Source organism: Neopsephotus bourkii, unplaced genomic scaffold (genome assembly GCF_033783945.1).
Source record: "Neopsephotus bourkii isolate Nb327-2 ecotype Australia unplaced genomic scaffold, CSIRO-AGI_Nbou_v1 NB_1507, whole genome shotgun sequence".
NCBI classification, from domain to species: domain Eukaryota; kingdom Metazoa; phylum Chordata; class Aves; order Psittaciformes; family Psittacidae; genus Neopsephotus; species Neopsephotus bourkii.
The window spans coordinates 173,437-317,615 of NW_026901983.1; the positions used below are offsets into that span (position 1 = coordinate 173,437).

The 144,179-nt window shown below is 41.2% G+C and overlaps 4 protein-coding genes and 1 long non-coding RNA gene across 8 annotated transcripts; 2 read left to right on the forward strand and 3 right to left on the reverse strand.

The window, feature by feature from the left end:
- The first annotated feature begins 13,273 nt into the window (after positions 1–13,273).
- Positions 13,274–31,893, forward strand: HEXB (hexosaminidase subunit beta). 3 transcript variants are annotated; one of them, XM_061369546.1, is made up of 13 exons: positions 13,391–13,613; positions 16,123–16,188; positions 16,956–17,002; positions 17,202–17,312; positions 19,416–19,517; positions 21,113–21,242; positions 25,308–25,488; positions 26,583–26,669; positions 27,266–27,338; positions 27,983–28,157; positions 28,996–29,086; positions 29,302–29,406; positions 31,701–31,893. In XM_061369546.1, the coding sequence occupies exons 5-13, from the start codon at positions 19,422–19,424 to the stop codon at positions 31,759–31,761; spliced, it is 999 nt and encodes a 332-aa protein (XP_061225530.1). In that variant the 5' UTR covers positions 13,391–13,613; positions 16,123–16,188; positions 16,956–17,002; positions 17,202–17,312; positions 19,416–19,421; the 3' UTR covers positions 31,762–31,893. The 3 variants fall into 3 exon arrangements, 2 of the variants coding, with proteins under 2 accessions (XP_061225530.1, XP_061225529.1); XM_061369545.1 differs by lacking the exon at positions 13,391–13,613 and adding an exon at positions 13,892–14,106; XR_009727856.1 differs by lacking the exons at positions 27,983–28,157; positions 31,701–31,893 and adding an exon at positions 13,714–13,871 and having other exon boundaries at positions 13,274–13,613.
- Positions 31,894–32,826: 933 nt separating this feature from the next.
- On the reverse strand, positions 32,827–49,591 carry GFM2 (GTP dependent ribosome recycling factor mitochondrial 2). Its single transcript, XM_061369544.1, has 21 exons — positions 49,493–49,591; positions 49,086–49,175; positions 48,483–48,567; positions 46,232–46,277; positions 45,312–45,409; positions 44,007–44,132; positions 43,526–43,614; positions 42,241–42,329; positions 41,962–42,022; positions 41,687–41,866; positions 40,300–40,380; positions 39,421–39,569; positions 38,752–38,892; positions 38,570–38,669; positions 37,540–37,729; positions 36,022–36,098; positions 35,395–35,533; positions 35,047–35,232; positions 33,904–34,019; positions 33,475–33,657; positions 32,827–33,016 (listed from the first exon to the last, which is right to left on the reverse strand). The coding sequence occupies exons 2-21, from the start codon at positions 49,146–49,148 to the stop codon at positions 32,888–32,890; spliced, it is 2,328 nt and encodes a 775-aa protein (XP_061225528.1). The 5' UTR covers positions 49,149–49,175; positions 49,493–49,591; the 3' UTR covers positions 32,827–32,887.
- A 1,222-nt stretch (positions 49,592–50,813) lies between these two features.
- NSA2 (NSA2 ribosome biogenesis factor) lies at positions 50,814–54,802 on the forward strand. Its single transcript, XM_061369538.1, has 6 exons — positions 50,814–50,959; positions 51,186–51,373; positions 52,438–52,588; positions 52,883–53,062; positions 53,737–53,929; positions 54,520–54,802. The coding sequence occupies exons 1-6, from the start codon at positions 50,957–50,959 to the stop codon at positions 54,585–54,587; spliced, it is 783 nt and encodes a 260-aa protein (XP_061225522.1). The 5' UTR covers positions 50,814–50,956; the 3' UTR covers positions 54,588–54,802.
- Positions 54,803–57,032: 2,230 nt separating this feature from the next.
- On the reverse strand, positions 57,033–59,497 carry LOC133221012 (uncharacterized). The gene is made up of 2 exons (XR_009727855.1): positions 59,088–59,497; positions 57,033–58,993 (listed from the first exon to the last, which is right to left on the reverse strand). It is a non-coding gene; the product is annotated as an uncharacterized LOC133221012 (long non-coding RNA).
- Positions 59,498–60,725: 1,228 nt separating this feature from the next.
- Positions 60,726–96,445, reverse strand: FAM169A (family with sequence similarity 169 member A). 2 transcript variants are annotated; one of them, XM_061369541.1, is made up of 13 exons: positions 96,387–96,445; positions 81,791–81,928; positions 80,254–80,353; positions 76,454–76,539; positions 73,505–73,676; positions 70,884–71,063; positions 68,882–69,010; positions 68,511–68,617; positions 65,452–65,506; positions 64,945–65,074; positions 62,813–62,978; positions 61,826–62,029; positions 60,726–61,319 (listed from the first exon to the last, which is right to left on the reverse strand). In XM_061369541.1, exons 1-13 carry the CDS (start codon positions 96,405–96,407, stop codon positions 60,780–60,782), a joined length of 2,028 nt encoding a protein of 675 aa, XP_061225525.1. In that variant the 5' UTR covers positions 96,408–96,445; the 3' UTR covers positions 60,726–60,779. The 2 variants fall into 2 exon arrangements, with proteins under 2 accessions (XP_061225525.1, XP_061225524.1); XM_061369540.1 differs by having other exon boundaries at positions 68,511–68,620.
- Between the last annotated feature and the right edge of the window lie 47,734 nt (positions 96,446–144,179).

Consider the following 144,179-nt stretch of genomic DNA (forward strand, 5'->3'; position numbering starts at 1 on the left):
TTGACACTATATTTACTAAAACACTAGAAAACATTTCCAAACTGAGTTACATAATGGCTAGGAGCATAAAATGAATTTCTTTCTTACGAACACCACAACCCCATAACTTGTATTTACCTTAAACTGAAAATAGACTATAAATGACCAAAGACTTAAATATTACTCAAAAAACAGGGAAACATTCATCATGCTGTCCATGAAAAACATGATGGCTACTCCACCATCACTTGACTTCCTCAGAAATCAAGTTAGGATGATCATCAACCTGTCATCTACCTGGACTTGTGTTAAGCATTCAACACTGTCCTGCATGACATCCTTCTCTCTAAATTGGAGAGACATCAGTTTGATAGGTGGACCACTTGGTGGATAAAGAACTGTCTGGATGGCCACATGCAAAGAGTTGTGGTCAATGGCTCAATGTCCAGCTGGAGACCAGTAACGAGTGGTGTCCCTCAGAGATTGGTGTTGGGACCGGTCTTGTTCAACATCTTTGTCAGTGACATGGACAGTGGGATTGAGTGCGCCCTCAGCAAGTTTGCCAATGACACCAAGCTGTGTGGTTCGGTTGATACGCTGGAGGGAAGGAATGCCATCCAGAGGGACCTTGACATGCTTGTGAGGTGGGCTGATGCCAACCTTATGAAGTTTAACTATGACAAGTGCAAGGTCCTACACCTGGGTCAGAGTAATCCCAGGCACAGCTACAGGTTGGGCAGAGAAGAGATTCAGAGCAGCCCTGCAGAGAAGGACTTGGGGGTGTTGGTCAATGAGAAAATGAACATGAGCTGGCTTCAGTGTGTGCTTGCAGCCTAGAAAGCCAACTGTAGCCTGGGTTGCATCAAAAGGAGCGTGACCAACAGGTCAAAGGAGGTGCCCCTCTACTCTCATGAGACCTCGCTTGGAGTATTGTGTGCAGTTCTGGTGTCCTCAACATAAAAAGGACATGGATCTGTTGGAACAAGTCCAGAGGAGTACCACAAGGATGATCAGGGGACTGGAGCACCTTCCATATGAGACAGGCTGAGAAAGTTGGGGCTGTTCAGCCTGGAGAAGAGAAAGCTCTGTGGAGACCTCATAGCAGCCTTCCAGTATCTGAAGGGGGCCTATAGGGATGCTGGGGATGGACTCTTCATTAGGGACTGTAGTGATAGGACAAGGGGTGACAGCTTCAGACTTAAACAGGGGAAGTTTAGATTGGATATAAGGAAGAACTTCTTTAAGGGTGGTGATGAACTGGAAGGGGTTGCCCAGGGAGGTTGTGAACGCTTCATCCCTGGCAGTGTTCAAGACCAGGTTGGACAGAGCCTTGGGTGATATGGTTTAGTGTGAGGTATCCTTGCCCATGGCAGGGGGCTGGAGCTAGATGATCTTAAGGGCCTTCCCAACCCTAACTATTCTATGATTCTGTGATCAATAACACACCCGACATCTCAGGTTAAGGCCTGTCCTGCTGCAGCCATTAGCCCTCTTCTCTAAAGACAGCTCTAGTGAGCTGTCATATGCGCACTCCATATGGTATTCAATATGCCTTATTGATAAGCATTTCAACAGGCCCCTTAAGCTACTCAGAAAACATGTGGTTTAGTGCACTGACAACTACAAGACCAGGACATCTAGAATTACAGATTGAGTGGTACAGCACAGGAGATTATCCCTTGTAAATACAAGACCCCTTGGTGGAAGTGAAGAGCCAGCTGAGTGGCTTCTCATTGTGGTCTGGGGCCAACGCCAGGAGGGTTCTTATATCCCTTCTCAAAATGATTGTGTATAATGATTGAGATAGCTGTGATAAGACTAACGAGGTAATTAATAATTCTCACTGATTGTTTCAGTCTAATTCACTAAGGCATTCCCTCCCCTCTTTCAAAGTCTTCGTTCTCTCATAGTAAATGGAAAGCAACCTGGATAGAGAGCATGCTTGCTTGTACAAAGGAGGACAGAATACTCAGAAACATCCTGTGTAAAAACACCACCAAGAAGAAAGAGACAATGCACTTGTGCAGTGCTGGAAGAAAAATATCCTGTATGTTCTCTGCGATGTTTCTGTGTTGGAAATGGGGTAAAGGTTGGACTTGATGATCTTAAAGGTTTTTACCAACTTAGCTGATACTATGATTCTATGTAAGTGAATTTTTCCTTTTTGGATCCCACAGAGAAGCTCTGGTTAAATTAATAGACTCTGAGTAACTCCTTCTAAATATCCGGACATCTCCAGGGATCAAATGTGTCATTTAGAATATGTCTATAGTATATCTAACAGAATTAAATTAAACTTGACTGAGTACAGCAATATAAACACATATTAGAGAATTCAAAACAAGCAGCTTGTTACAAACTTCACAAGACTTACACTTCTTACATAAGGACTATAAATACTAACAGTAGTGTTTATGTTAGGAGGTCTCCAAATACTTTGCAAAGGAGACACAGCTCTCCAAATGTAACATGCTAGCCAAAAACGTTCTAACAAATTCACAAAGATAGAACAATCCCAAGCTAAATCAGAACAGCTGCAAATTATATGGCAGGTAGAACTTGTCTCATCCTCAGTCTTCAGAGTAATTCATTCACCTGTGTCCCATTATCAATTTTTATTGAAAGCATCTGCAAGCTCTCACTCCCATGCTTTATTGTCCAAGAGAAAGACGAGTGTTGTTAAAAACAAAACAGTATCCTTAAAGTTCATCCCTCTGGGGATTTTTCAATATACAGTTACCCATATTACTGTCTAAAACATAGGGTATTCCTTTTGCAGTTCTCATGAAATCCAAGGAGAAAAGGATATAATCTATCTGAAGTTTTCTGGACCAGAAAATGTGTCTGTCTTATACGTACCCTGGGTCCTGTTTGCATACATGCTGTAATCCTAACACATGTTCTTGTTTCATTTTAGAAGGACCAGTGGAAGAGTTTGTATCCACTGGCTTCTTTACTGCTCCTTAAAGCATGACTCTTCTGTAATCAAAGTTCATGATAAAAATTAAATGAGCCTAAGGAGGTTAATTTATACATCCTTCCACCATACCCCCTATCCACTCCACCCTGCATTAAGGAGGCTCTATTTGACATTGCAAAAAAAAAAGGCTTTAAATTATTTTCTTCTTAATAGACTACCCTGCATGCAGTTTGCTGCTTTTCAGGATCACAGTCCTGTTTTAAAATAACAGCAAATATGTAACAATTTGCCTGCAGTGAACAGTGCACCAAGTGTAAGTTTGGCAACACACTAGAACACATTGGTAGGCAACACTATATGATCTTTTGGATCTCCTGGTACCAAATAGATGTCATAACACAAGCAACCCCAAACATTTTCAGAACACCTCTGCCTTTCCCCTTTTGCTAATCCCTTTCTTGGTAGGTGATCTGACTGTTCTTGAGCCAGCACTTGACTTACAGGACTTAACCTCAATGGACCACTGAGTGACACAGCCTTTTTCTTCTCTTTTACTTTCCCTACAAGACTTACTGTGCTTCCAGCACCACATAAACACAGCAGTAGGTCTTCTCCATGTCCAGGTGAGCTTTTCCTTCATGCTACTTACCTCAGTACGCCAAGGCAGAGCCACAATGAAGCAGCAGGTTCTCTCTCTAGCTGCAGTAGAGAGGCACAGCTAAACCTAGTTAAGGGTGTTCAAGGAGGGCAGAAGACAGTATCATTAGGTATTGTGTGCAGTAACTTTGATGTCACACACATTTACATCTTAATCACTGCATATACTCAATTTAATTGTAGTGTTAACAGATCTGCTGCAGCTGGCACTATGTCTCAGCAGCATTCATCAGAATGTTGGCAGGAAAGGACTTTCGCACAGGATGGACTAACACCAACACCAGGTGAGGTCAGCTACAGCTTTACCTGGCCAAGCTCAAAAGCCCCTATGGATGAAACACTGTAGCCTTTTTGATGGGTCCTTGTGCTGCTCCAAAGCTACCAGCCTGTACTGATGCACAAGACTATTTTACTCCTGCACACTGCTCACTATTGAAATTCATGAGTTTTCTGGTAGTCTGATCCTTGCATTTCTTGGAAGTCTCTGAACTGAGTTCTACCTATAGACCTGTCATCCTCTCCTAATAAATTGTACTGTCCAGCAATTGGACATCTCATCACAACAGGCACGGCATAGCCCTCCCTAGAGAACTGCAGATGCACCTGAAACCATTGTGTGTGTTTACTGGGGACTTAGCACAGAGTAAAATCATTAGGAGAAAGAGATCAAACCTCCAAATACCCAGCAACTGAACTCATCCAAAGTTTAAGCAAGGAGGAAGGCAGGTAGAAAACAAGATCCACTCAGGTCCTGAGAAATAATAATTCTCTTTCTTGCCTCTCTAAGCATACCTAGGTTAGCTTTTTTGCTACTGGAAAATTCTTTCAGTGACCTTGAAGTGCATGGGCTTACCTCTGTGCACTGAATTTTGCTCAGTCTCAGAAGCTGGAACACAGTTTACTATTATCCTGCAATCTGTAATCAGTAAATTTGAATGTTAAGAATGTTAAGTACTCTGAATACAAGAAATCTTTAAGTCGGCATCTGATTTGCATGGATTTCTTTAGTGACAAAACAATATTTACCTTGCCATATATGCACAGCATGGAGGAGCTCGGCTACTCTCATCAGCTAACAAAAGGTGCAGACGAGACTAATTGCTGCTCTGTCATGCCTGTAGTACCACTTTCAGGGTTATGTCCCTGAGAGCCAGACGGTGATTCAGTGAGAGCATAGCACCACCTGCTGCCAAAGACAAGGATTCAGAAGGGAGGAAAAGTTTTTGCCCTCTTCCTCTGTAATATTGCTAATCTTAAAAAAAGAAAGCGAAAAAAGCTCTCTGTATTAGCTCTTCGATTATTAATGAAGTCTCCAACATATAAAGCTTGCAAGGGTTTTACACCTCAGATGTTGTGTGTTTCTTGGCCATTTCAGTTGTTCTGTCATATTTATATTCAGTGCTAACAAGATGCTTCTCTAGAAAACAATCCCTTTTAGAGCTTATATATACAGGCAATTTTGCCTAGTGTAAAGCAAAGGAAGTAGAAGGATCTGTGTTTTCAATGTGTACTTTATTACAGTGATGCAACAGATAAGTGACTAAGGTGCTCCGACAGTAATTTAACCTCAGAGAAATGTATAGTAATTATATTTGTGTGGGTCTGCCTTTGGTTCATAATACATTAGCAGGTGCCTTCCTGTACCGCACCTCTTCCTGATTCACCAGCCTGCTCACATGGATGCGCTATGCTCTTTCGGGATCTTAGAAGCCTGATCTCACCTCTCTGAAAAAATGCTGCTGTGCAGCTGAGTGTGTTGGGTTTACATGGCAAGGGTTTGGTATAGGGGGGATACAGGGGTGGCTTCTGTGAGAAGCTGCTAGAAGCTTCCCCAGTGTCTCACAGAGCCAGTGCAAATTGGCTCCAAGATGGATGCACCACCACTGGCCAAGGCCAAGCCCATCAGCAGCAGTGGTAGTGTCTCTGCGATAACAGGTTTAAGAAGGGGTAAAAAAAAATAACAGAACTGTGCAATGCCAATTGCAGCCCCAGAGAGGAGTGAGGATATACAAAGGCAACAACTCTGCATACATCAAGGTCCATGAAGAAGATGATGAGGAGATGCTCCAGGCACTGGAGCAGAGATTTCCCTGCAGCCTGTGGTGCAGGCAATGGTGATCCCCCTTCGGCCCATAGAGGTTCACGGTGGAGCAGATCTCCACCTACAGCCCATGGAGGATGCAACGCCAAAACAGGGGGATGCCCAAATAAGGCCGTGACTCTATGGGAAGCCTGTGCTGGGGCAGGTTTGCTGTAGGACTTGTGACCCTGCTGGAGCAGTCTGTTCCTGAAGGAATGCATCTCATGGAAGAGACCCACGCTGGAGCAGCTTGTGAAGAACTGCAGCCCATGGGAAGGACTCACATTGGAGAAGTTGATGGAGGACTGTCCTGTGAGAGGGACCCCACGCTGGAGCAAGGGAAGAGTGTGAGGAGTCTTCCCCCTGAGGAGGAAGGAGCAGTAGAAACAGGACAACTTTACTTAGCAGAAGGCCAGAACTACTTGAATGTTTGGGCCATAGTGGTGAAAGATCTGGAAAACTTCAGGGAAGTGGCCCTAGAAGCGTAAGAAACTCTCCCTCTGCATGAACAGTCAATAATTGCTCTGTGTTCAAACAGTGACTCATTTGCTGACTAGCTTGCTTCTAACCCAAGACTGCTCTAGCATGTCCTACCCTGCCAAGCTGTGTGTGCAGTGATGGGCAGTGGTCTGAGAAACCAGCAAGTAATGATCAGACACAGATCATTACTCAGACCGTACAACAGCCCTTACTCGCTTCAGTCTTTTCTCCTTCTGATATCTTATTGCAATCACTGCAGACAGAACCAGGGTTGATGAAACTAAAGATCCTGGAGCAATCTATTTGGAAGAAGAACAAGAGAATCTGTCAGTCTGACATCCCCAAACCTGGAGTCAGCATTGCTCCAAATCTCACATTTCATAGACAGCTGTGAAGCAAACAGACAAATCAACAGAAAAGTACAAGAGGTTTTATAGCTAGCCAGTAGACATTTCTGTATGTGGCATATGCTGGCGCTTTCTCCTGTCATGTTCTTCACACCTTCTAGGGGTGTAGATACTGAAGCCACAGACTTGCCTCAGCATCAGAATCATTCAGATTTTCTTGTATTCAAATAACATAGCAAACACCAAAACATTAATCAGACAGTAACACACAGTGAGGCTGGCATCCTAAACCACAATTCCCTTTACAAAGCAATATGTATATATTATCTATACTGTGTCCACAGTTTGCTTTGTAGCTGGTTCACATATTTACACTCATGGTGCCTGGCATGTGCATCCATTCTGTACTTGCTATTGTTTTAAGCAGCTTTGGCTTGTGAGTTTTCTTCAAGTTACATCAGTCAAACATCCTGTTTTGGTTAGTTGTCATCCCTAATTACCTATGTGTGTCAACATCAGTACCAGCATTCTCAGTGTGTAGCTCACACACAGCTCCTGTATAATCTTCTTCCATTTTGAAATTCTCTCCAACCAACAAACATACTTGAAGTCAGCCAGTCCTATACCCATAATTCAGCCACTCTGTGGTCACACACAGGATTTCTAGGCTGTAAAGAGTTTCCAGATTTCTAGATCTATTTGGTGCCTGAACACCCCTGATATATACAGGGTGTTCTTAAAATAAATCTGTGCAAAGTGGCCAGGATAAAACAGAAGGTACATCTGTCAAAATCTGGACATACAGAAGATCATGTGTAAAATAGATTACGACATTACAGTGCAGCAAAAGACTCCCTGCTAGAAGTTTATTCTATTTGCAAACTGCAGAATCTTCACAAATTTCCCCTACAGGAAATTAATGCAAGCAGCTACTTGAAGTATGAAATTGCCATCCTACTTTATTCAGTCACAAACCTCCTTGTAGGCAAGCCTCAGCTGAGGTACCCATGCCATTTACCTACAAAGCAAGCTACGGCATGTAAAGATACAGCCCCATCTGCAAAGGATATATACTACTTAAATTGTATGTTCTTCTACTCACATAGTGGAACAGATGAACTGGTTACAACATTGGTGAAAACATTTACTTGTAAGTTAAGGCAGTTTCAGCTAACTTATGAATTTAGCTTAGCTTAGCTTGGATGTGCAGCGGGTAAATTATCACATGGTTTCCATATACTGGGAAAAACACACTCTGTTAACAAACATCATAAATTTCATTCAAAACTTAATGTTCTGGCCTTGTACTTACTCTAAAGATGTCTTCAGGAGACACCAATATGGAATTCCCTGTCTGGTATCAATTCACACCTTAGTTTACTGGGCAGAAATATATCCCCATATATTGACCAGACTGCAGTGGCCACAGAATGTTACTTGGCTAATAGTAAGTTGCTATTTCCTCTATGCTGCTTTGTTATTTCCCAAGTACAAAGGAGAGTTAGCTGCAGAGAATGCATAGTAAAGTTCTTTGTATACCTGGAAATAATCCTGAGAGATCTCCAGTCACTTTGAAGTGCCTGCTATAGCCACAGCAGAATTGGAACAACTGAGAGCAGCTTTACCACTTCCTCCTATAAAAGACACTGCTGTCAATCCCTATTCCACCCTTTTATTTAGCAAGTTGAACCTTTGAGATGCCTTAATGTCTGAAACTGCTCTTGGAGTTTTTTTCCTCCTATTTAACATAGGGGTGTGTGTGTGAAGGAATCTGTACAATTCTGTTGCAAAAGTCAAGTTCAGCTATATCCATAGCATGTTTTACTTTTCAGTGTAGCACTTTTTATCCCTTCTTTACAACACCCAGAAGGGTTAGGCTATAACTAATGGACACTTTAACCTTAGAGAATGGAAAAGCCACTCTGATAGAACCAGGGGATGCAGGTTCCTTATCTGAATAATGATTCATGTTTCCACTTACGAGTTTTTAAAAATGTCTATAAAAATGCAAAATACTACTTCTAGCACTCATTTGCTAGGCTTCTAGTAGAAGCACAACTTTGTCATTTCCTAAGCTATGAAGCTGTGTAAGTCTTTACAGGCATAGATAAGAATGTATTCCCATTCTACACAGTTTACAGTCTAAGCAAAAAGTCCACAACAAAAAAGAATCAAAATCCATTCCTCTCAGAAGCATGAAATCAAACTTATAGGACAGGCCAAGTAAAAAGAATGATAGATTTTCACATTCAAGATGTTAAGTTGGTACTGGAGCATAGTGATCTTCGAGAAATACTCTCATTGCTTTCCCAGGCTGCCCTATGAGTTAAGGGTATAAGTCATAAACAATTCACAGATACTTTAAAACAGCATTTGCTAATGACAGTACAGTCTAGAAACGTAATGGTACCTGTTATCACTAAAGTCTTAGCTATCGCTTGATGTACCAGCCTACTTGTAAATTAAAAAAGAAAACCAAGCAAAATAATGACACTTTGTCCCACTGTAATGAGCATGTAAGACACGGTGTACCTCTTACCTGAAATGTACTTCCATTGTAAAAGCTTCTTTACACAAGTGAGGTTAAAATGTCTCTTCTGAAGTGTTTTCTCTGTCACTGTTCCTAGCTGTTACGGCCTTATTTCCTTATTTCTATAGATAGCTGCAAAAGACTCCTTGCTTCCCAGACTCGTGCTTCATCCACATTTATTCTATTTATAACGTATGATCTCGCCTCTCTCCTCCACTGCCAAAATCCATATCTGGTTATCTAAAAAAAGGCAAGTTAGAAACAGCTAGTAATTCTGTAGAAGACAGAAAAATTACTCAAGAATTAAATCCCACAGTGCATATTCTTCAGGTGAAGGAAATGACCATACCAAGTCCTGCCACTCATATGTTCTACTAATAACTTCCACTAAGAAAGTCCTTATCTTTTGGACACCTCCCCACAAACTAATAGGGGATAACAACCACATAAAATACATTCCATTGGTGTTCTACTGTCCTCTGAGAACACAAGGAACCATTTCCTCTGCCAGGGCACATGGATGTGTTTCTATCACTGACACAAGGGGTTTCATTCACATGGCAGAGGGGGCATACTGTGTTTGTCTGGGGAGGGGGAAACATAAGAAAGCTCTTTAGGTGGTCATGGGGTGTGGTTATGAGGTTCATAAGAGACAAGGTAACTAAAACATGCTGTCTGGCCATGAAACCTGTCATTTTCTTGCCTTTAATAATAATTTAAGTGTGGCTATCACACATCATCTGTGTGTGCTTGGGATCTTCCAGGCTTTGCATTCATTCCCTAATGAGAAAGTGCAGGGGGAAAGCACAAACACTCATCAGCCTGTTGCTGTCTAACCTCAGACTCCATTCCACCTCTCTGCAGCCTCTTTGTTGCTTTTGAACTTCCCCTCGGTATGCCTCTTGGGTCAACTAAAGCATTTAAAATTTAATCACTTATTTATTTTTAAATAATATTAATCACATCGATGTTTCCTCTCCTTGTGCACACGTGGAAACAATTACAGTCCCAGCTCTGCTGTTTCATCAGTCTGCCATGCACAGTGAATATCCCACTGAAATAAGCAGGCCTCTGAAGATTACATACTAGAGGACTGCAGTTTGCAATCAAATTTTCTTCAATTCTAAAGCTCCCTGCTTATCCTCTGCTTCTTCCTTGTGAGCTCAGAACCAGGCCCTATGTACAATATAAAACTAGGTTACATAACAGTGTCAAAAAATACTAATGCAAACTCAGATTGTTTGTGGTTATTGAAGACCACCATTAGCTTTTCTCAGAAAATGAGGATAGCACATTCATGCCTGTCTACTCCACCCTTCCACCCTGAAACATCTAAATCCCAGTGAAAATGGTCAAGCAAAACTGCCTGAGAGGTAGCTGTCTCAGAGACACTAAGTTCCACAAGTTTGTCCAGCATACAAGTGGGTAAAAGAAACTATATTCATGGACTTACACAAGGAAAGACTACCTGCTCTCTTTATTCATCATCAGAAAATCTACCTAGAGAAGGAATGTGCACAGAATAGCTTATTTAAAGACTGTCAGTAATAAATACGTATTTATTAGGTAGCTAATAAATAGGTGTACTTAATTGGTATAGAATAGCCTTGCTCTATCAAACCTACAACCACTAAAAAGAGAACTCAAAGCAAAAATCCTCAGTGGATCTACAGCCACCATCAAGTGTGATAGCCAGGCTGGTTAACACTTATTTGTAAACAGCAGACTTCAGTAATCTTACAGCTCCCAGCAACTTTGGTCACTCATCTTTGCCTTCTACTTCCCCAGCAGAGTTTGTTGATCTCTCATTCGTGCCGAAAAAACCTAGGAAATAATCCCGATTTTCTAAGTATGTCTAAAAAGATGCAACATGAAAAGTTGAGTAAGCACAGTTAAGACAGTCACACCATGCAATGGGAAGGGTGTGTATTAACTGGCAAAACCCTCTGCCACTACTTGAACAGCAAAGTGTAGCAGCTGAAGGGAATTAATCAAAACACCCTGGTTTTGGTAGTCACTGTGTAAGCTAAACTGCTAACCTGTAAATTAAAACCGCTCTGTTAATTGCAAGTTAAGATGTTAGGTTATAAATTGGGACTGCTCTGTTGAGAGCAAGATGGGCCAGTGCAGCCTTGGGATATGAATAAAACAAGGGTAACCTTTGAAGAGAGATGGGGCCAGTTCACACAGTGCAGCCTGGCCCCTGGGAGGGCCAGAAAAGACTGCACTGCCATTTCTACAAATCTCATAGCATGCTGGTGTGCAGAAGTGCATATATGCAGGCATTATGTGCGGTGTGCCTGGTTGGTATCACGTAATACAGAATTGCTTTTTCAATTACAGCATGACAAGATTAAGTCACATTCTGCTATGTATAGCCTGCATCAGACAGCTTGATGGATGAGCATATCCAGCTCTTACCACAAAAGACGGTTGAAGAAACTCTGTAGGACTTGATTTGTAGTTTTAGAAAGCAAGCATTTCTTATTACAGCACTGGGTATACACAAGAATCATTTTGCAAAGGTGAGCATGCCTGGAGTCTACAAGCAGCATCCATATATACAACAAACTTACACATGTTTACAACTTTTCTGGGAAATGCTTTACATATTCACTAGATTTCCTGGAGCTAATTGTAATATTTACATTTTAATGACACATGGCCTTTCTTGCTGAGTGGTGGTCTCAAGGGGTCTCTGGTGGTGCCTATAGTCTTCCTTCCACTGATTGACATCTGTGCTTCCACATGTGCAAAAGATTCTTGTGAATTACTTAACAACAGTGTCCGTGTTTCAGGTCAGTTTGTTCTGATTTGTTCCTTATCTTGAAGAACTGGCCCCATCTGTCTTGGTGACTCCTTACTTATCTTCACACCCGGCTGACTACAGAGGGGTGAACTGGCCCCATCTGTCTTGGTTACTTCTTCCTTATCTTCAAAGGCTATCCTCGTTTTATACATACCCAAGGCAGCACCTCCCCATCTTGCTGTCACCAGAGTAGTCTCAGTTGACAGCTTACAATTAACAGAGCAGTTTTAATTTACAAGTTAGCATTTTAGCTTACACAGCCACTAACAAAACTGGTGTGTTTTGATTCATTCCCTTCAGGTGCAGTTCATGGTCTAAACAAGCCTGGCATAGTCCCAACCATCCTCTCATCCTGCAGTTTATTCCCCCTGTTCCTAGTGTGCCATCACTTTTTTTGGCAGGGGGTGAGATTAGATAAGCTTCCTGGACCTGCTGAGTCCAGGATCTGGATCACATAAATCTGATTGTGTGACCAAGCTGGGGACAGCTGGGACTCACCTCTTAAACGGCTACGCAGCCCAGCCCTGCAGTGATTCACTAGGTGAGCAAACCACCAGCGTCTCCCAGGGAGCCTTCCTGGAGGAAATAAGAACTGTTCCCACAGACTCTCAAAGGGACATAGGCTGAAAGAGGACAAACCCTACCTACTGCTTCTTGGTAATTCTGCAGCAAGAAGTGTTCTTTGCAAACAGATGGTACCTTCAGTACGGAGACACTCTTATCTAGTTTGTTGTTTTTTTAAGAGGCTATTTTGTAACCCAGACCATGTTACACCACAGTTACCCTTCTACATTGCCCAGGGAACCATGACTGACCAGCTCCTCAGTCACACTGCAGTTCACACCATGCAGGTGTCAGCTCCCCCATCTCTAGGGGTTGAACTGCTGCACCAGCCAAAGCCACAGCCATGACACCTCAGGAGTTTGCATTAATCATTCAGTTAGGCCTGGCCTAAAGCCCGAATTCCTCCCCACTGTGCCTTCTAGCTTTCAGAAGCTTGATTTGCCTTCTGAACACTTCACAATAGCTTTCAAAAATTTGAATTGAGATATCAGAACACCTAGTTTGCTGGTTAAAGCTTGAAATGCTTCACTGCAACTCAGGCTTCTGTTTATTCATGCTATAGCTTATAACACAGTCTGCAGCCTGTTAAAAAGTGCTTTCTCCTGAGACTGGATTTGCATCAGTACACGAGATGTGTGGATTTCCCCTTCATAAGAATGTAGCGACCTTTCCACACAGAAATGAAACCGCTCAGAATTTCGGGTCCAGCGCCGCTCTCTCGCTGTTCCCCCGAGCGGTTTCACGCGACGACCGAACTATGCCCCTGAGCGACGAGACCCCCCCCCCGGCAGGGGCGGCCCCGCTCCCGCGGCAGGTACTTCCCCGGTGGCAACCGCGGCAGCAGGCGGGCGTTCGTAAAGCCCGCCCCCTTCGGCCCCGTGATGGCGGAGGAGGGGCGAGCTGCCTTTTGAGTTAGTGGCCGCGGGCTGGCGAACCCGCCGCGGCTGTGGTGCTATGAGCAGAGCCATGGGTTTGGCCGGGCTGTTGATGGGGCTCTTCCTCGTGTCCGCAGTGCTGGTGAGTACCAGCTTTCGCCACGGCGCCCCGCGGGCCGAACCCGGGCCGGAGCCGGCCGAGTGGGGGGACGCGTCCGGGGCCGGCCCCGAGGACTCGCTGTGGCCTCTGCCGCAGTGGGTCCGCACCTCGCGCCGTCAGCTGCAGCTGGCCCCAGACCGCTTCCAGCTGCTGCACGGCCCCGGCTCCTCGGCGGGGCCGGCCTGCGGTCTGCTGCAGGACGCCTTCCGCAGGTGAGTGGCGGCGGGACGCGGGGTGGGGGGCTGCAGGTGGCGGCCCGGAGGCGGGAGCGGTTACCTCAGGGCCCCCGCGGCGCCTGTGCTTCCCCGGCAGGTACTACGAGTACATGTTCGGACAGTCCCGCTGGCGGATGCGGAGCCGCGGGCCGCTCGGGGGCCGAGCGGAGCCCGAGCTGTTGCAGCTGCAGGTGGTGATCGAGTCCCAGCACTCCGGCTGTCACAGCTACCCGCACCTCGGCTCCAGCGAGGCCTGTGAGTACCCCGCACAGCCGGGCACCGCGTGTCGATCTTCTCGTACTGCTCACATCGTCAGCGCTTGTGCCCCAGTCGTGTCCGGTGTAGGAGTCAGCAGATAGGGTGTTTTTAAGGAACTGCAAACCACAGGCTCACGGTGGCGCTCGGGAGCATTTCACAATAGTAACGACCGGAAGACAAGTCTTGCTCTTAATGCTGTGGGAATCTCAGCCCGCAGTGAATCATAAAGCTGGTTAGGAGGGTAGCCTGTGATTCCTGCAGTTTAACTAAGATTCAGTTCATTTACCTGCTGCTACCCTTCCTAGTAGCTGTCATTAAGAGTCAGAGGTATCTTGCCATGCGCTGCCCTGTTATGTATGGTGAAATCTATTTGTAGTCAGGAGATCATCCCTTCTTTCAGTACAGGGTGTTGAAGGCCAGATTTACTTATTAATCTGCTGTCTTTAGAAATAACTATATTTGAAAGCTACAACAATGGCTCATGTACTGGTTCTTCTCATCTGTTAGAGAATCTGTCAGATCCTGTGATTTTTAGGTTCCACTCTTCAGAACAGTCATTTTTTCCCTCTGCTGTAGAAAACGAGTTTTCTGTTACAAATAACATAAGAGTTTTCCTCATATAGTAAGCTGAGCTCGCCAAACTTCAGCAAGGTTTTCCTTTTCTGTTTGCTCAGAGGGCATATGCTGAAATACGCAGTTATTAGTCATTTGCTGGATTGAGCAGTTTGACTCCTTTTCTTAATAGAGATGGCATGGATGAGTCAGTAACTATATTCTATAGCAAGAATATTGGCTATGTAACCAAAGTACAAGTTATCTTCTTGCCTGCTGTCTTCTTGCCTGTTTATGTAAAAAGTTTCAAATAGTCATTAAAAAACTTGTTCCACACTCAGAAAAAAAGTCTGCTGTCTCAGAAATAAATCCTGATTGAACTACAAATTAGCACAGAAAGACCTGTGGAGATTCCAGTAGTCTTCTAAGTTCTCTTTCTCACCCAAAAATTCCAGTATAAGCAATCTGTGCTTAGGTTAAAATGGAAACTTGAGGTACTTTCTTCATGTCCCTGAATGGGTTTTGTCTGGTAACTGAGATAAATGTTTTAACCGTATAACTTTCATTCTGAGGCAGACCCAATAAATCACTGAACAGCAATTTAATCCTGATTTTTTTTCTCTGCCAGTTTGAGTGTGCAACTCTGGTCGGTTTATTATTGCTTTGATGTTTAAATAATAATCTAAACCTGTAGATTTGTAGATAGAATTTATTTTTATATATATGTATGTAATTTTAAAAAATGGATTTAGAAGTTATTTCTTCACTAAAATTCTAAAATTTACTGAATCACTTTAAATGGAAAACCAAAATGTTTTGGGGTTGGGTTTTGGTGTTGTTTTGTTGGTTTGGTTTTTTTTTTCATACAGTCGTTTGTACTGTACTTCAGTACTCGAACTTAAAGGAGGACTGTTATGGACACTTTCAGATAGCATTCTTCTTTTAACTTACCTTACTTGATCTTGCTGCCCTGTACATATGCTCGTTAGATTGTACGGTCTGGTTTGGGCTTTGTTTGGGGTTTTTTCCTCTTTGTAATTAGACCATTATACAAAGCACCTAACAATATTACGTGACAAGCTATATCTCTAAAAAATTATGTAAGCAGAATCTATGTAAAAGGAAGGTAAAAGAATTAAACTTTGCAGTTAGGACTGGTTTAGTTACCCAGCCCTTATCACCTGTGTTTTACATGCAAAACTATTACCTGCTGTGCTTCCACTGAATCACAGAATATTTTGGGTTGGAACTTCAAGAGATCATCTGGCTCCAACCCCCCTGCTATGGGCAAGATCACCTTTTACTAGACCAAGTTGCTCAAAGCTCCACCCAAACTTCTTGAAGTTTGCACTGCCCCACCTCTTGAGCCGGTTGAGGTCTCTCTGGGTGGCATCCCTTCCCTCCAGTGTGGCAGTCTCACCACTGACAGTTGGGTGAAACTTGGCTGTAATTCTGGCCTGTGTGCCATTGACATTGCCATTATTAAGCACCATATTTGTTTTATCATTTTACTGATTAACTCTTGACTCTCTGACCAGTAGCTTGCATTATTTCAGGAGCACATAAATTAAAAACAGCATTGATTAGGATTTGAAAAAATAAATAGAGATGTGGCACTTGAAGGATCTCTAATGCTGGTTAGCATCATCCTGTCAGTCTGTGCTTTCTTGAGGAATAACTTCTCTCTTTTCTTTAGATCATTTAACTGTAACCGAGCCTGTGGCTACACTGAAAGCAGATGAGGTATGGGGTGCTTTAAGAGGTAAGCTGATACTTTTCCTATAGAGCTATTTGTTTTGGGTTTATACAAATTCCATGGTGGACAAGAACCAGCTGACCACTGAGCCTTGCCCTCATTCAGTCCTTCATGAGAAGTATGCTTGGGCAGAGAGGCTGGAAGAGTGCACATACGTGTGTTGGTCACACCTTCAGTCTGGGTGCTTGGCATCTCAGATCCAGTGGCACACTATCAGGCACTTGCTGTGCCTGAAATCAGTTAGACCAATTAAATCATAGGTGCTAAAAAGCTCTCTGATTTGCAGTTGAAAAAATCATTCTCGACGCCACCTGATGATTGAACATGGTGGACACATCACCAAGAAGACCATACGCTGAAGTTTCAGTCTGCTGTGCTTGCTGGAATGTTAGTCCAAATTAGCAGATTTTTCATGCTCAGTTAGAAACTTCACTAGTTCCAGAGATGACAGGAATAGATGCTGACAACACCAGAGATTTTTGCCTTACACTCAGTAACTTCCACACTGTTCAAGTGTTCATTTGGTACAGCTGAGCTACAGTGCTAATATTCAGTATTTGTGTATAAAATAGAGTTTGAATGGTTCTCCCTTTGGAATTTAACTGTGGTGCTTGAGCAATTAAGGAAACTGCTGAAGAGAAACAAACTCAGCTACATTCTTTCTAGCTGTGTGAATGCCTGTAAATAGTTTTGGTCCTGTTTTTAACTAAAACTTGAAGGACAAGTACTGGGTTATACTCCAGATCTCTTTCTTGTTTTTTTTTATTTCCCAGGTTTGGAAACCTTCAGCCAGTTGGTTCATGAGGATGACTATGGAAGCGTAAGTATAGCTATTAAACCACAGTCCTGATAAGACAACTACATTCCTTATTAGGTGCTTTTCTAGAAACAGCATAGCTACTAGGTTCATTAAACATTTTTTTCAGTAAAAATTAACTTTGAAAAGTTGTTAACAGGCTGAAAATTAAGTATGATGAAAATAAAATGGGAATTCTAATTTTTAAATCTTGTTCTCGTAGTTTCTTGTCAATGAATCTGAAATTGATGATTTCCCAAGATTTCCTCATAGAGGAATCTTACTAGACTCTTCAAGACATTATTTACCAGTGAAATCTATCCTCACAAACCTGGTAAGTGGGTGATTTTATATCATTAATTATAAATGCTTTTTGTTGCTGTGTTTTGCTCATTGAAAGCAGCTGGAGCTGGTATGAAAGGAGAACCTGTCTCCTCTGGCTGACTTCTAAAAGGACAGCTTGAACTTTGCTAAGTGAAGGTCAGAACATACACTGGAGAGCAGCTGGGTGTGCAGACTCAGGATTAGTAAATCTGTAAAGGGGACTGGGATTTGTGGTACCTTGGACTTTCTGTATTTTCTGTTGCCTAAACCAGCTCAGATATTTCCTGGAAGCATGTTTTGAGACATCTGACTTATCACCAAGCAATACATGGGAGACCTTGCAAGCCCTAGCTTCAGTGCCAGTGGCTGCAGGAAAATTCCATCTTTTCAATAACCAGGTTTTGGTAGTCCTTTCTTAGACTGCTAAGATCAAGCCAGTAGTTCAGTAGTACAGAGCGAGGGGGAAAGTTGGAAATGTTCACTGAAAGCTACTGCTTTCTTTCACTGCGTCCCTTCAAAAAGAAAAAAACACACAACCAAACAACAAACAGACAAACAAAAACCCAAATAAAAAGAGCTTAAGTAAGCACACTGAGAACTGCATGGTCCCACTTTGATGGGAAGGTGATAAATTTGTGTACTCATAGCTTTGGGGCTTTTTGTTTTTTATTCCCCTTTTCTGCTGTTGAAATCCTTGTTGCAGGGCTTATTTGGTGGGTTGAAATGAAGAAACCTTTGAGTGTTGGAATATGCAATTTCTTGTCTCTTCAAGATGAAATAGTGTCAGAAATTTCCCTTTCGTGTTGCAGAGCTCTACAGGGCAGGCTTAAGATGGGCAGAAAGAGAGTGCAAGTAAAACAGGTCTTCATTTCTGAGGTCCTTGAACTATGCTCAGAACTTGCCCCTCCATAGGTATTTACCACTTGTATTTTCCTTTAAGATTAGTCCCCCTTCAGCAGGTAGTGTTTTGCCTAGTGTTCCGTTTGCAGGGGAAGGTGCTTCAAAGAGTCAAGTAGTTACTTGTGTCAATATTTGTGGTCTTTTCTAGAAGAGTAACATTACTTTTGAGACTACCAACCACTGCTGTGTTTCTGTAACTCTTGTTACAGTTTTGTTTCCTTAAATTATGTCTGTGGCACTTAATACCAGAGTTACACTTCTTGTAATTCTGCTGATTTAAGAACAGGTGTGTGTTTCTTCCCACCTCTGTACCTGTTTGAATTCAAACCATCCTAATAAAAAGTAGCAGTAATCCGTTCACTACATGTAGTAATTAGATGCTTAAGGCAGCAGTTCAAGTGTATTTCTTGTTTGTGTTCAGCTGTTGTACTGTATTTCCAGGAAGGGCACCCTTCTTGAGGAAGGTGTGGCTGAGGTGAAGGTTAGGAGATACAATTTTCTATGTGGAAAGATGGTATTTGATAGAAATGCATGAAGACATTTGGTAATTAAAACTTATGCTGTCTAATAAAACAGACAAGATAATTTGGGGGGAATGGACAAAATATAAGTCCTTGTTTGGATTTGATGGGGGTTCTTGTAGAGATTTATCACTTCTTTAAACCCAGGTCGGTGAAAAAAAGGAATGAGTAGGGGTGAAAGTAATTGTTTTGTGGCAAGGGATTGGAAGCAACTGTGTTGCAATTACTCAGTCATGGACAATGTAGAGAACTTACTTTGTCTGCATGGAGCACACAATACTTGTGGTAACTAATAAACCTGCATGAATCAGGGTATGTGTGTAACTGTCCATCTGGAGTCATAATTCTAAAATAAGTGTGTTAACATCTTCAAGTTCAAAAAAGGGTACTACTGACAGTGTCTGACTGAAAATACAAGGGGAATGCTATCTTCTGCAGGGAAAATGCATGTTTGATTTTGTATACATTTGAAATGGATTCTGCAGAAACCAGTAATGGGTAGGGATATACCAAATGGTAAAACATGGTATGCTTTTTCTTTGGGTTTTGTTTTGGTTTTGTTTGTTTGTTGGGGTTCTTTTTGTTGTTGTTGCTTTAGGCATGCAGGATATACTGGGACAAGACCACCATTTTCATATAGGTTTTCTGTGAGAGTGAGGTGCTTAACTAGACTGTTGTATTATTTGTCACAGGATGCCATGGCTTTTAACAAGTTCAATGTTCTCCACTGGCATATAGTAGATGATCAGTCATTCCCTTACCAGAGCATTTATTTCCCTGAGTTAAGTGACAAGGTGAGTAAACATCATTGGAGCAGGGTGGGAGGGCAGAAATCAGGCACATGTTTCATTAAAATAAAATGCAGAGCCTACCAAATACATGCGCTTTGGCTGATAATGAAACAGTACCAGAGGACCAGTAACCAGCAAATCGAAGTTTAGGATCCTTACCTGAGTGTCTGTTGGACTATGTTCAACTCTTCCTTGGTGGGTGCATGGCAAATGACCTTCCTAACTCTTCTTGTGCAAATCTGCTGGTGACAGTGATCCTCGGGGTTTGCAGGTCTTCAAGCAGTAGTGGTGTGCAAATAAGCTGCTGTGGTGAACACTGGTGGATTTCTGTTATTTAACTGGTAGACTTCCTGCCACTCCAACAAATGTAAGAGATTTTCCTGTCAGCTCTAGGTTTAGGACCACTACAATATTAGTACTTTTGCCCTGTCTGAGATCTAGTTAACTTTACAAAACATAACATGTCTATAAAAGGTCCAAAAGTGAGAGATTGTTTTCTAGAACATTTATAGTGTGATGTATCTCTGTGTTTCCAGATTCACAGCAGTTTCTGTTAATTACTGAAAGCTATCATGAGGTTCTTGTTCAGTCATGGTACAGTAGTAGCCAGTCAAGCATGAATAATTAAGTAGATTGAGTCTAAGCACAAAATTTGTGATTCTGTTTTAGAACTCTTGCAGGAGTCTGACCCTCATGAAAATTATCTAGGTAATGCTTGAGCAGATGCCATGAATAATTTTATAATTTGAAATTGTAAATGTTGCATGGTACAGGCACATTATTTTTCCTAGTACAGGGCTGTGGAGTTCTGTCCTATTCCCCACTGACAGCTGGAGAGGGAGATGGCCTTTGTCTTAATAGTCTTTTGAAAGGCTTCTTGTTTACCATTGTCTTTTTTGAGTAACTCAGCTGTGGAAACTGTTTCCAGATAAATGGAAGCTTAAGATGCTATTCATCATGAGGAGTCATGATGTAGTTTGGCTCTTTGGCAAGCATCTGTTTCACCAAACTGTAGCAGAGTGGCTCATTTGTCACATTTGTTGGCTGCATGGGAATGGAATAATGTTCAAATTCAGTGTCACAAAACAAACGTGCCCTGATGCTAAATTGGTCACTGTATCAAACCTGACAAGCAGAGGTGTTGGAAGAAGACACTATTCTTTCCGACTCAGCAGAGTTTTTCCATTAGTCTTGCATGTCATGTAGCAAGGGCCCCATGTTTCAGAACTGATGATGCAGAGGTGGAAGGGAAAACTAATTTGCCTCTGTACAGAAGAACTGAAAAATGTATCTTTCAAAAAGTCTGACAGAATAGAAACTAACTTTTCTGTTTTCTTCAGTAACTGTGAGCTAAGGAGGATAGGATGGTCTCCTCAGGAAACCTGGTTTAGTGTGGGAAAAGGGGTTAACTTTAATACTTGTGTTTTGTTTTTCTTACTAGTAAACTGGAAAGTTCTGTCAAGTGCAGTCGTGCATGTGATAAACCAGAAAAGGACAACTTGTAAAACTGCTCTGTTGTCTAAACTATAACACTTCAATCCCAATTTTGTGAGCTGCTGGTATAACATTCTGTAAACTGCCTCTAAATGTGTTTACAGGGAGCATACTCCTATAACCACATCTATACTCCTTCTGATGTCCATCTTGTGATTGAGTATGCCCGGTTAAGAGGCATTAGAGTTATCCCAGAATTTGATACCCCAGGACACACGCAATCTTGGGGAAAAGGTATGTCCAAAAAAGTATTAATGGTTAAGAGATTGTGATAAGTGGGGTGTAGCAAGCAAATAAAATGTTGAAAACCAGCCTTTTAAGTGCTTCGGAAGGCCCTGGGTAAGAGGCAAGCAAGGGCCAGACTTGGTGATGGTCATGATGTTTATGTGTTAGAAGAACTAAAGTGAGTGGAGAAAGCTGACACTTCTTGTGCTGGACGTGTGTGTGATGCAGATTATATCCTGTCTGCCTTAGACTCCTGTTGTTGTTCTCCCCCATCCAGTACTCTTGAGTTTAGAGTAATAAGGCAGTGACTAGAAATACTGACTTGCTGTCTCTAGTATAGAGATTTTTGCTTTGGAAAAGTTCTTTTGAAGTGGTTGATGCTTCCGTCTACTAGTAAGCTGGTAATCTGCCAGTGTAAAAACATAGCAAAGTTGGATGCCTCTATACTCTGTCTTCTGGGTTTCAGAGTAATACTTCTTTTGACAGAGAACTGAATCCTGAAAGTGGTGGTGTCCAAGTGTACTCAAGGACCAAGCAATTTTTTGCCTTAATTCAAAGCACACTGACTGTGATTTCACTGCAGTTAATGTAAGATGGTGTTGGCCAAACTGGAAATAATGGAGATTTTTCTAGCACCTCATAGCTTTAGCTTTAACCATGGGGTAAAACTTGCGCTCATCCAGTGGGGATGTGGCTACAATGTTGGAAGATGCCTCAGGCTGTTTCTCATGAATTTAAAATGAGAAGGAAGGATGCAAGGCAAAAACTAAATTTGCTGAACATTCTTTCTAAGACTTCATCTCATGTGGTCTTTGCTATTTTAGAGCACTAAGAAAAGCCAGCGGCTTGCCTGGTGATACATGAGAGTCTACATTCATATTAAGAGCAAGGTTCGGCTCCCTTGCCTAAAATCAATTGTTCCTGATAGCTTCTTGTAGAATAGCTTTTTTAGCATGATGCACAGGAGCCAGGCTTGGTTCTTCCTATGAACGTGGGTAGCTATACTTTGCCTACGTTCAAATTCAAGTTATTACTGAGAAGTCTTAAGGCATGTGAGGATGGTAGTTGAAACAATCTACCACTAGGGCCCTGTTTGGGGAAAACGTGCTCAAAGTAGGAAACAAGCAGCCAGGAAACTGCTGCTGTTGGAACCACAGTTTACCAAATAAATTGGACTTGGAAATCTCCAACCTACATATAATAAACTTTTTCCAATTTTGGCTCATGTTGCTTCACATATCTTGACTCAAGAATTAGTGCTTAGTTTTGGTCTCTGTCTAACCTTCCTTTCTTGTGTAAATTCCTGGCAGACCAGGGTAGGACATCTGTCTCAAGCCATATAGCTCCCACCTACCTGGGTGTTAACAAAGCAGAGTAATAACCAGGAGGGGAGCGCTGCTGGATCTCATCCTCACTAACAAGGAGGGTCTGGGCGAAGCAGTGAAGGTTGAGGGCTGCCTTGGTTGCAGCTACCATGAGATGGTGGAATTTGGGATCTTGTGTGGTAGGACCAGTAGAATAGCAAGTAGAATCGCAACCCTGGACTTTAGCAGGGCAAACATTGGCCTTTTCAAGCAATTGCTAGGGGAAATCCCATGGGCAAGGCTGCTTGAAGGTAAAGGGGCCCAAGATAGTTGGTTGGCATTCAAGGACTGCTTTTTTCCGAGCTCAAGATCAGAGCATCCCAATACTTAGGAAGTCAAGGAAGAGGGTCAGGAGACCTGCGTGGCTAAATAGGGAGTTGCTGGGTATGCTAAAGTGGAAGAGGAGAGTTTACAGTCATGGAAGGAGGGGCTGGCCACTTGGGAAGAATATAAGGCTGCTTCTAGAGGATATAGGAAGGCAGCTAGGATGACTAAGGCCTCCTTGGAATGAAATCTGGCGAGAGGGGTCAAGGACAGCAGAAAGAGCTTTTTCAAATACATGGCAGATAAAACTAACACCAGAGGCAATGTAGGCCCACTGATGAACGGGATGGGTGCCCTGGTGACAGAAGATACAGAGATGGCAGAGTTACTGAATGCCTTCTTTGTCTCTGTCTACTCTGCCGGAGGCAGTCCTGAAGAGCCCTGTACCGCTGAGACCTCAGATGAAGTCAGGTCAACGGAGCAGTTTGCCTTAGTCGATGAGGAATGGGTTAAAGACCAGTTGAGCAATCTGGACATCCATAAATCCATGGGTCCAGATGGGATGCACCCGCGGGTGCTGAGGGAACTGGCGGAGGTCATTGCTAGACCGCTCTCCATCATCTTTACCAAGTCTTGGGAAACGGGAGAGGTGCCTGAGGACTGGAGGAAAGCAAATGTCACTCCAGTCTTCAAAAAGGGCAAGAAGGAGGACCCTGGTAACGATAGACCAGTCAGCCTCACCTCCATCCCTGGGAAAGTGATGGAACACCTTATCCTTGGTGCCATCTTAAGGCATATCAAGGATAAGAGGGTTATGAGGGGCAGTCAACATGGCTTCACCAAGGGGAAGTCATGCTTGACCAATCTTGTAGCCTTTTATGAGGAAATAACACGGTGGATGGATGATGGCAGAGCGGTGGATGTGGTCTACCTTGACTTCAGCAAAGCGTTTGACACAGTCTCCCACAGCATCCTCACAGCTAAATTGAGGAAGTGTGGTCTGGATGATCAGGTAGTGAGGTGGACTGTGAACTGGCTGAAGGAGAGAAGCCAGAGAGTTGTAGTCTATGGGGCGGAGTCTAGTTGGAGACCTGTATCTAGTGGAGTGCCTCAAGGGTCGGTACTGGGACCAGTATTATTTAATATATTCATCAATGATTTAGATGAGGGAATTGAGTGTACTATCAGCAAGTTTGCTGATGACACTAAGCTGGGAGGGGTGGCCGACACGCCAGAAGGCTGTGCTGCCATCCAGTGAGACCTGGACAGGCTGGAGAGCTGGGCGGGGAATAACTTGATGAAATATAACAAGAGAAAGTGTAGAGTCCTGCATCTGGGCAGGAACAACCCCAGGTTCCAGTATAGTTTGGGGAACGACCTGTTAGAGAGCAGTGTAGGGGAGAGGGACCTGGGGGTCCTGGTGGACGACAGGGTGACCATGAGCGGACACTGTGTCCTTGTGGCCAAGAAGGCCAATGGCATCCTGGGGTGTATTAGAAGGGGGGTGGTTAGTAGGTAGAGAGAGGTCCTCCTTCCCCTCTACTCTGCCCTGGTGAGACCTCATCTGGAATATTGTGTCCAGTTCTGGGCTCCTCAGTTTAAGAAGGACAGGGACCTGCTGGAGAGAGTCCATCGCAGGGCAACTAAGATGATTAAGGGAGTGGAGCATCTCCCTTATGAGGAAAGACTGAGGGAGCTGGGTCTCTATAGTTTGGAGAAGAGGAGATTGAGGGTGACCTTATTAGTGTATATAAATACGTAAAGGGGGAGTGTCACGAGGATGGAGCCAGGCTCTTCTCAGTAGCAAACAATGATAGGACAAGGGGTAATGGGTACAAACTGGAACACAAGAGGTTCCACTTAATCTTGAGAAGAAATTTCTTCTCAGTGAGGGTGACGGAACACTGGAACAGGCTGCCCAGGGAGGTTGTGGAGTCTCCTTCTCTGGAGACATTCAAAACCCGCCTGGACACGTTCCTGTGTAACCTTATCTAGGTGTTCCTGCTCCGGCAGGGGGATTGGACTAGATGATCTTTTGAGGTCCCTTCCAATCTCTAGCATACTGTGAAACTGTGAATAAAAAGAGGAGAGGCCTCTGGAGCATGCTCATTTTATTTGGCTTCCTTCTAATTGGCTTCCTTTAGATACATTAAAGGTTTTTTATTCAAATAGTCATCCAGAAGCTGTGTTTAATGACATGCTCCATAAGTTAATGTGTGTTAAATCACAGATCTGAAAGTCGGAGTCTTGATTTCCAGTTAAAGGGTTCTTTGACTTTTGTCAGGTTATTTCATCTGACCTCTATTTGATTATACTTAGAATAGATGAGCACTTAAGTCATGATAATTAACCTTTTTAATATAGGTAGGTGCCTCTTCCTGCTAGCAGAGTTAGCATACAAACTATGGAATGGAACTGAATATCCTCTATTAATTGTTTCTATTAGGTCAAAAAGATCTTCTCACTCCTTGTTACAATGAAGAACAGCCAACTGGGTCCTTTGGACCTGTAAATCCGATTTTGAATACAACTTACGACTTCATGACTAAATTCTTCAAAGAGATCAGCAGTGTATTTCCAGATGCATACATTCATTTGGGAGGAGATGAAGTGAACTTCAGTTGTTGGTACGGTGACAGTTCAAAGAGTGAATATATAGTGCCTCTTAAAGCTGCCTAAATGGCCCAATTGTGGAACTCAGTTGTGTGAAACAGTTTTCACCGCTTTACCCAAAGATCCCCACTCCTAGTTCTGTAACTATTTACAGGCAGAGTGCTTGTGATCCTCAACAAACAAGGATGTTGTGCAGAATTTTGCTTTGGCTAGTAGCTTCACAAATGTTCAGGTACTCCAAAGGATTTCTTTATGAAAATTAACTTGGCAGGGATGAGAACTAGCATCGTAGAAATGTACTATATAAGATAATTACCATTTAAATGCTTTGTTTTAGAGGAAAAGCAGTTCTTTCCATTGAGTTCTCTCTTCCAGAAAATCTGCTAACATTAAGTATTACAGTACTGACTCCTGTGTGCTTGTATAAGTAGTATGGCATACAGTAACAGAGTTCTTCAATTGGTTGTAGATTTTTACTATTGTGGTCACAGTTTGAATATTGTAGAGTCACTCTGCTAGAATAACTAATAATACAGAATTTGGAGCAGATCTAATTGGATGAGTATTCAAATTGATCTTGTTAGTATTTGTATGTTCTCTTGAAACATCAAATCTGAACACTCAGGAATTGCTTTAATTTTTAAAAAGAAAATTTCTGACAAATGCTTTATCAGAAAAGTGTTGGTTTGCTTTTGGGGGCATTTTCCCAAATGCTTTATGTAACCCCCTCAGATCCCCTGGTATTATCTATAGCTGCTCAGTTCCTAGACCTGCTGGTAACCTTCACAAAAAGTCACAGAGAAACCAGGAACCCCAGAGCTCTTAAGAGTTGGAAGCACCCTGCCAGAGGCTGCTTCGGCACATGCACTCCAGCAGTTCTAACAGAGAAAGAGGACTATTGGATTTACTTCAGATGAAGATGAAACTCTTTCAAAAAAAACTAAGTCATGTCAGCCTGCTGCTCTATTGTGCAATCCAGGCAATGGTGCGCCTAAGGCATCAGCTAGTGTGCTGTACCTAGGTGGAAATGGCTGGGAAATCTGGCTTAAAACAAAACAAAATTATTCTGTCTGGTTTTAATTAATTAGTTTTGTTGTTGTTATTTAAGGAAATCTAACCCCAATGTGAAAGAGTTCATGAAGAAGCAAGGATTTGGCACTGACTACGCTAAACTGGAATCTTACTATATTCAGAAGTATGTTGGTTTTTCAATTCTTGCTCAGCTTTTTACAGCCACTGTTTGAGGGTGGTGTTGAGGTGCAGATACTGAAGCTGACATAGGTTAGCCTATATTGTTTTCAAAAATTGCTATGTATTGGGGAGTATCCACTTTCTTGTATTTTAATACACTGAGTGTAAATTTAACAGCTTTAAAATGTGGGACACAATGACAGGTAAGCTAGTTCTATGCACACTCTGGATGTATTGGATGTCTCAGACTGTATCTGCTGTAATGTTGGTACAGAAGGTGGGTAGGAAAACTCCTAAGGGTTTTGCAGCCATTTAATTCTCTTGGTCTTAAATAACATGTATTTAGACATGTGTATGAGTTGCTGGTAGTTGTGAACATCAGTTTGTGTTACTGCACAGACTATCCTTATGCATGGGGTCACATGCTTTTTGAGGCAGAGCACAGAAAGCCAAAACCAGAAAAAAAACCCTTTTTTTTCTAGGTACCCTATACAGTGCTGGAAAAGGCCTGATATACTTCAGGGTAGAATATATTGCTACTTTGTGTGCCTGTACTGGTTTCACTGAAGTTCACATCCTGATCTTATTTCTAAATTCTAGGATTTTGGACATTGTTTCCTCCTATAACAAAGGATACATGGTTTGGCAAGAAGTGTTTGATAACAAAGCACAGGTAAGATGGGAAGATAAGTAAGGTGCTCTCGCATAACAGCAAAATATTGTGAGAGGCATCTGAAGCAGACTATTAAGTAGTTATGGTTGTGTTTGTTAGAGATAAAGCAAGACTACTGACTTTAGCAGGTGTCCCGAGGTGTGAGGCCTACCTTAAAATTATTTACTGAACCTGTAAAATAGGTGGAACAGGAACATCAGCATTAAAGGTAGACACAGGTAGCATAATATGCTTTAGAGCATCACACTAAAAGGTAGGGAAGTTCCTATGAGCTGCCTTTTTTTTTTCTTTCCCTCCTCACGTAATTCTGCATCTGCACTAATACCATCAGGTGCTCAGCTTTTCAGAGCTGATCATATAACTGGTCCATGTAGGAACCCTCTTAGGGCATTAACTGTTTATAGTATAACCTAGGCCTCACTCTAGTGCAAACTCTATTTAAAACCAGCAAAGAGCTAATCAGCTTTAGACTGGGGGAGGGGGCAGAAATGACAAAAGGAACTTCCAAAATATTCCTCTCCAAAACAAAATACACAGTTTTGAGATCCATCATCCTTTTCCCTAATGTAACAGCAATTAGGACTGTCTTTAATGTTTTGGGGTTTTGTTGTTTGTTTTTGTTTTTTTTTTTTTTCACCTTTTAGCTGAAACCAGACACTGTAGTTCAAGTGTGGATGGAAAACAACTATGCTCATGAACTGAGCAGTGTTACTGGAGCTGGGTTCACTGCTATCCTGGCAGCTCCCTGGTACTTAGACTACATTAGTTATGGGCAAGACTGGAAGAAATACTACAGCGTCGAACCACTTAACTTCCCTGGTTTGTTACATTTTTTTTATATATACGTTCTATGAATGAAAGTCTTTGGTAAGGAAAGAGTACGGTATGGAAAGAGTTAGGCTAATTAGAGTGGTTGTGCAGTCACTATAATCTGATACACTGTCATCAGAGGACCTTAATGTCAGCTAGAACTCTGGAAAATTCTCAAAGAAAAGTGAAAACTGCGACTCTCCATTTCCACTCCACACAGGAGTGTTACCTTCCTCAAGAATCTGGCACTGGTGTTTGTATGAGGTAGGAAGCTGGTCTAGTTGGCCAGATGCATCGCTCATTAGGGGCAGAGTTGTGCAAAATGGCTGGCAGACGGACAGTGAATTCCTGCGTTAGCAAGCTCCTGGAGTCTCAGGCTGTTCTAGAAAAGATGTGTTCTCTCCCTCTGGCTAAAGCTGATACAAACATCTTAATGCTTTTCTTGGGGTGTTCATTTTGTGCAAGGTAGGCTTTCAAAGCGGATTAGGGAGAACACCTGACTTCTTGGCTTTTTCAAGGAATGTGCTGTGTGTGACAGAATGAACAGTTTAAAACAAGACTAAAATCTCTGAAGAATGTCAGAAAGCTGAGGAATGTCTTCAGAGGATAAAGGGTAAAATCCTTTCCAACAAACAATGTAAACTGATTCTCTGGACAAATGGCCCAGTAGTTCTTGCATTCAGTAACAAGACTACCAGAACAGCAAGTTAGTGCTCAGGATAGGTATTTTATATGATAAAACAAGCAACTGAACATTAATCCTCTCTCAGTATTGGAAAATGAAATTGTTGATATATGCCTATTTTTTTGGCAAATAGAAATTATAACTTTCTGCTTTTGAATTCAGGATCTGAAAAACAGAAAAAGCTTTTAATAGGTGGAGAAGCCTGCCTATGGGGGGAATTTGTGGATGCAACTAACCTCACACCAAGATTATGGTATGAACTGCTTTATCATTAGATTTTATAAAGACAGCTACAGGAAATGTTAATGAATCCAGCAGGACTGTATGTTAGTGATAACAGTGCTCTGTGCTGAACCTGAGCAGATATGAATATTGATGCTTATGTATACGCAAGGCCTGGTATTAAGAACTTTAACCCATTCTTGGTTGCAGACCACACCTACTCTGAATGTTAGTATATCTTTACAGGCCTCGAGCAAGTGCTGTAGGAGAAAGACTCTGGAGCAGCAGTAATGTAACTGACTTAGAGGATGCTTATAAAAGACTGACTAATCATCGATGCCGCATGCTCCGGTAAGATTACTAGCTGTAGTAAAGCTTGTTTCTCACACCTTATAGCTAAAATGGAGTTCAAGTACAGGCCTAAACTGCTGGCTTGGAAAGGAAGGGAGGAGAGCTAGCAGCCTAATCTGACTAGGTAAGTGTCATCCCCTAGGGATTTTGTATCCACAGAAGAGGAAGAACAGATGCAAAAGTAGTCTAGAACTCCTGTCTTAACATAACTAACATTTTCAGAACTTTTTCTTTAGTGAAATTCTAGAATCCATCTCTGTCTCCTTCCTTTAAAGGAAAAACACCACCATAATTGGGATTAGGGTTTTGTTGTTTTGGGTGTTTTTTTTCAGACAAAAATTATATTAAAGAGTATGTGGGAGGATTACATAAGACAGGAGAGCTATTCTTTCAGGTACTGCTATATATAAGGGACTGAAAAGGGTGGAGAAGGAGCCCCTGATAAAATTTAATCCATTTAAAAAAAAAACAACAAAGTTGGTCCATGACATACTCTTTGTAGTTCTTTCCCAAAAGTACCTAGACAGGTTACTGGTTAATAATTGCTAGTGCTGTCTTTGTATATTTGCAGTTGTAGAAGGAAGTAATTTCTAAGTCTTAAGTCCAAATTTGACTCCGCTTACCAGGATGGTGCATGTCTTGATGGGGCTTAGAGAAAACACTGATCCAACTGAACGGTGAAGTATATGGTGGCTGTACCTCTAGGATTAGGATTTTAAAGTGAAATAAACCATACTGTCCCTGGTTAACTACTGCTACACCTCCATCTTCTTTCTTAGAATACACTGGTATTGCTGTATAGGAAGCTTATACAGGTGATTGTAGCTGCCCTGGTAGTGCTAGCATGAGAGATGCAGAATGGGGAGGCAGCCTAAGACTAGTCCTTGTACTTCTTGAACACTTTTGCCTTAAACTACTTCCTGGTGTTAAAACTGCTTTGCTGGCAGTGAACAATTCCTGTTACAAACAGACTATGTTAATAAAAGGACATGTCCTCCTGAAAATGATTCCTTTTATATTGGCTTTGAACCAGAAAAACATTAGAGAAACCATTTGGTTTCCCCAATGAAATGAGCATTCCTTGGAGCCACAATTCTGTTGCCTTTCATATATATGGGGCTTCCTTAGCACTGTGTGAACTCAAGAGCTTATTTGATCAGGCTGTTGTACCCTTAGAGCATGAGCAAAGGACTATGTCTCTACTGACATTTTCATACACAGCATCTAAAGACTGTGGCAACTGTAGCAGTCCAAAGGAGCTTTGAAAAAGAGAAAGAAACAACTCTGTCTTGCTCTGCCTGTGCAGACCAGGGACAGACAGATGGGTAGGTGGAACTTTTGTAACAGCTAGATCATGGTCACAGGAAGAACAGTAGCTCTGCCTATCCAAGTCTAAAGCCACTGCTGTTGAAACAATACCAGCTACTGTTTTCACAGTACTCTGATCTAAACTCAGCTTCCTGTAGGAGACAGCAACCCAAATTGCAGAGAAATGACGATGGGAGAAGGGAAACAAAAAGGCAGACTTATATGCCAGAGGCCTGGGCAACAACCTTGTATTTTACTGAGAGTAGGTTTTGCCTTGGGCAAGCAACAGTTAGGCTGAGCTGTTTCATTATTCAGTTTCTTTCATTGCAGCTCTTAAGTGCAATTTAAACACCAGCATACATTATCCTACACTGTAGCAGTTAGGGTCTAGCTCACTAGGATTTCAACTACAATTACTGTAACTGTGAAACCTGTTCTTTCACTGTACTATCTTACTGCAACATAACAAGCTACAGGCTTTTTTGTTTATTTTTTAAGGCTACATGAGAATAGAATAATTTATGATAGTGTAGCTGGAAAATATCATGTTCACCAAAACTGCCTCCCTCTGAAAATGAATGAAAATTATGTAAGTAGAGCCACATATGAAGGAACCATTATGGGTAGGGTCTGCAGGATGATCAAATGTCACTGAATTCATATTTTCACATTCGTATGACTTCTCAGTGAAATCAATGCACTTTGCAGAACACTGACAGCTGAATTTAAGCTTTTCACCTAGCCGCTGAATTTAAGCTTTTCAACTTCTAATGTCCTGGTACATCTGATTGAAACAGAACTGTACATAAGTACAATAAACAGTAGAATAGGGCCCTTTTTTACACTCTAAATAGGCCATCTGTTATTTCTTGGAAGTAGTTTTGTTTATATGAAGATTAAAGTAGAGTGCCAGTATCTCTCTTCCTTCCTACACAATCAGATAGTTGTTTGATTATAATAATACATATTCCACTTTATTTTAACAGCCGTGGGATATCAGCCGAGCCTGTGTTTGTTGGATACTGTGCCCATGAAGCAAGGGGATAGCAACTGCTGCAAAGACTTCTTCGCAGAGCCTGAAGTGCCTCTGGGGTACGGATATATATACGTACATGCAGTTTGGTATTTGAACCAAGACTTAAGATTTTAACTTCTAGAATAAAGCTACATGACATTCTTGTTGGGAGTTAAGATTACGGTTTTTAGCTTTCATTAGAAATGGGGATTCTTCAACTGTGAAATACTGAAACCACAGAGTTACCAGTTTCTTTACATTCTAAACCTAAGGGAAAATAAAGCTATGACACTATTATTTAAATAAAAAGCAAACCATATTTTTATTTCAAAGTGTTGTACCATTTGCCACTTTTCTATGTAATAAGATAATCGTAAATCAGAACTTTTTACACATAGCAATTCAGAGCCATTACAGCTTAAATCACTCATTTCTAAAGGTCAACAAAAAAAAAAAAATCGAAGGCAGAAGGTAGGGATCACTGTCCTAGGAGAACTCTGCCTTTCTTGTATTTTTTTTGCCACAGATGTTACTGAATTTGCAGAAACACCCTTTCCATTTACTTGCTAAAGCAAACTTGGGTAGAAGTTACACCCAGTCCTGAACTCAGGTTCAAATTTGTTCCTAACAATAAAGGAAGCACTACTTACAGTTGTACAGTTTAAAATGCTTATTAATGTTATTTTTTTCAACTGAAGAAAAGTCAAGATACAAACTGCCAAAACCGTAGTTATTTCACTTACGGATGTATGACTTGAGACTTACAGTGAAGTAAGTAAACTTCAAGAGCTTTACTTAACTCCAGTAAGTAAATAGTCCTAATGGCATATTAAGGTGCACTTAGTGCTCACTTCTGTGAAAAGGATTTGCATCACTTCTCATTACAGGTATCTGCAAGATAAGAATCTGCAAAGCAGCAAATTGTGGTTGCATATCTGGTTCAGCTGCTTTGCAATTACAAGGCTGTACTAGAAGAACTGAGTCTCCTGAAACCTTCCTTGAACATTTAAAAGCACAGTCTGTTCACAAGGCTGCTAATTCATCATTCACCACAACCAGCTGGTCCCACAAGAACATACTGGAGTACATAAATAGGCTTCTGAAAATATTTAAGAGGGAGGACAGAAAATACCTTTATTGTTCTACAGAGTAAAGCAATCACACCAACCCCATTCTCCTCTGAAGCAGTGCACTTTGTTCTTGACTGTTCAGGGCTTGGTAACTGGCAAGCTCCAAAGTGAAGGTTGCTGAGCCTGATGTTAGAGAACGCAAAACTGTTGAGTAGCCCTGGACAAAATGGAGAACATAAATCGCTCAGTTTAGGATAATGGGAAGGTAAGTTAGCACAAAATATGCTTAGGTGAGAGAAAGACAGAAGTATACTGCAACATACTAGTAAGTTAATTTAATATTAGTGTATTAAAAGTGCAATATATTAATGAGTCAATCTAATACACATAAAAAAAACTGTTATCTGTAAAACCTGTTTCAGTAGTATTTACTAATTCTCTGACTTCCAGTTGAAAACGTGCTGGTTTAACAATCTGAATCAGGCACAAAAAAAACACTACTAGATTTGTGGGTGCTTGCTTCAAGACCTTCAGTTACTGAAATACTTTACTTTAAAAAACATTCCAAACTTCTTCACCCATAACAAGAGGAATAGTGAACTGAATCCTAATTATTTTTAAGAATATAAAAAAAGACCAGATGTGTGTTTTACCTTTAGTAAGAAAATCACATACCATCATTTCTGCTAGTGGAACAGTAGCAACCACAACTCTATTATCCTGACGACTCTGGATTTCCTGAACACTACCTCTCCGCTGCGCAAGGTCAGCAAGTGCTGCACTGAGGTGATCTTCACTTACTGTGATTTCTAGGTTCATTAAGGGCTCTAGTATTTGAATACCAGCTTTTTTCAAAGCCTACATGGGAGAGAAGGAGAGTTACATTGAAGCCCTTTGTGGTAGTTTGATTTTTTTTTAAATAAGTACTTGCATAACTAGAGCTAACACTGCCTCCCACTTCCAAAAGCTATGCAGGCCCCACTGAGGGCACTTCACCGTCAGAGAACAATTACCAGATACGTATTTTCCCAGCAGTATATCATGCTGCAGCATCGTACAGATGGCATCTGCCATCTTCTGCAGCAGCTTACAGTTTCACTGTACCTTTTGCACGCAACGGGAGACACAGGCTGATAGCATTGTATGGGAGGTGTCGGGGTGCAGTGTCAGTGATTGCACTGTCACATCTATATCCTGAACTGGGAATCCAAGCAAAGGCCCTAGGGGAAAAAAAAAAGAAAGAAAAAAATGTGGGGGGGGGCAGAAATCACAAGAAAGAAAAAAAGCTTTTTTTAAGTGCAGGGTTAACTCAATTATGAGGGATGGATCACAGAGTAGGTTATCTCCCTCCAGCCCAGGACTCTCAACCAAAACCAAAAACCTGTATTGGACTGGACGGGAGGCCTGAACCGCATCTGAGAAAAAACACAAGAGTTTTTTTCCTACAGAGAACATGGCCAGATCTATTTTATTTATTCATGGGTTTTTTTAAGTACTTAATGGCATGAACTTTAGGCTGGAGATGGCATAATTCTGAAGTGTCTTCAGGGAGCACGAAAAAAGCACACAGTCAAGAATCATTCTACGAACAGAGATGAAACATGCTTTCCAACTCAACACAGCAGTACTGGAAAAAACCTCATGCTGCTGCTTGTAGAGTCATTCTTGTTTATCAATTCAATTCACTGCATAATAATTTTGCTGTAAGTGAGAGTTCTTTGGCCACGATTTTTTAAATACTTCCTATTTTTAATCAAACATAAAGGATGCTTTTAGTCCTCTAAAAACCTGTACTTTGCAATTAGGTAAGGCTTTTATTGTACCAGATTTAACATATTTGAAAATTTAAAAAAAACCAAAACACTAACTTTATTAAACTGTGGTAGTAGACGTTGGTCTCAAACCATTTCTGTTACATCACTGTGGTTTACATGATACCATAAACTAAACACCTTATCTCTTACACCAGATTAAAAATCAAACCGAAAGAACCCCAGATTCAGTGTTGAGTGACTGAGACAAAATCAACCATAATACCAAAGGCATGCTGTCTTCTGTTCCTGGCACAGGGAAAAAAGGGTTTGGCAATTTTTGTAGTACAGGAAATACCAGAGTTTTTCCTTCCATCTAGTGCTACTACATACTACCTGTTAGTTTTCAAGCTACCAAGGAGTCTTTTCTCCTAGAAACGTAGTAAATTGCTTCTTACAGAAACGTCAGACCAGTATAGCTGTCATAAAACTTTACCTTGAATGCATGAATTTGTGATTCCGTTTTCTATAGCTCCCTGGACTTCTTTGGGCAGTTCTTCAATGACACCCACAGCATACTCAATGGCAGGTTTTGTGGTTGCTCTCTCCCCTAACCTAGGCTTCACCTCTAACTCTGCAGTTACAAAATGTCGTTTATCTCCTACTGTTTTGTCCAATGTATCTGGGAGGGTTCCGGGGAGAAGAAAGAAAAAAAAAGGTGAAACAGCCATTTGGAAACAACACTAATACATAAAATTCATCTGACAGTTACTCATAAGAGCATGTAAAGTAAACCAAGTGCCAGAACCAGAAACAAGATGTTTCTTCCATTCACTTGTTTTACCTGTAGCTTGGGCAGCACTTAGGATTGTTTCTCTGTATGCTATTTGAAGAGGTCCCAAATAAGTCTCAATTCCATATTCACGTTTGATTCGGTCATGAATGATCTCTATGTGTAGTTCTCCCATGCCACAAAGAACAGTCTAGTAAGAGGAGAGTTAAGAGAGAAGAGGAAAACCATGCAAAACTCAGGTTTTAATATAAACTCTTTACACAAGGACTTGCATGCTGGCAATAGTCTCTTACAAATATTTCAAACGCCAAGGTGCCTACAGAGAAAACAGGACTGCTTTAGATCGCCTGACATGAACACCACGTAAGTGACAGGGTAATTACCACTACTGTGACCACTACAAAAAAGGTTATTCAGTAGTAATTCAAGCTTTTTTAAAATCCAGAGCTGTCACAAACACGTAGAGCACAAGAAGGATGACTTCCTCTTCTCTTTAAAGCACAAGTGCACAAGGCTCCATTTTAGTTTGAAGCACAGAACTTTGTACATACACGTTGTGAACAGCAAATCCTTTCTAGTCAAGAAAACCTCAGTATGTAAATGAACTAACTGAAGAGCGGTCTTGACAGTTCCAAAATAAAGCTTGGTCAAAGGCAAGCAATAGAAGTTTCATCTTACTTGTCCTGTGTCAGGATCTAGCTTCACTTTTAAGCTTGGATCTTCACGCTGAAGGCAGCTCAATGCATTATCCAAGTCTGTACATAAATATCAAACATTATGTCCATAGAGACTTCAGTAATTTGAGAATCACAATGAATGTCTAAACATCACTTTCTCATAAGGTCAAATCTTATTCTCAGAACAAACCCAAAGGACACCAGAGAAGCACAGATTTTGGCAAAGTCAGCTCAAATTACAAGCAACTTGCAAATTCTGACTCTCTTCCAACAAATTAATTGCATGCTAAGGAGTACTTTCATTTGGCCATTTAAAAATGCTATTTTTGGAGTGGTATTTTGTACTTGTATGAAGAAAGAATGGGTTAGGGTCTTGTTTAACATCTTCGTCGCTGACATGGACAGTGGGGTTGAGTGCGCCCTCAGCAAGTTTGCCGATGACACCAAGCTGTGTGGTTCGGTTGATACGCTGGAGGGAAGGAATGCCATCCAGAGGGACCTTGACACGCTTGTGAGGTGGGCTGACGCCAACCTCATGAAGTTTAACCATGCCAAGTGCAAGGTCCTACACCTGGGTCGGAGCAATCCCAGGCACAGCTACAGGCTGGGCAGAGAAGAGATTCAGAGCAGTCCTGTGGAGAAGGACTTGGGGGTGCTGGTCAATGAGAAAATGAACATGAGCTGGCTGCAGTGTGTGCTTGCAGCCCAGAAAGCCAACCATACTCTGGGCTGCATCAAAAGGAGCGTGACCAGCAGGTCTAAGGAGGTGATCCTGCCCCTTTATTCTGCTCTTGTGAGACCTCACCTGGAGTATTGTGTGCAGTTCTGGTGTCCTCAACATAAAAAGGACATGGAACTGTTGCAACAAGTCCAGAGGAGGGTCACGAGAATGATCAGGGGACTGGAGCACCTCCCATATGAAGACAGGCTAAGAAAGTTGGGGCTGTTCAGCCTGGAGAAGAGAAGGCTGCGTGGAGGCCTCATAGCAGCCTTCCAGTATCTGAAGGGGGCCTATAGGGATGCTGGGGATGGACTCTTCGTTAGGGACTGTAGTGACAGGACAAGGGGTAATGGGTTAAAACTTAAACAGGGGAAGTTTAGATTGGATATAAGGAGAAAATTCTTTCCTGTTAGGGTGGTGAGGCACTGGAACAGGCTGCCCAAGCAGGTTGTGAATGCTCCGTCCCTGGCAGTGTTCAAGGCCAGGTTGGACGAGGCCTTGGGTGATATGGTTTAGAGCGAGGTGTCCCTGCCCATGGCAGGGGGGGTTGGAACTGGGTGATCTTAAGGTCCTTTCCAACCGTAACTATTCTATGATTCTATATGGACAACCATGACCTAAAATATATCATCTGTGCAAAACACTAAACAGGGCCTTATTGGATCACAGACTGATAAATCTGTGCAACTAATTCATGTCAACCAGGTGAGAAAATGGGTATGCTTGAGTATTAATATCAATATGTATCAATAATATATTGATAATATATTATCAAATTCCTAGGTAGCTATGTTGTACCTTGTTGTTTGGCCATTGAAGGAGGCTCAATTGTACAGAAGAAGACTGGGTCAGGGATCTCCACGCCTGCCAGCAGAAGGCTCTCTATGTTGCTGCTAGATCTTTTCTCTCCCCCAGCATCCCTTTCAGCTCGGCGAGCTGCAGCTACTGCTGAAGCCTTTGATGACACTATGGTATCTCCAGTGGCACTCTACAGATCAACACTCAGTCACCCAAAAGACACAGGATGGGGAGAGGAGGGAATATGGAAAAACAAAAGAAAAAACCCCTAACAACACCCCTCCCCCACAAACTAAAACCACAAACCCTGACCTCAAAACCACAAACCTCTTCCTCAAAACCACCTGTGCTAAACTCCACTTATACACTTATTAATAAACACTTATTGTAAACAATTACTCTTCAAATAACCAAAATAATATGGAAGAGGAAAATCTGTGATCAAATTTAGACTAACCTGTCTTTGCACAGTTCACTGCACTTTAACTTACCAGTCAAGATGTAAAGCCACAAAGCGCAGTACTGCTAAATTAAAATCTGCTTATGCATGACAAAGTTGATTACATTTAAAAAAAAAACTGTGCAGATGAGATCTATGCAGCCTGTTCAGCCAACAAAACACTGAATTGCTAAACTAACAGAAGCAAGCTTGAAACAAACTTACTTGAACTTAAACTGTTGCTTTTGAGTAACTTATTTTAACATCACCCTCCTTCCCCAGAGGAGGTCTCTCCATGGCATTACAATGTATTTGAAGAGCTACAGTATACATCCAAGATCAGAACGCTACTAAAGCACAACTTCAGTTTTCATTTCTTTCCACATAATCAGTACTGCATCTCAGATCAATTACTGACATTTGTAGATTGTAATATTACATTTTAGGAGGAAGTACATGCACAAGTACTTCAAACAAAGCAAGTGTACATAAGTCACAATAATTAAGAACACTTCGGAGATAAACCACCACAGAAGCAGAAAGGACATTAGTGAAACAAGCTCCCTTAACAGAATCACTATTTTCCATTACCTGTTTCAACCCAACAGTAAGGGCAATGTTGCCAGGCATTAGTGATGGTATTTCAATTTGCTGATCAGCAAAAGGCAGGAGCAGCCGGCTCATTCTCTCCCTGAAAATGAAATTCTCATATTACATGGGACTTCTAACAGATGTTCTAATGCTACATTAAGTGACACCTCTCTCTTACTCACGTGCAATTCTTGTTAATATTATAAACAGCTGACTGAGGTTTCAGTGAACCTGAGTAAACACGAATGAAAACTAGCGGTCCACGACATTTATCATGGAGAACTTTAAATGCTAGGGCACACAGGTCATCCTTGTACCATTGTCTGCAACATAAAAAGCAACAACAAAAACAATACTTGTAAGGATTAATCCACTCAAACTCACATTTACCTAAATTTCCACTCATTTAAGAAGCAGCAGATTTCTTACTGTAACAGAGGCAGAATTAACAAAAATCATGATTTATACTAAAAAACATTAACCTAAGCAATTTCAGCTCCAGCAGGATACACAAAATATCATGTGGCTCAGCCAGTATTAAAGATGATTCCTAGACCCCAGTTTTGTAAAATGGCAGTATACTGAGATTAAAAACAGACTTTAGAACTCCAAAGTGCAAGTTTGGTAACTGGAGATAAATGCACACAGTTCCAGTAAAACTGAGCAAAGAGGGGTCAGTACTCAGGTATGATTTTTATATCTGCACATCTCTACTGTTATTTAATAAAAAGAACCAGTAAACATTTTTAAAGATATGGATGCTTTGTTAGTATTTTTCATTTTCTCCTTTTATGCTTTCCTACTACGCTATTTATGCTTTATCCTGACCCTCCTTTCCTCCCTCTACTTACAGAAACTCATATGAACGCTCATTAGGCGCAGGCAGGTACATAGTAACAGCATCCAGTAACGGCTGCACTCCTTTGTTCTTCAGTGCACTGCCACAGAGTACAGGTACTGCTTTCTGAGCTAGCGTGACTCTGCGGACAGCAGACTGTAACTGCAAAAAAAGAACTAGTTTCTGTTAACGTGAACTACAGTTCAGCCTTAAAACTACATTCCAGCTATCAGATACTGCTAACAAATCCCCAGAAGTTAAAAAGTGTGCCTGCAAATACAACAGCACTCATCCAAACTCCTGTCGCTGCTTTTAATGCGCTCCAAACCACAAACCAAATTGTTCAGGTTTCTAAACATTTCATGCAGATCTGTACCTGTTCTTGTTCTAACAGTCCTTTTAAATTCAGAATGTTGTACCTCACCACTTTCAACATGCAGTGTCTGGAGATCTAACCATTCACAGAAGCTAAGATGCTACTTTTGTTAGTGAAAGTCAGCAGCTCAGACATGTACCTCACTGAGTTCACCTGGAAATTCCATCCACCTTTCCCTAAACTCTTCTGCAGCAGTCTAACTTTAAAAAAAACCCAGACAAACAAGCAGCCACCACTCCTGAACAAAGGTATCCTATTTTTTACATTGTGCCTAGCATGTCTAAGAATCATAGTTATTGTATTACTGTAAAAAATTTAAGTACTAAGCTTGACTGCATTTTCCTAAATTCAGTGCTGTAGATTTACTACAAAAGCTGATGTGATTTTTTTTTTTGTTAAAAATGCACTTCTGCAAAATCATGAGCTGCATGTACCAGAGAAATTAAAAAAACAGCCCTTCAGGATAAGAACCAGCAAAAACTTTTTTATGAATAATGTAAATAATGTAAAAATTACCTTGTCAGCTGGTAACAAGTCCAAATTTTCACTGTATTCTCCTAGAACCAGTTCAGCAAATTCATCATCCAGATCTGCAACCTTCAACAGAATAGTTCTTTATTTGGCATACAGCAGTCTCACAGACAAGTCACAAATCTTAGTTGTTCAGTATATATAGCTAAACAGAGCAAGAATGAAGCCTTTAAAGACATCACAAATCATATACTCAAACCATAGAAAAATATGGGTATGAAGGTTCCAAGAAAGTAGGGGGATGGGGGCATCGATTTATAAAGCTGCTGTTAGGCAAAACATCAGTGGGAGAGAGAATGTTTGGTCTCCCTGAAACCAAGAAAAACCTGCAGCCATACAATTACAGCTATGCAGGGTACAATTGAATGTATTTCACATCTGCAAACAGGGCAAAGTCTGAAGTAAGCAGCAAGTAACCTTTATGAGCTGGACAAAAAGAGACAAGCTTTCAGGGCATTTTAACACCCCTCATGTCAAAGGCTTGTAGGTCCAAGAGCTCACCTGTGTTTTCAAACTGTACCGCCAAGGCTGATAAATAAAACTCCTCCTCCTTTGCAGTGTCATAGGCCAAGGACAAGCTACACGCAGGAAACCATTTTGCCCCCTCTAGTGGCTACGACAGCAATTGATCAAATACTGCACGGATACACAGGAGGGATCTACTAGCGAGGAAACAGCTATGCAGAAGTCAACCAGAAGGTCCTGATGGACAAGTGAGTATGAGGCAGCAGCATCCCCTTTCAGTGACAAAGGCTAACTGCCCACCAGGCTGCAGCACCAAGAGCATGGCCAGTGGATCAGGGCAAAAGGTTAGTACCCTCTACCACGCACTTGTGAAGCTGCATCTGAAACACTGTCAGCTTTTAGGTTACCCAGCACAAAAGAGACTGACAAACTGCAGCAAGTCCAGTGGAAAAGCAGTCAGGTGGCTGGATTGCAGCCAGAGGCGCAAAGAGATGGGTCTGTCTAACTTGGAGAGGCTAAGGCAGGATGCAAATGCTGCCTCTTTACTAATTGTAACGGTGGGGTGGTGGGCCGGCTTCAGGAAAAACACAGCCAGAGTCTTCTCACAGGTACACAAGGAAAGGACAAGTGTCACTGTCACAGGCTGCAACATGGTAAATTCCCACTGGATAAAAAGAAATAATGTTCTACTACAAGAATGATCAAGCACTGGGAAGGCTGCTTAGAGAGCTTGCAAATGATCTGTGAAAACTCAACTCAAGAAGACCTGAGAAACCTGATCTAGCACTGAAGTTAGGCCTGCTTTGAGCAGGTCAGGAGACACCTCCAAAGGTCCCTTTCATGCTATTTTTGTTACTGGTCTAAATAACAGGTTTAAATGTATTATGCATTTACTTTAGAACTTTACTTGTTCTATTAAAGTATTTCTGGCATCCTGGACATCCTGGAACAGGTCGGGCTCATCAGCCTCCAGCAGCAGCTTTTGCTCAAAATTTTTTCCATCATCTAAATCAGGTTTCCAAATTATTTGTTCCTTAGTGACCACATCAACCAGTCCTCTGAAGGTCTTGGCTTCCCCAATGGGCAACTGCAAATAGAGCAGAGGTTTTAGACAGCGGCAAAGCACTAAGAAAGGAGGCCTATTCAAAAGAAAGCAAGTAAGCATTTAGTATCTAAGCTTACCTGTAAAAGCAAAGGTTTTGTCTTCAACTTTTGTTTGATACTCTCAACAGCGTATGTAAAACTATGTAAAGAAAAAGATACTGTTACACAAAACATAGAAAGATCATTTATCATTCCTTATTTACTGCAAGAATCACATAAAAATATGCATCTGTGTAACCAAAGATACATACAATAAATATAATTGCCTTACTCTGTGTTTAACAGAAAAACTTTAATGGGATTAAATACATTCTCTTACAAGATTTTTAGCAATTATTAAAGTAACTGTCCAAATACCTTGCCCTGCTTTTGTCCATCTTGTTCAAAAAGCATATTCGTGGTATCTGATGTTTATCTGCTTGTCTCCACACTGTCAGAGTTTGGGCCTAAAGCAAAAGGCAAAATGGAAACGTTAGTGCTGACAGCTGAACTATACACTCCCCAATATCACTGAGGGATCAAGTACAGGAGGAAACTGTGCTGAATGTGCTGCAACAACCCCATATCCAGCAGCACAGATGAACTCCACAAGCAGCTTTGTCTCACCTCATCTCATCTCTCAGCTATCACTATTCCCCTTTCCTTGCTAAGGGCACACAGGTATATAGGAAGGGAATATGGAGAGAAACTAAGCCTTACAATGGATATATATGGAAGTAACTCAGTAATGTAGAGACTAAGGCTTTATTGATAAGCTACTTAAGCACACACAGACAAGCATTTCTGTGGCTACACAAACAACAATAAAAACTGCTGTGGTTTTGGCTAGTAATTAGTGTACTGCTGAGCCATTTATGATACATTTTTGTTTTAAAGTTAAAACAGGCATATATGAAAATCAGTTCAGATTCAGAAATAGTCTCTTACCAATACATGGAAATTGTGCAAGAATTTCCTACACAGTTTCAGAAAAAACACAAGCAGATCTAATTGGTTTATTGTTGGGTGCAAGTGCTGTTATGCAGTTCAGGTTCACATATGATGGCACCTACATGCTTTCCAATAGCAAGTTAAATCATGTGATTCACACTGATCAAGAAGAGTTCCCTCATCAAGAAAAAAGGCATCTCCCATGGAACACAGCAATTTTACAACACGTAACTTATCTATAGGACTGAACTACTCAAACATCCCATGCTATAATGTCAAATTCCAGCCTGTCTCCACCTTTTCTGTACTACGCCTCAAAGGGTATGTTAAACAGGCCCCTGGGGACTGAGAAATCCTCTATGAAAACTATTTTATTTTCTACATGACAACTGAAAATGAGAAATGAACAGGTATTAATTTCTTTCCACTGGTGGAGTTAGCAAGAAGCATTCACCTCAATGTTTGCACAGCACAGCAACAAAATAACCACCCCACCAGATATTAATGCAAATTCCACTTAGGTGTCCCTTATTAACATGGAAATACCTGTATACTGAAGGACTTTAAATAAAAAGCACAACTTCCTGAAGCTGAACTTTGACCAAAGCATCAAAAGAGATAATGCAGAGCAACATCTCTGTACTATTATTATTTCAGTCTAAGTCATTAGAAAAAACAAACAAACAAAAACACAAAAATGGATTATTTTTACCTCAACACCAGCTGAAGCATCAAATACTGCTACTGCTCCATCCAGGACTCTTAAACAACGCTCAACTTCCACTGTAAAGTCCACATGACCTAATAAACAAAACTTCCTGTTATACCATCGTAATTCAAACTGGTAACATCAACAGCTGATTACATTTTCAATTTCTTTTATTCAAATCAAAACAGCCCTGTCTTCACTTGCAGAGAAATCCATCATCAGTCCTTGAAAGACACAAGACTGTTACATTGCAATCTCAGAACTGAGAGCAATTTAATGTGGAAATGTCTGACCTCACCTTGAACAAGCTCGATTAGGCACCATTAAACAATAATTAGCCAAAGCTGAATGGAGCTCACTATAGGCCTTTTTACTGATGCAATTAAACCAATTAAATATTGCACCATATTTAAAACTAAGACACTACAACAACCCACCTAATCTACTCTTCCCTAATAATGTGTGTACTGCTGAAGTGCAGTACCTGGGGTGTCAATCAAGTTGATTCTGTAGTCCTTCCAGTCAAACGTAACAGCAGCAGACTGAATGGTAATGCCACGTTCTCGCTCCTGTACCATAAAATCCGTCACTGTATCCCCATCATCAACATCTGTGAACAGAAAGCAGGATTATAGCTGGTAGATAAATAATCCAAAACCTGAAACTGTCAGCTGATCAGATGCCAAAAGAGATTTGGAAATACTGTCCCTTTTATATATGTATAAAAGATGAAAACTAGCCTTTTCCAAAAAATGGTCATGTCAGCTAATTTAAGAAGGCTCCCTTCCCAGGGAACAAATGTTCTGTAAGTTAAAGGCAAGCAATTCCAGCAACCTTTTCATTGTTCTTAATCCTAGTAACACCACACTAAAGCGAAATCCAAAACCATGAACAAACGACAGCTAAAAAAAATACCAAAACAACCCAAACAAAAAACCCACCAAAAAATAAAATATCAAAAACAAAACAAACAAACCAACGAACAACCCCCCCCCCAAAAAAAACCAAAAAAATCCCAGACAAACAACCAAACCAAACAAAAAAAACCCCAACCCAAACCAGCTGCACTCATTGTACAGAATGTGACTTACATTTTAAAACTTGTTAATTAAAAGGTAATTAAGTTAAAACTAAATTTAACTGGAATTCTGCCCTCCCACAACACCCAGAACAAAAAGGAGGTTGTGGTTGTGTTGGTTTTGGGGTTTTTTTGTTTGTTTGTTTGGGGCTGAAGAGGTTGTTTTGTTTTTTTTATAAAAAAGAAGCAGTTCCACATTTTTAAACAAGCAGGATGCAGACCACCAAGTTCAACTGCTTCGTAAGCCTAACATCTACCATTCTCACACACAGTAGACAATGGGGAATTATATTTAAAAGGCCAAAATACAGCACAAATGGAGGCTTGTGTGACCCTTCCAATCTTGAAGAACTCTGAGAATTGCTGGTGCAAGGAATTCTTCCTGTGCTGTGGCTTTCAACAGAAATGGCTACTTTTTGTTAGTCTAGTTTCTTTACAGGTCAAACCAGAACTGAAAAAACAGTAGAACAGGTGATGAGCATCAAGTAAAACAAGGAGATCCTCTAATTATGTTGAATAAAACATACTCCAACAAAAGTAAAATATGAACCTATGATCTCTCAAAGTACAACTGCTTTGGAACATAATGAAATGTGCATTAGAATCTCATTATATTCCAGCACAACTCTGGAGCATACTCTTACCAGTAACCTCTAACTGCACTGCAAGTTACTGTATACTATTAAATGACATTCAGAAAGTATTTCTAACCTCCAAGGGTTCTTATGTATCCAGAGTAATACAGCATTCTCTCTGTTGTGGTAGTCTTCCCTGCATCAATGTGGGCCATAATGCCAATGTTTCGGATTCTGCATAAAGCAAAAACATTGCTTTTACTGTGGCAATTTTTTATTCTGCGATATTGTTATCTGCATAAGCAATTTAATATTCACTTAGAATAGCACACCAGATTAATAACATTTTTCTTCTGCTGCATATTTGAGACAGTGTACTTTCTGAAACAGAAGCAGCCCCTCCACCATCTCCTCTATTCCAATCACTAACACTTGATGCCTGAAACAATCCATCATATACACACCCTTTACTCATCAGTAACTTCCAAAATTGCTTCACTACTTCCATCCATCACAGGCTAGCCATCAGCCCCCATAATCACTGTTAATTCTGAATTCGCCCTCAGGACAGTAATAGTCTTCTATGGGAAATTCACCCCCAAGCCTGAATTCGCCCTCAGGACAGTAATAGTCTTCTATGGGAAATTCACCCCCAAGCCATTCCTTTGGCAGCTCACTCCCTAATTACCTTGCCCTCCTTACTAAGGACCTCATCCAACACAGCTGAGTGATCCCGTGAACACAAAGTTCCCTGCCCACAGCCACTGTCTAGATCCCACAATATCCCTCACCCCTTGTTCCTGCACCCATCATGGATTTGGAGCTTCCCTAAGAGCCCAGTTCTGGTTCTGATGATGTAAAAAAAGAGACCCCTTTAACACCGACAACCACTCCATGTTGAAATGTCTGAAGAGTAAGGTAAATAAATACTAACTTCAATGTACAACATGCACATGAACAATGCAGGTGATGGGCATAGCAACAACCCATGAGTTTTCAACACATCAATTGCTCTGACTGCCAGTTACATCCAAAAAAGAAGCTAGCTTGACGTACCTCGATATATGAGGATTAATAACAGAACGCAGAGACTTAACATCTCCTAGAGACAAATAAGACAACAATTTTTAAGACTTATCGCAATGCAGAAATTATTCTAACAAAATTAAATATATTTAAGAAAGCTCCTAAAAACTTATTAAAACAAAGATTCAGATTCAAATTTCTCAGATACATATTTTCAATAAATCACTCTCTTGCTCTTACAAAAAAAAACCCAAACCAACAAAACTCTTCAAAACAGTTGTAATTCAGAAACAACAGGAAAAAGCCAACACATAACAGTACCACCAGCACAGCAAAATCTTACTCTGCAGGAGCAATAACAAAACATGTCACAGTTCAACAACTGTAATGCTGACATTCATCTGAACCAGCTATTAGCAAATTTCAAAAGTCACTTCTCCTTTAAACGCTGAAGCTAGACAGCATAATCCTTCAGAAGAAAACACAAACTGACCTACGCTAAGAAAACATGGGAGTGAGTTTTACATTAGTGTTTTCTTAAAATGTATTTCCTCTCTCACACCCTATTTAGTTGGAAAATAAGCTGAAAGATGTGTGTGGTGGGACAGAAATAGCTAACAAAATGGATCCAGGTGTTATCGCACTGGTCCAGCTTAAGCCTTGGGAACAGTATAGAAAATACGAGGTGCTGTTGCCCTGGTCCAGCTTAAGCCTTGGGAACAGTGAAGAAAATACCAGGTGTTAATGCCCTGGTCCGGCCTAAATCTTGGGAACTGTAAAGAGAACAGTGAAGGGTAAAGATCAATTAGCAAAACAAAGCAGGCAGTTTGCAAGATAAAGCAGGATGTGCATCTCAAAGACAGACCAAACAGCGTGAATATTTGTAACCCTTAGTAGTTTTGCTAAATCGGGATGATAAGGGAGTAAAAGACTGGGAAGTTACTGCTTAGCACTTAGTAGACTATAAAAGGGATGGGAGATGTGAAATAAAGGTCTTCAGATTTCACCAGAACGGGAGTCCGTCTCTGATACGCCACAGCCAGGCTATATTTTTATGAGACTAATCCATAATTCAGTTACTTAAGTCATTTAAGTTGTGTTTCAGAAAGGTGTCCTGCTACTTTATCTTTAGTAGGTCAAACTGAACTCAACAATATTTAACATTCCTTCACCACATATAACAGATCATCCCTCTTACCAGAGAGACGTTAACAAGGCATCTTAAAGGTTAAGACTTTGATGAGGAGAAAGACTGATCTTAGGAGAAGCATGGTATCAGGCTGGAAATTCATGAACACCTACCACCACCCTAAATAAAACCTGCAAATAACACTTCCTTTTTCCCTCCAGTTTCTAAAATAGCCCATAAAATAACACATTAGTACATTGCAGATTTCTTGCTTGCCTAAGTCATGATACCTTCTTGTGCATGGAATGAAGCTCTGCCTCCATGTGACACACTGAGATACTCAGCACAGCAAAACAGGATATAAACACAGTAGCCAGCAATGACATTGCAGAAACAACTACAGAGAAACAGTAATACATGGCAATTGAGACTGTGCTGACATTAGCTATTAAGTCTTCTTCTCAGGCATGCGACTGTAGGTTAAAAGCTTTTGCTAAGACACACAGTGCTGAATTCATTAACATTTTGTTTTTAAAGAAGCTGGTTACCCACCAGTAACCAATATTTTCTTCCCATCTCCACCTTGATGTAAAGAAAGTGTGGAAAAAGAAACCCCTTACTCTAACACTACCTTCTATCAATTCATTTCCATTTATTCTCAGTGTAGCCACTCAAAAAATAGAAAAAATTCCTTTTAACTGAAGTTTTGTTTTCCAAGTATCTTATTCTTTTTACCCTCTTTTATCCTGAAAAGAAATTAAATTAATGATAACGTAAAACTTCCATTTAATCAGGTTCCTGTCTTTGTCCCCTTGCCCAAGATGCTGGTTATCATCAGTTACTTGATAACTGATTAGTACTTCAGGCAACTGGACAGGAGTTCTAGCACACTTCAAAAAGGACCTGACTTCTTATACATCCGTATCTTTCCTTAACATTATTTTGTAAAAGCTTTATACCATACATCCACTGAGAACAGAGAACCAATACAGAACACTTCAGTCCTTAAACCTTTTAACTGCTTTCATTGTGCTTCATACACCAAATTCTATAGATAATGACCAAAAGAATTCACTAAAACACAATACAGAAAGTATTCTTACTCATTTGTGGAGTAACACTTACTATTAAGAAAATAATTTCAACTTATACCTGGTGGAGAACTGTAGCTTCTTAGACAGCAGTTTTGATGTACCCCACTTATGACTCTCATTTTTGTGTTCCTGAAATACATGTGCTTAAAAAGGAGAAAAAAAATCACATAGAATATTTATCATTATAAATATTACTTCGTAGATAAATATCTGCCCGTAGAAAAACTAAAAAAACCCAAACACCTATAGGATTGGATACTCTTGCTGGCTACTTAGACAAGCTTAAAATACCAGATATTTGGAAGCAGAAGCATGAAGATAGTAGCACTGAGATTTAAACCAAGTCCAACCCCAATATTATTTTGCAAGCCTAGTAAAAATCTATGATAGCATCAAAACATGCTGCTAGCCACAATATTTTAAATAGGTCTAATTATTTAAGTAAATAATATAAACTTAACAATGACAATAGTCAGGTAGTCTAAATCACAGATAAGTAGAAAAGTTTACAGAAAAGTTACAAATTCAACTTCCACCCTCTGACTTCTGTCACACCTAATTCCAACCTGAAATTACGCATTGTGTTTGCAGTTTACTCAGACTAACCTAAGTATTTTGTTTGCTCACAGATTAAACAGCAAAATTTGGGAAAAAAATTTACCTCACTGCATAAATTTGATGACTTCAATGTGTTCACTGAAAATTTCCTTGTAATTCTCAACATCCTGGCTCCTGTTTCTAAAGCTGTTCCCTGCCAACATAAGTAAACATTATACAAAATGCTTATGACAAGAAATGGGTAACTGTATTACTTCCATATAGATCAAATATGAAATTTCACTGTTTTTAAAGTTGTATCATGTTAACTCTTCTTCAGGTTACTGCTCTGCAGATTAAATAGATGTTAGCATCTGTAAAAATCTAACAGATTTTAAGTAATTTAAGTCATCTACATCATTAAGCCTTAAAAATGTAGCATAAAAGCATGTCCACCAATGCTAAATACATGTCATAAAGAAATCAGAAAACAGTAAAGCAGAAAAATTTACATCAAGAGTTCACACTCACACTCAGATAAGCTCCAGAGTATGGGTTACAGATCTGTGAAGTGCAAACAGCTCTTCTGATCTAGAAGGGACAGGGGATGGGCAAGGAAAAGTACCTATTCGGGAAAAAAAAAAAAAAAAAGCAGCCAAATATTAACCACCACAAGTTTTTAAACACTGCCCAAACCACTGTGACACAGAGCCCAAAACCAGCAGCTTCAGCAGCATTCCTAGTTGGCTGCTGCTTATTTAGGAAAACACCAATATCTGATGCAAAGGGTTAACCAATATACAGGGGGGTTAGGGTTAAGCCACTTGCCTGACAATGTTACTGCTTGTTCATGCTTATCATACTCACTGGGTATGCTAGAACAAGATGTAAAGACATAGCTATTGTTAAGAGGCAGGGACCGTGACTTCGTTCCCATCCTTTGGATGCCCAGGGCGGCTGAAATTGGCTCTGCGTTTTGAACAATGACCAAGCCTCCAGGGAGCATGCATAACAACTAGAGATTAAAAGTTCAGGGTCGAGGAAGACTCGTTTACTTCACTGTGAGACCCTCGCCCACGATCACTAGGAGGCACTGCGCAGGCACAAAGGACTTCTTCGCTCATTATAATACGAAGCAGTGATAGGACATGAATATGTATAGGCGTGTTGTGCAACCTCGTGCATATGTATAACTTTAGAGGATAAATGCAAAGGGTAAACGACGCTAGGTGCTCATGCCTTTAGAGGTGCTATGCTTCAGCGCTGAATAAAAGCATACCTACTTTACAACTTCAACGAGTTGTGGAGTCTATCATATCCCGTTCCACTGGTTTTACGCTTCGTGGCAGTCCCACAGCAAACAAAAAGAGACTTAAGCACAGGCTCACTTGCACATGCACCCCTGCCTTACCTTACGAGCCACCCACTCGACCTCCAGAGCCGCAGCCGCCGGGCGCTGACCCGACGGGCCGAACAGGAGCCGTACCCTCACGCCGCCCCTCGGCCGCCGCCGAGCGGGGCTGCCGCTGCCCGGCTGCGCTCCGCACACCGACAACTCGCTCCCGGCCGCGCTACCCCGCAGGCCCCTGCCACCGGACGAAGCCCTTTAACGCGACCAGGCCTAGACTTTCGGCGCTGGCCCATACCCGACCGGAACAGCCACCATACCGCCGGAAGGCGCGCTCCTCTTTCCTCTCCCCGCCACCCAACTGCTCTCCCGCGGTTCCGTCCTCCTGCCACGACCCGACAGGCCCAATCTGCAGACAGCACTGCTCCGGCCTCCGCCGCTCCATTTCCTTCTCCTCTGGCCCTGACAATCCGGGCTCGTAGCCCTCGGGGGCCGCAAGCAGCCTCTCCGCCAGGAGGAACCAAAGCTCAGCTGAGGAGCGTTTCCAGCCGGGGCCGCTTCCCATCCGGCCCGACCTTTCCGCTGCGGAGGAAGCTGCCGGACGGAGGGCTCGAGGAGGCGCGGGGCCACGCCGCGGGGCCAGAGCCATGGTGGGAGCTGGAGCGGCTGGGTGGGGAAGGACGGCAGCCATGGGGCGGGACGGGGAAGGGGTGAAGGTGTCCCAGCTGGCTCCGCCGCCCTGCGCTGAGGGTGCCGCCGCCGGGCCTTGGCTTCCTCGTGCTCTTCCGCGTGTCGCAGCGGCGCCGGGTCTCAGCGAGGGTGCGGCATCAGCTCGGCCGCCTGGTCTTTGCTCACCGCGCTGCGTTGTGCCCACAGCCGCAGAACGAGTACATCGAGCTGCACCGCAAGCGGTATGGGTACCGCCTGGACTACCACGAGAAGAGGAGGAAGAAGGAGGGCCGCGAGGCTCACGAGCGGTCCCGGAAGGCCAAGAAGATGATCGGGCTGAAGGCCAAGCTCTACCACAAACAGCGGCATGCCGAGAAGATACAGATGAAGAAAACGTGAGTACCAACCTCTCTGGCGTCTTCCAGGCATCCTGGCACTTGAAGGATGAGGCGGGACAGTAATATCCTAACTAAGAACTTGTACCTGTTACTTGGTATATTTTTAAATGGTGCTCAGGTTGTAGGAGAGAGTGGGTTTTGCCACAGTGAAGATATTTGGTTTCCACTCTCGTCAGTGAATGTTAACAGTTCTGCTCCTACAAGCATTCTTTAAGATAGGTGTTAAACAGCAATAGCACTGACTAATGTAGCTAAGACAAAAATATGAATGCAGTTACTTGGGGGGGGTTATATCAAGTGCTGGATATTACTGTAGCAATAGGCAACAGGCATTTTTTTAGCAGTGTTAATACAAAACATACAGTAACATGGACAGTATTTGATCAGAACACAAGACTTGTCTTACAGGATGAACTACAGTATCAGGCATAGATAAACAGCTGCATTTTCCTGAAAAATTTCTGTTATTAGAAACTGAAATTTAAGCTATTAGCAATATTAATTATTTCTAATGAGCTCAGTAATTATCCACCATGTTGCTTTCCTAGTTTTCCAAGTGTAGACAGTAATTTTCTTCTGCTATTTGTAAAGATGTTGGATTTGTTAACTAGTTTGTGCATCTTCTCCCCCCCTGCCCAAATGGCCTCAAAATGAACAAAACACAACTCCTTCTACACACATACATACCTCAGATTTGCAAGCATTGCTATCCAATCTGAGGAGCAATTTGTTATTTTTTGTCAGAGAGGAAGGCTGCAGTCTCTCAAAGTACTTGGCTGCTTGCTTTAAGTGATTCAGAAATTCCTTTATAAAACGCATATATTGTGTTTCAGTCTTAACGGGAATTGACAAGGCTTCTGTGCACTGTGCAGCCTGTCAGTTGTTGCATTACATGAAATTACTAGCTTACCATGAAAAGAATTTAGGATTATTCCTGAAGTATACATATGCACTTCTTTACAAATGTCTCTTGAAATTTTCAGCTGGCACAAGCTAAGTTTATATCTAAAAATAAGTGGGGTTTTTTCCCTATTTTTAATACTGTTTTTCTTTCATTGCAGCATTAAAATGCATGAAAAGAGAAATGCAAAGAAAAAGAATGATGAAAAAACACCTAAAGGAGCTGTACCAGCATACCTGCTGGACAGAGAGGGCCAATCCCGGGCTAAGGTTCTATCTAACATGATCAAACAGAAAAGAAAAGAAAAAGCCGTAAGTAACTGTATTAAAATTCAGATACTTATAATTACTTGTGACAGTGACCACTTTGAGTGGCTGATACTCAGGTGACGTACAGCTTATAAGAAATGTCTAATTAAAACCTGAAACATTGAGCAACTGAGAAATAAGAGTATGCAGTATCACAACATTAATAACTTTAAATGCTGATTAAAGTGAGTTGGCTATGAGTTGTATAAGAAGTCTGGTCTACCACTACGCTTTAGGGAAATTTTTATTCTTTGGTTGTCCCTTCATTTAGCAACGTAAGACTGTTGACTGTTCTAGGGGAAATGGGAAGTTCCTGTCCCAAAGGTCCGTGCACAAGGAGAAACTGAAGTTTTAAAAGTGATTCGTACAGGAAAGAGAAAGAAGAAGGCCTGGAAGAGAATGGTCACAAAAGTTTGCTTTGTTGGAGATGGCTTTACCAGGAAGCCTCCTAAATATGAGCGATTCATTCGACCAATGGTAATGTCCTTGAGCCTTAAAGCATGTTTAATTCTTTGACTTACTGCTTTGAGTTCTTATGGGAGGAAGCTTACTTCTATGATAATGCACTTGATTACTGTTGATGTAGAACACTTCTGTTAGTTCCCTTGAAGAAATCTAAACTTCTAATAACCTGAAGGTAGGGAGATGCCCCCTTCAGCCACAGCCTGTGCTGAAATACCTCTGCTCGTACTCCCCTAACTCAGGTGATGCCAGTAAGTTAAAGCTGCAAGCTCTCAAATTAGCACAGAAGTCCATTAACAAAGGCGCACTGAATAGCTTTTAAAGTTGGAGGCTTCTTTTTCAAGCTGCTATGGTTCTGTCAGCTGTAAAAGCCGTCTCTCTTCTAGGATTCCAGAGCTCCTTCTGTTTGGCTTGTTAAGTGAGCTTGAAGCACAGCAATTATTCTTGTACTATGACTAAAAATGGTTATCTGAAAATATATGTGGATAACTTTATCTTGTTAGTGATCCAGTTTTTCAGTAAATCTGGTCTTGCATAGTAAGCAGACAGCATTCTGTGCACTAAATTGTTTCATTCTTACCAGTATCTCAAAACATAGGAAACTCAGAATATAATGCTGGAATTAAACTAGATTAGTCATGAGGGCTTAAAACTAATACTATCTCATTCTAACATTCCTTACACAACAGGGCTTACGCTTCAAGAAGGCGCATGTGACGCATCCTGAACTTAAAGCTACTTTTTGCCTACCTATCCTTGGTGTAAAAAAGAACCCTTCTTCTCCTTTGTATACCACACTTGGTGTAATTACCAAGGGTACCGTCATTGAGGTGAACGTGAGTGAGTTGGGCCTCGTGACACAAGGGGGCAAAGTTATATGGGGTAAGTACTTTTGTATGTTTTTAGGTCTTTGATGCCTGATGTATCATTGAGCCCACAGCCTATAGTCATAAGGTCTTTGCTAGGTGTTAGGTTTGGGCTGTAGCTGAAACAACTGCTATGCAGCTCTAAAAATGCAGGCTTTAAGTGTTACTCTTAGGCTTTCCAGTCACACTTTCAAATTAAGGGAAGTTCAGAATAAATATTCAACTTGTTTGCCTGTGTCTCACACTAAGCAACGCTGCAAGTGTATAAAGATGTAACCTTGTAACTATGAACAATTATAATGTTTTCAATGGAAGTTCCAGGTAGAAGCATATTCATAGGACCAGACTGTGAAGGGTCAACAGAGAGGTTGACTTGGACAGTAGCAGAACCTGTGTTGGTTTCCCCACCCCATTTACCCAGAACTCTAAATGATCCATTCATAAAAAACAGCCTGAATAAAATATTTTGGGAACCTAAGTTTGCAGCTCAGCGAAGATGAGATTTAGCTTTCAAAATGCATTTCAGGTTTGTAACAGGAATTCCCTTAAAAGAGACATGTGGACTGAACTTGCAAACATAGACATTTAATTCCCTTTTCTCTCCAGGGAAATATGCACAGGTAACAAACAATCCAGAAAACGATGGCTGCATTAATGCAGTTCTACTTGTTTAAGTTGTACTTGATACCAAACATTGGACATGAGCTCCTGCAAAAATCAGTGGAGTTTCAACAAGTTTGCAAGATCCCTGGAACCTTCAACCATTCAAGAATGTTGACCCCCACAGGCTGGTAAAGAACTTAAAGATGCCAGAAACAACTGCTCGAGTTTTTGTATTTAGTATGTTTGTTCAGCTGAATGATGTCCAAATAAAAGGATGCAATTTTCATGTTTTGCTAATGTCGTATGGGTTTGATCTGAACTTTAGTGGTGGTTTTACAGTAGCAGTTTCCTGGCTTAGATATATTGTATAAGTTCTTAATTCAGCTTACATTTCTAGTGGTAGGAAACACAACCACTGTCTCACATGATGTCCTACTGTAATAGCTGAAGGTACAGAAGAATATATTAACTTTTACTCTGCTTCTGGGAAACCGGAAGAGCTGGAAGAATGCAGCTAGAATCTTCCTGCAGACTGACATCAGAAATTAAATGCTCAGTTTGATACTTGCCTTTACAGAAGCATGGGCTATTTCGTACTCCATCATGACCTCAACATCTTTCTCCTCTCTGCCTCCATGGCTGCATTAATGGAAAGAATAAGGGCTGGAGAGTTCAGGACTGTAGTTCTAGGCAAGAGGAGAACAGTGTCGTAAGTTTAAATATATCAAGTTGGGTTTTTAAGATGTGAAATTTGAGAAAGGCATGACAGCCCTGATCCTACTTGCAGCTATTTTGGTGGCTTTAAGAAATATTCAAGAAAAACTAAAGATCACAAGCATCAACTGATCAATATATGTTTAGCTTCTGTCTTTGAAATACAAGAAACAAAAGCTGCTTCTAAACTGGAAGCTTTTGGTGATGTAACTGCATCAATAATATTCCTGTCAACAATTTGGTAGCAGACAAATTCAGCAGAATCTATGACTACATATAAACATACTTGCCTACTTACACTCCAACTCTTAAATAGTACTTCATGCCAAGGAGCTTTTTAACACAAATTCCACATCAAATTAAAGCCTTATAATCTTTCTCTAGTTTATGAGGGCACTCCAACCTCTTAATATTGTAAGAAGGAAACTTTCAAACAAAACCTTCAAGATACTTCAGAGGCCAGAATGTGAATACATTGGCATTGGGGATTTTTGTATTAACATGAGTTCAAGGTTAGAGGTGGTCACACTTGCAATAAGTAAATTGAGGGGCAGATTATAGAATCACAGAGTAGTTAAGACTGGAAGGAATCTTAAAAAATGGTGTAGTGCAAGTCACCTACTTAAAGCAGAGTCTGCTGCAGCAGGGTGTCGGGGCCATATCCAGTCAGGTTTTGAGTATCTCCAGGAATGAGGACTCCGCCACTTCTCTGATCTTTTCAACATGATCCAGTGTACGACCGCTTTTGCAGTTTAAGACATTTTATGTTTAAATAAAATCTATATTCTAGGTTGTCCTGTATATGGGCACCACCAAGAGTCTTGGTCCACCGTCTTTATACTCCACACCACCTCCTCTCCCCGGCCTGGTATTTGCACACAAAGGTCAATCCTCCCGAGCTTTCTCTTTGCCAGTCTGAACAATTGCAGCTCTCAGCCTCCTGTTTGACACATACTCCAATCTCCTAATCATCTTCATGATGTTTCAGATCTCAGATAATGTTTCAAATTTCAAACTCTGGCCAGCAAGTCAAGCTAGGTGCTTTTGAACCAGCTTTCTTCTCTTACACTATGATAGAGGCAGTACTTCAGCTATACCTCACCACCTTCTCCTCTTAACAGGCAATTCTGTTAGTTTTAACAAGTTACCCTAGCATATACTTAATAACTTGCTATGATTTTTATTCCTTTGTAGTGACAAGAGATTTTAAACTAAGAGAAGGTTGCAAGCCAGTAAGTCATTTGCTTGGAGAGAGGGCATTTGTCAAAACGTAAGCCTTCACTGAAGTTCTTGTTACTTCAGCCTTTACTGCACATTAACAAGTCACATGAACAGAATACCTTCATTTTGTACAGCTGTCTCAAGGACATTACTCCATTTGTGCTATAAATATGCCAGTTGTTGGCTGAATAAACATTGTTGCACTTACGACATCTTAATCTACCATGCTGTGGGAGTGCATTAACAGCATTTCTAGTTGGCTTGTATATAGCAAACTACCTTAACAACTGCTGTTTATGTCATCTTGCATAGCTGGTATAAACAGCAGAACATACACTGTAAACTTCAGAACAGCCTATTCTACAGCTTTTATTAAAAAAAAAAAGTGATCCATAAGCTAACTAGGTACAGGGAATCGTTTTAATTGATAGAATACATTTCAGTTAATAATCTTTTGAGCTTTTAAAGCTCCTTGGTAGCAGACAGATTGCAAAATCATGGCCATTCTAAGAAAACTGAACCACTTCAAAACAAGTCTCCTGTACAGCAGAAAGGACTGATACTATAAACCAAGCGAAAAGTAATCACAAAATATAAGTTTAATTACTACTTCAAACATTTCAAAAGCTGCCAAGACAGTACTAAAGAAAAGGGAAAACTGACAGTAACAAGATTTCAGTACAATACTCCAGAATAGTTATACAGCTTTCTTAAGATTCATAAACAGCATATCACTAGTTTAGAAAACATCTACTATCACCTGGAAGTGTATCCTTTTGGAAAGTTTCATAATGATCGCTTAAAGCAGAGAAGCTGCAACTTGGGCCTACCTGTTGCTATGTTTAACTAAGTAGCATTCATGACATGGTAAATGATCAATTTGAGTACTGACTTCTGCAAATGATGTTGTATAAGGAACAAAACAAAGGTCAGACTTAATTTGAAATTACTTAAGTACTTTTGAAATAAGACATGTATACGCTTCCACATAAAGGGCTACGAAACATGAGAACAGCGAACAAGAACCCTACATGAAATGAAAACAGACCAAAAGATAGTAACAAGAAAAGCAAATCCTGTTAATAAGCAGTAAAAGACATTTGAAAAAACTCTTGGATTCAAATCCACACCATTTACCATTTAAGTTCAAGGCTGAAGTCACAAATTAATATTCTTTAAACTCTATTCCTAGGCTAAATAAAGCTCAAAAATAATCCTCCTTGCTTTCACTGTACACATGTAGTTCCACAGCATGTTGTAATAGCATTTGGTACAAACTTGTATAAAATTGGTGTTTTAATCATTGGTTGCTGGTGCAATAAGATCTTAAATTCTGTGAGTTTGATGGTAGCAAGACAGTTAATGGATCAAAGAAAGAAATCGTCCAAGCCTAAAAAACAATTTTTCCCCAAGGTAACGTGCTTGTCAGTACAGTGGTCAGGTATGTTCCCTTGTATTAATGGAACAAATTATACACTGTTAAACTACTGTTCCAATGAGACAGTCAATACAGCAATAAAAACTGTTATTTAAAGTCAGTATTCTGATTTTGCTACTGTATTTACTGCATGATTGATGCCAGAGAAGTTGTTATAAACCGCACCATTTAGTTCAAAGTATGGTTGCAACCACAGTTAGAACATCCAGTTTTCAAGACTGTACTAGTTACGTAAATTGCTAATTGCACCCAACTGCCTACATTCTGTATGTGACAGTCTGGCCATCAGCTACAATTTCAGGTACCCCAGATCTAGACAGATACCTACTCAAGAGTATACCTGGAGATGTGAATTTAAGTTCATTACTTAAAACTGACTCACTGAAATGCGATCAGAAAGCTAATTGCTCCTAGTAGAAACCAAGACTGACCTAACCTAATGATCCTGTTGTAATATTTGTGTATTCAAGATGCAAATATCTTAAAGAAAGATACCTGAAAATAGGCTACAACTTTGCCGTGAAAAGTAAAAGCCAGGTGAGTGACATTACCTTCTCATGAAGAGTTTTCCAACCTCAGAGAATACAAGCAATGAATATGTATATCAAGAGTACCTAGGAGTAATTGAAATAACTAGGACTCATGTTTCATAAACAAAAGAATCCTTAACTTTTTGAAAGTGGATACATTTGTAATTGAACTATTTGGCAGATCTATCTTTAGTGAAGTTCCCTCTAAAAATGGACAATAAGTCACAATACACTGTATACAACCACACTTTAAGCCACCAGCCCTCACAACCGACAAATTCTTCACAATGCAATAGATTTGCTTTCTAGCCACCTTCTGTTCAGTTTTTGGTTTTATGTTTGGTTTTTTGTTTGTGGGGTTTCATTGGGTTTTTTTTTTCTTTAATGCAATACATATTGGCAGTAAAAGAAAAGCCATACAACAGAACTTTTGTGTGTTTTATAGAAAATGCTGGATTAATTTTAGAAATAATTAAGGTTCACTTGAATATGTTTACAATCATGAAAGATCTTGAACATTTATCAGTCACTGGCTTCATAAGGAATACCTGTATGTATATTTATCAGTCACTGGCTTCATAAGGAATACCTGTATGTACATAAGGAATACCTGTATGAACATTTATCAGTCACTGGCTTCATAAGGAATACCTGTATGTACATGTTACAGCTACATGCAATAGTTAAAGAAACCCAGATTTAACTCGTGCACCCCCTGAATCTACAGTTTACATATTTAAAAAAAAACAACTTTTTTTTCCCCCTACAAGCTGCTCTTACCAGATTAAAAAGGGGCACACTACTTCATCAGCTGAAAGAAATAGTATGAATCTATCTTATACAGTTAAAATATCTTATAAATACAGTTAAAGTGTGTAAGCATAAAAACTAAAACCAGATTCTTGGATTAGATTCAGAGGGATAACAGTTAAGACAGCATTGCAACTATTCAAGTGAACCCTGTATTCTTAAGTCCTGAACAGCAATTTCTAGAGACTTCTGGTTTTGAGATACTCTGGGAGACTAGTTCACCCCCTTAGAAAAGACATACAGCGGGACAAATAGTGGTGTGATTTCCTGTTCTTATTGAAAGAAAAACTTTGCCAGCTAAGTAGTAAACTTACTCTAGGTGTGACAAAGTTAAATACATGGCTTGCCAGGAGAATCTCTCAAGGGGAACATGCATGAAAAGCCTGTTTATATTTTTGTTTGCTTACAGCAAAGTTTGGTTGCTGCTTTTAAGGAAAGCTGTGCACTGAAAAGCTACCATTTCAGGGATTATACCCGAGTTAGAAAAAGGAAGTGGGAATCAGAAGTATTCAGAAGCAATCTTCTGCTAACTCCTGAAGGCATAGAAGTATGGCAAGCCAGCATTTGCTGAAACACTCACCAATATTCACACCAATGAATGTCACAACCACCTGATATGCCGGTGTTCACAGAAGTCATACTTGGCAAACAGTATTTTAATTGTTATCCCACAGGACCAGCCAACTATTTGGAAAACAAAACACTGCTTCCATTCAGACAAAAAAAGAGATCAAAAATTGTCATACTCTTTCTGTAATGTAACCAGCATTCAAGTATCCACTCAACACATGCAGATAGTTAGGAAGGTAATGTATGTACTGTATGCCTATACTCCACACACTGAAAAAAGTCTCAGACTTACTCAGATACTTGCTTTGGAACCTACCAGTAATTTACTGTGTAGGCATCTCTTAATCCCCAAGTGAGAAAAATTCATTATCAGACACTGTGCTGACCCTTCTCTACTGACACAGCTGTTTCAAGCAATTCTCACAAAAGACACATGCTGCTTATGTTGTTTTTATCTACTGAATTTTACCTTATGTAATTTTGAGACCTAGATTTACAGAATATTTTTTTTTCAATCTCATGTGAGAAAGTCTATGGGGAGGGAACAAGCAGCAAGGAAGGATTTTCTTTTTCTGCTTCCCCCAGAGTAGAAAACAGTTACTTACAACATAACAAATGGTAGACTGATCTCTGGCCTCGTGGAATTTAGGGAACCTCAACAGGGCCAGGATTTCAGGCTACATTTTTTCTTCCACGACTACCACCTTAAATAAGACAACTGTTCCCTTTGCTAGCACAACTGTATTCAGCATGTATCCTTTATGAAAGGAGGAGACGGGCTGTTTACTTCCATAACCTGAAGCTCAATGTCTAGTACTTAAAAAGTCAAGAAAACTTCATGAAAGTTGATAAATCCCCAAAAGACATCCAACCCAGAATTTTAAACATGTGTCCCATGTCCCATATGGTTTAGTTAAGCCCTAGTGTTTTACACAAAACAACAACTTTCTTATAAATAGATGACAACCAGTATTTCGTTTCTAAAGTGGCTTTCCTTTTTTCTTGGGCGGACCTTTGTAGCTTTTCACCTTTCTTCGCAAGCTTCTCCGATCTACAACAGGTACCTCAATTTCTGCTTCCTCAGAGCTGCTGTCAGCAGCCCGCTCTGCTCCTGTCTGCATGTACTGATCCGTCTGCTCAGCAGTCTCTTCTGACTGCTCTTCCAGCTGGGTCTTCTGTGCTTCCTGTCCAGAAGGCTGCTGAAAAGAAACCCCATCAAGTTCAACCATTATCAAAGAACTCTGACTCAGGGCAACAGGGGCCTCCTGTGAGTTGTGCCCTGCTTCCTCATTTTGATCTTCCAATGAGGAAGCTGTTTTGGGAGAGACATTTTCAGAAACAGACTCTTCTACTGCTTCAATTACCATGGAGTTGGGCAGGCCACTGTCAGGGGGCTCTTCCTTTGATGCTGAAGCAGCTGCATTTTCAGTGGCAGCCTTTTCAGGTTCTTGCTGTTCTTCAGTGTCCTCTTTCAATGTGCTTTCTTCAGTCAGCATTTCTGAATCACCCACAGTTGCTCCCTGTTTTCAAATTTGAATTATTCAAAGGATTATTCAGGTACAATAAAAACATTCTGAAATTAATCCCCAGGTGTGGGTGGGAAGGCAGTTTTTATTTTGCACATACACAATTATCATTTTGGTAGTATGTAATAATCTGCCTTTGCACTATAAGCAAAACCCAATAAAATATTTTTCTAGAAGGGTATTTTACCATTAATTGCTTGCACACTTCGGGGTGGAATTACTAGACAAAATAAGGATGTGGCTTTTCACTCATATCTAACTAATATTTTAGTAAGAAAGCTGTTTCATTACTGTCAAGGCAAACTGGAGCAACATATCCTTCTTTTTGGTATCACATGGATATTTGACCCACTTCTGCATACCAAAACAGAAATGTTAGTCTATTCTGTTCAAAGATTCACATCATCTGATCTAATAATTACTTTTTCCGAGAATTTCATATGATGGTGGGGGCTATTCTGAAAGAAAAATGACTTCACATTTTGTTTCAATTCTCTCACCTTCTCTGATATAGTGTCTTCTGAGGGTTTTGCTGCAGACTCAAGCATTAACGGAACAAACAGCATTAAGGGTTCTTCTTGACTCTCGGACTGCAATTTTGATTCACTACTTCGAACTTCATTTGCTGTTTCCTCTTCAATCACAGTAAAAGTCTTACAAGTTTCTTCCGTTATTTCACCATTTAGAGGCTCTGATAGAGTTTCCTAAAAAAACAAACAAACAAAAAACCCAAAAAAACCCCCAAACAAATATATGTGTACAAAGAAGGCAGAGTTTAGAGCAGAGTAGCTAATGTAACAGCTTATTAACCTGGTGGTGTCACCTGCACTAAATTTCTAACCATAGTTTACAGCATTAGGAGCCAAGACAAGCAGTTTTTAAGCATCCCACAAGCATACCTTCTGCAGTCACTCCTTGAACCCAATATAGTGTAAGATTCACTTTCTCATCCATCAGAAAGAATATGCCCTAGAGGCATCACTAGGCACAAAGGGTACTTAGATTTAAATTCAAGCTGTTAACAAGGTGCAGATAAAAGCTGCATTTCAACAGCAAAGGAGGTGAGCTCTATATGAAGAAGAGCCAACAGTAGTAACCAAAGCATACCAGCTATTGGCTTTTTCAAAGACATTTTTTTTTATATTTTTTTTTTAATAAATCAGAAATACTGGATCAGATCTTGACCTTATTCCAGTTCTCTGGAATATGCAAGCAGGAAAGAATCAATTCAGAAATTACCTTGGTAGACAAGCTAGAAATTCACCTTATGAGGATCCTATGCAATTTTTCAAAATAAATATAATGGAATATTCCTTAAAATTAATTCCATATTAGCCTCAGTTTCTCAGCTATCTTTCTCAACGTAACATCGATATGAAAATCAAGGAGTTGACAGTCACGTGGATCAAGGCAGCAAGGGCCATATTTAACAGAAACTGTAGCTGTATTGCAAACTTATCTGCTATCACTATGACATCCAAGCTCACCTCCTCCTCACTCCGCTTCTCAGGGTTTGATAAATGTAGTTCTGCTTCTGATAAAGACTGGCCCTCATTTTCATCAGTCTTTTCCTCATTCTTCTCAACAGTATTCTCCTCAGACACTTCTACTAAACCTTCAGAGCTTTCAGATGTGTGGGCAGGAGGTTCCAGCCTGCAGGAGGTATTAAGATACAGCCTTTAGTCTTCTATATTAATACATAATTTTAGTGACCTCAGCAGGGAAATTCTTTCATGGCCAATGATGAAACGCTGTTATGACATGCTTGCCATTCAAAATAAGAGTCCAGAAAACTAAATGCATCTAAAAATGACCAACTCATTAGGGAAAAAAAAACCCACCAGCAACTAGGAAAAATTGCTTTGGCAATTAAAAAATGAAGACATCTATCTCATGTCTGCGAATAAGATGAAAGTCAGAAATTTGTTTGTTAAAGTTAGAAAGCAGTAATCAACTGCGTATTTAGAAGCCACAAAGGGGTGAGAAAGAAAGCAAATTCTCCCACCCCCACTGTAGAAATAATTTAAAATTATGGAGTTATAAAAGCAAATATGTTTGTATAATCATTGAATATTAGAAAGAGCATGACCAGAAAAGAATTTAAGGCAATAAATACATCATGTCTGAAGATTTAACGAGCCAGAAACTGAATTAGCAAATAGCTAAAGATGAAGCTCTGATGCACATGATAGGTAGTAATACCATCTCAACATAAAACTTACATTTAATATTACATACAAGCAATAGACTTGCAGGAGGCTACTTTACCACTTCATAGTAAAGGCAGTATTGGAGGGTTTTATCCCAGATGTCAGTCTTGAGATGAAGGCACTTTACAGGAGAAAGTTCCTGACATAAAACCCTACTGTATTTGCTAACATGCATTAAAGAAAAGAACCAAGCTGATATCCTGCCTTGTTGCCATCAGGATTTCCCTTAGATCTGCTCATAAACACAATGTTACACATCTTACTCAAAGGAGCTGGGGCACCTCATTGGCTTCATTTTGCAAGTCCCAAAATACTAACAAACAATCCAAATATCAGCTAGCAAAATAGTAGTAATAGGACAAAGGATTTTTCAGCCTGTGGAAGCATCAAACCATGCCATTTGACCTGTCTGAACCAGCTTTGGGCAGCACACTGACAAGTGTAGGACAGCAGCGCTGTACCTCTGCAGATCCACAGAGGAATTCAAACACAGAAATTAGGCTGTATCTAGCTGAAGACAACTTCACACAAAAAAACCCACCTAAAGCCACAACTACTTTTAGTTGAAGAAGCCTAAGTGAACAAGTTCAAGGGATTTCCTAGAAAATAATCAGGTTATCTTCAGTTCTTCAAAAGAGGCTTTTAGGGTTGAGGTCAGGTTGTTTTTTCTTTTTTGGAAGTGAACAACAAAGGCAGAAAGACACACACAGTGAGGATAACAATACATGTCTATGAAGAGAATATACTCACACAGGAAAGAAGCAGTAATTTATTTACAATAGCCACAGTTCTGCTTTCTGAAAGACATCACAAATTAGTACTTCAGGCCCTGTCTTGTGTGAATTGTTGCATGCAAGCAGTACAATTCTTCACATCCCCAGCTAACCATATCGCACAGGATAACTGGAGATGACTTCCCCACTACCGTAGTGTAAGTTTGAATTTGATGGTTTTAAAAATCAGAATTTGTGTAAAAGGGCTTTACTTTGAAGACAGGTGGCTTCCTGTAACTTTTGTTACTAAGTGACAAGCAGTAACCAGCTCCCAGACTAAACAGTTGGGCATGCCTCCAAAGATCAGACATAGCACTTTGGATACCTGTTCAGTTATCACAAGAAACTATGCTGCATGAATACAGATGTTTTTACCTTCATGCATACCCTCAACCTTCACCGTTTTCTTATTAGGTCCAGTATTTGCTGAGCCTTCAGACATACAGTTTGGTCCAATCACTGTTCAGGTAGTATCTCAATTTTCTTTCCCACATCATGCTTTATTTTTAGTTATTTTAAAATCAAGCAAGGACAGTAAGAAGGAGAAATGTTAAGTAGTCCACTGTGAGACACTGATGTAGCTTATGATGGCCCAAGCAACAAAGTAAGAAATCAGTAAAATACAGGCTTCTCTACCTGCTTTCTGACACAAAAGCATTTTCCTCGTTTCCTTGGGAAGTTCCAGATTCCTGTCTTGTCTTTCCTATCTTGGGACGTTTTAAATGACTGGTTCGTGTTCGAATGGAACCAGGAGCTGTGCTAGGGTCTTAGGAAGAAAAAGAAAAACAGCAAACAAAAAAACACCAAAATAAAACACCAAAATAGATGCTAGTGAACAAATGCAGTCTAAGATCTGCATACAATTCTTTCCCCCCAAGTACTTCATTAAAGCTGAGCGCAAGCAGAACAGCATTTCATTGCAGTACTTCTTTTCTGAATACACATGCCTAGTATCTTTACCAAGACTCATACCAAGTTTATCCAAAGTCCTCTGAAAGGTTTGAGTTGAGCCCCAGAGCCTTGGAGGAAGGTATGTTTTTATACATTTTGCAGATGATTATGTGGAGAGTGAAAGCAGTAAAAGAGCCTGCTAACCTATTAATCCACAGTAATCATAATACTGATAATCAAGGTTATTTTTACCTTCTGATGTGCTTGCATGGACATCTGTTGATTCTTTACCTTTTTGAAATTCAGCCTGTGAAGAAAAAAAAAAAAAAAAAAAAAGAAGATAATGTTACTCCAAAACTTTCTGAACTGATAGAAATATCTTCATCTCCCTATCTGTGGTAACATTTTTCTAAAGTAGTAGTAAAGTAGTAAAGATCCTATGGAAGAACAGCTACAAGCTTTTGTAACTTAAAATACTTACATGTATTTATTTTATCTCAAGAGATTTTTTTTTTAATTGTTTTTATTTTAAGGATGATTATTTTTTCTGCATTTTATTTCTGGCCTCAACACAGAAGTTAAGACTCCAGAGTAACATGCCATTATAAACAATGATGCCAAACTTTTTTTCCTAACCATTCTATTTATAGCAGATGCCCAGGTAATTAAATGCTAGAAGTCTTTTTTTTTTTTGTTTCCCCTTTCAGTATAAACGCAAGGGCATGCACTACAGTATTTGACAAAGTATAGCAGGGAAGTTTAATTTTTACATTTGTATTCTATTTTTTACTGTGGCATACAACAGAATACAGCAGCTCATATATAAATAAAGAACAAACAGCAAAACCAAAACCACAACAAACCAAACAGAAAAACAACCTACAGAACTGGGTGAATCAGCAGTACTGCAGGTTATATGCATAGCCAGCACAAGATGCTGTTTATTTCAGAGTTCCCTCTCCCTAGAGCTTTTTTGCCTCTTGTTCTTTCCCACCATCTCAATGCTTCTATCTTTTTCCTGCAAGTAGCTGAGGACTCAGTGGTCAAGCACCTCATACTGTGAAGTGGACACAAGCTTCACACATTTACATAATGATATGCACATTGCTCTCAGCTGCTGGAAGTAGTCTAGAACTGGCAACAATCAGCACCCATAATGCTGCTGCATTTCCAGCCTCACTTCCAGTACCACCCAAAGAGGCCAGCAGGAAGCTGCCATATCTACATTCTGCTGCCTGAAGTAGTTTCAAGTGGGTTTTAAATACATAAGAATTTGTAGATTAATGACAAGTTATTCTAGCATCAAACCACATAAAATAGGAAGCACTAAGTAAAGAGTGGAAATGAAAGTTGGAGAATAGAGTATTTTTTCCTGGTGCATAAGAAAGTGGGGTATTTTTTGTTTGGTGGTCCAACAGTTTTCAAAGCATTGCAGAACTGCTGGTAGACAGTGCAGATGCCAACAAGAGAGCTGTCAGCAATTCTACCAAATTATGAGGAGTTGAAGCACTTTGGGATCTACCTTCTTTCTCTTCTGGAAGAAGGTAGAGACAGGGGTAGCGTTCCTAACTCACAGCAACAAAATTCCTAAGAACTACTGTTCTGCTGACTTCTCCAAGCGTATCAGTTATCTATAACCAAAACATGCATGTTTGTCCTGCCTTTGGCTGGGATAGCACTAATTTTCTTCCCAGCAGCTGGTGCAGTGCTGTGTTTTGGCTTTAGTCCAAGAAGAATGCTGATAACACACCAATGTTTCAGTTCTTGTTAAGCAGTGCTTACCCTAATCAAGGACTTTTTGGTCTCTCATGTTCTGCCAGTGAGGAGGGGCACAGGAAGCCGGGAGGAAGCACAGACAGGACACCTGACCCAAACTAGCCAAAGGGGTATTCCATACTACAGCACATCATGCCCAGTATATAAATGGAGGGAGGTGCTACCCAGAAGGGCAGATTCCTGCTCGGGTCAAGCTGGATATCACTCAGCAGCTGGTTAGTAATTGTATCATGCATCATTTGTGTTTATTTGGGCTTTTATTCCCTTTCTTCTTTTAGTCTTATATTTTCTTCATTATTTCCCTTATGATTATTAGTATTATATTATACTTTAGTTATTAAAACTGTTCTTATCTCAACCCGTGGGTTTTACATTCTTTCAGTTCTCCTTACCATCCCACCCAGGGTGGAAGGGAAGAGGGGGTGAGCAAGTGGCTGCATGGTGCCGAGTTACCAGCTGGGCTTAAACCACAACATGATCAGACTGGCAAAATGACCTAAAACATTATTAGAATCCAAATCAAAAAGTCAGTAATGATGTTCAAGACACTGTTACAAAAGACAGACAACTAAGAGTTGTTTCTTCTGGTCATTTAGAAAGACTAAAAACACCACTACTTTGCTGTCAGTTTTGCTTTGGGAAATACTAATTTTCTCAACTAGGAAAAGTGACATTGGACTTACATTTAAAATCTGAAGTTTAGATATTAATTAGCTGGGAATATTGATACAGGCATTATTTCCTATTTTTAATTAAAGCATTGACATCTACAGGAGCATACTCATGTCAGTACCACAGACAGTCTTAAAGCACACAAATTATTTGCAAGGAAATTCTGTGTGGCCTCACAACACAAATGAGTTAGAGGAACAGCTTCATTATATTCAAAAAGATACAAACATAGTCATGACCACAGATCTATCTGTAGCTGAAATCTGATTGATATTTCAAATAAGTAGAATAAAAAAATATCAATATGTAGAAAAAAAGCTGCATTCTTCCTATATGGACAATATTTAACTCTGAATGCCAACCAAACACTTCCCATTATATCGAAATGTGATGCAAATATGCACTTTTATGAACACTTTTCTTCATCCTCTCTACTCTTGAGAATGACTCTATACTTCCAATAGCCTTTCTAGACAGTTAAATCTCAGAGCTAGTTGAAGTACTCTCCCTTCTCTTAGCTGCTAGCAAACAGTTCAAATTACAGACCCTGACAGTTGTGGCACAGACCTTCTACATTCATGAGGACACGCCATTACTGGAAATGTTGGGGAAAAAAAACAACAAAACAAAACAAACACGCAAACCACAAACCCAAACCCCCCCAAAAAACCCAATCCAGTATTTTTTAACCCCACCAGTGTTAAATCAATGGGAAACATAACATCCACCAAAAAAAAAGTAACAAAATAATCTGTATTTTATATAGTGTACTTGAACCAATTAGAGGCAGACAAAAGCATTTCTCTGGTTTTTAGTAATAACGTAATCAAGGAAAAAAAATAGGTAATAGTCTGTGTACCTACACTTAACTGTGTTTGTAGCTCAGTATTCTGTCCACCTGCTTCAGACACTGCTGCAGACTCCAGAAAACGAAACTTTGCTTGGCAGCTCTTTTCTATCTGTGAAGCCTCTGCTGTTGAGATTTGAAAGAGGAAATGGGAAACAGAAAATTATAGTACCTTTACAGATCAATTAACCATTGCAAACACAATGTAATAGACCTCAGGACACGGTAAAAAAAAAAACCCAACAAACACCAACAAAAAACTCCGATCTTTCTCCTAGTTTCCATGGGCAGTGTTCTCAGAATTCACTGTTGTTCTTGTAGTGTTTGTTCAACATTTGCAATATTTCTCAGAAAAATTTGCCAGAAAACAAATCAAAGCATCCATACCTGCAAATCGGAGCCTTTCCCTTTGCACTATAGTTGCAACACATGTTCTCTGGAACCAATATCCTGGTCCATTCACTTCATAAAGAAGGCTTTCATCCGAAGGGTACTTCTCAAGATACTGCTTACAAGCTAAACAAATATAAGAAAACCCTCTCTATTATATATACTTGACTGTACTTCAGTTTTTAAAGTTTATCTGAAATAAACAATTTGCAATCTTCCATCATACACAAGCCAACAAAGAAAGAACTGTTCAACAAAACAGGGGGATCTGAAGTCAGGGATTGGATTAGATGATCTTTGAAGGCCCCTTCCAACCCAAACTATTCTGTGATTCGATGAAATAAACATAATATTGTTTTACCCCACTCATCGTTCTCAGTAAATCCTTTCTTCACATTTAAACACTATTATTATCCTAAACTCCAGACAGAAATGCCTCTTCTCTAAGCATCCACTTCAGAGTTTTACAACTTTACTGGTCACTGCCCATGCCAACCACAAGACCCAGCCAAGAATGGAATGGAGCTCTTTGACACGTAAGTCAAGTGAATTTTGTCACCCCATATTATTATAGGCACTCATGAAAAGCATTGTTTGGGAATGTACACATGTTCTTATTGCACGGTTTATCAGCTACTCACTCTTCACTGCTGAAATTTTTTCTTCCCTGCTGTCCCTCCATCTTTTTTCTCTCAAATACACATATTAAACATACACGTGGAGAGGCACGCTTTAACATTTTTCTGTAGCAGCTACCAGGAAACCTACCATTTTTGTTGTGGTTTAAGCCCAGCTAGTGACTCAGAACCATGCAGCTCCTTGCTCATTCCCCCCACTTCTTCCCTACCACCCCTGCTCCTGGAAGGATGGGGAAGAGAATCAAAGGAATGTAAATCCCATGGGTTGAGAAAAGAACAGCCCAGTAACTAAGGTATAACACAAAACCACTACTGCTACCACCAATAATAATAAGGGAAATAACAAGAGGAGAGAATATAAAACTAAAAGGGGTAAAGAAAAAGAAAATAAACACACATGATGCACATCACAATTGCTCACCACCCACTGACTGACACCCAGCCTGACCCGAGCAGTGATCTGGGTGTTCCAGGTAACTGCCCACCATTTCTATACTGGGTATGACTGGGCATGATGTGCTGTGGCACAGAATACCCCTTTGGCTAGTTTGGGTCAGGTGTCCTTGTCTCTGCTTCCTCCTAGCTTCCCGTCCTCCTTGGCAGAGCATGAGACTCAGAAAGTCCTTGGTCAGAGTACACATTACTTAGCAATAATTGAAAACATCTGTGTTATCAGTGCTGTTCCCAGGCTGAAAATCAAAACCACAGCACTGCAGCAGCTACTAAGAAGGAGAAAAATGACTGCTACTGCTGAACCCAGGACGATTTTTCTCTCAACTCAGCAGTGATGCATAATCTCAGTGGACAAGATCCCTGCCATATCATTCCTTGAATAGGGAAATGGATTAGTCACTAATTTCTGCGCAGTACAGTTTGCTGATTTAAGCCTAACAGGCCTAGTCAGATCTGACAACAGACAGCAGTACCTGAAAAAGCAGAAAATTTCCAGTGGCTGAGGCAGTCAGATGAAAATGTTCGCAGAACGAAGACTGGCAGATGGCCTAAGAATAGGACTAGCCTTGAGAAACAGGACAAAGAATCATGGTCCTTGCCTGAACACAGTCCCAGCTGACATTGTTTCCAGAACTGTGTATCACTTCCTAGGTGACACAGCCCTCTTGGATCACTAATGGAAAAGCCATGTTTCCCTTGTACATTAGAACTGGTATATTATCTTATACCCAAGTTAAAATATAGCCTAGTATGTACATTTGACCATAAAGTTCTGAGAGAGCATGAATTAAGTGGGCAGAACATTTAATACAGAAACTGAGGATGAAGCCACAAACATGGAACTTGGATGACAGCACTCATTTGGACATGTAAAGAAAGCACAAAGATCAAAAGAATAAAGAGCTTGCCTGTGTACATGAAGGATGACAGCGGGTATCGTAGGCCAAGACATTTTTCAGTGAAGGAATTCACAAAGTCTTCCAAAATCATTAGCCCAGAATCTCTCTCACGATGTCTAGGTCTTACAAATGCTGTGTCTAGCACTGGCAGCTTATAATCCTTACCACAATGAGAGCTACAAATACTTCCTGAAATAACAAGAGGGTTAAAAATATCCACTGGCATGCTGCAGCATGGATTTCAGCATATTCAAATACAGACTGTCATAATTTATAAAAATTATATCAAACTATATAATTGTTAGTCATATAAAATGATAAAAATCTATATCTTTCCTTAAAAGTAAGTAATTGCTATCAGCCATTTATTGGTTCTTTTGGCAAGCTTCATAGTTTTGCCAAGATACATCAATAGATTAATATGCTAGAAAAAGTCTGTAGTACCAGAAAAGAATAGCAGGGGAAAGGCTCACTTTGTAAATATAACTATACAATTCCATAGGAAAACTACTAAAAATGAAGCTGACAGACAGAGGAGGGAAAAGGAGACAAAATTATTGAATTTATGTAGATCAAGACAAATACGAAGATCATAATTCAGCTCTGAAACAGTAATTCCAACTTTTTTAATAAAAATAATCCTAGAACACTACACTGAAATTCTCCCATAAACAACACATTATCGATAATTAAAAAAAGATGAATCAGACTGTCATTACACAGAGGCACTTCAGTATCAGAGGATTCAAAGGGTAGCTATGGACTCAGTGGTGACAAAGGGATGACACATAACATCAGTAAGATAGCCCATCAACTATTCAATCCATTTTCAGGACCTCATTTGCCCTTTCCTCTAACAAGGCCAAAGAGAAACATACAGTTGTCTATAAAACATAGTTAAGTCTTTGCAACTTTGTACTTTTGGGGCCAATGGACAAACCTATCCGCCTTTTTCAAGCAACAATAATGTGGGCAGAGACGTTACATTCCTTGGGCACCTTTTGGAATACCAGTCAAGCTCCGCCACTCTTCCTTCACCATCTGATTCCAGAGCTGTCTTTCTCCATGTAGACTACTCATTTGCAGAACACAGTACACTATCAAACATGGGTGAAAAATTCATAATGCCTTGAAAATTAGCCTTCAGTATTTGATAACTCAGGACAAGCAAGCCAATGAGAGGGCATTATGAGACATGTAACAAATGAGAAGACAATCAGAATATATTAGCTGGTTGCGTTCCTATCTTGATTGGCAGATCAGAACACGTCAGTGATGCAGACAGTTTACTATTTTATTTTTTAAAGTTTGCAAAGGCAGGTACTTATGTTAGATAGGGGAAGTCTCCAGCAAGCCGCTAGTACCATCATTAATCCTGAATTAGTTAATGCCCTCTAGTGGTGAAACAAAAAACACACAGATTATTTCTTCTTGATGGAAATATTGTTATTCTTCAAACTGCTGTTAATGTGCCTAACAGCTTACCCAAATACTAAATTTCACCCAGCACAAAATGAAAAACGCAAATTCCAAAATAACTGAAGGACAACCACAATGTTTTAGAAAAAACGAAAAACAACAGGAAGTCTGTAACAACAACAACAGAAATGTGACAGTTCAATTGTAATCTCTGAACGAATGCATGGGCAGAAGGAAAGGGAATCTCTTCTTGTTATCATCAGGTGTATCTGAAAATTATGCCTGTGAGCAAACTTTCTATGCTGTCATGCTATAAAATGTTTAAGTGCTAATGTGTCATGGTTTAACCCCACCCAGAAATTAAGTACCATGCAGCTGCTGCTTGCTACCACCACCCCATGTCCTGTTGGGATGGGGAGAAGAATGGGAAAAAAATAGTAAAAACCTTGGTTTGAGATAAGAACAATTTAATGGTTGAAATAAAATAAATAATATACCAGTAATGAAAAGAAAGAGAACCAAAAGAGAGGGAGAAATAAAACCTAAGGCAGACAAGTGATGCACAATACAATTGCGCACCACCTGCTGACTGGCACCCAGACTGACTCCAACAGCAGCTGGGACTTCCCTGTCACCTCCCCCCAGTTCATGTACTGAGCAGGATGCTCTATGGTACGGAATACCCTCCTCACTGGCAGAGGACGAGAGACTGAACGATCAGTGTAACAACTAAAACATCTGTGTGTTATCAGCATTCAGCATATTCTCAGACTAAATCAAAAACACAGCACTGCACCAGCTACTAGGAAGAAAATCTCTTCAGTTTGGATCTAGATCCAAAGAGAAGCTAATCCAAGCAAACCAAAAAACAAAACACCAAGCACAGCCCAAGCCAACTGCAAGCAACTGTTCTACAGAAAGAAGACAACCCCCCAAAACCCACACTTCCTGATCTCCCTAATCCACAGTCTCTAGTTTTATTTTGTATAATGTGAAGACTGCTAAAGCATGTAAGCATTTAAGCCAGAAATTTTAACATCAGAATTTTGATGATAAAAATTTTTATGTTTGTCTGAACACTTATGATTTCAGGAAAACACCAATTCATAAGGCCTGCAAGGCTTATAAAGTCTACTAAATACAATACTCTCCAAATAAGCTATCTCCTCCCCTTTAGACCCTTCAAATCCCACCATATTCAACCATTTTACCTGTAGGTTTAACAGAGTAGAACCCAATAGCCTCTCCTCCTTTCCACATGATCTTAGCATATTCATTGCTACGATGACAGAGAAATGGGATCTCATTTCTTTCCATTTCTTGCGTCCGATAGATAATTCTATTCAAAACATAGAGAACAATCCTCTCTCCAACAGACTTAACCTAAGGAAACAGAGAACATACAGAAGCGTAGTCAGATTAGTTAACACTCACATATCAAGGACCTTATTTTTCAAAGCTTTCCACGTTGCAGATGGAGTCAAGAAAAGCTGTAAGTGCTAAAGCAGGATGAAGCTCTGGGGTTTGTTTGAAAGCACAGAGATGCTTAGAAGCCATAGCAACAGGTCAAGTAAAAGGCCTACCACAGACAGAGGATATTTCTCAACTTCAGCATCACTCCTAATACAATGGGTAAAGCTGAGAGAAGTGCTGGGAGTGTGATGGTGGGGGGAATGTTCTGATTTCAACGCAAAAAAAAAAAAAGTATCTGGATTTAAGAAACATTCACCAAACACAATCATAATCATCACGATGGCTTGACTTCATGAACAAAGATTTGGGAAGGGCTTTACCCACGCTTACTACAAACGCACTGATGACTAAAAAGGCCAATGTGGGATAAGCAAATCCGGTTGCAAAAAGCACATCAGAAGGTCTCCTTGGGTGGTACAGGCAGGGCACAATTCTTCCTACGTTGTCTGTTCTCCTCGAGACTAATTCTGCATGTGTTCTCAAAGGAGACAAGAGTGTTACGTATGGTGTGTCTCAAGTCTCCCGATTGGAGGCCAAGGTGGACCACTGATGGTAGTCACTATGGCCAAGGCTAAGGTATTGTTTCAGGGAATCCTTGTATCTCTTCTTTGGGGCACCTCTCTTGAGGCAACTGGTGGCGAGTTCACCATAAAACACGATCTTGGGGAGGTGGTGATCCTTCATCCTAGAGACGTGCCCTGCCCAGCGCAGCTGCAGGTACAGCAATATGGCCTCGATACTGGTGACCCCTGCCTGTTTAAGGACAGTGACATTTGACACACAGTCAGTCCAATGGATGTTTAGAATTGTACAGAGGCAATGCTGCTGAAAGTGTTCGAGGAGTTGCAGGTGATTGTGGTAGATAACCCGTAATTCAGACCCATATAAAAGAGTAGACAATACAATGGCTCTATAGACACTGATCTTTGTACTTTTCTTCAGGTGTTTATTGCACCAGACTCTTCTATGGAGTTTTCCAAAGGCTCTATATGCCTTTGCTATTCTGTTGTCTATCTCCTTGTTGATCGTGGCATCTGAAGAAATACGCTTCCCAGACAGCTGAACTGCTGAACTGACTCAAGCTCTGACTCGCCAATGGTGATGTTGGGATGATGATAATCTTCTTGTTGTGCAGGTTGGTAGAGAACTACTGTCTTCTTCAAGCTGACTTCCAGCCCAAAAACCTTAGCTGCCTCTGCAAAGCAAGAAGTTACATGCTGCTGAGCTGCTTCTGCGTGGGCAACGAGGGTGGCATCATCGGCAAAAAGCAGTTCACGGACAAGATGATTTAGGGTCTTAGTGTGGGCCTTCAGTCACCTTAGATTGAATAGGCTACCATCAGTATGATATCAAATATAAATGCCATTTTGATTGTCGAGGTCTACCATAGCCCTTTGGAGCATCATGCTGAAGACGATTGTGAATAAAGCTGTTGTGAGAACACAACGCCTGGTTATCAGGAAGGGCTCAGAGATGCCATATCTGACTTGGCCGTGCTGATCCTCATGTAACAGAACAATGGGTAACGCTGAGAGAAGTGCTGGGAGTGTGATGGTGGGCGGAATGTTCTGATTTCAAAGCAAAAAATTTTTAGCTTTAAGGAACATTCACCAAACACAATAGCAGTACACTAGCCTCAGACTTCCCAGGCTAGCTGTTAACTGGAGTCCCACAAAGCAGGATGAGCCCCATGACATAGCAGGACTTGGCACACTCAATCACTGCCAATAGAGTGGCAGACAAAAGGACATGATGCATTCAAAAAGCTAGTTATGAGTCTGAGGTATGAAATAAGGAACTCAATATCCTTTTCTCTGTCCTGCAGGGTTCCTCTTACACATGAAATTTAAGTTCACCAGTCTGAAGGAAGAATGGAGGAACCATGCTTTCTTCCCAATGTCCACAGTCTCTGCTACCCTACCTGTAAAGGATTCAGCTTTCCTGATTTAATCACCACCCTACCATTAAGAAGCACATGGAAAACAAGGCTGATTGTCAAAACCTCTAGACTAAATTAATAAAAAAAAAAACAGAAATCAGACAAATGCCCAGATTCCATGAGCAGATATAAATTACACTCCTGGAAAAATACAGATTTCCAGTTTCAGAAAAAAAAAAAATCAACAAACAAAACCAAACAAAACCCTCAAAACTCCATGTTACATAAGTGTCAGTAATGGTAACAAAGGTCAATGATGAGCAATAAAGCAGATACCAGCAAACTCACTTTTACAAACCTCATATTGCCACTGCAAGACACCAGCTCCAGCTCACCTCTATCAACTACATTCCCAATAATATTTTTAGCTTACTAGTCTCCTGTTAAGGCCAACAGGTACTACTATTGTACAGTGCACCACCCTAAGACGTTTCAATACAGCCACATATACAGTGTTCTAAAAAGTAACGAAAACTCTTTATCATTAACATCTAAATAGCCTACATGTGAATTTACTGTATAAGAAGCACTTCTGCTTTAGACACTATCTTCACAACCAAGTTCCCTTCCCTCTACTACCTGTTCTCCTGTTCCCACTGACCTTGCTTTTGACTGACATCCAGAAATGAGCCAACTCATTTCTAAATGAAATGAAAATACGTATCTCCCACACAGTAGCTATTTGCCATTACTTTTCACTACCTTGAAAGGTAAGAATAATTACAGGGTGCATGCTGGAGCACTTTACCTGATGAAGCCCCTGTCTAGCAGAGACAGATGTTCTCACAATGTCATCAATTGACCACCACTTGTCAGCAAGATACAGGGCCACAGCTTGAAAGAAACAAGGGAAATAAAATGTTAGTGATTCTTACTATAGCAAGAAAAACACTCATGAAAGCTGCTAAACAGGAATAACACTGTAGTAACCAGGCATTACTACAGTATTGTTCAGTAACCATGAAGTATAAAATAATCATCTTCTAGCTGACACTGTATTAATGCAGCTCTTACTACCCTAACACAACAAATGTTGTTATATATACCCCCCATATGCAATACTCCCCAGTCTAAAACTCATTTGAGAACTGAGAACAATAAAACCAAATGCAGATTTCTGCAGTATGACATACAAAATCCTGTTTTTCAGACATAGGAACTATTCCTCAAGACTGTGCTCTAGCACATCCTTAGACTAGAACTTGGGCCTGCCAAGAGGAGTATCACTCGCACATGTATTTTAGTTTTGGGTTGCTAATAGATATTATTATTGAAACTCTGTAAGTTTTAGGGAGTCAGATGAATTTAAAAGGCTGTTGGCATTGTGATTAGCAATCATGAAGAATTTGCACATAGCATTAAATGGAAAGGAAACATGGAGGACTGGAAGGGAAGGGAGAAAGGGGAAAAAGCCCAAAACAAAATTTAAAAAAAAAAAAAAAAAAAAAAACCAAACCCAAAACCCATGAGATGTCACAGAACCATAGAATGCCGTGAGTTGGTAGAGACCTGAAAGATCATCTAGTTCCAACCCTCCTGTCACAGGCAGGGATGCCTTTTCCAGTAGACCAAGTTGCTCAAAGCCCCATCCAACCTTGCCTTGAACATTTAAAGGGATAGGGCGGTTACAGCTTCTCTGGGCAACCTGTGCCAGTGCCTCAAATCTACCTTCTTTCAGTTTAAAGCCATTCCCCCTTGTCCCAACCCTACATGCCCGTGTAAAAAGTCCCTCTCCACATTTCTTACAGGCTGCCTTTAGGTACTGGAAACTGCTCTAAGGTGTCCCTGGAGCCTTCTCTTCTCCAGACTAAACAAACCCAGCTCTCTCAGCGTGTCTCCATAGCAGACATGCTTCACATCTCTGATCATCTTCCTGACCCTCCTCTGGACTCACTCGAGCATGTACATGTCCCTCTTTGTGTTGGGGCCCCAGAGCTGGATGCAGTACTGCAGTTGGGGTCTCACGAGGGCAGAGTACAGGGGCAGAATCACCTTCCTTGACCTGCTCCTTTTGTTGCAGCCCAGCACACACTGGCTTTCTGGGCTGCGAGCACGCATTGCTGGGTCATGTTGAGCTTTTCGTCAAACAGCACTCCTAAGTCCTTCTCCTCAGGGCTGCGCTCAACCCAGCCTGAATTTGTGCTTGGGATTTCCCGAAACCAGGTGTAGGACATTGCACTGGGCTTTTCTGAACTTCAGAAGGTTTGCACTGGCCCACCTCTCAAGTATGTCAAGGTGCCTCTGGATCCCATCCCTTCCCTCCAGCGTATTGACCACACCACACAGCTTAGCACTGTCAACAAACTTGCTGAGGGCACTCAATCCCACTGTCCATGTTGCCAAGCTCCAGTTCCAGTACCAACCCATGAGGAACACCACTTGTCACTGATCTCCACTTTGACATTGAGCCGTTCACCACAATTCTCTGAGTATGACCATTCAGCCAATTCCTTAACCACTGGGATCCATCAAACCCATGCCTCTCCAATTTAGAGACAAGGATGTTGTGCCGGGACAGTGTCAAATGCCTTGCACATTCAGGTAAATGACCTCAGCCTCTCTTCCCTTATTCACCAACATTGTGGCCAACACAGTTTGCTCTTAGTGAAGCCACACTGACCATTACTTATCATCTGCTTATTGTTCACGTGCCTTAGCATAGTTTCCAGGAGGATCTGCTCCATGATCTTGCCAATCAAGGTGAGACTGAATGGCCTATAGTTCCCTGGGTCTCCCTTTTTTCCCTTTTTAAAGATGCAAGGTTATATTTCCCCTTCTCCAGTCAGCAGGAACTTCACCAGACTGCCACAGTTTCTCAAATATGACAACGTTTTGGCAACTTCAGCTCCCAGTTCCCTTCAGGACCTGCCGATGCATCTCATCAGGTCCTACAGACTTGTGCACTTTCAGGTTCTTTAAATGATCTTGAATCTGATCTTCTCCTACAGCAGCCAGTTCTTCATTCTCCCAGTCCCTGCCTTTGCCTTCTGCAACACGGGCAGTGTGCCAGCAAAGACTGGCAAACCGAGGCAAAAACTTTACTGAGTACTTCAACCTTCTCCACATTTCAGGTAACCAGGTCTCCCATTTCCTTCCAGACGGGGGCTGCATTTTCCTTTTTCAAAGCACCAACTAGATCGGAAAATACCTTTAAGATCATCAAGTTCAACCATTACCCCAGGACTGTCTAGACCACCACTAAACTGTATCACTGAAGGCCTCATGTACACAGTTTTTGAACACTACCAGGGACAAACATTCCAGCACTTCCCTAGGAAGCCTATTCCAATACCCGATAACTCTCCCAGGAAGAAATTTTTCCTAAGTGAAGAGATTTTTCCTAAAAATTTTCCTTCCTTTTACCCACAATGTACCTACAGAAATTTTTCTTGTTGCCCCTTGATTGATGTCCCTGGTCAGATTTAATTCTATCAGGTCTTTAGCTTTCCTAACCTAATCCCTGGCTATTTCTCTATATTCCTCCCAGGCTAACTGGCCTTGCTTCTACTATCTGTAGGCCTACTTTTTATGCTGGAGTTTGTTCAGGAGCTCCTTGTTCATCCACACAGGCGTCCTCGTGTTTCTGCCAGACTTCCTCTTTGTTGGGATGCACTACTCCTGAGTTTGGAAGAGGTGATCCCTGCTTGGGCTCCTCTTCCCTCCCAAGCTTTATCCCATGGCACTCCACCAAGCAGATCCCTGAAGAGGCCAAAGGCTGCTCTCCTGAAGTTCACAGTAGTGAGCTTGCTGTGCACACTCTTCATCACCCTAAGGATCTAAAACTCCAACATTTCCTGGTCATTGAAGCCACTGCTGCCCTTGACCTTCACATTCTCCACCAGCCCCTCCCTGTTGGTGAGGGCAAGACCCAGCACAGCCTCTCTCCTCACTGGTTCTTCTATCACTTGTAGAAAGAAATTATCATCAACACATTTCAGGAATGTCCTGGACTGCTTATGCCCTGCTGTGTTGATCCTCCAGCAGAGCATCAGGGTGGTTGAAGTCCCTCATGAGGACCAGGGCTTGTGAACATGAGGCTATCTGTCTAGAGGGCCTCATCCACTCAGTCTTCCTGATCAGATAGCCTGTAGCAGACCCCCTTAGCTAAAGCTGTGTTATGGCCTAATGCTAAAGACAATTTTATACTTCATGCTGACCAGTAACTGCTAATAAAGAGCCTCTAAATTTATGACAGAATTAACAGATTCTATGAGTGCTTAACAAATTCCTTTTGGAGACATGAGATGCACACAAAACCACCAAGAGATACACATTGTATTAGAATTCAGACAAGCACCATGCTGTTTTGCTACATACCTTCTGAATTCAGTGGGTCCACCTCTACTCTGATTAGCATATAAAGGTCTATCACTTGTGTATAGGAATCCACAACAAAAATAATAGTATGGGAACAAGAACACAGTGAACAACAAATCCAAGAGTGGCAAAGTTATGAACTACACTAGCATGGAATGAACAAGGACTTGGTTATCTGTCTTTGTCACAGAAAAATAAACAGCAACACAGATTAAAATCTTAAAATGAAACCTGTGATTGAGTCCCGTGGTGAAAACAAAGCAAGAACCTTGTGTGTCTGCTCTTCACCATAAAGAGGAACAAAGCCCACAGCTGACAACTTAATAGGAACCTGAAACAAAAGCATACAACAATAGACTCTTGCTAAAACAACATTAGTAAAACACACAAAGATTGTTTAGCAGGGTAAGCATGACAAATGTTAAAACCAGAGTGCTTAACAAGTTAACTGTAAAGGACGTGCATTGGATCTGATCCCTCACTTTAGACATTTCTTCCTAAAGACAGACTAAATTACAAAGAGCTCTGGCTCTCAAGCTCTTGCAGTTAGCTACAGCAATTTATACTGTTACAGCTCTCTGCTGTCAGCAGTTTGCATTTATGTGCACAACCAAAATAAGTTGCACAAAAAGCCAGCAGTATCTCCACTTCAACTGTCCCAGCTATGCAAGCTGTCAAAGCCAACAGGAGAAAAAAAAGGCAGTCAAAGGAACTGCTGTTTGTTAATACTACCCTAATGTGCTATGGTGGGAAGGCTGGATTCAAAAGGGTTTTTCTCCCTTAAACTGCACACATTTTAGAAATTCCAAAGTTGTCTGCTTGATTTCCCCTCAGGAACAACATGAGAAGGGTCAAATCAATGCATCTTTCAGGAATTTCTTTGTGGAAATGCATTCTGATATTTAAATTCACATGTTTTTCTATATATATATTTAATGCATAAAGACTAGACAGACATTGATGGTGTGGTAAATAAACTCGCTTACCCAGTTTAATAAGGTTATGATATGCTATGCCACAAACTAGGATGTCAATAACAAGTATTCAGGCATACAGCACCTGCAGAAATGCAGGAAAGGACTCAAGACTCTGCTTTCGCCGTGGCATCTGCAGCAGGGACCTTCCTTCCCCACAGAGAATCCTCTCAGGTTACTTCTCATTAATGCTATACACCATTCCAGTGTACTAGTTCTAACAGAAATGCTCACTAAGACAAAACCAGCATTGACCAACTCATCACACATGGGATAAGTGTTTAAAAGTGTCACAGAGTATTTCAGATAAAAAGAAAACAATCATTTCTGAAATCAGTGAAACTTGCTGATCAAGAACTGAACTCAACCATGAAGAACAGAAAGGACTGATACACAAAAACAGCCAGTTAGCTTCAGTAAATCATGAACTCCTTAGTTCACAGTAGATTTTTTGACTTTTAGGAAAGAATGACTCATTAGTTGAAAAGTTTTTTTTGCTTTTTCTGGTGGTGATGGTGGGTTTTTTTGTTTGTTTTTTTTTTCTTAATGCACACAAATCCATTGCCTAGAAGCAGCAAATAGTCACTGATCTAATGTGTCAGATTAAACGTCCAGATTGAAGTCCAGTTACAGAATGAAAAAAGGTATAGCGTAACATAAACAGGAATTTGTAAAACAAAAAAGCATTGCTAAAATAATTATGTCATTCAATAGCTATGGACTGGATATTTTAAATCTTTTAAATCTACAGGTATATCAAGAAAACCGGGAGTAAGGTCGTAGCTGGTTCTTACTTTGCCATGGGCTGGCAGCGACAAGAATTCAGGACAGTTTGGGCTTGCAGACCGCAGGTTACACAAGTACTTTTCTGCTGAGTTCTTCAAGTCTTCATGACTGGAGTTAACCAATATATCCACAGGGAATGATGCCCTCTTGAGAAATCAACAAGATTATTACTGTAGGCAGTTTGAGACATATGATGCACATTTTATCACATATTCCCCTCTACTAGTTTCTAGAGCCCTTTATATCCAAACCAGAAAGGAGAAACACTCCGAGCATTAAATTAGGATTAATACCCTGTCTGTAAAACAAACAAACAAACAAAAAAAAAAAAAGAAAAAACCCTGAACCCATTCCGTTTTTATAAGCAGAAAAGAATGGTTTAGTCCATAGATTCCCCCTAGACCCAAACATGGAAGCCTTCCAACATACAAATCCCTGTTTGCAGAGCACCTACAGTAGATCACATGCTCTCTTGAGGTGGCAGGCTGAGTTATCTCCCTCCCAGCTGATATTAAGCAGTAAGTGTCCAGTCAAATAAACAGCATGAAACATCACAAAAAAAGAAATTGATTTATTTTGGAGATAGCATTTAAATCCATCTCTGAAGAAGCCACAGCAATGTTCAGAACTTTTATCAACAACTGGCCAGTCAGTGTGCCTACCAGCTGTTTGTTTGAAAAAGCATGTCAACTATGAAAAAGATCATACAAGCTTGTTAAAACAAGAGACAATAGACTAAATAGACACTTCAAGGAGGTGAGAGGACAGACTAAAGCACTGAAGATCACCCATAGTGGCAATAGCTCCTTTGAAAGCTCTTAGATTCAAATTTTCATTGCCAAAGAGGAATAAAAATTAAGATGAACAAGAGCTGCTCTTCAGCTAAGGCTTTTCCAGGTCTATAAAACCATACACAAAACAGATCCATCAGCTTCTGTCAAACTACAAGCGTAAGTACCACAAGACCACGTTCTGGAGGAACACAGGGTTCTCTTTATCTGTCTCAGCTCCCAGGAACTCATCACCCAACTCTCAAAATGGCAATGCTTTTCACAGGGGATCTATGGTTCCTAGTTTCCCCTACAGTCTTTTTTTTTTTTTTTTTTTTAATTTTAAATATTAATTTCCAATGTTTAGGTTTTTTTTTTTTCCTTTATATCCAGTCTCCCCCTTAATACACCAGTGTTCTACTGACACAGGTAAATCACACGCAAAGGAACTTTTTATTTTGACTAACTCAGTAACAGTTAAAAAGTCTGCATTTAAAAATCCTTTTGACAGCAATAATATATTACTATTAAGGTACCTGAACAGCTGAGGAAGCTCCTTCTACAGAAGTGGGGTTTTTTTTTTTCTGTTAAAATATAAAAACTTGGATATGACTTCACTGAAATTTACAACTGCTACTTTCATTGCTTTTGCTGATGAAGATACTACTGCTTTCCATGTATGTTATTTAGACATACACACATTCCCTGCAGCCATTTCTTCTCAAATTCAGCTGATTCCTTCCTCTTATCTGACACACATTCCACACAGCCATTTCCTTTTGAATTCAGCTCATTCCTCCTCCTTACATTATTTCAATTTCCTCTTGCCTTCCCCTCCAGTCTCTCACATTCCTTCTGTTATTGTTTATCTCTTTCAGATATGCTTAGCAGCATCTCTTAATGTTCCACCTGTTTCTTCTCACCTTCTAGATGCTGCCCTTGCTAACAGGGCAGAAGCAGGCAAGAGACACCTGATATCAGCCAGCTCCATTTGCTCCTACAGCTTGCAGGCAAAGGGACTTCAGGAGCCAAAGGTGAAGCCATGTATGTCTTCTAATCCAGCAACAATGCACAGCAGCAAGAGGAGCTGCTGCCAGGAAGAAATTCATCCAATGCTGGCCTACTTACCTAGAGCAGGTAGGGTTTATTCACCTATTTAGAGTTCTGAAACACAACAGCAACCCTGCAGTAGATGTAAATGGCCTAGCCTCATAAAAACATATTGCAAGAGTAACAGTAAGAGGCAAAGTGTGATACTACATGTCACTGCTTCTACAAGGGGAGGCTTTAGCATCCATTTAGCTGCAACAGGCCAGGTAAATTCTGATTTAATGGCATACAGACACATGAAAAACATTAAGTTTTATTTTCTGTTTGCTGGCAGAAGGGGGAAAGACCCCTCCACTACTAACGAAATTCCTAAGCACTTGGATAACTGAAAATAACAGCCAAATTGAGCTGAGCTTTTGTTACTACAAACAAAGTTCACAAGCTGTAACTAGAACCCTAGGTAATAATTCCTGACATTTTTTGGAATAAAATAATGTAGGACCAGAGCAGAAAACATGCAAAAGTTCAGTAGATTATCCGAGTTCCATCTACTGCACCGCTACAAAAATAAAAGCATCAACCTTATCTTTGCTTTATAAGCAAAACAGAATGCCCAAACACAAAAATGTCTATTCTGCTAATTAAGAAATTCTTTGAATTACCCTCAAAATCAATACCCTCCTTTCTGATTAGCTGTTTAAGTTACCACTTTCATATAGCATACTTTGATTTTATCCATTCCCAAATCACTTCTATTAGTTACTTTTGACTTTTCATCTTACAGTATTTACAGAGAAATGTTTACATAGGAGAAAAAAAACAACAAACCACCCCAAAAACCAATACAGATCAAGACTGAATCAAAAAGTCTACTCAGCATCCCTGCTAATATCGTAATTTGTACCATTGCAGCAGACTAGTGACCAAGTATGTAAAACTACAAGCTCTCAAACACTTGTGTTACACAATCTGTCTCAGTGTTGATAAGATCAGAAATATTTCACATGTAATCTCATTAGATCCCTGAAGAAATTAGGAACTATACATAAAGTTATCAAGTTACATTAAAAGCATTAAACAGGTGATGAAAAGAGAATGTTACATGGCAATCTACAGCCAAGCATTAAGGAAGTAATTCAACAGTCCAAAACGCAATCATCATTTTCAAAGGCAAACTAACCTACCAAAGACAAACCAAATGGCTTTCAATAGCAATGATTGATATATTTTCCTCACAAAACCACAACTGTTTTGTCAGCATCTTTAAAGTAAAAAATATAGATGGCCCCACATCCAGCCAGTGTCATATAATGCAGGAGAGGAAAAGAAAAAAAAGGAGAATACAGGTTTTCAGTTTCTCTTGAGAAGATAACTGTCTCTGCAGGAACAAGTCTCTGCCACAGTTACTCGTGCGTTCTTTTGTTGCTCTAAGCCTCCATGCATTGCACAACTGTAAAACTGTCAGGTCAAATCCTTGTCACACACAGATTTTGCTGTTTCATGAGGTACCACTCCAATTGGTTAGCACGGTCAGGTTGACCGAATGCATGCAATGTAGCCTTAAGCAACCAAAGTCATCATGACTGTTTCTACAGAAGGCACTGATGTGTGTTTGAAGAGGGGGAGCAAAATCTATCTTATTGTTTAAATGAGGAAAATTATGCTTTTCATGTTTCAACTGAAATAAATCTTACACCCTTCATAACTGTATCATTTCACATCGTAGTATTACAGACTGTATGTATTAAACTCACATACGCAACATCTGCTTTAATGAGGAATCATGCGACTTTCCCCCTTGTCAGCATTGTGCAAACTACTATGCAAAAAATGGCACGTCTTTTTTAGGAACAGCTGCAGCACCAGAGGGTAACAGACATCAATTCAAGGAACACCAACAAACCCCACATTTAACAGGATGAGTGAACACGTTCCTGTGCAACTGAGGCAGCTCCTCATTCATTAAATCTTTATTACCATAAGCATTAAGGGTAAAAAAATCCCAAACAATTAAATATAGAGTAAGTGTGCAATGTTGAAAATTGATTTAATTACAAATTATAGCTGCAACCTCTGTTTCATCTTAGAAGTGCATGCAGGAGAGATGCACAGTAAATGCAGCTTCCAGCCCACACTTGGATTTCAGCAGGAATCAAGAGATCTCTTCATCCCCTTGCAGACCCACAACACTGAGCACCATGAAATAGCAGAAAGAAAATAAGCCAAAGCTATATTGTTTGTTACACCATTTCAGAGGGCTTAAATACATCTTAAAACTCCTTCTAGGTGCCTTTATCTTCAGGGAACTGAAGTCTAAGCTGTCTGGCAAGGATTTAGAGCAATCAAGATGAATTTCCAGCTCTAGCACAGATGTCATGTGACTGATCTGCCCAAACTCATCTACAAAACACTAATAATTATCCATTTATTAATTATTAATTTATTATTATTTATTATTAATAATAAATATTATGAAGTATGAAAAAATACTTCACAGAGATTGAGATACTTAAACACAAGTTGTATCAAACCTTGAGCAGTACTGGAATAGATGAAGACTTACACAGCACAACCTCACTGTGTTGGTAATTTTCCCTTTAAAAAAAGGAATCGCAAACAATCCACCAAGGACTTTTCAACCTAAAATAACTGGGACAGATGAACATGTCTGGCATAACAAAAATGTGCAAAACTAAAGCAGGTGAGCAATCTTCAGATTGTGTTTAACAATAAACAGTAATAATTTAATTAGTCACGGTTTGAGGGTTTTATTTTTTAATTTTGGTTGGTTTGTTTTGGTTTTTGTTTGGCTAAGGTTTGGGTTTTTGTTGGGTGGTTTTGGGTGGGGTTTTTTTGTGCATGGTTTGTTTGGGCTTATTTTTTTCTTACTATAATTTGAAATTTAGAAACCAGACACTGGATTGTTCAACTATAATCTTCAGAACTCTTTCGCTAAACCAGGACAAGCAATCCAGCCCCAGCCTGCAGGATGTCAGCTCACAGAACTCCTAAATGATTGTCATGTATTTATGAATCATCATGGACCTTGAACCAAGTTCTATTTTAAAAATATAATCCTACCATGATCTCCCATACTATCTATAAGGTACATCTGGGGTAGCATCATGAGACGATCACATGAATTAAATATATATCCCATATACACACTAGCTGCTAATGTTCCAGAGAAAATAAAGCCAGGACTGCAGAAGTGCCAAACCATGCTCCAGAACCAGACCTAATGATGCACCATACCAGCTTCTCAATCAGAGCTGCAGTAACATAATTTCCTTTTTTCCAGATTAGTTTACCATCTTGCGATGTCCAATTGCTGGTTTACTGAAAGCTGTGAAACTACATAAAAGCTGGAAGAAAAAAAAAATTAAAAAATTTAGAAATAGTATTTTCAGTCTTCTCAACTACAAGAAAGGCATCACATTTGCTACTTCTAAAACTGTTAAAGTCTACTAGCAGTAATTCTAATAACATCAGATTACATAAATGTTTCTTTGCTTAGACTACCAGCTGTCCTATACGCAAAACATTTTCATTGCTTTTGTTTCTTCTTTATTCACAAATACATTAAACTGCGAGGGGTTGTTTTTAAATGTTGTTTTATCTTGTTTGTATCCAAATATAATCTGAAACATTTAAATAAAAAGGTTGTTCATCCTTCTCCAGTATAAAAATTAACAGATTTTAAACCTATTCTAAGATATAAAAAGTACCATCTGACTTATTACGAGCTTTTTAGTTTGAAATACATAGAGAAAACCTACCCCATAATGACATATTTAGACCACTACTGTGGCCTAAAATACAGCTTTTATGTTTTATTAATATCGCCAATTCTTAAACAAAATTTTAATTTGCAATGTAATGTATGTCTACTGCAGGAAGAGAAAGGCATTTTATGAAAGGGAAGCTATTTTTTCTAAGTAATAGAGTATATATTAATGTTTCCTGAAGGCTTGAGAAAGCAACAGTAATATAGTATTTGATTAACTCTTAACTCTTCTTTCACAACTACTCAGTAAGGGAGATTCTCTTGGGTTTTAATTAAAAGCTGGGTTTTGTATATTCCTAACCAGTCTTCAAACCATTACCTACACCATACCACTAAGGCATATAAGATTTCCCTTCAGTCTGGCTTTTGCTCACACTTTTAAAGAATACAGACATATCCATCCTAAACACAAGTTCTTGTCAACTGAGATAAATTTAGGGGTTTTTCCAAAAAGGAAAAAGTTGGGTTTTGTAAAAGAAAAAAAATTAAAAATAGTAGCATAGGATCCCAAATAACATCTACTCATACCCTAATAAAATCCTAAATAGAAAGTTCTTAAGGAAACACAGGCCAGTGATTAAAAAAAAAAAAGTTGTAAACATCCACCAAGGGCTCTGGATTAATATGACAACCACATTATCCGTAATCTACATGAATCAAGTTTATGCAGCTTTGATTTTCTGTCAGAGATACTAATGAAAGCTGCCAATTTGAATGCAAATAAACAAAAATAATCAATCCTTTCCATTCATTAATTATCCACCCTAATTTAACTTTAGCTGTACAACACAATTATGAAATCTACATAAAGGATCAAACTCCCCAGTCCTAATATGAAACATAACTGCTGTGGAGATCAACAAGAATTATGGTAGAAAGGTCTATGTACTGAGTCCAAACAATCTCCGGTGAATCAAACATGAAACAGGAAAGGAAAGCATCATCCACATTAAAACAGAAAAAGTATTTGCACATTATTAATACAAGTACTAGCAAAACCACTAAAGAGTGTTTTAATCAACTGGTATGTAGATTTGCAGGAAACAATCTCTATTAACAACTACAAACCTATGTCTTTAATGAAAACAGAACAAAAAACTAGCCTGTTATAAAACCTGATGTGATAGAGTAGTATTAGAAAAACATACTATGCAACCTCACTCTCAAACCCACCTTAGGTAGGTAAGGTTGTTAAGCATATACATGATTGATCACCTGTGTACCACCATTAGCATTTTGCTCAAGTGATTAAAACTATGTATTTGACTAGATAGCCTATTTTATTAAAGGCCAAGTTCTTAGGCATACAAACCACTACCATGGTATTTACATTTTTCCTACAGTCTCACATTTTAACGATATTACAATCTGGTTTCTTGAAGAGCACTTTCTCCAATAGAGAGTTTTGGGAAATTAATGACAAGCCTTTCCTATGAGGAAAGCATACCATAGCTTTACTAAATTAAAATTTTCTATTTGAGACCACTCAAAATAGCCACGATTAATAAATCTGGAAGAAAAAAAAAGTTTTTCTTCAGAATTCATGCCTTCTCTTTCAGCTTCTCAGATTCAATATCACAAAATTAAATCCATTCCAGTTGCGCTTGAAAGTAATTAACATCTAAAAGACAAATATAATACTGTGATTACTTCTTCCTGGATCTGCCTCTTTGACATATATCTGATCTCTCCTATGCTCAGCACTCTCTTCTAATACCAGTTTCTTCTATCTCCCCTTCATTACACAGGACAAAACTGTTTAGTTTTTTAGTTAGATACCCCAACAACCCACGTTCCCTCTCTGCTCACTGTTCTTTCTCCCTTCCATGCCTCAGCATTGAGAGCAGCTGGTTTGCAGTTTGTCAGCTCTGTCCTCAGTTCCCTCCAGTTTTGCTCCTACACTTCATACCCCACAGCATCTGCTCTTAAAGATCTTAAAGGCCTTCTTGCAACACAGCACTTGTAGTCCACATTCAACCTCCCTCCTCAAGTGTCTGGCCAGCTGGCCACCTGGGACATAACCAGCCATGCTGCTCTTGCCGCTGCTTATCTTCCACAACTCTGCACCCCTAAGTTAGCCTCCTGCTTCTCCAGCCACCTTGTCTTCAACAAGGTGACAAGAGATGCCCCATCTCTGATTTTCTGCAGCTTTATTTCCCACTTGCTATCAGCAGACCACCACCTACTCTCTCGGCACCCATATTTCTTGGCAACTGGTTCAGTTTTCAAACCTTCGTACCTTCCTCTAAAGTCATCCCTTCGGTTTGGAAGGGCCACATCAATAAGATCTAGTAATTTCAGACGTAAGAACAATAAAGCAAGCTTTTCTATAGTTAGACAGATGGCAGACTATCTAAACAGTGAGACTGGCATTGTGACGCATTAGCACAGACTAATGAGTTAGTGCTCATCAGCAAAACAACAGCAACTCTCTTTAGGGTTGCTTTGGGAATTTCCACATGCACATTCAAATGTGATGGTGACCATGGTTACAAATGGTGAGTAGATCATTAAATTTTGCAATCATACCCTCCATACCCAAGGAGTCGCTAAAACAGCTGCCTGAGCTACTACAACTATGCCACATGAAATCTGTGGATGTCACGGCTTTCAGCAGAGGAGCTGTAGGAAATTCAAGAGCTCAGTAGCATTCAAGCTGTTTCTTCCTTTAAAAAAAAAAAAAAATCATTTGCAGCAGCAGACCTACAACTAAGAAAGTACCAGTAGCCTCGGCTTTGTGGGGGATTCAAATGGAAATGCAGAAAGAGGGGTAGAAACCAACAGGGGATCTTCCCAGGAGTAGGAGGAAGTCACAGAGCTGAAGCTGGGAAAACAAATAAGACTGCAACAACAGATGCCTGGCAATCAACCCTAATGCTTGCAGACCAGCAGGCACACAGAACTGAGAAGTTTCAGAATCTCACTATATGGCCCTACAGCCCATTTACAATAGCTTGAGGATCAGAATCCTGAAATCAGCAGTACATAATGTATTTGGAGCAGTAAGAATTTAAAGAATTCTTTATAGTAAGAACTTCATCTTACTGCATTAGATTAAGAACTGCATTTTTTCCAGAAAGGGACTAAGCAGCTTTCTCCAACTTCCTGATCCAACTCCAGTATCTTGAAGATATTAAGATAATTTTCAGAAGATGATAACATTTAATGAAAATGAATTCTGAAGTTTACCTGCTATTTGCAATCAGGAGTTCTACAGTAGCAACTTCTTTCACCTGCACACAGCTGAAGGCTTGACAATGCACAACCAAATTATGAACTTCCAAGGCAATGCAGTTTGTGGACTTAAAACACAGGCTGGGATCAAAGAACACCAGAGGAGCTAGGTATACAGATAACCACAAAGACCTCTACCTCACATTTCTTAAGGGAAAGGTAGGGTGGAAAGTCAGATGACAAGAATGCCACAGATACCAAAACACTGTTCAAACGAAGTAATTAGGGCTTTCAGACACCATCTTTGGGCCACAGACATGATGAAGAAGTCATTACGGAGTGTCAGTCTGAGCCCTGTCACGTTGTGAAGAGATTATTTCAAGCTACCATCCCAGTCCCACAAATACAGTGGGTAGGTGCAAGCATTTCTGTATGTCTATGCAAAACAGCACCACTACTTCCTTACTTTTACAAAGGCCACACAGACTACCCCAATCTAGCTCTCAACTGGACTCAGCAGTACGTTTGCCTTCTTCATGCCATCTTCAGAAAGATAGAAAAAAAGCACAGGTGAACTAAAACTGCAAAACTAGAAGTAAACTCCATCCTCTGACAAAAAAGCATTTAAGAAACACAGATTCAAACTTAGCATCAAGACCACCAAGAAGCTAGGAAAACATTTGGCATGCTGTAGGCTATTCCAACTAGAAGAAAAAAGCAAGTATCAAGGTCTGGTATTTCTTGTTTATGTAGAAGTCCTGCTTGCAAAAGAAAGGAAGAATAAAACATCAAAAGAGTATTTCACTGCTCAGAGCCCTCGAGAATCTGTTCAGACATCAGATGACTTAATCCCTCTTCTCAAGCTTTCCAACAGGATCACACCATAAGCAGCAGCTCAGAGCATACCACCTTCCCCACTGTCCAAACTTACTCCTGTCAGAACAAACACTTAGAAAAATCTTTAGTAGAGAGACCACATTCCTGAGCAGCTCTGCATTTGCCTTTGCCTTCAGCAGTTTTGTACTTGCAGATGGTTCATTGTTCCCCACAGCTGTCTGCATATAGCACTGCTGGTTTAGTTCAACCTTTCCCAGTTGCATTATGAAAAAGCCCCAAACATTTGGTACCATGCATTCGGCAGCTATCAATAAACATGTTACTACAGGTCTGAAGTTCTATGTCTGAGAATGTTAACAAGAATGTCTCTAGTAGTGGAAAGGAATTCACACACAAACACCTCCCTGGTGTCATCCTGTCCTTATAGCCATCATCAACCATCTTGACATCCTTTGAAGACCACCTTACACATTTCTGTAAATGGACCACATCTCCCTTGATTCTCACTGTAATATATATATAATATGCAAGGTTCAGACTTCTAAGCTACACCTCCAAGTACCCAAGCTATCCTATTACAGATGTACTTGATTTTTTTTTTCCAGAAGTGCAGTAAAAGCTTCAATAACTATTTTTTTCCAGAAAAACAGACATTACTTGCTTGTTAGGAGTGGGTTTAGAAAAAAAGATAAGCGAGTCATACCTCTGGACAGATCACCATACTGTACTGTATAAAAAAACCTGAAACAGTATTAACATTGCCAATTAGTTCTATTAGCCCTAAATTAGTGTTCAGCTTTAAGCCTCAGTTGCAGGCATCAGGTTGTTTTCTTCTATTTCTTCATAACTGCGTTCTGCAGCTTCAGAGTAAAGGTTGACAACAAACTCCCACTGCTGCAAAGATTTCAAAAGAAATACTCCAACATTTTAAAACCCTTTTAAGTTGTCTGTGCTGCACTGCAATAACATTTACATTGTTATTGTTCAACATTCCCAACTATTTTATCATTATCAACTCAGAAATCATTCAAATTCCCCAAAGGTATGTCTATTGTTGGCTAATTCTACAACAGCTGTGACAAACATTATCCAAGCTAGGAAGCCTTTACAACTGCAGGATTTGCTACCTGCAGAAGAGCTAAATAAAAGATTGGTCTTTTAGCAATGCATTTGCTAACCTGAACACATTTCTTATTTTTATAGCTGGTGTATGAGAAGTATAAAGTCAGTTAGGGTTAATACAACATTCCATACAATTCAAAGCTCATTAGTACCCAGTGCTTGGGAAAGGCCAGTGCAGCAGCAGGCTCGCAACCACTGCTACACTCAAACTTCTGAACAGGGTGCAATCTTCAGGACTGTCTCAGGGGCTAAAGATTAGACACAGACCACATCTTTTCCAATTATTTGTTCTCTTCAATGATCCATAAAATTAAAGAAACCTATCTAACCAACTTACTTGTTTTGATGAAGCACGGAAGAAAGGTTAACAATGAATTCAACTCATCCTGGCTTATAGACAATTTATAACCATAAGCAGAAGGTTAAATGCACTGTAAACACGCAGGTCCCCTGTTCTACAGTTTATAAGAAGCTCATAAAATGTTACCTTACAACAAAACAAAATATAGTACCAAGAGAGGAACACCTAAGATTTGAAAATGAATAAAAAAGCCTAAAATGTTACTTTGAATAGCTGTCTAACACAGAGTTCAGTACACAATTCAGACAAATGCATCTTCCTACATTTTCAATCCAAAGAATCATTTAGTACATACATATATTTAAAACACTAGTAAGTTTTCCAGTTAACTTTGAAAACGAAGTTACATTAATCCTGACTATTCTCACTAATTCTAGTGAAATTTTAGGGAAGATGTGAAAGCTCATCACTCTTTTGGAACAGGGTTCTTTTACACATTTTACGGAGTTATTTTTAAAACTTATTTGAAATCACAGGCTCACTGGAGAACACCAACTAAATATATATAAATACACACTGCCACATCCTATCGTTCAACTTTTTTTTTTTTGTTTTAAAGTCAGTAGAAGCAGACAAAAAAAAAATCAAAAAATGCAGGAATGCCAAAGGAGATCTAAGACAACACTGCACATGCCTTTTCAGTCATATTTAAAACAACACAGTAGAGGGAACACATTAAAACAGGCTTTTCCACTAAGGATTGTCTAATCTGCTGTAACAGCAGAAAGCAAAAGTTTGAGAGGGGTGAATTTTGTTTGACCAATTTTTTTTTTTTCCAAAACCTGTTTCTACTGTATGAAAAAGTTTTTTTGCTTCTAAACACTCTATGAAATGATTACTCAAGAGACATTCCATGATGAAAGCTGTTCTAAAGAAATCATGCACCTCTAACATTGCTGCCCCAAACTTTACATTTCACAAATCAAAAGGTGGTTATGGCTGTCTAGAATATATAGCTGGTACAATTTAATGCCAAGGTCACAGCCTTGCAAGTCGTGAGGAAGGTATTTATCTGTTTAGGAAATGAGAAGTTAGTATCTTGGATAGAGAAATATTTCAGGAATAGCAATGTGAACATAAGTCTAAGCATGCATTATTTCAGCTCTAATGTCGTGTTTTTATTTGAAGTTTAGAATCATAATTGGTAACACCTTTAAATGATTACCACTACTAGATATTCACTGATCGGTAGGAGATGAGATTAATTACAATGCTAAGAATGTAAGCAAGGCTCTTCTACTCCAAAGAGTTTCTCTAACAGCCCCAATTTTCCATGTTCTTCTTTTAGTGATTTCTTATCAAACATTTCCACTTTTCAGATTTAAACATGAAAACAAAAGCATCAGTAAGTGTCAGCCTTAACACTGAAGTGAATTTCCATCTTTCACTGGCAAAGATTCTGCACTGCAATAGGTATGCAGTTACCTGTTACACATAGGTAGCTATTTAAAGCAATATGCACAGATAGGATGTTTAGGTAAGCAAGGAGAATTTAAAGTTCATTCTGAGTTGTGTTATCTTTACAATACTAATTAAAAAAAATAGCGCACACAAAAAGACATGGTTTTAATTATTACAGTGCAGAGAATTTATCTACCCAAATATGCATGCAGAAGAAATTATAAGTATTTTCCAAGAAAATTCTCAGAGTAATGCCTCTTTGTAAAGGAGACAGTTATGAAACACTCCAGAAAAACTTTGTACTGCGTGTCCTGATCACACAGTATTGAGAGAGTATATTGGAAAAGTACAGAAGAATCCCATTTTAATTATATATCTTCCACAAGAGTAAGGAAAGGCATGTTTTGCCACGGAGCAGATGTGAAGCAAGATGCAATGCAAGGTAAGGGTAAGCAACATCCATCTGCTATAACAGAGTTCTCAGCAGCTTTTCGTTCATAAAACGGTACTGAAATTGAGAAGATGATTGAGGTTAACATCACCTGAATTTTAACATTTAAAGTATAAACCACTCTGTGCCCTAATGCTTCCTTCCCCTCTATGAAACAGAAATGTTTTCTTAGTAGCCATCATTAAGACAAGGAATGAGAAGTTGATCCGCGGACTGACTCCACAACTCGTTAAAGTTGTAAAGTAGGTATGCTTTTGATTCAGAGCTGAGACACATAAGGATAATTCCTCAAAGTCATGCGTGCCTCAGTGTTGTTTCCCCTCTACATTTATAAGGTTGCACCATACGCCTATACATATTCATCAAAGTTCTTCAGTATCTAAGTCAATCAGAGATCAATTTAACAAGAAAGGTGCCAGTGTGGTTAAGAAAACAGAGAGAAGATGCAGCATAGGAGAAGTCTGAAGAAGTGAGACCATGATGAATCACCTACAGCAATCTTTTATAGGTCCTCCAATGAAGCAGCACTGATTTTATTATACTGATCAATATACTGCCACAATACTTATTGCCCTTAAAATCTGGTGGGTTATATACCAGACTATGACCAGTGGTGCAGCCCAACACACAAAAAATGCAGCTGCACTTAAGCAGAACAGTTCCCTCCTTTCTGCTGCACACACATACACAAGAAAACTATCAGCTGGAGACTGTCTCCACACCACAGGCTAGTTTTCCAAATTTCTCTCTATTAATACTGAGAACTCCACAGCCCAGAGGAGCTTAAAGATCACTCTTTAATGGTTTCCTCTAAATAGTACATTAATATGTATATAAAATAAACGACATAGTTATTTTGGTTTCCACTGATGCTAGTAAAATCTTTAGCTCCCAGAGTAACCCACTTTCTCAGGCTGGAATTAACACTCCATAAGCAGGATAGTAATGCTACGTCAACAGCTATCTCAGGCGTGGTGTTTCCCCTTAAGAGGGAAGAAACAACCCCACCTCAAAATAAAATTCAAAATACACACACCATATGCAGGAAAACAGAAGACTGTGACTGTGCATGTCCTCATTTATCTGCACATACTTGCATGCACAGAGCCATCTTGGAGGGGAGTACTGTAGCATTGCAATAATCACTTTCATAGATACGCATAAAGGTGTATGCATGTATATAGATTTTTTCATGCGTATGTGGCTGTAACCCGTAAATTACAAAGCTACAGTAGATACCCCACAAAAAATGGCTGGCCCTAGGCAACACAGAGTGGCCTGGACCAAAACTCACACCTAACTCGACACCACTCTAACCCCAGGTGGACCACGGGAAGGCGAGGCCAGGCCAGGCCAGGCCAGGCGAAGGGTAGCGGGCGCGCCAGAGGGAAGGCCGAGCAAGGTAGCCCTCCGCCGCGGCAGCCTGCCCGGCGCCACCGCTTGACAGAGCCGCCCCTGCCTGCCTGCCTCCCCCCTCCCGCGGCTCTGCAACTGCCGCAGGCGCCCCGGCCCGCCCACCTGCCTCCTGCTGGGCAGCGCGCCCCGCGCCCGCCCGGGCCTGCCACCCTGCCCCCGGCCACTGCAGCTGGGCTCCCAGTCACTCCGTCCGCCTGCCCCAGCAGGTTACTCCTCACACGGTGCCCCGCCTCACCTCAGCCAGCCGGGCAGCCATACCGCTGCGGCCGCCAGCGAGCAGCAGACGAGAATGAATGGAGGAGGAAAAGAAGGAGGAGGAAAAGAAGGAGGAGGAGAACAACGAGGCGGCGTCCAGACTCCCTAGCAGCGATCACACCCCCCGCAGCTCATCCCTAGCTTAGCTCGGCTCGGCTGCCCGGCGCCTGATATCATATCCCTCGGCGGGCGCCCCGCCCCTCACCGCTGACGCACTCTAGCCGCTACGCCTCGATTCGCAGCCGCTCGCTCAGCATCGCTCGCCATGGCGGATACCGGGACCCCCGTGTTAACTCTCCAACATGGCAAGGAGTGCGGTACCTGCGCGAACGCGCACTGGGGTAACTGCATCATCGCTCCCCCTCCGTGGCAGCTAGAGTGGTGCCCGCGCTGCCATCGCTCACCACGGTGGCAGCCCTGGGGCCAGTTTCAGGGTATCATAGAGTCATAGAATGCGGTGGGTTGGAAAGGACCTTAGAGATCATCCAGTTACAACCCCTCCGCCATGTCCAGGGAAACTTTTCACAAGACCAGGTTGCTCAAAGGCCTGTCCAACCTGTCCTTGAACACTGTGAGGGATGGGGCAGCCACAGCTTCTCTGGGCAACCTCTATGAGTGTATCACCACCCTGACAGTCAAGAACTTCCTTTCATCTAACTTACAGCTATCTCCCCTTTTTCAGTTTAAAGACATTACCAGTTATCCCATCCCTACACGCCCTTGTGAAAAGTCCCTCTCCACATTTCTTGTAGGCCCCTTTAGGTATTGTAAGCTACTCTAAGGTCTCCCCAGCGCTTTCTCTAGGTGTAACAAACCCAGCTCTCAGCGTGTCTCCATAGCGGACGTGCTTCAGGTCTCTGATCATCTCCCTGGCCCTCCTCTGGACTCACTCGGGCAGGTACATGTCCCTCTTTGTGCTGTGGGCCTCAGAGCTGGATGCAGCACTGTAGGTCAGGTCTCATGAGAGCAGAGTAGAGAGGCAGGGAAAACTCCTTTGAGCTGCTGGTCACGCACCATTTGCTGCAGCCCAGCACGCACTGGCTTTCTGGGCTGTGAGCGCACACTGCCGGCTCATATCCCAAAGTCCTTCTCAGGGCTGCTCTTAACCCAGTCCGTGCCCAGCCTGCATTTGTGCTTGGGATTTTCCGAAACCAGGTGTAGGACATTGCACTGGGCTTCGTTGAACTTCCAGAGGTTTGACTGGCCCACCTCTCAAGCATGTCAAGGTCCCTTTGGATCCCACCCCTTCTCTCCAGCATGTTGACCACACCACATCTTAGTGTTGTCAACAAACTTGCTGAGGGCACTCAACCCCACTGTCCATGTTGCCAACAAAGACGTTGAACAGCTCCAGTTCCAGTACCAACCCCTGAGGAACACCACTTGTCACTGATCTCCAGTTGGTCATTGGGTCACTGACCACAACTCTTAGAGTGCGACCATCCAGCCAATTCCTTATCCAGGGGGTTGTCCATCTGCCAGATCCATGCCTCTCTAATTTAGAGACAATGATGTTGTGCAGGACAGTGTCAAACGCCTTGCACATCCAGGTAGATGACCTCAGTCACTCTTCCCTTATCCATGCAATGTAGCCTCGTCATAGAAGGGCACCACATTTCTCGGGTATGATTTGACTTTGGTGAAACCATTTTGGCTGTCATCATTCACTCTTGTATTGTCCATGTGCCTCTATATCATCCTTTGCTCTGATCCAGGGAAGTATTAGGTCCTAGTGGATGACAGGATGACCATGAGCCGACACTGTGCCCTTGTGGCCGAGAGGGCCAGTGGCATCCTGGGGTGTATTAGAAAGGGGGTGGTTAGTAGGTCGAGAGAGGTCCTCCTTCCCCTCTACTCTGCCCTGGTGAGACCTCATCTGGAATATTGTGTCCAGTTCTGGACCCCTCGGTTTAAGAAGGACAGGGACCTGCTGGAGAGAGTCCAGCACAGGGCAACTAAGATGATTAAGGGAGTGGAGCATCTCCCTTATAAGGAAAGACTGAGGGAGCTGGGTCTCTATAGTTTGGAGAAGAGGAGATTGAGGGGTGACCTTATTAGTGTATATAAATATATAAAGGAGGAGTGTCACAAGGATGGAGCCAGGCTCTTCTCAGTGGCAAACAATGATAGGACAAGGGGCAATGGGTACAAACTGGAACACAAGAGGTTCCATTTAAACTTGAGAAGAAACTTCTTCTCAGTGAGGGTGACGGAACACTGGAACAGGCTGCCCAGGGAGGTTGTGGAGTCTCCTTCTCTGGAGACATTCAAAACCTGCCTGGACACGTTCCTGTGTAACCTTATCTAGGTGTTCCTGCTCTGGCAGGGGGATTGGACTAGATGATCTTTTGAGGTCCCTTCCAATCTCTAACATACTGTGATACTGTGATACTGTGATATAGCTCTGGTGATATTGGTGGGAATGAGGAGGCTGGCACAAAATGGTGTCACTGCCCACATGGGGGACAGCAGTCGTTACATGGACTTCTCAGTGCTCTCTGCCAAGGCAGGTTTCTCACTCCAGAGCCAGGGGAGCAGGGATTTAGGATCTTAATAATGATGACATGCATGTCCGAAATAATGTAACTTTTTAAAAACATCAGATTACAAGCCATCTGGGGAGACAGCCTGAACAGAACTTTTTAAATTCACTGATTACTTTAGAAATCCATTTATGACCAAGCTTTGAAAAACGTCTGTTGTCTACAGAAAGGGTGCAGGGGGGGACAAGGAATGGGGGTTGCAGTCAGTTCATCATGCATTGTTTCTGCTGCTCCTTTCTCTTCACATTCTTCCCCTGTTCCATTGTGGAGTTCCACCCACAGAAGACAGACCTCTATGACCTTTTCTAATGTGAGTCCTTTCCACAGGCTACAGTTCTTGGTGAACTGTTTCAGCATAGGGTCCTCCACAGGCTGTTCGTGAATTGTGTGCTTTACCATGGACCTCTATGTGTTGCAGGGTGACAGCCTTCCGGTCTTAACCAAGGGCTGCAGGGCAATCTCTGCTCCAGCTTCTTCACTGACCTTGGTGTCTGCAGAGCTGTTGCTCTCAAATATTCTCATTCCTCTCTCTCAGCTGCTGTTGAGCAATACTTTATTCTTTATTAGATATGTTACCACAGAGCCATTATCGCCATCACTGTTTAGCTCAGCTTTGGCCATCTTTGGTCTATCTTGGAGCCAATTAAAAGTGTCTGTACTTGACACGGGAGAAGCTTCTGGCATCTTGTCACACAAGCCATCTTTGCAGTCTCCCTGCTTCCGAAATCTTGCCAGCCAAACCCAGTACCTCCATAGTTGCATAACAAAGTTTGTTTCTGTCTTCTTATATTGCTGTAGTAAAGATAGACACATCAACCTTTCTGGTCAGTTTATTCCACATGCGGAATAATAATTCTGTGTCATCAAAAATTTCATTACATAACAGCATGTAACAGAAATAACAGTTTCTAAGTTAACACCTCCGTTTCAATTTCCAGTTTCATAGCCTGAAATCTCCCTTTTCCCTCCAAGCACTGTATGAGTTTTGCTTTCCCAGTCTAAACTTTTTTTGCCTAGCCCCTACTCTCTCAAAGACTCCATGTTCAGCCTCCGTGCTCTGTCTTCTAGTATGAAACCATTTTTGTGTAGTTATAGTAAGTTTTAGAATCATAGAATCATAGAATAGTTAGGGTTGGAAAGGACCTTAAGATCATCAAGTTCCAACCCCCTGCCATGGGCAGGGACACCTCGCCCTAAACCATATCACCCAAGGCCTCATCCAACCTAGCCTTGAACACTGCCAGGGATGAAGCACTCACAACCTCACTGGACAACCTATTCCAGTGCCTCACTACCCTAACAGGAAAGAATTTCCTCCTTATATCCAATCTAAACTTCCCCTGTTTAAGTTTTAACCCATTACCCCTTGTCCTACCACTACTAGGAGGTGAATATTTATGGATCATCTCAGGATTATTTCGTAAGTTTCTTTCATCTGCAGCTTCAATTTCTTGACAATCTTCTTGCTCCCGAAGTTCAGAGTGGGCATTTATAAATAAACAAAAGGTGCTGTAAATAAACCAAATAGAAAGCTTTCTCTTTGTCATGGTTTAATCCCAGCCAGCAATTAAGTACCATGCAGATACTCACTCACTCCTAGCCTCCCTCCTGGTGGGATTATGAGGAGAATCAGAAAAGGGTAAAACCTGCAGGTTGAGATAAGAATAGTTTATAGTAATATATATATAATAATATATATAATATATAATATAATAATAATAATATCACAATGGAGAAGAATAAATCTCAAGAAACACAAGTGATGCACAATCCAATCGCTCACTACCTGCTTATTGATGACCAGCCCATCTCTGAGCAGCAGTCACTGCAGTGGCTTTTTGCTAGCTCTCCCCCAGTTTATATACTTAGCATGATGTTCTGTGGTATGGAATATGACTTTGGCTAGTTCAGGTCAGGTTTCCTGCCTTTGCTCCTTCCCAGTTTCTTGTTCCCCTCCTCACTGGCAAAGCATGAGAGACTGAAAAGTCCTTGATAAGAGTAAGCACTACTTCGCAAAATTGTCTCATTCAATCTTGCAGAGGCTGGTGCGTAGTAGGGGATGTGATATACCCACTCCATGCCATTCTCTTTGGCCCAAATATCTATGAGGTTATTCTGAAAATGAGCCCCATTGTCTAACTCTGTTCTTTCTGGGGTTCCATGTCACCATAAGACTTGTGTCTCAAGGCCCAGGATAGTATTCTGGCCAGTGGTGTGGGGCACAGCATATGTTTCCAGCCATCCGGTGGCTGCCTCCACCATGGTAAGCACATGGCACTTGCCTTGGTGGGTCAGTGGGAGAGTAATAAAGTCAATTTGCCAGGCCTCCTCATATTTGTACTTCAGCCATCGTCCTCCATACAGGAGAGGCTTTAACTGCTCGATTGCAGTTCACGGTCCATGTTTATGGCTAACCTGTGTGGCTGCGTCCACTTCTTCATCATGAACCCCATATGTTCATCATGAATCTCTATGTTGCATTTCTTCCTTGGTGGCCTGAGGTGTGATAGGCGCACTGAGCTATAAACAATTCATCTTTATGTTGTTAATCCAAATCCAAAACAATGGGAAGGTGAGAATAAAATATGGATAATTCCTCTTTACATTGTTTTGAAGACTCGTAATAATATATATGCGGAGATCTTCTGAACTCACGCAAATGGAACTGCATTATAAACTACCAACACAGACCTCCTCTTGTGCTATGTTGATACTACAGTCAGATGTGTGATTACCACACGGGCAGACATATTAATGTGCATTAGTGTGCAGGCCTTTAACCACAATAACGCTGCTATTCATAGCAAAAGGGCATTAATAATGCAGAGACCTGTAACTGTGTTCAAAGAAGATGCCATGTGGAATTGTAGATGTAGAAAGTTCTCAAGGAGGGCTCTACCATCACAGAGCAAACCAAGAGAAGACACTTCACAGAGACAGAAAACCAGCTTTACCATTCTAAGACTGCCCAAATCTGCTTGCTCAAACATGTAGATACTTTATTGTTTCGCCCTGTACTATTAGGACTGCCTGCAATCGGTAGTCTGCCCTCAGCAGGATGCATATATCTTATCCCCCCCCATCTGCCTGTACAATGCTCTTATTATGCAGTTAATTTGAAACCTGGCCTTGTGGCCTCTGTCCTCTTGCTGGCCTGTCATGGATCCAGCAGTAGCAGTCATTTTTCTCCTTCTTAGTAGCTGGTGCAGTGCTTTTTGACTTTCAGCCCAGGAACAGTGCTGAGAACGCCGATGTATTTAGTTGTTGCTCAGTAATGTTTATTCTGACCGAGGACTTTCTGAGTCTCATGCTCTGCAAGGGAGGTGGGGAAGCCGGGAGGAAGCAGAAACAGGACACCTGACCCAAACTAGCAGAAGAGGTATTCCATACCACAGCATGTCATGGCCACTATATAAACTGGGGACAGTTACCTGGAAAGGCTAGATCACTGCTTGGTCAGGCTGGGTATCAGTCGGCGGGTGGTGAGTGGTTGTATTCCCTTGTTATTTCCCTTATCATTATTATTATTGGTGGCAGCAGCAGTGATTCGTGTTATACCTTAGTTACTGGACTGTTCTTATCTCAACCCGTGGGAGTTACATTCTTTCAATTCTCCTCCCCATCCCATCTGCTCTGTGCAGCAAAAAGTCAACCAGGCATTCACTAGCCACAGTCTTTGGGAGTTAGAGAGGCCCTGTGCAGGGTACACATGGAAAGAGGGAAAAGACACAAATGGAACAATTTACAGCTAAACTGTACTGAAAACGTCAATCAAATTTACAAGATACTATTTAAATGGTGAAGAGGAGAAACAGTCAATATAGGCAAGCTCAATTTATTTTAATGTGTAGTGACAAGAACAAGTTAGTGTGAAGCAACTCTTCATGTGGATTTAACTGATTTACACTAACTACCCGTAAGAATAGCTTTACTCAATGGTGAGTATAAAGTAATTACAAGGGACTTTCCCTTTTCATTTTTTTATAAATGAAACAGATTTCTACTGTGCTTTTCCCCTAACTTCTGTCAGAAATTCACACACTTCCTTTCCACTTTAGAGATTTTTTCAATAAATATCAAAACAGGCCTCCATGGCTTGCTTCACATCATTTCTTAGCATGTTCTTTGTCTATGAAAGCTGCAAACACCTGATAGTGGACAGGTAGATGCAGACCACTGACGGGCTTGAACTTCATGTCAGGCTGGTCACTATTGTGTCCCTGTTACTCATGCTTCTTCTGTCAGCCCATACACCCTCATGTTTTCTTTCTTATCATGACACTGTCAATTCTCTGAACTGGAATAATTTTTCAATAGTAGGTATCTAAAACCATTCCCCTTGTGTTGCAGGATTAACATTTTATGGCAGAAGAGAAAACAGAAGGACAGCTTTTGTCCTAAAATAAGACAAACACATTAACACAGATAAATGGTAATCCTAAACCAGGATTTTACCACCTGTCCTGGGTTTAGCTTCAACATATCCATAGCTTCAACACATCCAAAAGAACCACAGGTTGCTGTGCATGTGACAGGAATGTTGCCTGTACTATGCTTTTGCAGGTAAAAATGTCTGACAGCCTTACCTTTTCGCTTGTCTAATACAGTGATTTTTAACATAGATATGTATGCCTGTGTGTTTGTAACAACTTTTAAAGGATTTCTGATGGATAACTTAAAAAAAAAAAAAGAAAAAAAAAGGCAACTTTGTTGTCCTTATACTTAATTTTACTACATGGAAATGAATGTTGCAAAGCAAAGGTGTGCAATGTTGGAAGACTGAAAACAATTGCTTTACATTTTTAATGTCAAAGAGTAGAAACCATCAAATTCTATGTTTCATGCTCAGATATCTATGTGTATTTATTCTACAAAACAGGAATTTGGTAATTGTTCTGATTAGTTCTTACCAGTTATTTGTTTAGGTGTTTTTTCACTTAAAAAGCAGTGGCCTCACCTCCTGGATAGTCACATTTTCAGAAATAAATTATTTTTCTGGGTTTTTTTTTTTTTTACTTCCTGAATTCACAGCAAAAATGCTTTTAAAAATAACTTGCAGCTCTCCCTGTGGACCACTTGTTTCTAGATGCTGATTCTCCTGGGTCTGGGGAGGGTGTGTCTGAAAATCCTGATGGACTGAACAGTGGTAGCACTGGCACTCACTGCTGTGACTGTGCCTGTGTTCTCCCACTCCAGAGGAAGTGTCTATGTGAGGAGAGCAGCTGCTGCAGTGTGTTTTTGAAGTGAAGAAATATGAATTTCAAGTCTTCATTTCTTTCAGTCACTATTGGGTATCGTTCTGCTTGACGAAGAAGAGGGAGGATTCGGGGAAATGGGAGATTTTCTAAGGTTGTGTCTGCTAACTTGGGTAATTGCCCTCATCACTCTGAAGAGAAAGCATTTAGATGACAAAAGATTGTTTTGCCGAAGGGAAAGTCCTAATAAAGGCCAGAAAATCACCGGTGGGCATGAAGAAACCCAATGCAGCATTAGTAATAGACCGGCAAGGTCACAAAGATTAGTATTTAAGACCCTTGTGGGTGTGTGAGAGGGACAGAGGCGGTCCGATAACCTTGTGTATTTTAGACCTTCCCCCCCCCCTCCCCCCCTTCTCTACCTGATATCAGCAAGGCTTGTCTCAGAAATATTGTACTAGAAGGATCTCCAGTCCGTCCCCATGTACTGAGAACTGAGCCTAGTCTCAGCTGTGGTAGATACTTGTTTAAACTTATTCTTTTAGCTTATAGTGAACAAGAATCCACAGAATCAGCCTTGTAGTTGAAAAAATCCAACAGCCTTTCTTTGACGTCTAACCAAATATTGTACCAATGTGAGTCCATTATTTTCTGTCATTTGACACTGTACCTGTGAGCACAGCTGATGGCAGAGGACATTTTCATGTGCAGTGCTATACATAGGGGTTTTTAATTTTCTTCATTAACCACCCCACCCCTTCTTGCTTGCCTCAAGGATTATGTTTCCTCTCTCAACACTGCAACTTGTCAGGATATTTTAAGTTCAGTACACCAAAAATATAAATAATATTAAATATTATAGAAAATAATATAAAACCTACAAACTGTAAAACTGAGACTCCATCAGCACAAGTAGACCAGAATAATTACCATAGTCACCATAACTTCTGTTAATGCATCCTAGAAAATTGAAACAAGAGAGATTCTGGCAGGATATAACGAAAGATTATTTTAATTATAAAGACAGGCTTTGGAACAGGTTGACCAGAGGGGCTGTGCAGTGTGCACATGGAGATCTTCACAGTGAGACTGTGTAAGGCCCAAAGCAAGATGGTCTGACCTCCTAAGTGACCTTGCTTTGAGCAGGAAGTGGGACTAGAGACCTGATTTCCAATCTGAATTACCGTATGGTCCTGTGAAAAGAATTGCTTCCCTGTCACTAACATACTATTGCTGACCTATATTCAGTTTGCAACGTACTATAATACTCAGGTCCTTTTCTAAGAACTGCTATCAGTCCTATTAGTTACAGATGTACATTTGAGTTCTCCTTTCCAAATGCAGTGCATGTTCCTCTTACTATTGTTCCCAAAGAGCTCCTTTCTGTCATTTCTTAAGCTTACTGGTACTTGCTTTTTCTGGGGTCCAGTGGTCATTCTGTTGCTACACCTTCACCTTGCAAGAATCCCTAAGCAATTTTTAAGAGCTTTCTCCAACACTGCAGAGAACTGCTTCTGGCACCTCATTACTTGTGATGTGGAAGCCATGTTACTTGCAAGCCTTTTGCTAAGTGTCGTGGTTTAACCCCAGCCAGACAGCTTGTTCACCCACTCCCCCCCTCTTCTTGCCCTCCCCCTACTCCTGGAGGGTCGGAGAGGAGAATCAAAAAGAATGCAACTCCCATGGGTTGAGATAAGAACAGTTCAGTAACCAGTGTATAACACAAATCACCACCGCTACCACCACTAACAATGATAAGAGATAATAGCAAGGGAAAAGAGCACAATACCACCCGCCAAACAACGAGTCCAACCCAGCAGACCCCCTGCCCTTCCGGGTAACTCCCATTTACCTCCTGGGCATGACGTGCTGTGGTATGGAATGCTTCTTTGGTCAGTTTGGGTCAGGTGTCCTGTCTCTGCTTCCTCCCGGCTTCCCCTCCTCCTTGGCAGAGCATGAGACTCACAAAGTCCTTGGCCAAACCAAAACATCATTATTATCAGCTTTGTTCTCAGCCCGAAAGTCAAAGCACAGCACTGCACCAGCTACCAAGAAAGAGAAAAAAATGACTGCTACTGCTAAACCCAGGACACTAAGTCAGCTTAGTGGGTCTGGAAGGATCTGAAACACAATAATGTGGGGATACTTCAGCCTGGAATGCCCTGTGGAGTTCCTTGAGAAGCAATGATGTCTCCACAGGTAGGTAAGGGCTGAGGGCTCTATGTTGAAGGTGACAACTTGAATTCCAGTGTCAAATTGATCTTCATGTTCCAGTCTCTTCAAATTACGTATATCTTTTGACACTTCCAAATACCAGTCTGAATTTTTTATCTTCCAAAATCAAACATTCAAGAGGGTAAGCAAATTTAAACATAGAATAAAATGAAACTGATGGGTATGTGACTCTGAATATGCTTTACCTTAAAATTACATAATACCTGTAACTTTAATTAAGGTCTTCATTTTTTAAGGACAAACTCTTAAGGAAACTTTGAATAGAACCTCCTCACCTGGGTAAAGGCAGATCTCACTATCTACCACGGAGGATTTTTCAGCTTTCTGAGGGCAGTGATTTGCAAGAAACTGTTCTGCTTTGGGTCATTTGTGATCAAGAGCCCTGGACTCCAACTTGTTTACAAAGGAATTAAAGGTTTTTTCCCTAAAACAAGGTGATCTTCAGGGATATTTGTTCTGTGATCAATATTCATGGCAAGTCAAACAAAATCAACTTCTTTCTGGATTACTAGGAGCAAGTAGTTTTATTGCCTGTGTTTAGAGTGAAGAATATTAAATAATTAAAAACTTGTGTGAATTTCTGCAGGACCAGGAGCTGTATTTGTTTTAATTCTTTATGTTATACTCTTCGTACAAATAACAGTTACATTATCCAGTTAGAAAGGTAACGTTTCTTCAGCAAGGTGTTATTTTCACTGAGAAATGTTATTTTTTTGACATTTCTCAGCTTGCCTTTAATTCATACTATCAATTACAAAATAGGTAAAATACTTCAGTGAAAGATATTACCCAGATAAATTACAAACAGGGTCCAAAGCAAGAAGGAGAGGGCAGTTGAATTTTTTCATAGTACATGGTATTGGTTTTGGATTTGTGGTGAAAACGATGTTGATAACACAGGGATGTTTTTGTTGTTGCTGAGCAGTGCTTACACTAAGTGGAAAACTTTTCTGCCTCACACACCGCACCAGTGAGTAGGCTGGGGGTGCATGAGAAGTTGGGAAGGGGCACAGCCAGGACATCTGACTCCAACTGACCACAGGGATATTCCTTTCCATATGATGTCACAGTCAGCAATAAAAGGCAGGGGAAGAAGAAGAAAGGGAGGATGTTTGGAGTGAGGGCATTTGTCTTCCCAAGTCACAGTTTTGCATGATGGAGCCGTGCTTTTCTGGAGATAGCTGAACACTGGCCTGCTGGTGGGAAGGAATGAATGAATTCCTTGTTTTGCTTTGCTTGTGCATACAGCTTTTGCTTTAGACATTAAACTGTCTTTGTCTCAACCCATAAATTTTCTCACTTTTAGCCATCCCAGGGAAGTGGATCAAGCAGCTATGTGGGGCTTAGCTGCCTGCTAGGGTTAACCCACAACAGAGATACTGGGAAGAATATCTGGGGGTTGTTTGAGACTTACTGAAGGATGTTTAAGGGAGAACCAAGGCTGGGGAAAGCAAGGGATCAAGGAAGCTTGGGGCGGAACAAGCGTGGGAAATACAGGGTTAAGGGGATAAAAAGGGTGCTGACATGTAAACTTGTTGCTGCTTAGTAAGCTTGTTTTACTGACTAGACAAGCCTTGCCTGGTTGTACTATACACCTGGTCATCACAGGCTGTCCTGTCTTCTCACTAAAATCAGTTTCTAGGCAATTTCCTGGGTGAGGGACTCTGCATGCACATGTGGGCATGGGTGTCAGTGCCAGCAACTGGAACAGGGACCCCCGGGTCATCGTGATTGGCATGAGTGCAGGTGTGTGAGCAAGTATGTGAGCACTAGCAAAGGTCATGCTGGACTAAGTGGCAAGCAGGGGTGGCGTGGGAGCTGGGGCTGTGTGGTTCTGTGAGTGAACCCACAGAAGGAGTTGGCTACTGAAGGGATCAGAGGTCCAGTGCAGGCCATGGGGGCTGGGGTTGACTGAGAGATCTGCTTACATCTATATGTGTGTGTCTGTGTGAGGCAACTGGAGACAAGAAGGTCCAGGTAACACTTACAAGGGTACCCACAGCATGCTTATGCCTGTGAGTGGGGCTGCAGGCACTGGTGTGTTGTGTGCACAGCTGGAAACTGAGGATCCAGGACCAGTTAGTGGGGGTCTCAGTCAATTACTGGAGTCCAGTCCAGTTTTCTTGTTACATATAGGTACGTTTCCCATCAACTGACAATCCTGATGAGCCAGTGAAGGCCCATGGGTACAAGGCCATTGGTGCAGCTTGTGTGTGCGTGAATGGTGCATTTTCTGTTCTGTCATGCTCATCAGTGTTTGGCCAAGTACATGTATGTGTGTATTGTATACGTGTGTCTCTGTGTGTGCCTTTTGGGACTACTATGGCCTTGCTTCTGATGGCACCTGTGAGTGTGGAGCTGCAGTGGTTTCAGCTCTCTTGGACTACCAGATGTCTCCTCTCCACCACACGGTTTTGACATCATATGACCATTGTTTTTATCTCATGCAACCAATGAGGTTTCTAATAATAAAATAACTTTACCTCGGTCTCAAACTGCTTTGATTAGGAGAGAGTTCGGCTTCTCATTCAAATTCAGAAGAACAAACATTCAAGTATAGATTTTTTAATGGGGAAAAATAATTCCAGAAAGGGTAAACAAATTACAGGAAATTCTTCATTAGTACATGCTTGTTAGGCTATATTTGAAGTAACAAAGAACTGCCTAGACTGAACTTTACAAATAACCCCACAGTACACTTATGAAATATTGGCATCCATATATCTCATAATTTCAAAAGGCTCAGGAGACCTGAGGAGAATATCCTCATTTTACCTCAGTTATGCTGCAAATGAAATGTCATTGTCCTAGTTCCTCTTCAATTAAGACTCTGCTCATTATCCCAGTGAAGCTTTCTCATTTGACAACACTCCTTCTTTGCTATAATAAATGAGGACTAGAGCGCTCTGATATTGTATTTCTGTTGAATGGGGACCAAAACACGGTGGGATGTCCAATATCCTCTTGCTATTGCTGGAGTATTAGGCCACTGTGAACACAAGCAGCAGTTGAGGACAAGAAGTGCCTTATGTCCTATCCAGCTGGAATCGTGTGGCAGAATTTAGATAGGCAGAATTCATCCATGCAAACTGGTTAGTTTGGGGTTTTGTTCCCCCCTAGGGAAAATCTGGTGACGTCTAAAAAGCTTTTGTAAAGACTGGCCAAGAAAACTTGAACTTCCACTTTGTAGACATTAGATTTTTTCCAAGAACATTTTAGGTTTCTGAGGTACTATACAGATTTTAAAATGAATGCAGGTATTAAACACAGTAGTTAAAAATTTTAGTTTACCATCTATTTCTGCATCTAGAGCTATTGTGAAAGTCACAGTGTCCTGTCTAAAGAGACTGATTCAAGATAATAATTGTTTTCTTAACTAAAACAAAGTGTGTTACAAAGCAGATGTCTACAACCCGATAATTTATAAGCTCTTGTATATGCTTAAATTTAACTTGGAAAGCTAAATGTTGACCAAAATTAATTCTTAAGTTCAAAAAATGAAATGTAAGTGTTAACACAAAATCTTACTCTTCCTTAAGTCCATGTCCAAGCATGATCTGTTAGAGTAGGTCAGTATTACCTGAATTTATTTTTGTGGATCAAACATAATAGTAAAGTTGTCTTTAACAGTACGAACTGAGATCTAAATCAAGGCTTGCAATTACTTATGTGTAAATGTGACATAACACCTGCATGTTGTTCTGGTTGATTTCAGTAGTTCCCTGGTCATTCCTGTCTTCACCTGAGTTCACAAGAAATTGCTAGAGCTTAAGGATTTAATAATGCCTATAGTGTAATAACCTGACATGAATGCAGGGGAATTTCCTGAGACACAGCTCGCTGGCCCCTCTCTTCTAAACATCAAATCTATCCAAATTTCTTCACCTTTACGCTGGACCTCATGCTGTGCCTCCAGCCAGAGTTCACTCTTGTCTCTCACAGCTGATTCCTGCACTGATCATCACACTCCTCCTGCTGCCTCCCAGTTTGGCTGGCAGAAAGGGAGGGTCGTGCAATGTAAATCTGACCAGCTGGGCAACTGCAATTGCTAATCAAAGTCTTGAAAAGGCAACAGTGGACCATTGTGGCCTTCTGCACCAGAACAAATGCACAGTGAATTGTGATCATCCTCCAGGATGGTATAGGTCACTTTACATCACTTTACATAAGTAATGATGTAGGGAGAGAGAGAAATTGAAAGTGACACAGAAAGGAGGAAATTATATTTTTACATTTTTCCTGCTAGTTGTGCCTTCCCATCCACAGCTGGTGCCTGTGTTCAGCCCGTGTTTCTCACTTGGCAACCTTGTGGCTTCATAGCCTGCAGGTTAGCCATGAAACAGAAAGTGCTGTTCTCCATTTGTACCACCAGCTTTACTGGTGTACTTAGGCATGTGTTCCATAGTACTTCCTCTGAGATTCCTTTCAATACTCAACAGACAACAAGCCAGGTTGTTTGCCATTTGTCACCGAGGTGATCTCTTTTTACACTTGTCTGAAGAGAAATCACCTTTCACCCCACTCCATCATCTGGGGACAGAAGGGAGCTTGAAGGAGAGGTCTTGCCTGTGTTAAGTGCTCAGGTCACTTTGGTAGACTTTGTTTAGGAAATACAAGAAGGAAGTAGCTTCATCCTTCATTCTGCTTTTCTCACTGTCTCCCCCATCTCAGGGCAAGCTCCTTGCATACCTTGCTGTAGAATTCATGAAGCCAAGAACATTCAGAGACCTTAACAGCCAGCATCACTCATTACACCCTTCTGCCTGTTCATCCCCTAGGAATCTCTAATGTACTTCTCTCCATGCACCATCGCTCACACTGAGAAGTCCCTAATTGGGCCCCTAATTGAGAAGAGACAGTCTCAATTGTTCCTAGTGAAAAATTATAGCAGAGGTTACCAATAGCAAGCAACACATGATAGCACTTTGTTAGATCCCTGAATATCTTAACTGTTACACATGACTAGTGTCCACACTTTTGGTTTTTCTAAGCCTGACCTGGGTACACTGCTGTCAGTACGCTTGGGCAGGATGAACAAGTGCTGGATGGGAAGACATGCAGAGCAGGTACAATGTGAGGGACCATTTTGTTATCTGGGTGCTGGGGCACAGAGGCTTCACAGATCACTTTCTGCTATTTAATAACTTCTCTGCAGCCAGGCAGCTACTGGAATTTATCTTTTTAATAAATACATTTATTTAACTGGTAACCATACATTCAGCCTCCTGAAGATAGGGCAGTCATTTCTAGAAAGACTTTGGGCATAGCAACACAATAGTTTCCCTTAAAAATATTTTTATTTCACCTACAGTAAAACTGAACTCTGTTTTCTCATCCTGTACCAACAGCTGTCTGAAATCCATGTTCAACTCACTGTGCATCTGTATATTGTAAAGTGTGGCAAATTATTTTCCCTCATGAGTGGAACATGAACAGTATTGTTTTGTTAAGCAATCTATTGTTTATTCTGTAAGCCATGGCTTATTAACAGAGGCAAGCATAGCACATATGACTGACAGCAGTGAAAGCACTAGCTGAATTCAGATTGACCCTGGGTTTAGTTTTAACCTGATTCAACAAATAATTTGAGCTTGATCTGAGGAAAGAAAAAAATAAAATAAAATTGGGGCATTAAACAAAACTGCTTCCTCCGTTCTTGAATGGAATGTTTTGTTGGGGATGCAAGAGAACAGAATGCAGGAAAAGGTCTTCTGGGAAGGGTCATGCTGAGATTCACAGAATCAGACGAGTGAGAAACAGAAAGAAGTTACAGTATTGAGGTATGGCCATGAAAGTTATAGCTTTATGCAGAGATCCCAAATGACCTATTAGCAACTTATCAATAATTACTCCTGGAAAAAAATGTCACATTGGGAATTACACAGTTTTCTCTCCACTGCTTTAGAATAAGCAAAGAGCTGACAATTTTTAATGATAGACCCTAAGATACTGAAGGATTTTCTGTTTTTTTTTAAGGTACTATTTAAGGCCATGCAAAGCCCACGTGCAGATCTGAGTGTCTTAATACTTGTAACATCCTAGTGAATGCATTAAAGCTAACAAAGCAGAGCATATTGTCCTATTGCTACAGACAGCTGCTTCATCTGCAGGCTAGGTTTCATCTGAAAAGAAAAAGATTGAGTCATATCTCAAGCATTAAAAAGTCTAGTGGGTAATACGTGGAATGGTCTTTAATTCAGAGTGTGGGCAAGGATGTTAAATTAAACATTAAGGCAGCTGCAAAAGAAAAGGCTGTAGCAAAGCAGTTTACTACTAGGACAATTACTCTTCAATAGTGAGAAAAGTATGCATTTAGGTAGCCCTCAACTTAGGTGATATAAATACAAAAAGCAGAATGAACAGAAACAATATAGATAATTCTAGGTTTCAATAGTGAAATTCTATGTATTGCCAAATATAACATTTCCAACTTCATTATTAAAATTATTTTAAAATTATTTTAAAATTATTGTGGTCTGGATGATTGGGTAGTCAGGTGGACTGTGAACTGGCTGAAGGAGAGAAGCCAGAGAGTTGTAGTCTATGGGGCGGAGTCTAGTTGGAGGCCTGTATCTAGTGGAGTGCCTCAAGGGTCGGTACTGGGACCAGTATTATTTAATATATTCATCAACGATTTAGATGAGGGAATTGAGTGTACTATCAGCAAGTTTGCTGATGACACTAAGCTGGGAGGGGTGGCCGACACGCCAGAAGGCTGTGCTGCCATCCAGAGGGACCTGGACAGGCTGGAGAGCTGGGCGGGGAATAACTTGATGAAATATAACAAGGGAAAGTGTAGAGTCCTGCATCTGGGCAGGAACAACCCCAGGTTCCAGTATAGGCTGGGGAACGACCTGTTAGAGAGCAGTGTAGGGGAGAGGGACCTGGGGGTCCTGGTGGACGACAGGGTGACCATGAGCCGACACTGTGCCCTTGTGGCCAAGAAGGCCAATGGCATCCTGGGGTGTATTAGAAGGGGGGTGGTTAGTAGGTCGAGAGAGGTCCTCCTTCCCCTCTACTCTGCCCTGGTGAGACCTCATCTGGAATATTGTGTCCAGTTCTGGGCCCCTCAGTTTAAGAAGGACAGGGACCTGCTGGAGAGAGTCCAGCGCAGGGCAAATAAGATGATTAAGGGAGTGGAGCATCTCCCTTATGAGGAAAGACTGAGGGAGCTGGGTCTCTATAGTTTGGAGAAGAGGAGATTGAGGGGTGACCTTATTAGTGTATATAAATATATAAAGGGGGTCACGTGTCAATATATAAAGTGTCACGAGGATGGAGCCAGGCTCTTCTCAGTGGCAAACAATGAAAGGACGAGGGGTAATGGGTACAAATTGGAGCACAAGAGGTTCCACTTAAACCTGAGAAGAAACTTCTTCTCAGTGAGGGTGACGGAACACTGGAACAGGCTGCCCAGGGAGGTTGTGGAATCTCCTTCTTTGGAGACATTCAAAACCCGCCTGGACACGTTCCTGTGTAACCTTATCTAGGTGTTTCTGCTCTGGCAGGGGTATTGGACTAGATGATCTTTTGAGGTCCCTTCCAATCTCTTAACATACTGTGATACTGTGATTTCTACACATGTAATAATCGACTGGCTATCAGCTAGTGTTCAAGAGGTTTGTATATGTTTGTGTGATAATTTATATGCGATAAAGCACTGGTGTAGCAAAGTTTGCCAGAGGCTTTGTCCAAAATATGTCACTGTGTAGATGTTAACTACTTTCACATCTGTTCAAGTGAGATAATACTGAAGTTTCTTAGGAAAAAACTCTTACTGTGATACCAGAGCAGCATGTTCATGTAGCAGTTTGAGTAGGTGGAGGAAACACGTATTGCGGCTGTATTTATAGGAAGAAATATTTTGTTGACATCCTAAATCTGTTCCTAACAGGAAATGCATAGTTTCAAGCTTATCAATTAAGACTCAAAACTACATAAAGTTATCATCTCTTGTTTCTTGTTAGATTACTTTACCATTTGATGTAATTAACACTGTGAAGTTTTAGTTTAGATTGAACCTGTTGTAGTTGCAATAGAAAACTACTAAGACAAGAAATGTGCCTCTGTATTTTTGAGTGTTCAGCAGTGCAATGCACTGATATGGGACTGTACTAGGTTGCAACATGAGCAGCACGTGTACGGAAGCAAGGGAATTAGAAGTATTCTGCTACATTGGAACAATCCTGGGAGATCTCTGGGAGAACATTATTGTAGTGGTTTGACCTTGGCTAGCCACCAAGTGCCCACCAAAGCTGCTCTGTTCCTCCCCATCCTCAGCTGGACAGGGAAGAGAAAATACAATGCAAGACTCATGGGTCAAAATGAGAAGAGGGGGGATCACTCACCAACTACTGTCATAGAGTTGTCTTGGGAAAATCAATTTATTACCAATCAAATGAGAAATGAGAAGTAAGAACAAAACTCGCAACACCCTCTTCCCATCCCTCCCTTCTTCCTGGGCTCAACTTCACTCCCAATTTCTCTACCTCCTCTCCCCAAGCAGTAGAAGAGGATTGGAGATGGGTGTTGTGATCAGTCCATCATGTGCTGTCCGTGATGCTCCTTCCTCCTCATGTGCTTTGCCTCCTCCAGTGCAGAGTCTCACCCACAGGACATGAGCTTTTCCAACACGGTCCTTCCCACAGACTGCAGTTCCTCATGAACTGCCCCAGCGTGTCTCCCTTCCGTGGGTGCAGTCCTTCAGGAACAGACTGCTCCAGTGTGGGTCCCTGCAGGGTCACCAGTCCTGCAGCAAACCCACTCCAGTGCAGGCTTTCCACAGGTCACAGCCTCCTTTGGGCATTCCCCTGCTCTGATGCTGTGCCCTCCCTGGGCTGCAGGTGGAGATCTGCTCCATCATGGAACTCCATGTGTTGCAAGGGCACAGCCTGCCTCATCGTGGTCGGCACCATGGGCTGCAGGGGAATCTCTCCTCTGGCCCCTGCAGCGTCTCCTCCCCTCCTTCTGCACTGGCCTTCCTATCTGCAGAGTTGTGCTGCTCTCACATATTCAGTCCTCTTTCTGGCTGCAATTGCTCACTTGCAGTGACTTTTTCTCCCCTCTTAAATATGTTACCCCAGAGCTGCTACTGATGTCACTGATGGGCTTGGCCTTGACCAGTGATGAATCCATCCTGGAGCTGGCTGGTACTGACTCTGTCAGACATGGGGGAAGCACCTTTTCACAGAATTTAATTTCACCCCTGCAGCTCCATGCTACTGAACCCTTGCCACACAAACCCAATAAACTTTGATTTTTATTTTATTTCTGACTTTGAGATAAATCAGCTTGCTAATGAAAACTTTAGAGAAAATGTAAATGTTAGTTTAGCTGAGATTGCAAACCCAAAGGGTTTCTGTTAGCCCTCAGAGGCATCCTGGCATGCCCTTTTGGCAAATACGATGTATCCTCAGCTTTTACACTGATGAAACTGCCCTAAGCATGTGTCACATTTAGTTCACAGCGAATAGGTGTTCAACTATTGCCAAAGCCTGGGAATACATTAGCCAAACACCTGTTTGGTAGTAATAGGGTGTATGTTAACCAAGCTATCTGAATCACGAAAGTTGTACGTGAGAAAGTGATTTCAATCAGCCTAGAAAACCAAAGCTATATGAGGAATGTCCAGGAGATGGTGCTATTCTCAAGCCTCTTGCAGCTTCTCGGGGACTAGGCTTGGAGTATCACCTGCGATTCCGTGGTAAATTCCAGGTTTGAATCATTTATAAATGAAATAGCTGGCAATTTTATTAGGTTCTCGTATTGCAAGACTGCACGTTGAAGGGTTCATTCTGCCGAATACCCCTCAAGAGATGCCCCGTGTCATCAGTCTGCAAACGTGCCTGCTTGGGGTAGAGGAGACCTGCGTCACCCACATGGAGGGAATCCCTTCTGATTCTCCACCAGAAAGAGAAACTTAAGGAAATGAGCCTCGGGGTTTTTGTTCTTTGCTTTTCTTCTTCATTGTACCTTATTCCAAACAAGAAATTTAAGCCCAGATCCATAATGGCAGTGGGGCACTCACTTTCACAGAATCAAAGCTATAACTACTCACATCTGCAGAGGAATCCTCTGCTCCCAGTTCAGTTTCCAGATAAATGTCCATAGGGGTTGACAGCTTCTGACTGGAAAGTTCAATAGACAGTGTGCTGTACAGGGAGCTGCTGAAAATAGCCTGAAAAGGTGATGCCATCCAAAACAGCGTGTCTCAATCTCTTGCCCATGCTGATGCTTCACCACCTACACTGTGCCTCCAACACAGCTCCTGGGACTGGGATGCCCTTCCTTCCAATGTCAAATGGCTACTGCTCAGATGAGTTACAGGCTGCAGTAGGCTCAGCTCCTATTCTCGCTTTTGCTTGAGGCTACTAAACAACACATATCCAAACCGTGTCCTAGACACCTACTACAGGCTGTTTTAAAGGAGAGAAGCTGGATTTGTATTGCACTTAAAAGCAAGCAACAGTTATGACAAGGGCTAAAAGTGAAGGTTTGGGAAATCAGCTGGAGATTTGAGATTTGGTTATTAAAGCTGTGTAGTTAAGCTTTGGAGCATGGATGCCTATTTCCAAAGAATACCCCAAGCCACCAGGTCGTAGTCCTGCTGTCAGCCTACATCACTCTCCACCTGACTTGATTTTGCCAGCAGCATGGCTTCATGAGGAGAGCCACGTCATTTTCCCCAACTTGTGCTTTAAGCCGAAGAATTTGTGGTTCCGTGGTTAGAGCAAAGCTGCCAGGCACATGTGGGAACTGAGACCAATCCTCCAACCTCAAGCCATGAAGAAGACAGAGGTGTTGCTTCACCCATTTCTCCAGCAGGAAGAATATTTTACATAGAAGCCAGTGCAGCAGGTGTCTCTGTGCACATCTGAGAAATGGTTCTTAAAAAGGCTAGGTGAGGAAACAACAGTGTGAATCCCAACAGGCTTAGGCTTGAGGTGCAAGCTGGTCTGTGCAGCAGGAGGAACAAAAAGCCTCTAGATGTGCCTGGGAGAAATCCTTCAAGCACCAGAGGAACTTGAATTTCAAAATCTCAGATGCTGGCAGACTCAGACAGCAGACAAGGTGGCACCTAAGTTTTGGATAGCATGCCTAAACCTTCTGATCTCTCTGAGACTTGGTCTTTCAACTATAAGAAGACAAGTAATGTTTATCTTAGGGTGTTGCAAGACATGCTTGATTATACCAATCCTATCAAAACCACTGGAGTGTTCAAGCAGGATCAGATCCAGAATTTGGGTTGGTGAGGAGCAGAGCCCCAGGACTTTCTTTTGACAGCAGGATTCAGGCTCTGAAGAATGCTCATCATATCTGAAAAATCATGACAGTCAGATGAAGTTCTCAATGACTGGAAAAAGGGAAATATAACCCCCATTTTCAAGAAGGGGAAAATGGATGACCAAGGTAATTACAGACCAGTCAGTTTCACCTCTGTGCCTGGCAAAATCTTGGAGCAGGTTCTCCTGGAAGGCATGCTAAGGCACATGAAAAACAACAAAGTGCTTGGTGACAGCCAGCATGGCTTCACTAAGGGGAAATCCTGCCTGACCAATCTGGTGGCCTTCTATGATGGGGCTCCAGAACTGATGGACAGAAGTACAGCAGTTGATGTCATCTACATAGACTTTTGCATGTCATCTACATAGATTTTGCAAAGCATTAAACACAGTCCCACACGACATCTTTGTCTCTCAATCAGAGAGACATCAATTTGATGGATGGACCACTCGGTGCATAAAGAACTGGCTGGATGGCCGCACACAAAGAGTTGTGGTCAATGGCTTAATGTCCGGCTGGACACCAGTAATGGGTGGTGTCATTCAGGGATCAGTGTTGGGACCGGTCTTGTTCAACATCTTTGTCGCTGACATGGACAGTGGGATTGAGTGCGCCCTCGGCAAGTTTGCCGATGACACCAAGCTGTGTGGTTCGGTTGATACACTGGAGGGAAGGAATGCCATCCAGAGGGACCTTGACACACTTGTGAGGTGGGCTGATGCCAACCTTATGAAGTTTAACCATGACAAGTGCAATGTCCTACACCTGGGTTGGAGCAATCCCAGGCACAGCTACAGGCTGGGCAGAGAAGAGATTCAGAGCAGCCCTGCGGAGAAGGACTTGGAGGTGTTGGTCAATGAGAAAATGAACATGGGCCTACTTGCGTGTGTGCTTGGAGCCCAGAAAGCCAACCGTATCCTGGGGTGCATCAAAAGGAGCGTGACCAGCAGGTCGAAGGAGGTGATCCTGCCCCTCTACTCTGTTCTTGTGAGACCTCATGTGGAGTATAGCGTGCAGTTCTGGTGTCCTCAACATAAAAAGGACATGGAGCTGTTGGAACAAGTTCAGAGGAGGCCACGAGAATGATCAGGGGACTGGAGCACCTCCCATATGAATACAGGCTGAGAAAGTTGTGACTGTTCAGCCTGGAGAAGAGAAGGCTGCATGGAGACCTCATAGCAGCCTTCCAGTATCTGAAGGGGGCTATACGGATGCTGTAGAGGGACTCTTCATTAGGGACTATAGTGATAGGACAAGGGGTAATTGGTTAAAAGTTAAACAGGGGAAGTTTAGACTGGATATAAGGAAGAAGTTCTTTCCTGTTAGGGTGGTGAGGCACTGGAATGGGTTGCTCAAGGAAGTTGTGAGTGCTCACCTGGCGGTGTTCAAGGCCAGGCTGGACAAGGCCTTGGGTGACATGGTTTAGTGTGAGGTGTCCCTGCCCATGGTAGGGGGATTGGAATTGAATGATCTTAAGGACCTTTCCAACCCTAACTATTCTATGATTGTTTGATGCTATGACTGTATGTAGTTTTACTCAAAGGTTAAAAGTCACGAGCATTAGTTTTGTTTAAAGAAAACTACCATTTTTTAACTCCACAACTATCAAACACCAACTGGTTGGGGTTTTTTTACAAAAAGTCTGAGAATTTTAATTCATGATTACCTTTAAATCAGGTTAAATCATCATTTTTGGCCAAAGAGATTTCACCATGTTCAACTGTTAGAACAAACTTTAGCAATGCACACATGTCATTCAAGGACATTCAATGACTTATGACTGAGCATTTTTTGAGGAGATAACAAACAGATGGGCTGGTGTACTTATGGTAATTTCTTTGTTATATTCATGACTTTTTTTGCTGCTATGTGTTTTGTATGTGTAACAGAGACTCTTGGCTTCTGTTTCCCTAATTAAAAAAATGCACTAAAGAGTTAAACATGTTTTAATTTAGGTGTGCTGCAGTTCGTCTTCTTCAGTTTCTTGGTAGACAAGCCCTTCTTGACTGGTTTTGGAGTAGTTTAGAAAAACCTCTTTATTCCGGGAGAATATTTAAACATATGCTTCAGTTTTAAAATGCACTTGAGGCCTGTTGCAGGTGTGGTTAAACACTTCCCTGCTGAACTCAGCTAAAGAATTGGGGTCTTTAGCTGATTTATATTTTACTTACTGAGAAGGGTCTTGTAGGAAAAAAATAAAGCCTTGTCTGCAACAAGAAGCTATAAACAGTGAATTAGTGAATCAATGTAATTTTAGACCAGGAAGCTGCTCTGAATTATTTTTTTCAGCTTTCGGAAAATTGCATTAAGATCTGCAAATGAGCCATTGGGGATATAAGAGTGGATCATAAAAATCCATTATGAATATATTAGTTGCGTTGGGTTTTAGTGTTGTAAAAAAATAGTTTCACTGCTTGGTTGAAGACTTACTGAAAAAAAAAGAATTCAGAAGCATCTGTTACTGTGTTCTATTGCTCCTTACACCATGTGCGGATGTGCAAACAAAATAGGAGATCGTTTTGTGTAATTTGTTCTATATATTTAAATTCATCCATGTAGTTGCTCCATTGACTTAAAAACAAAGAATGCATTTGGCTCTGTATCAACAACAGAGCAGTGGATAAATGAGCAAAGCTTTCTTTTTTTTTTTTTCTGTGCAGTTATGGGAAAATTAAGAACAAATGAGTTAGTTGTTTATTATTGATGTGACTAGCAGATGGAAAGCATTATAGCCACCTTACATGAAGTTCATTTCTGGTACTAAGGGGTAATAAAAAAAATGAAATTAACTAGTGTTTCTCTCAAAGAACCTGTTGAAAAAATAAGAATTATATATAAAAACATTTAGAACAGACATCTGTTAAGTATTATATATAACTTTCATAACAAGCACTATGGCTGCATTATTGCAATGCACAACACTACAGGGAACAATTGCACCTGCACAAACTTCTTGGGATCCTCTGCACCCAGAGGATGTGGAGGTACTGGAAAGGCACTGTTCCTGCCCAAATTATGGCCCCCATCTCTCTCCTCCTGACTGTGCATTTTATGACAAGTGACGCCAATTTACATATTGGTCTAATAAGTAAATAGGACTTCATTAAAATAAACAGGACTTCCACTGATGTGGGAGATCTTGAGACAATTGTTTTATGCCAGGTACTATTCTTTAGGCTAGATCCTCTTCACAAATCTGGCTCTGTTTTAAGTGAAACTTCACAGAGATTCAGGTGCAACTTCAACTGAATTTGAGTACAATCAAACTCCTTTGAAAATTCCAGCTAAGACTTTTCCGATAATGGAAATGTGGAAATAGAATAGCTGCAGATTTACATGCAAGAAAATAGGTGTGTATGACATGCTATTTGCAAGCTGTACAAAAAAGATCTGTGTAAGAAATTCGACTACGCTATCACCACTAGTCCACTAACCCTCCTGTAATCTGAATACTTATGCTTCTGAATGAAAGCAGGGCCAGCCCAGCCCTTTCAAAACTTTCAATTGTTAATCATTATTTTGTCCTAACAGCATCCTGCTGATCAGTTACTTATGTCAGGGTTTGCACAGACTCAGAGCCAGATCTAGAAATACTTACTAGCTAAATAACAGCAAAATAGAATAGCAACAGAAAAATTTTGATCAGAAGGGATCACTAAGAGCTGTCTAGTCCAACCACTGCTCAAAGCATGTCCAGGCAGATCGTGCTGTGCAAGGCCTCGTTAAGTTTTGAGTATCTCCAAGGATAGAGACTGAAACCTTTTTTGGCAACCTGTTACTCCACTTGACAACCCTTGTGGAGAAAATATTTTCATTATACCTAATAAGATTTTTTCATATCTAACTTATGTCCATTGCCCATCTTGTCCCATCTGAGAAAAATCTGTCTTCTCCATAGTGTCCCATTCAGTACTGGAAGAGAGAAAAAAGGTGTCCTCTGCCTGCTCTTCTGCAGGCTGAAACATCTAAATGTCTTGTCTCTTCCTCATATGCCATGTGTTCCAGCCCCACACAAATAGGTGAAAACTGCAAAACCACCTACACAAAACTGCCTTCCCACCTACACACTCTTACTCCTCAAAGCACACCCTCCTCCTTAACTTTCTTTCCTTGCTTGCTTTCCTCCTTAACTGCTTTGATTAGAATCTTTTTGGGCACAGGATAACCTGCTAATATAAAGCCACCATACCAGTGTGTGTGACCAGCATGAGTCCAGCACTGGGTGTGAATCTAACAGATCCTTTCATAGCCAAGAAAGAGGTGCTTTCCCAAGTGACAAAGTCCACTCAGTCTTCACTGTAGGTCAGTCCTCACCAAGGTGGAGTCACCCCTGTCCTGAATCCCCCTGTTCCATACGCATGGACACCAGTGCTCTCTTGTGCTGGCCATCAGTCAAATGCAGTGTGATGCCAGGAGGCAGCGGCTTAATGAAAAACACCAAATATTGTCAGGCTTGCATTGAAATGCTGAGTTTTGGCAACACTGGAGGTTCTCAGAGAAGAGTTCGTGAGAGACCTGTCCTGCTGACTCCAAGCTTTGCTCCATAGGTCAGCACAAAAAGCTGCCCTAACAGGTTACTCCTCCCACCAGCAGAAGCTCAAACACAGCATATTCAAAGTTGCATAACTGTTCCTTGACTGGAGGAAGTGTAGCAGAGCATTACGGGTGTTCTCTGGAGGCCAGTACCCCTGCTACACTTTTGAGGACCCTCAAAGCATATTCTGAAGAATAGAAGCAACAAAAAACTTTTTAAGCAGTAGACTATTCTTTATTCTTTTAATTAACTAATGGACATAAAACATACTCAGGCAGGAAGGCTACCCTATGCTCCTCATGGAGACTTATAGAAAGACTTGGTAACTACATGAGTGGTTTTAAATGAATTCTAATGCATGAGCTACATTTCAACAACCATTTCTGTTCTGCAGCTGCTTTACAGACTTCATACATTACCCCCATCTTCCCATCTTTACTCTGCTGAAACCAGGCAGAGCCTTGCTGTCACTGCAGTGGTAGTGGCACTAGCTGTACAGATTGGGACAAGTAACATGACACAAAACTCACTCATGAAACTCTTTTTAATCTCATCTCATGAAGTTATGGTGTTCTTCATGCCGCACATCAGACAATGCTGCCATCTGTTAGCTCTGCTGGTGCAAAAAGGGTTTTAAACCATCAGGCGATGGGATCTGGTTGCACAAGCATGATTTGACATCAGGTTGCAGAGGAGAGGGAGTCACTTTGCTCCTGCTCTCTCTAAATATTGTCTGGTGTATCTCACACTATCAGCTAATTAAGCAAATTCAGCAGTGTCAAAGAATCACTACTTGCTTCAATAAAAACTACATCTACTTCCTTCAGCTGTTTTCAGATTTCATAGCTTTTATCTTTCACCATAAGCTTGTGTGAAAAGGCAGTTATGGGGAAATTAAAGAACAAATGAGTTTGTTATTTATTATTGATGTGACTAGCAGATGGAAAGCATTATAGCCACCCTACATGAAGAGTCGCTGGCATATTCCTCAAAAGTTAAAGCTACACAGATACAATTGTTGGTTATTTCATAAGGCCTTTATCAGGCAGCTAGCTTTCATGTTGGAGGATTTTTTAACTGAGTTTTGTAAGTTTGTGTGTATTCTCTGGTATAAATCAAATTACAAGCCAGTTTATAATTTCCTATAGGATGACAGAAATAGTAATGGACATACTGCATTCAGAAAATAAACTAGCCACTAGGGGACAGCAAAAATCTTACTATTATGACACATAATAAATAATATTCAGTTATAATGCAGCTAATAGATGTCAAAGCCAAATATATTATTGTATCTGCCTGGGCTAAGGTACCTCTCAGTTTTCACTGGGGAGCAGCTCATCAGATTTAGTTAGTCAGGTGGTGTAACTAAGAATTATTTAAGATGTTGCAATAAAAATTCAATAATGAATGTTAGAAGTCTTTAAAAAAATAATGTATGGTCCTATGCTTAATTTTATCAGGGACAAAATACTTTCTTCCATACCACCCTACAGACAGAGAGAAATTAGACTGGTGTGTAAATCCCTGGATGTGGGAGCTAGGTTTGGATTTGCTGAGAATATGTTAACAGTATCCAGAGAGACTGAAATTTTTCAGCAGCTTTAAACAGAATAGTCTGAAGATGTGAACAAAAGGACTTTTAGAAGAATCATTCTTCTAAAGTATTTGTTTAAGTCTCATGCTGTTGTTAGGGGAATACACAAGGGGTCATAGTTTTCTGATAAAAATTTCTGCCAATTTCAGCTGATTCTGTGTGCAGATGTATTTTTCTGAGGTGTATTTTTCTACAGGAAACCTTAAAAAGTCACATATATTGGCAAATGTAGCTCAAAGAGACTCAACATAATTGTTGTTTGAAGGTATTGGTAAACTCTGAGCTCTCATTTTCTGGCTGCCACAAACCTGCCAGCCCTTTGCTGCACAGATCCGTTCCTCCAGGAAGGCTCTTTCCAAAGACATGCTTTGACCGAGGTTTGCATTAATTGGTAAAACATTTTGTTGCTCTGTAGTGGATATTTAAACAATGGGGCCTTTGCTAATGCATTTTGCAACTGCATACTAAGCTCAGTGCCAAGTCAATACTACAAACATAGTCTGAAACCAACAGACAATAAATAATCTATAGCTGCTCCCGTTATCAGATATTGGCTTGCAACCTAATAGCTTTTACGGTTTCCCATTAGACTTGCTAGCCATTCATTTAGTTCTCAGGAAAGAGGTACTGCACAAAACAAAAGAACAGGGATACCTTTTCTGGATAGTTTCTCTCGTATAAAGGAAGCCTAACTGGTTGGTCTGACCAGAAGGTTCTTGATGAACACCAACATGGCAAACACCCACCAGGCAGCATTCAAACACATCAGCGAGACAGAGTGAATAAATACAAAATGCTTATTGCCCACTAATGGGTTCAAGAGAAAAAGCCTATCTGGGCCCTCCTAGTCATAGGAAGAATGGCTTAAAAAGATTGCGATATGAAACAACATCAGAAAGGAATATTTACGCCTGCTTTGTGGTGTGGGGGCCTTCGGCCTTTGGCATTTCAAGTCATCCCCCACAAGCAAGGATATTCCACACAGCTGCCGCATCTGGGGCTTTAAGGGCAGTACCAAATCCTCACTTTTGCATCATTTTAATTGTCAATTAATAATGCTGCAAAAATTATCTCAAAATCCTAGGGTGTGTTTTTGTGCAGTGTTCACACTGATACACAATCTAAATGAAATCTTTATATGAAATAGGTTTTAAATTATATTGCTTTTTCTTATAACCATAGTTATATGTTATGAGCTTAACTTTATGAGACAGATGCTAATGAGCAGGGAATCTCTTCTGGAATCCCCATATGACATTATGATAGTGAACACATTTTTGAAGGCTGGGAATTAACAGGAGCAATAAATGTAGCTCATACATACCTCCTTTGGTCCATCCCCAGCACCTCCCCATCAGTTTGTCCTCTGAAAAACCCCACACCTATCTGAGAACTGCTGACACTGGAAACTCATCATTACATATGATACGAGGCTGTCCTGGGTTCAGCAGTAGCAGTCATTTCTTTCCTTCTTAGTAGCTGGTGCAGTGCTGTCTTCTTAACTTTCAGCCTGAGAACAACACTGATAACTCCAGTGTTTTTAGTTGTTTCTCAGTAATGTTTACTCTGAGCAAGGACTTTCTGAGTCTCATGCTCTGCCAGGGAGGAGGGAAAACTGGGAGGAAGCAGAGACAGGACACCTGACCCAAACTAGCCGAAGAGGTATTCCATACCACAGCACCCCCCGCCCAGTATATAAACTGGGGGTAGTTACCCGGAAGGGCTAGATCACTGCTGAGGTCAGGCTGGGTATCAGTCGGCAGGTGGTAAGCGGTTGTATTCTCTTAGAATCATAGAATAGTTAGGGTTGGAAAGGACCTTAAGATCACCTAGTTTCAACACCCCTGCCATGGGCAGGGGCACCTCACACTATACCATAGAATCATAGAATCATAGAATAGTTAGGGTTGGAAAGGACCCGGAGGGATGGGGAGGAGAATCAAAAGAAGGTAACTCCCACAGGTTGAGATAAGAACAGTCCAGCAACTAAGGTATAACACAAAACACTACTGCTACCACCAATAATAATAACAACGATAAGAGAAATAACAAGGGAAGAGAATACAACCGCTCACCACCTGCCAACCGATAGCCAGCCCAACTGAGCAGTGATCTAACCCTTCTGGGTAACTGCCCCCAGTTTATATAGTGGGCACGACATGCTGTGGGGTGGAATACCCCTTTGGTTAGTTTGGGTCAGGTGTCCTTGTCTCTGCTTCTTTCTGGCTACCCCTCCTCCCTTGCAGAGCATGAGACTCATAGAGTCCTCGGTCAGAGTGAACGTTACTGAGCAACAACTAAAAACATCGATGTTATCAGCAGTGTTCCCGGGCTGAAAGTCAAAAAGACAGCACTGCATCAGCTACTAAGAAGGAGAAAAATGACTGCTACTGCTGAACCCAGGACATCCCCTAGCCAATATTTCAATCTGGTGAAATTTTGGACTTTTTAGGTATGATGTTCCTCACAAACAAAGAATGTTGCTAAATTCTTTAATACTTTTGAAAGCCTTAACTCCATATAGCCTCTTTGCCTCAGTGTCCACTTAACATAATCTTCTATCTCTATTTTAAACCTATATGCCAATTTAATCCAAATTGAAAGGAGAATAGTCCTATTAAATTCTTACATAATTTCTCCAAATTAACAGAATTGAAAAAAGAATGTAGAATTTAAAAAGCCCCCAAACCAGAACCAACCAAGCAAAACAACCCCCCAAACAACCCAAACCAACAGTGGCAAATCAGTCATGTATATAGGTGTTGCCTGTTGGTGCAGCAATTTTCAAACCAGCCACAGGCAAATCAGAAAAAAGCATGAGAATTACATGAAGAACAGGAAAAAGATTCCTTAGCGCTGAGAACATTAGGCATCTCTATTTCACTTTTTAACTTCCATTTATTCAGAAGATAAAATGGGAATTCAGATGTGCAGGCTGCAAGAAAAGCACCAACACAAGGAGTTCTCTTGTTCCACACAATCTAACCCTGAAGACACAGTCAGCAACTGGATGTACTACAGATACATAGGAGGGGGATACAAGATGGGTACCAGAGACATGTAAAGGGAGTGAGGAGATGTATATACACTGAGGTACTGGGAGGCAAGGGATGTGTATGGGAGAGGAGGGATGGAGGCAGCGGGATTGAAAGGGGATCAGGGTCTTGAGGAAATGCTGGCTGTGCTCCTATAGAACATGAGACCTCAGGCTCCTAGACTACCCTGACAAATTAGGACAACGATGAACATATTGGGGTAATGCCAGCGTTACTCATGTTTTTTTCAGATATTTATGCTGAGAGCTTTTCGTCTAAGACAAGAAGAAAATGCCTGGAAAATAGAGCCTAGGGGAAATCTCTAATGCTTGACTATCTCTAATGCTTGACTATCTTTCAGCATCTGAATATTACTGCATTTTGAACTGTTCAAAATTTATGTACCTTCAGCTGTGAACACCATGATCTATATTTAAGATGCTCTAAAAAGTTCCTAGCAACCAGTCTCATTTGAGCAATGAAACACCATTCTTTTGTTATAGTCTCAAGACTTTATTATATATATGCTGTGAGTCAACCAATAAGCCATGGCCTTAAAGAATCAATGAGAATGACCTTTACTGTGGTAAAAATCCTACATATAATGACTGTACAAATAAACATCATCCTATTTTGAGCTAATGTAAAATCTCAACTTTCTTTCAAGTTGACACTGGTGAAGCCTATTTAATTTATCAACTGTTTCTTTATAGGTAATATAGTATGAATGATACTAGGAATGCACTAAAAGTATTAGAAAAATACTTAATTATTAAGTGGAATATCTCAAGTGATTTTAGCATTAAAGAAACTGTAAAACTCAGGTGTGCTTTCCTTTAGGCTTTGAATTGACCTACACAAAAGGAAATAGTCAGAAAATCTCCCCAGTGCACTACAGTACAACCTGTGAGACAGTCAGCCGTATCACAGTGGGTCATGCATTCCTTACTCTTCCTATATTTTCTTCTGCATATGTTTCCAAAATTTAATTCTAAAATTTCTGCCTTCTCATCTAATGCCTGCAAGGCATTCAAACTCCCAACAGACCAGCTCTTTAAACAAATCTGTCTTTTACCTTCATGGCAAAACTTATGTCAGGTGACCATACCAGAGAAAATTCTGTGCAAGACCCAAGAAAAAGGGGAATACTTTAAGTTTCTTATTTTTAAACTGTTACCAGAAACTTCAGATTCACAGATTCAAAAGTTACTATGATATGATCTCTTCTGCAATGCAAGATTCCACAAGTAGCCAGCAAACCAAACATTCCTTGCTCAGTTACAGCATATTTTTCCAAAACATTTCCCATCTCAGTGTAAAGCCCACAGATGGGGATAAAATTTTCCTCTGGGAGAGAAAAACACTACACTGAGTTGTTCAAATAGTTAATTATTCTCACTGGTAAGGTCAGGTTGGTGACCCTCTCTTCTCCCCCTACAACTAAGATACTTTTTATGCCAATTTCAGCCCTTGTTAAGAATTGGCTGTTAAACCCTTACCCTGATCTAATTGTTAGACAAATTTGATTATGCCCATCTATTTCTATCAGGTGACTTGTATTACAGGGCTGTACTGCATTTTTTTACTAAACCACAGACAGAATCCTCATTATGAAGAGAGAGTTAATTTCCCTGGGAACCTGGCATGGGTTCTTTAAGGACTCATCTTCTGCCTCTCTGCAGTTTCAAAATTAATTTTTTAATGTCCTCAAAACATGAGTCATTACTCAACAGAGGTCAGCCTGTCCCAGTGTCTGAATAATAGTTTTGTGAAATAGCAAAACTCATTCATTTTTAAGGACTAAGAAAGAAAGGTCTCTGTTACATATTTTGCAGTAACCATTATCTGTATTTCAAATGGACCTGAAGCGCTATTATGACATTATGACGCTTATTCAGTTGAATTGTGGTCAAAAGGTCATTGTGATCATACTGGATTTATCCAGGCTCAGGAAGCACAGTGAGTTAATGTGTGTGTTCAAGAGCCACCTCTGGACACACTTTTGATGAAGAGAAATTTAATGAATGAAAATGATTTAGGAAAAAAACAACCAACAAACCAGAGACAAAAATGTAGCTCCAAATCAAATAAAAGCTCCATGTAACTTTAAACTGATTGCAGATGGATTGGGCCAGGCAACTTTTGTCTTTGCAACATCAGACACAATAATTTTGGGTTGGCTGTTCTAACACAAGCTCCTTAACATTGCTGTCGTTATGTGTGATTATCTTAAGTGCAATCGCTCATTTATCTAAGATTGCCAGAAGATATATTCTCAGCCAAGAAGTTTTATCTCTCCATCGAACAGGATTTCCAATAGCCCTGCTCACAATGAGCATTGACCAGACCATAACACACATACTCTTACAGAAGAGACAGTTAACTTTTTCTCTTCTGTCTGCAGAGAGGCTGGCTTTGGGGAATTCACATGTGACAGCAATCAAAGAAATATGGTCTTCACCAGTAATATACTTCTTGAATAATTAACAGGGGCAGTGGGTCAGCACTGAAGGAATTCCTGAGATGCATTCTTCAGTAATGCAGCTGCAAAGGCCTCAAAGTATTCAGAGGTTTCTGCATGCAACTGATCGATGTAGCTTCTCCCTCTCAGTGGCACGGTCACTGACCTACTAACACAGCTGCCAAGAAGCTAATCCCTTTTACTTTGGCCATTTACAGTTTACAGGAGTGAGTTTAAAAGCCAGCTGAAAGATTTAGGGACAGAAGCCCTACTGACTTCTAGAAGACTTCATGTTCTTATCATAAATCCCCCAAATGCTTCCGAAAGTATCCCAGCATGCAGTTTCTCCATGGCTGAAACAGTGAACCAATGCACCTAGTCCAGAATAATGTTGACATCAGAAAAAGTCAGGTCAAACATATTTAACTCTCTAGTTCCCAGCTCCTGATACCCAGCTGTATGTGACAGGTACCCTGTCTCTGACCTGTCTTTGAACGCTGGCTGTCTACTATTTTCTCTCATTCTATGGAAAAATGCTAAAATACTGGATTCTAGAAGATATCTGTCCCTTAGTCCATTTTCGGCTGGGATGTGCTTTCCAAAAGGCACATGTTACCTCTGTCAGCAGAGGACATTGACCTGAGATATGAATGCACTGGGAAGGAAGGGTGCAAGAGCCCTCTTCTCTCTTCCTGGAGACCACAGAGGAACATATGACAGGAGGAGACTGTCAGGGCCATCAAGGCACTTGCCTAGTTTGCCTGGCAAATTTATGATACAATTCATTCAGAAGGACTGTACCTACCAGACATCCACTGTACGTATTCTCAGTATACCCATTCTTGGTCCCAAACACTACCTAATATTCCTCAAAGATGACCCACAAGGAACAGAGGCGTAGGAGTGCAAAAGACATCAGGGTTTAATCTCACACTGATATCTCAGTTTAGTGCTAAAAAAGCAACACAGAAATAATTATCAGCAACTTTGATCTCCTAATATCGCAACACTTCACCAGTACAACAATACAGCACTTCTGCAAAGTGGGCAATACACTGGGAAGGGGTGGGGTGTTAACAAATATATTGAGACACTGATATGCTGAGTCATTTGCCTACTACAGATCATACCGTGATTCACAGAATCACACAATGGCTGAGGTTGGGAGAGACCTCTTGAGGTCATCTCGCCCAAACCCTGCTCAAGTAGGACCACCTAGAGCCAGTTGCCCAGGACTAGATCCAGGTGGCTTTCTAGGATCTCTAAGGATGGAAGCTCCATAACCTTTCTGGGCAACCTGTGCCAGTGCTCAGTCACCCTCACAGTAAAAATGTGTTTTCTAATATTCAGGCAGTTTTCTGTGTTGAATACTCCCTTGGTGAATCCATACTGACTACTCCTGATGGCTTGTTTGTCCCTCATGTGCCTGGAAACAGATTCCAGGACTACTTGTTTCATCATCTTCCCAGGAATCAGGAGGAGGCTGACCAGCCTGTAGTTTCTAGTCCTAGTGACATCACAGGCCCTTGGTGACTTCAGCAGGCTTTAGTTCAAGTTGCAAAGAAGTTAAGAATAGACCCTGCAACTTTGCCTTTTGGTGTTAGCCACCAAATGCAGCTCTTATTGTGAGGGTTTACACTGAGCTAGTAGCTGCCTTCTAGACACAGGACAAGTAGAGCTCATTGATTAAAAAGCCAAGTAGTGAAGTGCCTTCCAGTATCACTTTTGAGGAAATGAGCAACAAAAAGAGTGTACTAAAACAGGCTCACTATGAAAAGGCACAGGACAGCAAGCTTTTCACAGTACACAGTTCAGAGGGATTTCTGTAACTCTCTGGTTAATGCTTAAACTAAAATATTTCTCCCAAAGTACAAAAACGGCCTCTCTGCAGTTGGCTGGCTTTCTCTTTTATTTTATTTTATTTATTTTTTTGTCTGATTGAATATTATCTCTCACTTGCATTCCCTCCTCCTTTTTCATAACCCTGCAGTGAACAGATGCACTCTCACCCTCATATCCCTTTTTGAGGCCTCCTGGTATTCAGCCTCTTCTATTAAAATCTCATCTAACTTCATTATTTTTTAAATATTAAAGAGAAAAATCTATTCCCCTTCCATTGCATTAATTCGTTTCTTGACTACATGCATCATTCAAATGCATAGTCCAATTGTACAAGAGCAAGATGGAAATTCAACTTGCACATCATATTACAACCCCTTCTGGGTTGTGTGGCAGGGAAGAGACACTAAATATAGAAATTAATTAGCTTCTATAATTAATCTAGATTAAATTAAAATTTTAATATTGAAATTAAATATCCAATGTGGCATTTAATCAGTATACTAATGGGATTATATTTAAAATTATGAAACAGAAAATAGAACGTTCAATATTTTCCACCCTGGAGCCTGACTCGCAGGATCTGTATCAGTTTTCGTATAGGTACCTGTAATTCCTTCCATACACCTTACCAGACAAAGCAGTTTAAATTACAGGAAGGCTTGGCCACAGCCCAGCTGAAGATTTACTGCTGGGTCTCTTCTGGCATGTACAACATCTGGCACAGGACCCCACTGGCTGAAAGTCAGCTAGGGAGACACTAAAAAGCAAAGCCTCTGCCAGGCCAGCAGCAGGTTGCCACCTGGCACAAGATGCCCCATGCTGATTTAAATCCAAATCGCCTGGAACAGCTGCGCTCAATCTAGGAGTCTTACTCTTCGCTTGCATGCTGGCAATGGCTTGCTCTTCCGCAAGACATCTGCTGCAAACAGCAAATTAAATAACAGAAGACCGTTTACACCAAGAACTGCTAGAAGTGACTCTCAACTAGGGAGCAGCCCTTTATGTCCACTCCCCAGAAGATGCTGTGTCTCCTTCCTCACCTGGGACATCTCTGCACTTTGGAGGCACACCTCATCAGAATCCAGAACCTCTCAGCTCCCCTTAGCCCTGCCTGCCCTACAGGCAGCAACCACACAGCCCCGAGGCAGCTGGCCATGGCAGCAATCTCTGGTGAGCCTGCCATGGCAGGGACGCAGGGGCTGCAAGCAGAAACTCTCTCTTCTAAAATGTTTCATGGACTCCTTTCCATCAGCACTCTGCAAGTATTGGTGCACAAATCTGGGACTCCTCACATGCTTTGCACCTGTATATACTTCAGGGCTTCTGCTCCCTGCAGTTCAGATAATGGACACATTCAGGTTCCCCAAGTAAGCTGCATTTCTCAAGGTACCAAAGCTCCCAGATTATCTTGTCATAGTTTTGCTAATGCCAAAGGCCCACAAAGCTTTCTCTGAAGTATATTCCTGCACCCAGATGCTTTAATAATTCATAATGTCAGCAAATCACAGTGTTGGCACAGAGATGCTTTAATATTAAGCTGCTGAGCCCGATGAATGGAAAATAGCAATAACATGACAAGACAGCTGATATATTCAGTACATTTGGAAGGATGCTTGGAAACCCAAATACTTAACAATTTATGCATCACTTCGGCAGATGCTTAAGGAGGATTTGATTTATTTGAACACAAAGGTAAGCTACTAATAAGGTCAAAAACATCTATGTATTTATGGTACATAGCACATTTTTTTATAAGAAAGCAAACCCCTCAAGACCATATGCATTTCTTTTACAACATGCTATATAATTGCAAAGTAAGTCCTTTCACCTGCTTCCAGTTGTCAGACACATGTCACAGGTGACAGAAATGAGAGGGGAAAAAAGTCCAGCTGAAAAACCTCACATAATCATCCCCATAGAGGGAAAATGTCAGTCACAAGCAGACCTCTGTGGTAGAATGCAGCAGGCTTCACTACCACAGAGAATCATTGCATGCATGCATGCTCTGGAATGGGGAATGGACATGTATAAAGTTTCACCTAGACTAGTGAGGATCTTCCAACCAATTGCAATGAGCTGCAGCACCTGAATATAAATATGCCTTTCAAAGAGAAGTACATTTAAGCTTTAATACTAAAATAGCTTGCACAAATTGATGTCAACATAGCAGAGTCGTGAAGCTTAAAAGCATGCTTTGACGAAGTCGCAGCCCAACATAAACATTTCTTATAAAGGCAACATTGACAATACCTCATTGGCATCAAAAGATCATTTCTTCACTAGGACTCAGAGGTGACCCTCATTCACAAGCAGTATCTATTCACAAACAGCCTTCGTTAATCTCTGTTTTGCACCACACCCTAGGACAGGCACAGGCTTAGCCTATCTTTCTGCTTCAAGCCTCAGCTTGCTTGCTGTCACCAGTGTCCTGTTCCCAAACTCATGCATTGAAGAGCTGAGGGAAAAGTCTAAATATCCACATGCAGAGGTAATTCCCCCACAGATGCACTTCTGTTTCTCTCTGCCCTTTGTAAATGCTGTTCCTTGAAGTGAGGTAGGGGTAGGGATGGAGGAGCCTTGCAGCCAGGTACCTGAATGCCTTGCAAGCTTTTGCCCTGGTGCATCTTGCAGTGCCAGTCCCATACACGTCAGAGCAAGGCACCCATGGGCACTGCTTCTGCAGGAATGGGACCAGTGACTGGTACTGTGGAACACAGAGCTGTTCCTCTCTACAATGGTGGCGGCCCAAAACCTCACAGCCCTATTACCAAGGACCAAATACTTCAGACGAAATTTTATTTTCATCAGTTTCATGTGTATCTTAAAAGTGATTTTAACCACTTCTGTACTCTTGCTTGCTTCTTGCCCTTCAGTGTTCAATGAAACTCATCACTAAACTCAACAGGTCTACTTCACCATCTTCACAATCACTACCAAATTTCTGATTGCAAAATGCTGTATCTTGATCTTGTGTCATTGTCTTGCCTGTTCTCATCAGCAATAGCACTCTGCTATCACAGCTAATGTGTCCTGGGTTTAGTTCAAGTGATAGATGTCAACCTTTTCAAGCTGACCTTATCCCACACCTGCTGTGCTTTACTGTGGGAAAGAATCATAAAATAATAGAATAGTTAGGGTTGGAAAGGACCTTAAGATCATCAAGTTCCAACCCCCCTGCCATGGGCAGGGACACCTCGCTCTAAACCATGTCACCCAAGGCTCTATCCAACCTGGCCTTGAACACTGCCAGGGTTGGAGCATTCACAACTTCCTTGGGCAGCGCATTCCAGTGCTTCCCCACCCTTACAGTAAAGAACTTCCTCCTTATATCCACTCTAAACTTCCCCTGTTTAAGTTTTAACCCATTACCCCTTGTCCTATCACTACAGTCCCTAATAAACAGCCTCTCCCCAGCATCCTTGTAGATAGAATCATAGAATAAGACCAAGAAGTTAGTTAGAAGATCAGGAGAGGAGCTGCTTTGTGGGAACTTTTCTACTTTTGCTTTTCTACTTTGTGAGAACTATTTTTTTTTTTATTCATTCAGCCATAGAGATAGTTAGACTAGAGGCATGCATAGATAAGTAACATGCATAAAGTAACTAATTAAAGCTCGTAACAAACTGCAGTGGCTTCTCTCCATATGAAGCTTGACCCCTGTGTTTTCTTCAGCAATAGATAGTGAAAACAATTGTCTGATCAGATTGTTGGGCCCACCAGACCAAGATGGTAAGAGGCAAAAACTCCAAACAGGCTTGGTGTCAGCTGCCCTGTTTGTCTGTCAAAGACACCAGTCCAGGAAACCCACGAGCTTTGTTCTGTTCAGCTGAGCTGCCTGGGATTTATAGATTCCAGTGGGGTTAATAAACTTTGTTTGCAAATCCCAAAGCACAGTACATAAACCCCACAAGCTTATAGGCCAGCCTCCCCTTCAAGGTTGGTAAAGACCTGGGGGGAAGCAGAGACCTGAGTAATCAACCTCTGAGGACAGGAAAACTGATGAATGATGAAAATTCCTTCTTTTTTACAGTGGTGCCCTCAGGGAGAGAGACACCCCTTTCTACAGAAGGAAAAAACTGAGAGGGAAAGTGGGGATGGTTTGTTTTGGTTTGGTTTTGTCTGCATTGCTGCAGAAATACGAAACTTGCTTCCCTAATCAAGTTACGTGTTGTCTAATGCTCACATTTGCCCACAGCCTCAGCAGTAAGGTAGAAAATCTGCAAAGCATTGTTACGCTTCCCCCTGCATGTGGCTGTATGGTTGATCTGATGCCTAGAAAAACTCCAAGATACCTCCAGGAGACTGTGTTGTCAGGAGGAATTTAAATGAGTCCTGCTGCATCTCCTCATGTCCCAGTTATCACCCTCCCAGTGTGAAGGGTACACAATGAAGCAGGTAGCATGGGTAAGCACAACCTGCTGTAACACTCCTGAGGGTCCCTTAGCGCAAAACTATTGTCCCTTCAGGCTAGTTTGACCCAGCACTACCCCTCCAAGGGGGTTTGAAGCAGTCTTTGATTCATTTTCCTTGCAGGATCTATCTCCATGTACTTTTTGAGTCCACTGTTTCTTGTTAGCCTCCGTAGCAACTTAACATTGGCTCTTGAAGACTCTAATCTTCAGCCACAGCATCATTTTAAAGGGTGATCATGAAGGCCCCAATGAACTATGCCCTACACTTAGATTTCACAGAATCACAGAATCTGTTGGACTACAGAACGACAGAAGGGTTGGAAGGGACCTCTGGAGATGATCTAGTCCAACCCTGCTGCCAAGGCAGGTCCACCTAGAGCAGGTTACACAGGAATGCATCCCGGTGGGTTTTGAATGTCTCCAGAGTGGGAGACTCCACAGCCTCCCTAGGCAGCCTGTTCCAGTGCTCTGCCACCCTAAACTTGGCAGATTTATTACATCTGTACTCTGTCATCATTAATCAGGGTCCACTGGAGACTGATTTATCAGATATTACTGTCTGTGTGCTCAGGAGCTTGAGCTTCTTGATCAGGTTAAGATATCTGATATCTCCTGGTGTTGCAAACGCATCTGTGAAGAAATTATAATCTCCTTTTGCAAGAGGACCACAGAAAGGATGGCAAGATGTGGTGGAAGCAGCAGGAGAATCACATGGCTTGTAAGCAGCTGGCACAGCTATGCTTGCTCATCTGCTCCACAGCACTGTGCCTTACAAGGAGCGTATGACTGGTTCCCATCTGTCTGAGGTAGAAGCCAGCAGAAGAGTCACACCATTTATTTTTTGGCAACAAACACTGCTGCCTAGATAAGGAGCATTAGGCTCTCCAGTTAGTCTAATGAGGTCCCTCCAGGAGCAATTCAGTGTTTCATATGGTGTGAAACCTTTTAATGTAATCCAACTTTGTGGCTTTTGTAGCTAGAATCACAGAAATATGCTTCCCTAATTACTAAGAAAAAACAACTATAATTTCTGCCTTGCACATGTTCTAACTGTTTTCTGTACCCACCTCTTCTGAACCAATTTGCCCACACCTTGGTTACATGACATGTCGTCACAGCAGTGAGCAGCAAATTAAAATATGAAAAACCAATGACATACACCCTAATGTAATTTTTCTCATCAGAATCTATGTGATAATACTCATAACAGGAGATGCTACCCTGCTCAGTGGAGACCACCTTGTAACAGTATTGCTTAATTGGTATCAGTGCAGAAAACACTGATAACTGGGAGAAGCCAGACATTTCTGTGTCTTGCACTACTATAAAAAAAGCAGCAATGAAAGAGAAGGGCAAAGCTATAGAGGTGGGGAAACCCTCTTCAGACCTAGTGGATACTAGGGTTAGACATAAACTGATGAGACCTGAGGGACCACAGGTATTTGTAGATCACAAAGGAAGTTGTAATAGTATCAGTCCATGGCCTATTGCAGAGCTTGCAGTTCTCACCTAAGGGCAGGTAAAATAAGTTTACTTGTTATTGTTTGAGAAGGAACCTAATTTGCATTCAGGACATTTCTGTCAATAAAAACAAATCATTCCAGACTGCTGTCTCTTCTTACTCCCTTTTGTTCCTGGTTAATGAGCACTGCCTTTTCTACAAGTTAGTACAGAAACTCTATCAAACACACTTTAGTTTTGTCTGTTCACTGGCCAGAAAAGCCCAGCTTTCTGTTGCATCCCAGGATAGGCTTTACTCTGCCTGACTGAAACACGCCATACCTTAATTCTAGGTACATAGAAAACCATCTTCCTAAAGTGAATGCCTATGTTCCCTACAGAGAAGTCAGCAAGATACAGGGACAGACCAGCATGTCTGAAGCTAGCTGTCTAAACAGGATCCAGTAATCCCAAATGGTCTGATTTGGCTTATTTAGCCACTGAATGACATGGGTGGGTTTTGTTTGTTGTCAGTGCTCATTGCTCCATTTTGCACCACAATGTAATGTAGGGTATCTCTAAACAGTTTGAAAGTAAATATGGCCCTGTTCTCCCTGTTGCAGCCATCTCCTTGGCTACAAACTTGCTTTGGGCAAGCTGTTCTAATTAATGCCAACGGGGTTGGAATGCAGAAGGCATTGCCAAGTACTTTGGACACTTCAGCAACACAAAATATTCGTAACAAGCAGATCAGCCTTTCTGATTAACATGATGGCCAAGGAACTCTTCAGATTCCTTTGCTTCTGACCAGCAGTTACATGGGTAGAGAGAGGAGTCTCAAAATTATTCCATGTTATGTCTGAGCACAACAGAGCTATATTTCTTTTTCTTTCTTTTTTTCTTCAGAGAACACAAACTTACCACAGCCCATGCTTGAGAGAACCAGCGCTGCAGGTTCAACTGCGTATTTTTGCCACAGAGCTGCCTTGAGCCTTGTCTGGCCACATCAGCAACAAGATCCAGGACTGGACCAAGCTCATGCTGCTATGCACATAGAAATGGGAAGTGGGAAAGGGATTGTGGAGAGTTAATCTTGATGCACCTTTATCATCAGCTGTGAGAGGTTTTGGGAAGAGGTGTGCTGCCACCAGGAGGAACAAGCTCAGCACACCTCAACCCCTCATGTTGGCAGATGCAGCACCCCCAGCCCACCTTCCCAACAGCCTGGCACAGGCTAAAATGAGGCCATTGCAATTTTTCTGTCCTGAACCATTTCTTTCTTTGACTTGACTACAGATAGCACTGTTTTCTCATGTGCCCAGTTTGGTGATGCAGGTGGTGCTATACAGTGTGAGGTTCCAGTGTTGCAGCAGTGCTCTGTCTGACAGATTTTGCCACTGTGTGTGCCCTGAGACATGGCTGTGGCTTGTGGGATTCTCTCTTCACTTACTGCCTTATTTCCACCTGCTATGTGCTTCCTACAAACCATGATAAATACAAATCAGGGTGATACTAAACAGAGAGGTCTACTAGCAAAGTGTCACACCCAGCAGATGCAGTCTGCTCACTGTCATGGCCTTCCACTGAATACAGTCGTTGTGTGAGACAGATCTTGTTGTACTTGTTCTTTTCACCAATTAGTATGACAGCTTTCAGGAGAAGTCAGAAATCAGACAGGACCTCAGGAGGCAGCTAAATACAGAACTCCTTTGAGCATGGAACTCGCTGCAATTGCAGCTGTTAGTAAAAAGCTCAGTATTTTCAAGCACTGAACATAATTAGTATTTTCCCCATTGACAATTGCCTGAGAGTGAGCATGATAACGAATTTTGTTCCTGATAGAGTCAAAATGAATTTCACAAGTTTATGACCGTGCAGATAGATATGTAAGTTCAGGAGGCTGAAAATACGGATTTTCTATTACCATGCCTGTTCCTGTACTCTCCTGGGTCTGGTAAACAGCTAGCATAAACTCTAACACCAAACAAAGCACCAAGACTGGCATGCCAAACCCTTGATATATCTGGTGATTCTTTTCTGTAGAGATCAAAAAGGACTATGGAAAACTTGTTTCCTATGCAGCAGCATTAACACACAGGTCTGTGAAACATTTGCTTGGAAAACCATTTGTCTGTCCTACTCACAGCAGATCAAATGCAACCTGTATTACATCTCCATAGACAGAACTGCTCATACTCATACAGAGGCTTAAGATTTCATGTTCTGTCAAAAAGACAGCCTGGGCTTGTAATAGGACACAAGCTACAGATGCCTCACTGCTAGCCTAATCTGTTGATTTTCTCCTTCTACATTTCTCATATGTAGTAGCATTTTAATCACATAGATTCTTCTTGATTCTGCTTAATTCCTAGTATTACTACTACCCGTATACACACACGCAAGCACTCTAAACAGGAAATCTGCTCAAGACACTGAAAAAAATGTTTTGTGATCTTTCACCTTCTGGTACACATAAAGATGTTATGAATTTTCCAAGGTTTTTGGTAGGTACTTATGCATCCAGTCTATTAAAAAGCCCTGTTCTTGTATTGATCATATTTGCTTGAAACATTATTTTGGCTTGAATAATGCTGTATTTACTCTGAGAATGAAGAGAAAACTTCTTAAAAGATTGACAAATTCAGAAATCTTTATTATTTTTGAGGACTGTGTCTTTCTCCCCTTAGAAGACATCTCTTTCTGTAGCCCAAAACCAGCCTGATACTGTCCTTCACACTTGCGTTACTTTTGCAGTTGATCGCTCCACCGGCAAAAAAGTGTAGAGACATGTAAGGATGAAATCCCATCAGGCCAGTTCTGCTGCCAATCCTGTCAGCAGGAATTAAAAAAGTGTGAAGCTTGTTTTAATTGAGAATAGATTAACAGTTGGACTCGATGGTCTTAAAGGTCTTTTCCAACCTAAATGATTCTGTTATTCTATGACTGCATTTTGTGCTCCTCCAGTCCTTTCTGAAGAGTTAACCTCTTTTGGACAGGTTCTTATCTCCAGCACTATGAAAACAGCAGATCCAGCAGAGTGAAAAGAACGACCATAGATTTCTTTGCTGTAAAATACAATCTGAATCACCAATTTCTCTTCAGCTAGTTCACACATAAAGGCTGCTCACATCCACAAGGTCCATAAGACTTTACATTGAACTATTATTGGATGAGTTGCAGAAACAAACACTGGCAGTAAAGAATTTGCTAGGAAAAGAGGATCTAGTCAGCAACAAAAGCTTACAGGTGTAGTGGCAGGTAATAACAACCTTTTGAAGGTTCTGGGAGATTTACTTTTATCATGTGAGGAGATGATCAGGACTTCATGAAAGGAATGTTTTATTTTAAAGCACAAGGAAGGAGGTCTCTGCAATCTGGGACACAATGAAAACAGAAGTGAAGAAATAACTGAGTGGGTTTGACACACTAGAGCAGAGCAAAGCAAAAAAGGGCAGGGGCAAAGCACTGTGGATATGGGTTGTGCAGGACCAACAAAACCACGAAAGAGCAGATTCTGAATGCTGATTTTCAGCTGCCATAAACCCTTCCCATATTTTATGCAGCCTGTGCCATTTCTATGTCCCAGCCCTGGCACAGGGGTGTATATTTTTGAATCCTGAAAGGGTCGGTTGGAGCCCAGCAAAAGCCCTGACCTCTGTCTGCTGGGCCAGGCTGTGCTGAACTGGAACAACCCTAAGGACACGAAATAAGAACAAACATTATTACAAAAAACACCACTAGAAGGAAATAGGAGAGACAGCTGGTCAAAGAGGGTAGTCCTTGCTGCCTACACCATTTCCTCCACACAGAGCATATCAGACTATGCCATCATTTGAGGGAGACCCTCCCAAAGAGCTAACCTTTTCAAACTTCCTTTTTTTTTTTTTTTTCCTGGAGGCTGTTAATTCTGAAAGCACAATGGGGTTTTCCATTGAGGGATTACTTTGAAAACATACCAAATATTTCTGTTAATTCTTCCTCCTTAGGCTGCCTTGCAAACTCCCATCTGTATCTCCTTCCTCAGATTGTAGCCTTTGAGATTGTGGCACCCCTGAAGCTCATCCGGGGGCTCAAACAGCCTTCCACTTCCCGGCGTGCAGCCTGTGACCCTGTCACAGACAGGAGCAACCCTGCTGCTTTTACTGCCCAAAGGATTCAGTTTTCAATCATGTGCATCCACTTGAATGTGGCTTCAAAACAAAGCATTTTTGTCTGTCAAGACAGCATCCTTTCAGCATCCCTAAGTCTCTTTGGTGCTAGGCACTCAGCTAAGAGGAGAGAGCACTCCTAGCAACACGAGCTCGGGATTTTGTGTGATTTTGCTGCCCAGATGATGTTTTTTTATCACTTTCTCATGTGCCTAGCACTTACATGCCTGCAATAAAATTCACTCACCAAGATAAAATCAAAGAACTTTTAATACCTCTTTTCTATTTTTTTCTTAAAAGATCACTCTTCATCCCATAAAACATAGTTTAGTCCCATGCCCAGTGTTGCTGTGAGCTCCAAGCAAAAACTACACTTACCTGAAAGGACAAACCACTAGCCAAGCACAGAAGACTCTGTCCTGCAATACTGCAGCTACTGATCAGGTGTTTTTGACCACTTTCATCTATTTAGAGGATTGAATGGCAGTATTTGAAGCTGTGAGCAACCAGCAACACATTAAAGAAGTTGAGCAGCCTGAAATCTCATAAGGAATATGCAGAAACACCCCCTTCACTTTGCAAGTTTGCAGCATCTACACCACCCTTCCAGTCCTCCTCACAGGAACAGCACAAGAGCACAAGGCACTTGCTCAAGAATCCATTGCTAAAAGCAGGTACAGCCCTTCAGAGGACAGCATTCTTAACATCACCCTGCCTGCCTTCCCTGCTGTGGCTCCTGCAGAATATCTCTTTAGAGACAAGTTTAACAGGGGAAGGAGGTACAAAACACACACCAAAAAAAGAAGTGCTTTGATCACTGACAAATCAAACATATTGAGCTGCTTTTTTTCTTTTCCCCAGAGTCAGTGCTCTGTCCCTGACAGTGGAAACATTTCTGTCACTGTCAGAAAAAAAAACAAAAACAAAACCCACCTTGAAGTTTTACAGGATAGTCTGCTACTTACTCTATAGGATTTCTTTCAGCCACTCATCAGATAGACTGCTTCCTGCCAAACCCACAAGGGGTTTTCTGTACAGAGTTGCCTGTGAAAGTTCTGGTCTCATGATGTTCTCAGGCACCTTCCATAGCCAGAGCCGCTTTCGCCAGGGAGCAACAAATGAGTGCCCATTGAAACATGATCTTCCATTCCAGTTTCCACAAGCACACAAAACAGTCTTCAGTTCAAGGGAGGAAGCCCTTGCCAGCATATCAGTTTTCTGGATAGCAGCAAACATGACTCATTGCTAAGATTTACAAGAGACAAAACCACAGGCTCAACACCAGTTTATGAAAATGCAGATTAACCCAACTGCACAGTGGAAAATTGGGCTTCCTCAGTTTCTACAGAGGCATTGATCGTTCCTGACGAGTTACCTGTGTGTATGCAACCCAGGCTGCGTTGCCTTTTTCCTCAACCCTACCCCTACCTGTTTCTGTTACCAGTTTTGCTATTAATTTGCTACTGTCCTGGTCCACTCCAGAAAAACTCTATTCTGCGCTTTCAATAATTTTCTTGCAGATGGTGGCTTCTTGAAACTTTCTTCTCTCTCTCAGCTACAAATAAATCTTCATATTCCCTTGGTTATCCAGTTAAGCACTGCTTTATTTCCCATCATTTGAGTTGCTTTCAATGGGCCAGTGTTAATGGGTCATGGTTAGCTGATCAGGGCAGCACCTTCCTGGTGTTTTGGCTGTCACCAGTGATTATACTTTCTCTTTGGTGCACCGCATAGCATGTCACTCACTGTCACTACCAGACAAATACTGGCAACAGAGCACCAGATTGCTTTATGAGCTATCTCTATAAAAAAGGTGCAATAGAATTCATCCTCAACCAGTGAACAGGTTTCTTCTGTACTGGGAAAGAGGAGGGGAGCTGTTGCAAATGACATGAGAATTTTATTCTCATGTCATTTGACATAAATCTTCTTAGTGATGACAAATGTGTATGACTCGCTGGCCCGCATTACAGCAGCCTGTTCTAATTTTAAAGTAATTTTTCATTAAATTAATAATATCTTTCTGGTTCATTTGTTAGAAGTCCTAGTTACTGTGGGCTGGATTGCGCAGAATGGGAAGATTTCCCAGGTCACTAGTTATCTCTTCAAATAAAAGTGTCCTGAAAACATGCTACACAGTATCTTAATATCTTTCATATGAAACAAATGGGTACTAAAAAATGCACTGAACGTTTGTATGTGCAACAGCTAATGCAAATGGGATCACAACTTGCTCTCAGCTTCCAGGGCTTGCCTACACAAAATGTCCACTGTCACACTGATTTTCTCATTAAAGCAGACTGCACAAGTCTTGTTTTCCTGAAACCATTGCACCCTGGACTGTGAGCCACGTACTGTATCACTATTTGAACCAGATGTGTCATAGGAATAATTAATACCGCAACAATAGTGGATGAGACCTCAGTAGGTCACATCTCATAAGATGTTCCACACCTCTCCTACTAAAAAAGATGCAGCAGAGCTGTTCAGGTGAGAGAATCAAAGGCATTAGCAGTTGTGCTCATTAAGGATCCCGTATCTTTATTTCACGGGAACATGTGGTAAGCCCTATTGTAAACCCCAGAGACTATAAAATAAGGAGAGTTCGAGCTCAGTGGTTTAATTGTGGCAGAAAGGGAGAAAACAGACTTTACATGAATTACAGTTTTGTCCCTGTGGTTATAATTTTTATGCTTTGCTTAGGGGACAGCACATCATTGTTGTGGTTGAGGAAATCTGGTGCGAGGTGAGCGGGTTACTTGAAACTTCTTTGGGTAGCAAAAGGCTTGGGTCTGTGGAGGCAGAGGGAGGAAGAGGCTTTCCAACAGAGGGCAAACAACCTGTCAGGGCAGCAGACTGAGCTCTCCCAGGGCTGGCCCAGCCAGTGCAAACCTGTAGCAGGACAGAACCATGGCAGCAGGGCACAAGGCCTGGCATAGCAAGTGCCTCCAAACTTGAGCAACCTGTCCAAGCACAGCCACCTTTTCCATTGAGAGCACTGAGTAGCTGGACACATGGTGGGTATGTAAACTGGTATTTCAGGTGGGC

Bases quoted from the DNA above. Each gene is read 5' to 3' on its own strand.
- HEXB (XM_061369545.1), top strand. From the start codon at position 14,067: ATGCTGTGGGAATCTCAGCCCGCAGTGAATCATAAAGCTG. The intron at 17,313-19,415 runs GTAAGTGGGTGA...TATTTGTCACAG, and splicing joins AATCTATCCTCACAAACCTG to GATGCCATGGCTTTTAACAA. The intron at 27,339-27,982 runs GTAAGATGGGAA...TTCACCTTTTAG, and splicing joins TGTTTGATAACAAAGCACAG to CTGAAACCAGACACTGTAGT.
- GFM2 (XM_061369544.1), bottom strand. From the start codon at position 49,148: ATGTTGAGAATTACAAGGAAATTTTCAGTGAACACATTGAAGTCATCA. The intron at 45,410-46,231 runs GTACGTCAAGCT...TGCTTTATGCAG, and splicing joins ATTAATCCTCATATATCGAG to AATCCGAAACATTGGCATTA. The intron at 36,099-37,539 runs GTACAACATAGC...ATTTATGTACAG, and splicing joins TTCAATGGCCAAACAACAAG to ACTTGGATAATGCATTGAGC.
- NSA2 (XM_061369538.1), top strand. The intron at 52,589-52,882 runs GTAAGTAACTGT...TGACTGTTCTAG, and splicing joins AGAAAAGAAAAGAAAAAGCC to GGGAAATGGGAAGTTCCTGT. The intron at 53,063-53,736 runs GTAATGTCCTTG...CTTACACAACAG, and splicing joins AGCGATTCATTCGACCAATG to GGCTTACGCTTCAAGAAGGC.
- FAM169A (XM_061369540.1), bottom strand. From the start codon at position 96,407: ATGGCTGCCCGGCTGGCTGAG. The intron at 73,677-76,453 runs GTAAAGTGCTCC...CTGTTTCCTTAG, and splicing joins CTAGACAGGGGCTTCATCAG to GTTAAGTCTGTTGGAGAGAG. The intron at 61,320-61,825 runs GTGAGAGAATTG...ATTTGAAAACAG, and splicing joins AAGACACTATATCAGAGAAG to GGAGCAACTGTGGGTGATTC.